The 143,856-nt window shown below is 50.6% G+C and overlaps 2 protein-coding genes across 3 annotated transcripts; both read left to right on the top strand.

The window, feature by feature from the left end:
* Window positions 1-50,300: 50,300 nt before the first annotated feature.
* Window positions 50,301-64,578, top strand: LOC119967806 (SLAM family member 5-like). The gene is made up of 5 exons (XM_038800810.1): window positions 50,301-50,394; window positions 56,625-56,954; window positions 57,584-57,874; window positions 63,029-63,175; window positions 64,179-64,578. The coding sequence occupies exons 1-5, from the start codon at window positions 50,337-50,339 to the stop codon at window positions 64,181-64,183; spliced, it is 831 nt and encodes a 276-aa protein (XP_038656738.1). The 5' UTR covers window positions 50,301-50,336; the 3' UTR covers window positions 64,184-64,578.
* A 15,158-nt stretch (window positions 64,579-79,736) lies between these two features.
* Window positions 79,737-122,852, top strand: LOC119967803 (signaling lymphocytic activation molecule-like). Of its 2 annotated transcripts, XM_038800805.1 has the most exons (6): window positions 79,737-79,953; window positions 90,971-91,300; window positions 91,559-91,849; window positions 108,317-108,442; window positions 108,684-108,739; window positions 121,170-122,852. In XM_038800805.1, exons 1-6 carry the CDS (start codon window positions 79,896-79,898, stop codon window positions 121,236-121,238), a joined length of 930 nt encoding a protein of 309 aa, XP_038656733.1. In that variant the 5' UTR covers window positions 79,737-79,895; the 3' UTR covers window positions 121,239-122,852. The 2 variants fall into 2 exon arrangements, with proteins under 2 accessions (XP_038656733.1, XP_038656734.1); XM_038800806.1 differs by lacking the exon at window positions 108,317-108,442.
* Window positions 122,853-143,856: the final 21,004 nt, after the last annotated feature.

The raw sequence follows: 143,856 nt of genomic DNA, 5'->3' as shown, positions 1-143,856 counted from the left end.
CCAGAGAGACAATCCGATTGATCTCCCCCTGCGGCTCGCAGATTACGAGCTCTCCCGCTGAGGGACGGAGGACCAACATCAGGGCTCATAAATCCTGAGAAGAAGGTCGACCCAGGAAGGAGCCAGCATCTCAAGATGGTCCTTGCTGGGACTTAGATTGTTGTTTAGTTGCTGTATTTCCCAGCTGTGAGTAGGAAATAAACTATCTTTGACTCAACTTTTCAAGACTCCAAATTGAGTACAATAATCTGCCTTCCTTACATCCCGTTACCTCCCCCCCCCCCCCCCCATCCCCCAAATGAACGAAATGCCAGGACGTGGACCTTTCATTATGTGCAATCGAAAACATACAACAACCGGCTCATACATAGATTTAACATAGAATTTACAGTGCAGAAGGAGGCCATTCGGCCCATCGAGTCTGCACCGGCTCCACCCTACCCAAGGTCCACACCTCCACCCCATCCCCATAACACAGTAACCCCACACAACACTAAGGGCAATTTTGGACACTAAGGGCAATTTATCATGGCCAATCCACCTAACCTGCACATCTTTGGACTGTGTGAGGAAACCGGAGCACCACGTACACACGGGGAGAACGTGCAGACTCCGCACAGACAGTGACCCAAGCTGGAATCGAACCTGGGACCCTGAAGCTGTGAAGCAATTGTGCTAACCACAATGCTACCGTGCTGCCCACGGTACCTGACTAATCTGGTCCCATTATACAATTCCCCTGCACGGTTTTGGCATTGGTAAGGGACCAACTTTTAAACACATGACAAAATACATGCAAACACATTATAGCTTTCACAAAATATTGTAACGAACAACTACCACAATGAAATGAAATGAAAATCACTTATTGTCACAAATGGCTTCAAATGAAGTTACTGTGAAAAACCCCCAGTCGTCACATTCCGACGCCTGTTCGGGGAGGTTAGTACGGGAATTGAACCGTACTGTTGGCCTGCCTTGGTGGGTTTTAGATGTCTCTATAAACACAATGGTTGATGGTTTGGAAAGTCCAGAGCAGCCAGCATCAATTCTCCCACCAACATGACCGTCAAATATTCAGATCTCCTTGGCCTTCTGTGGACCACAACAGCTTTTACAACGTGTCCAACATGCATCGTTCCACAGTCTCTAACTGAGCCAGTCTCTGTGGCTTCAGTCGAGATGGAGGTGGCTTCGGTGGTTTGAGGTTTTTGAGATCTGCACCACGGGTGGGTAACCGAGTGGCCCCTGATGGTTCCCTACCACTATACTCCTTTAATACCTTCACTATACCTGCAAATTTCTGTCTTTCATGTCCTTCATGACTGACTAATTAACGTTTACTCAAATCTTGAGGATTTCCTATAACTAGACTATGAGTAGGATTGTCAACGTTGAGAGAAGTGTTGGGTTTACTTGTAACTAATCGACTCTTTGCAACCCCACCAGCTTTACAATTTCTCTTGGCCTTCGCAGGGCCACCTTCAGCAACAAGAGCCGCCGAGGAGTCGGTCCTTTCAGGGCTGGTTGGCTCAACTATTCCTGGGGTGACAACTTTTATCTCCTCCTCGGAGCTTTCGTAACCACCGCCTGCATCTCCACTCTCAGATTCAGAGTATGGGACATCACTGACTCAATGAAACAGTTTCGATTTTCCAAGCACCTGAAGATGCAGAATCGCTACAGGACTCGTCACCCGCTTTCCCCTTCACTCTTGAAAAGGATTGATGGCCAAAGACCACCTTCCTGCCAATCTACCTCTGCTACCTCAAAACGTGTGGTGAAACCTTGAAACAATGTGGCTCAACGAACCACTCACTAATCAATACCAGGCAGTCAGGGATCCTTTCCTTCAAAGCAAGCCTGCTGTGGAAATTTCTTTCACCCGAAGGAAATAGCAGTGGGTTTACTACTAGAGACGGTAGCAAATTACGTTTCAGCAAGTCCAATTTGTCCAGGTTGCTAACTCCTTTACTAGCTTTGGAAGAATTGCTCGCCAGTTCTCCAAGTTCAATTGGAGACAATTCTACTCGGGAACAACTGCCTATCATTGCATCACAGTCAGACCCGAAGTCAAAGTCAAGACTCATCTGACTCTTCCTCCTTACCAACACTCCTATAACCACTGTTTACCAGTGCCTCATAATGAGAACTGAAATCGAAGTTAAATCCTCTTCCTTATTGTCTGTCACCTTCGGTCTGAAAATGCTCGGGACCCGGTTCACTACCATGTCCACTTGATGTGGAGATGCCGGCGGAGATCCAAGGCGGTCTTCAGGACACGCGACAACGCAGAATTGCCGAGCAAAAACTTATAGCTAAGTTCCGCACGCATGAGTGCGGCCTCAACAGGGATCTTGGATTCATGTCGCATTACATCCACCCCCCACCATCTGACCTGGACTTGCAAAATCCTACCAACTGTCCTGGCTTGAGACAATTCACACCTCATTAACCTGGGATCACCCCTATCTCTGGATCTGTAATGATTTGATTACCCGCAAATACTCGCATTGCAAGCATTGTCTGGCATCTCTGACTTTGTCTATATAAATGTTTCTGGAACATACCTCTCCATTCACCTGAGGAAGGAGCAGTGCTCTGAAAGCTTGTGTTTGAAACAAACCTGTTGGACTTTAACCTGGTGTTGTAAGACTTCTTACTATGTCCACTTGAAACATGTTCAACAGCTGCCAAAATCTCTTTCTGCAAGTCATCTACTGCCCAATAATGTTTCCTAGCTTCCGCATGCCCTACAGTCGGCATCTCAAAGGTTTCCTCTGGGTGCTCCGGTTTCCTCCCACAGTCCAAAGATGTGCAGGTTAGGTGGATTGGCCATGCTAAATTGCTCTTAGTGTTCAAAATTGCCCTTCATGTTGGGTGGGATGACTGGGTTGTGGGGATGGGGTGGGGGGGTGGGCTTGGGTAGGGTGCTCTTTCAAAGAGCCGGTGCAGACTCGATGGGCGAATGGACTCCTTCTGCACTGTAAATTCTATGAATTGCGCTTTATACAATGCAACTGGGATACAATTTCCCATTCACAAATACCTCAGCTTTCACTGAGCTCTCTGGAGGAATAACCAATTCCTTCTCCAGCATAAGTGTTTGAGTAGCCCATGTGTCTCTTAAAATTATTATGCGTTTGGCTACTTCTGTCGTGGAAAATGGGTTGACCTTCTTAGATTCAAAATCGGCATATCTCTCATCTACCTCATTCCTTACATCTGCTCTGACAGCAATGTTCACCTCAGGTCTCCTAAATCCAGTTAATGGTACTGGCAGCACCGGAGCATTCTCCACTTTTGCTCCCTTTTCGGAATCCTCCATCCTAACTCCTACAAGTCCCAATGGGCCTTCCTTGCAACTTCCAAGAGGCTGAACAAATGTGCCCCACCTTATTACGATGCTGACACCTCGACTTCTGAGTTTCACTTCCATCCCCAGGGCCTTCCGTTCTGGTCTGAGGCGGTAGTCTCAAGACCTTGTCAGCTACCCATTTTCTACCTTGTCCACCTGCCGTCCTCTCACTCTCCCACTTTAAACATTTTCAGAATTATGGGGCTGATGGAACAAAGGTTTAAATTTATAGATTAGCTCATAACCATCAGCCATAATTGCTGCTTGCCTAACAGTTTGTACCTCTGGTCTTCAACATGGATTTTTATAACCGAAGGTAAAGAATTATTAAAGTCCTCAGAAGAGAATGACCTAGCTAGAGTCTCATAGGTAATCTCAACTCCCAATACTCGCACCAATCTATTAACATTGTTCTGCTTACCCCTTTCAAATTCTGGGTAAGTTTGTCCCTGCTCTCTCCTCAAATTCTGAAATGTTTCCTACATACCTCGGGAACCAGTTTATATGCATCTGGAACAGCCTTTTTGACCGTGTCATAATCCCGACTTCCTCTGACAAGGTGGCATCAACTTCCACTGTATCCACTTAACCTTTGGCAACTCCATTTGGGTTGCTATTTTCTCAACAGTCTTAAGGAACGTTTCTACCTCTTCCCCTTCATATTTTGTGAGAGTTTGTACAAACTTTAACAAATCGGCTTTGGTGATTTGAGGTTTTTGAGTGAGAATTTCACCCCCTCTGGGAGAGATTTAAAAGGATTCCGTGCAGCTCCAAGCAAAACTGAAACCAAAACACACAGAGAGTCACCCGTCATGGCATTCCGAAATAAAAAGCACCAATCCGCATTGAGGATCTGCTCAGCCCAGAGATTGCAATGGATTAATTGGTTGCTAGCAAAGCCCATCAAAATGATCTCATGGGCTGAGCCATAGAACATACTGACTCAACAGCCTGCTGGGCAGGACAAATAGCAGCTTGAAGCGGGATATTTCAGCTCAAAACCAAATGTCTGATAGAAATTTAAAAAAAACAAACATGGAACAGACAAGGATTTAGCAAGTTCTTGACAGCAGTGTAGTTTCATTCTGTATCTAACCCCGTGCTGTAGCTGTCCTGGGAGTGTTTGATGGTGACAGTGTAGAGGGAGCTTTACTCTGTATCTAACCCGGTGCTGTACCTGTCCTGGGAGTGTTTGATGGGGACAGTGTTGAGGGAGCTTTACTCTGTATCTAACCCCGTGCTATACCTGTCCTGGGAGTGTTTGATTGGGACAGTGTAGAGGGAGCTTTACTCTGTATCTAACCCCGTGCTGTCCCTGTCCTGGGAGTGTTTGATGGGGACAGTGTAGAGGGAGCTTTACTCTGTATCTAACCCCGTGCTGTACCTGTCCTGGGAGTGTTTGATGGGGACAGTGTAGAGGGAGCTTTACTCTGTATCTAACCCCGTGCTGTACCTGTCCTGGGAGTGTTTGATTGGGACAGTGTAGAGCGAGCTTTACCCTGTGTCTAACCCCGTTCTGTATATGTCCTGGGAATGTTTGATGGGGACAGTGTAGAGGAAGCTTTACTCTGTATCTAACCCCGTGCTGTCCCTGTCCTGGGAGTGTTTGATGGGGACAGTATAGAGGGAGCTTTACTCTGTATCTAATCCCGTGCTGTACCTGTCCTGGGAGTGTTTGATGGGGACAGTGTAGAAGGAGCTTTACTCTGTATCTAACCCCGTGCTTTACCTGTCCTGGGAGTGTTTGATGGGGACAGTATAGAGGTAGCTTTACTCTGTATCTAACTCTGTGCTGTACCTGTCCTGTGAGTGTTTGATGGGGGCAGTGCAGAGGGAGCTTTACTCTGTATCTAACCCCATGCTGTACCTGTCCTGGGTGTGTTTGATGGGAAAAGTGTAGAGGGAGCTTTACTCTGTATCTAACCCCGTGCTGTACCTGTCCTGTGAGTGTTTGATGGGGACTGATTAGAGGGAGCTTTACTCTGTATCTAACCCCGTGCTGTCCCTGTCCTGGGAGTGTTTGATGGGGACAGTATAGAGGGAGCTTTACTCTGTATCTAATCCCGTGCTGTACCTGTCCTGGGAGTGTTTGATGGGGACAGTGTAGAAGGAGCTTTACTCTGTATCTAACTCCGTGCTGTACCTGTCCTGGGAGTGTTTGATAGGGACAGTATAGAGGGAGCTTTACTCTGTATCTAACCCCGTGCTGTACCTGTCCTGCAAGTGTTTGATGGGGACAGTGTCGAGGGAGCTTTACTCTGTATCTAACCCCATGCTTTACCTGTCCTGGGAGTGTTTGATGGGGACAGTATAGAGGTAGCTTTACTCTGTATCTAACTCTGTGCTGTACCTGTCCTGTGAGTGTTTGATGGGGACAGTGCAGAGGGAGCTTTACTCTGTATATAACCCCATGCTGTACCTGTCCTGGGTGTGTTTGATGGGGACAGTGTAGAGGGAGCTTTACTCTGTATCTAACTCCGTGCTGTACCTGTCCTGTGAGTGTTTGATGGGGACAGTGTAGAGGGAGCTTTACTCGTACCAGCCTCCCCAAACATGTGCCGGAATGTGGCGACTAGGGGCTTTTCACAGTAACTTCACTGAAACCTACTTGTGACAATAAGCGATTATTATTATTATTATCTAATTCCGCATTGAATTCGTTAGCACTTGCTATGTTCTACCCACCCTGTGTACTTCAGTCACATTTCATGCATTTTTTTTCCTTTCCAGCCACTGCATCCCGGACAGTCCAATCTTGCCCCTTCCTCTTTATCGGGCTGTTGCTTTTCAAGTGTTTTCTCTGGTTACTGAGCGGAGTTAAAGGTAAATTATTTTTCTCCATTTTGCCAACAGAGCACTGGGAACTTTGAGAACGAAATTACCATTCATTCTGAAGTCTGATCGTCTTCCTGATTGTCGCAGCCTCTCTCTGGCCCTCTGCTGAGGTTGCTGTTAGTGAGACAGGCAGGGCAGGAGAGATTGCCCATTGACTGGTAGCAGGGGAGAGCCAGATAGAACCCCACCAGCTCCCACTGCATCTTAAATCAGTTGGAGGTTCCTCAGAGTCAGGGTGACTGTTGGAACAGTGGAATATACAACCCCACCCGCCAATTAAACCCATCCCACATCACAGACTGGACAACCCCATTCAATCCCCTCTCACTCCCCATGTACACTCTCCCACATCACAGATCAGACAACCCCATTCAATCCCCTCTCACTCCCCATGTACACTCTCCCACATCACAGATTAGACAACCCCATTCAATCCCCTCTCACTCCCCATGTACACTCTCCCACATCACAGATTAGACAACCCCATTCAATCCCCTCTCACTCCCCATGTACACTCTCCCACATCACAGATTAGACAACCCCATTCAATCCCCACCCACTCCCCATGTACACTCTCCCCTATCACAGTCTCCCCATTCAATCCCCTCCCACTCCCCATGTACACTCTCCCCTATCACAGTCTCCCCATTCAATCCCCTCCCACTCCCCATGTACACTCTCCTCTCTCACAGCCTCTACCCCCATTCAATCCCCTCCCACTCCCCATGTACACTCTCCCCTATCACAGCCTCTACCCCCATTCAATCCCCTCCCACTCCCCATGTACACTCTCCCCTATCACAGCCTCTACCCCCATTCAATCCCCTCTCACTCCCCATGTACACTCTCCCCATCACAGCCTCTACCCCCATTCAATCCCCTCCCACTCCCCATGTACACTCTCCCCTATCACAGTGTCCCCCATTCAATCCCCTCCCATTCCCCATGTACACTCTCCCCTATCACAGCCTCTACCCCCATTCAATCCCCTCTCACTCCCCATGTACACTCTCCCCTATCACAGTCTCCCCCCATTCATTGCCCTCCCACTCCCCATGTACACTCTCCCCTATCACAGCCTCTACCTCCATTCAATCCCCTCTCACTCCCCATGTACACTCTCCCCAATCACAGTCTCCCCCATTCAATCCCCTCCCACTCCCCATGTACACTCTCCCCTATCACAGCCTCTACCCCCATTCAATCCCCTCCCACTCCCCAGGTACACTCTCCCCATCACAGCCTGTACCCCCATTCAATCCCTTCCCACTCCCCATGTACACTCTCCCCATCGCAGCCTCTACCCCCATTCAATCCCCTCCCACTCCCCATGTACACTCTCCCCTATCACAGTCTCCCCCATTCAATCCCCTTTCACTCCCCATGTACACTCTCCCCTATCACAGTCTCCCCCATTCAATCCCCTCTCACTCCCCATATACACTCTCCCCTATCACAGCCTCTACCCCCATTCAATCCCCTCCCACTCCCCATGTACACTCTCCCCTATCACAGCCTCTACCCCCATTCAATCCCCTCCCACTCCCCATGTACACTCTCCCCTATCACAGTCTCCCCCATTCAATCCCCTCCCACTCCCCATGTACACTCTCCCCTATCACAGCCTCTACCCCCATTCAATCCCCTCCCACTCCCCAGGTACACTCTCCCCATCACAGCCTGTACCCCCATTCAATCCCCTCCCACTCCCCATGTACACTCTCCCCATCACAGCCTCTACCCCCATTCAATCCCCTCCCACTCCCCATGTACACTCTCCCCTATCACAGTCTCCCCATTCAATCCCCTTTCACTCCCCATGTACACTCTCCCCTATCACAGTCTCCCCCATTCAATCCCCTCTCACTCCCCATATACACTCTCCCCTATCACAGCCTCTACCCCCATTCAATCCCCTCCCACTCCCCATGTACACTCTCCCCTATCACAGCCTCTACCCCCATTCAATCCCCTCCCACTCCCCATGTACACTCTCCCCTATCACAGTCTCCCCCATTCAATCCCTCTCACTCCCCATGTACACTCTCCCCTATCACAGCCTCTACCCCCATTCAATCCCCTCCCATTCCCCATGTACACTCTCCCCTATCACAGTCTCCCCCATTCAATCCCCTCCCACTCCCCATGTACACTCTCCCCTATCACAGCCTCTACCCCCATTCAATCCCCGTCACTCCCCATGTACACTCTCCCCTATCACAGTCTCCCCCATTCAATCCCCTCCCACTCCCCATGTACACTCTCCCCTATCACAGCCTCTACCCCCATTCAATCCCCTCTCACTCCCCATGTACACTCTCCCCTATCACAGTCTCCCCCATTCAAACCCCTCCCACAGTCTCATGTACACTTCACTGCTGCCCCATTCAGCATGTCGTTAATGTTCAACGTGGCCATGCTAGATCGCACTGGACAATTGGCTGAATATGTGGGTGGTCTCCTCGTTTGCTATCTATTTTCCCTTCATGAATCTATTTCCTCTTCCTAACCAGAACATCCCCTGTGAGTCTGATGTTTAATTGCCATCAGTGGAACCTTTCTGAGTTCAGAAATGTCGCTGTCTCTATCCGTATCCACTCACTCTCTCTCACTGTGTTGACCATATCTGGTATTGACCTGATTGTCAGCAGTGTGTTTAAGTGCTGTTGTCTCTGTCCGTGGCTCCAGGAAATGTCATTCGTTGCAGAGGTACTGACACCTCCATCATTCCTTTGCAGGTTGATATCATTCAAGTCTTGTTCGTGGCCAAGATCCTGCGACCAGTGGAAGGAAAAGGGGGCCCTCATCGGCAGTCCTGGGACCAAGACGTTCACAGACGTGACAGATCTGCGCCGGTGGGACTCCCAGTCTGACCAATCTGCCAGTGAAGATTGCCTCTTAGTCGCTGGTGGCCCCTCCTCATGTCATCTCCGTTCGTCACTCCCTGTTCCAATCCCACACCCATTAGCTGCATCTCTCACTGCGCTGAAACCTCCTGATTGACACTCCCAAACCCCCACCATCACTGACACAAAGGACCCCCGTTTCCATCTCTCCCTTGGTGTGGTACTGAGCCACTAACTGCTCGCCCCAGAGGTTCAGTTATCCTCCCTCCCAGCCTTTGACCCCCCACCTCAACATTATACCAAACAGCCCCAACAGGAACCTCTGCCAGCCTCCCCTTTCATTTCACTCTTTAACTTGGGCAGGCCACCGATACAGATGTTCCTTCCCTCTCCCTGCATCACTGCCCCAAACAGGGCTGGAGAACAGGCAGAGGAAACGGGCATCGAACAACGCCTGCTAGATTTGCACCCATTCACCCTCCTGCCCACACTGCACCAGGCTCAAGGGGTTGGGTTGAGGAGAGGTGATGAGGGTGGGTGAGGGTGATGAGGGTGGGTGGGGGTGATGAGGGTGGTGGGGGTGATGGGTACGGGTCAACACTGGTGACAGTAGCTCTGCAGATCCGAGACATTTGAATAAAAGACTCGCGGATGGTTAAAGATGGTGCAGCCTCTGTTGATTATAGTGTCATTGCAACAACATCCAGCCGTCCCACATCTGACATCTGCTTTTCCCCATTAATCCTTGTCACTAAATCCAAACTGGTTCTCCCCAACCCCGATTTACCCTACTGAGGGGTGGGCACTGGGCGTTTTGGTCGAGTGAAGAGTCCTACAGTTTGTGCGACACGCAGTGAGGAATCCCGAAGATTGGGCGATGAAGAATCAGTTTGGCATTTAGGGTGTTGGTTTGGGGGCAAAAGGGAGGGAGAACGATCATGGTCAAAGAGAGAAAGTACCAGGAAACCTCATGGGGCTAATAGCTGACGTGTCCCCTGAACCTGATGGCCTACATCCGAGGAGTCACTGTGGAGAGAGTAGATGCATTGTTTATGGTCCTCCAAAGTTCTCTGGGTTCGGGGAAATATCTGAGCGGATTGGAAAACTGGGGTTTTGGGGTGTGGTGATTGGGAGTTAGGTTCGGGATGAGGATTGGAAGTTTCGTGACGAGGGTTAGGGCAGCGCGCTAGCATAATGGTTAGCACAGCTGCTTCACAGCTTCAGGGTCCCAGGTTCGATTCCCGGCTTGGGTCACTGTCTGTGTGGAGTCTGCACGTTCTCCCCGTGTTTGCGTGGGTTTCCTCCGGGTGCTCCGGTTTCCTGTTGCTCGTTCTGGGTGAGTGTGCTTAACACTCGATTTGGCTCTGTTTCGTTACTTAGCTTTGGAGTCGCCAGGTATCGTTAAGATACCGCCACAAGTTTCAAGGTCAAGTTCAAAGCAATAAAACCATACACCAATTAGTAAGTTCAAACAAATGAGTTTATTATAATACAATTATAAACTACTCATGCACACGCTAAGATGACTAAACTATTCCTACCACTAAATAGACCAATAATTATCTGAATAAGGAACTGCCAGATCAGGGGACAATAGCCTCTTGTTCTGCTCTGACTTCAGGTTGGTACAGGTTAAAAAGGGGTCAGGAGTGTCCATCTCTGGTAGCGATCGTTGTGAGACTTACTTGCTGGCGGCTGCTGTCCCAAACCTCTCCTCTCTCTCGGTCAAGGTCTTCTTCGGTAAAGGCTGGTCAAGAGGAGGGCTGGTCAAGAAGAACGAACTGAGTTTGGGACCTGTCTTTTATAGGTCCTAGGGCTTTGCGTCCTTTTGGGCGGACCCTCTATCTGCTGGGGATCGATAGGGTCTCTTCCCTATCGATTTGTTTGAATCCCCCCAATACTGAGGCTGTCCCTCGGCTACTGGGCGGGCCTTCAGGTGCTTTGTCTTCGAACTCCGCTGGTGCCGGGGTGTCTGGCTTCCCATACAATGTTGCAATCACTTCCCTATTTGTGTCCTTTGTCCCTGGGATCGTTCCATTACTATGTTAACTATCCCGGAGATTGCTAACCACCATGCTACCGTGCTGCCCTTTTTTTTTTTGAAATTTGCATTATGGAAATTCTCCTGCACCTGTCTGGTGGGTCCACTGTGCGGATATGTTCCACTTGAAATCTGCAAAACTAAGAACAAGAAAATGTTCCCCTCCCTAAACCCTTCAAATTTTTTTATTACAGTACAGAAATTCAGCACCTGACAATAAATCCAGCTTACAGACACGTTCCACTTCTATCAGCAGTACAAACTGGAGATCTGAAAAACTAAGAACAAAGTTGTTCCCCGCCCTCAACCCTTTTGAAAATTGCTCTTAATGGAAAGGAGATTCTGTACCTGTCCAAGTCCAGTGTGGCTATGTTCCACTTGTTTAAGCTGGAGATCTGAAAAACTAAAAAAACAATATTTCCCACCCTAAACCCCTTTTGAAAGTTGAAATAATTAAATTCAGCACCTGTGTCTTAAGCAGCAACAACTTGAATCCTGAAAAACTAAAGAGAATATTGCCCACCCTTGAAACGGTTGAGAATGAGATTCACAGCACCTTCTAGTCAGCTGTTCTAACGCAGTATACCCCACAACAGCAATGGTTCGATACCTGAAAAAAAAAGCTAAGACTGCTCTTCCCATCCTAAACCTCATTGCAATGTTTCTAGAGTGCATTTCAGCATCCATCAAGTGTCCATTTCCACTTGGGTATCTGAAAGAAAAACTGAGAGTGCCATTGCATCGCCCTAACCCCACGAGGTCTGAATTTAGTTCATCCCTCGAACTACAAAATGTATTGAAATTAAATACGCATAGATATCAATATTTAGTGGATTAATGTTTTAAGAGCTATCGGAAAATTTAATCCAAATTTAAAGTTAACAGGCTGGGTTTAAAATTGATTGGGTTTGCTTACCAGATGGATTTTCTTGTGGTGTCATTACTTTGTCAAACTTGAAAGTAATTTGGCTTCTCCCAAACTCCTATTAGCGGCAAGTTGACAGACTACCATCTTTATAGCACAAGTGTATTACATGCCGCTTGCAAATATGACCTACTGCATTGAGTGAGGGTACCTGGATCAGATGTGCTAGGATTCTCCAAGCAGTTTCTAAATCTTTATGTATCTGGAAAAGAAAGGAAAGATATTCTCCTTTTCTCCCCCCCACTCCCCATTTGAAATGACATTCATTTAGATGCACAGCACAACTTATCTGTATTAGACGACTTCACGGCAGCATGGTAGCATGGTGGTTAGCATAAATGCTTCACAGCTCCAGGGTCCCAGGTTCGGTTCCCGGCTGGGTCACTGTCTGTGCGGAGTCTGCACGTCCTCCCCGTGTGTGCGTGGGTTTCCTCCGGGTGCTCCGGTTTCCTCCCACAGTCCAAAGATGTGCGGGTTAGGTGGATTGGCCATGCTAAATTGCCCGTAGTGTCCTAAAAAGTAAGGTTAAGGGGGGGGGTTGTTGGGTTACGGGTATAGGGTGGATACGTGGGTTTGAGTAGGGTGATCATTGCTCGGCACAACATCAAGGGCCGAAGGGCCTGTTCTGTGCTGTACTGTTCTATGCCTCTATTCTAACCCCACTCAATGTTTGGCAGAATTGGGATGACCTAGGGTTTTAAAACAGACTGGGAAAATCTCGGGGTATTCAGTCACAGCTGCAAGTTTCACCATTCATCCTTTTACATCTCAATCTTGTGTATAAAGACCTGCAAAAGTCTGAAGGAAAAAATGTCTGACACCCCCCCCGCCCCCCCTCCAGTATCATCATGACTAAATATTAATAGAAAGTATTGGAAACTAATGCTTACTACAATGCCTTCAACTTAACTCTGGCATTTATACTCGACATTCAATCATGCAAAGGTAATTCTAACTAGTCTCCAATTTATGGCCCATGCATATTAAAGCAGCTAGCTAGCAAATTAAAATCCAACATTCGTGGGTATGCAAGAACACCACTCTCAATCCAGCCTACAAAGAGGTAGAAAGGTTCATCACAGGGGTACCCAGATTATAGCCAATTCCAATACAACTAAGCTCCATTACAAGTAGAATTGAAGTAACTTTTTCCCAGCCAAGTAGATTTTTAACAGTTACAAACATCAAACGAGGTTAGTGACTACTCAACTAAGGTCTTCCAGCTGGACACTTTTGGTCTTCAACAGCACTCCACTTTTCAACTGAGTATCTGAAAAATGTTTCAAAAAGCCAATTCCACAGCATCTTAGGCACAGGCAAGAAGAAGTCTGCATTTTGAACCACTGGACGTTGCTTTTTTTAAATATAGGTTTTAAAGCCGTGCTGTGTATTACTTGCCGATTTTTATAGACATCTTTAAAGAGCGCATCTGGAAAATAAAATCTGGGACAAAGTTTCCTGTTCTACACCCCCCTCCCCAATCAAAAAATACAAACAGAAATTCCTCTAAAATGAGCATCAGGTTATTTGTTGTTAAGTATAAAATTGCAGGTTATTACAAGTACATCCCAAGTACTAGTGCAACAGTCTAGATATAAAACATTACCAAAGCACTTGCATACCAGACAGTCCAACAGACTTGTCTGAACAGGGCTGGAATTCAAGCTTGTGAATGACACAAGACAGAATACCAAATCCAACTGGAATTCTTCCATGCAAATGTAGAATCTCTACAACTATAGCAAGACCAACCCAGGCAGTATTCATGTACTGCTTAGTTTTGCCAGGAGAGCTACGCACTACAACCATTCCAAATAGGAAACGTTATGAGGTTGACTTATCTTCATTCAGCACTGGATCAAGGCGCCATCATTCTTGGGTAGCTCTGATCTGATCATGACACTGAAAGGAGTTATATTGACTCTGGGCTGGAGCGGGATCTGTGCTCACCACTTATTAGTAACAGTTCAATCCTCACATCCTTTCTGGTCCCATGTGGATTGCCGTTGTCGCTCTCTGGATGCCTGGAAAAAGTCTCAACAACACTGGTTCCACCCTAACAGCTTACTCCAAACTTAAACTAGATATTACAATTAATTATTGAATGTGCTCCGAGGCACTTAATTGTTTAAACAAAAAAAGAACAAACTCTAGACTACAAAACTGGGAAAAGGGACTCAGGCATGCAAAGCTTTAAATCTAACTTGAGCATAAAGAAGTTACCTTAGCTAGACAAGATTTAATCTGATAAGATGTGACTTAACGTATCAGCAACTTTAGCCAGAAAAGGAAATAGGAACTCCTGCTAGTTTTTAAGGCTCCAATATTTTTTGCTCCGATGGCTTTAGCTGGACATTCAAAAATCAACTGCCATCACCATGGTTCCGAATGGTTAGACTTCTTTCAGCATTGGCTCTGTTAGTGGTCTATAGCATCTGTAAGAAAAGTCTGGAAAAGCTTGTTGCAACCCAACCCAGCATATATGGAATTAAGTGTCCACGGATGGGATCATTTACTAAGTTACTGGAATGGGAATGGAAAAACAATGTTTTATGACTTTACACGTTAAGTAACAATTAGAGATTATGGATTGTGACAGTGATGTTTAGTAACATCGCTCACACTTAACTGCAAATCAGTCCTGGTGTCTTGTTGAAAAACAGGAAGCGTTCAAGGGTCTCTATAGATGCTGCCTAAAGCAAAGTTCCTGTAAGTAACAAAATTATGATAGAGGCGATGGCCCAAGCCGGATCAAATCTTCAGACGAGTAATTTCATTCTCGTGTTCCTGGTTAGTGACAATATGGTCTGTTTAAGCCTGAAAAAAAAAACTAGAAACCATTTTGTCAACCCTGAAAGCCACCCCCACAAACTACTCAATTCCACATTCCTGAACATCAAATGTAAAGCCCGAATTTAATCTGCAGCCCAGGCATAAAGCCCGAATTTAGTCTGCAGCCCAGGCATAAAGCCCGAATTTAGTGTGCGGCCCAGGCATAAAGCCCGAATTTAGTCTGCGGCCCAGGCATAAAGCCCGAATTTAGTCTGCGGCCCAGGCATAAAGCCCGAATTTAGTCTGCGGCCCAGGCATAAAGCCCAAATTTAGTCTGCGGCCCAGGCATAAAGCCCAAATTTAGTCTGCGGCCCAGGCATAAAGCCCGAATTTAGTCTGCGGCCCAGGCATAAAGCCCAAATTTAGTCTGCGGCCCAGGCATAAAGCCCGAATTTAGTCTGCGGCCCAGGCATAAAGCCCGAATTTAGTCTGCGGCCCAGGCATAAAGCCCAAATTTAGTCTGCGGCCCAGGCATAAAGCCCGAATTTAGTCTGCGGCCCAGGCATAAAGCCCGAATTTAGTCTGCACCCCAGGCATAAAGCCCGAATTTAGTCTGCGGCCCAGGCACGAAGCCCGAATTGAGTATGCAGCCCAGGCATAAAGGCCGCATAGAGTCTGCGGCCCAGGCATAAAGCCCAAATTTAGCTCTGTGGCCCCAGGCACAAAGCCCATAATAAACTGAAACTCCACCCCAAAATGAGAATGCTCTCCCTGCATCACAGGCATAAAGCCCAGGCAGTAACAAAGCCCAGCGACATGCATTAACAATTTACCACAGCAGCATAGAAAGCTGGGCCTAACAGTGCCAACTGAAATACAGGCTTAAAGCCAATCTCATGTCAATTCTTCAAGATTGTCTGCAAGATTCTACAGCCACCTATCTCAGCCACAAGTTTAACAAAGACTTTTAAAACCGAAGTCAAAGCTGGCTCGGACTCAACTCACTGTTCCGGTCAGTATTAGATTAGCCTTCACAACTTGATTCAACCCAAAGATGCCAGGTGGAATTTTCTTTAAATTCCCCATTAATTCAAACACTTAGCTGTTGCGAAGTGAACTTCAGCTGGTAACACGATGTCCTGAAAACAGCCTTGCATGCAAGGACGGATATTGAACCTTAGCCTATTTGAGTAAGAGAGAGAAAACACGAAGAGCAAAACAATATTTGTCTGGTATGAAGCACATCAGCGCTCTCTAGAAAGCATGGTCTAAGCCATATCATCTTCCTGCAGAAACCACGTTTTATGGGTACTTGGTTGACATTCAGATGCCTGAAAGATAAAAACTAGACAACGTTGCCCACCCCAGTAAACCCTTGCACACAAAATTACAGCCACAGCCAGATCAAATTAACCAAGGTTTCAAATTTGCAAGTTTAAAGTTACTGGCCTCTACATACAAACCAGCCTCGTTCCCGTTTTCTGATCTGACCTCGCTCGGTCCAGTGAGTTCAACCCTCAAAAAGCAGATTTCTCTTCATCCACACAGCACTCGCCTCATCAGCCCCCTGCTCTGAACTTCTGCCACCGTGCTCCTTCAGGGACTCTTCATCTGTACTGGCTACCTCACTCTGTTGCTTTCACGATTTCTTCCTCTCCAAACCCCTTCCTCTGAAGATCTTCATTCTTAACCTGCCCGTTAAGGTGGCCACGTTGCTTCATCTGTTCATTCTGGTCGACTTCCCCATCAAGTCCACTACAGGTCACTGTCCTTCAACGGATACATGCAACACTTTCATTAAAGCAAAGTTCCTGACACTGTTTACATCTAAGTGGTCCAATGCCAGCAGCTTTTTAATTCTGTCGCTCAACTGTAACAATTAGCAGACATAAAAATTCTCAGCATGCTTTTCGTTCAGGCCTGGCCCCACACACGCAGACACGTCTTCAGCCTTCCGCAAATCAACAATTTAAAAAACTTTCACATCTTCAGGGTTTTAACGAGACAGGTTAAGCAAACATAGAACATAGAACAGTACAGCACAGAACAGGCCCTTCGGCCCTCAATGTTGTGCCGAGCCATGATCACCCTACTCAAACCCACGTATCCACCCCATACCCGTAACCCAACAACCCCCCCCCCTTAACCTTACTTTTATAAGGACACTACGGGCAATTTAGCATGGCCAATCCACCAAACCCTCAACTTAACACTCAAAAAAGGGCATTATAGAAATCAGCTCCTTTCGACACACCAGCCAAATCTCAGCTCAATGTCTCAAAGGGGATTTCACATCGGCTTCGCCACTACTGCCCCATCCCACCCTTTCGTAGCTCCTGACCAGACACCTCTGTTAAAACCTTTGATACCCACCCAAACTGTGCTCAAAAATGAGGTTTCAAAATCTGCCCCTCCCCCCAAGAATACTTGGTTTGACATAGCCCCCCCCCCCACAATGATCTCATCTCCCTGCCCAGCTTCCTAACAGGAAAGAACTTTGGTGGATTTGACAAAATGGCTACCACTCACAAAATGGCGGCGCCGCGACCAACACAAGATCGCTTCACAAAATGGCCACCCCCCGTGCAGGCAAGCCCTTCACAAGATGGCCGCCCCAAGACTCAATTATAGGCAAGTCCTTCACAAGATGGCCGTCCCGACCCCAACACAGGCAGACCTTCTCAAGATGGCCGCTCAACCCCAATCTTTCTTCACCCGCCCGCCGCCAAATTAAAACGCGGCCTGACAAGATAGCCGCCAGTTAATCGGCGGATGGCCCGACCTTCACAAAATGGCGAACCCTCAGACCCCCCAAAATCTCCGCCGACCCTTCAAAATGGCAGACCCGTTATTTTTTCCCCCCGTCCGCTCGACGCACCCCCAAACTAAACTGCCGCTTGTTGTTGTCTACAAGCGCCGAAAAAGTCGCCGCTTGTAGTAGACAACTACCCCAGAAAAATAAACCCATCGGCTCTCCGCAAAAATAAATCACCCCAGTCGCGATCAATCGGTTAAATTTAACTTCCATTCACCCCCCTCCGCAAAAAATAAATCACCCCGTCGCGATCAATCGGTTAAATTTAACTTCCATTCTCCCCCCCCCTCCAACTCCCCTCAGATCGGAGTAAACAATCCGCGCTCTCCCCGCCGCGCCCGTCCTGACCACCACCATCCCATCTCCGCCCCGCTCCGCTGCTCTCTTCTTCGGTAAAGGCTGGTCGAGAGGGCTGGTCAAGAGAGTAGGGCTGATCAAGAAGAACAAACTGAGTTTGGGACCTGTCTTTTATAGGTCCCAGGGCTTCGCGCCCTTTTGGGCGGACCCTCTAACTGCTGGGGATCGATTGGGTCTTTTCCCAATCGATTTGTTTGAATCGCCCCAATACTGAGGCTGTCCCTCAGCTACTGGGCGGGCCTTCGGGTGCTTTGTCTTCGAACCCCGCTGGTGCCGGGGTGTTTAACTTCCCATACAATGTTGCAATCACTTCTCTTTTTGTGATGTGGAGATACCGGCGTTGTACTGGGGTGAGCACAGTAAGAAGTCTTACAACACCAGGTTAAAGTCCAACAGGTTTGTTTCAAACACGAGCTTTCGGAGCGCAGCTACTTCCTCAGGTGAATGGCGAGGTATGTTCCAGAAACATTTATACAGACAAAGTCAGAGATGCCGGACAATGCTTGGAATGCGAGCATTTGCAGGTAATCAAATTATTACAGATCCAGGGAGAGGGATAATCACAGGTTAAAGAGGTGTGAATTGTCTCAAGCCAGAACAGTTGGTAGGATTTTGCAAGTCCAGATGGTGGGGGGTGGATGTAATGCGACATGAATCCAAGATCCCTGTTGAGGCCGCACTCATGCGTGCGGAACTTAGCTATAAGTTTTTGCTCGGCAATTCTGCTTGTCGCGCGTCCAGAAGACCGCCTTGGAGAACGCTTACCTGGAGATCAGAGGCTGAATGCCCTTGACTGCTGAAGTGTTCCCCGACTGGAAGGGAACATTCCTGCTCGCATTCCAAGCATTGTAAGACTTCTTACTGTTCTCTATTTGTGTCCATTGTCCCTGGGATCGTTCCATTGCTATGTTAACTATCCCGGAGATTGCCTCATTAGTATGCGGAATGTTCGTTTCGGTGCTGTCTGCTCTCTCAGCAGACAGAATACACATTGGCTTGGTGCAGCCTGCTTGTGCTGCAAACATTGTCCATTTTACCCGGCAAGCTTTGCATTCCTCCATTTTGTATTGAAGGAATGGCCAACTTCGGTGGCTACATTCCTTACACAGTCCAAACACGTGCGGGTTAGGTGGATTGGCCATGCTCAATTGCCCCTTTAGTGTCCAAAAATGTTAGGTGGGGTTATGGGGAGAGGGTGGAGGTGTGGGCATAAGTAGGGTGCTCTTTCCAAGGGCCGGTGCAGACTCGATGGGCCGAATGGCCTCCGTCTGCACTGTAAATTCTATGATTCAATGTTGGGTATGCGGTGCTGGGGTGGGGGTGTGTGTGGAAGGTGGTGTGGGGTACTGAATAAGGGGGTGCTGCTGGATATGGGGGGCTGGGTTGGGGTGCTAGGTCCTTTGGACCAAAGCTGAGTGGCTGAGGTGGAAGCCAATGTGAGCATCAGTGAGCAGGTTGCTGCTGTGGAACTGCCTCTTGAATGCACTGTCGACAACACCTTCCATCACTTTGTTGATGAGGCAGTTATCAGCCCTGGACAGGACATATATGGGGCCACTTTCCTCATTGTGAGTTGATGCTAGGTTTGTAGCTGCCTTGGAACAGCTTGGCAAGTGTGGTGCTAGTTCTGACTGCATGTTTTCAGTCGGAATGTAGTCAGGGTTGATAGCCATTGCTGTATGCAATGTCTGTGGCCATTTTGAATCGAGTTGGCATCTCTGATGCTGGAGGCTTCTCCTTCAGTCAGTTGTTTAATTGTCCACCACCGTTCACGCCTGGTTGTAGCAGGTCTACAGAGCGTAGATCTGATCCGCTGATTGTGGAATTGCTTAGCTCTGGGTTGTAGTTTGACCAGGTTGACACCTTATTGTTCAGTGTGCCTGGTGTTGTTCCTGGCAAGCTCTCCTGCACTCTTCATTGAACCAGGGTTAATCCCCTGGCTTGGAGGTAATGGTGGAGTGGGGAGTATGCCCTAAGGTTGCAGATTGTGGTTGAATACAGTTCTGCTGCTGCTGATGGCCCCCCCCCCCCCCCCCCGCCTCATGGATGCCAGTCTTGAGTTGCAAGATCTGTTCTGAATCTAACCCATTTAGCACGGTGGTGGTGCCACACAAGACAATGGACAGCATCCTCAATGTGAAGACGGGACTCTGTCTCCACAATAACTTTTGAGGTGTTCATTCCTACCGATATTCTCATGGACAGATGCATCTGTAACAGTTAGATTTGTGAAGAATTCAAGTAGGACTTTCCCCTCTTTTTGATTCCCTCACCATTTTCCACTGGCCCAGGACTTAGCAAGTTCAGTCTGTAGAGACTACTGGTGGAATTTGGGGGCCAGTGTTTTAGGTCTAGGATTGCTTCAGGTGTTGAGTCTGGCGTCAGTGTTTAGGGTGTGATATTTGGGATCAGTGTTTAAGGTGTGGGATTTCGGGTCAGTGTTGTGGTCAGGGTTTCGGTTTATGGTGGAGGGTTTGAAGAAGGATTTGGCACTTTAATTTGGAGGTATAATGATGGGTTTGGGGATCAGTGTTTTGGGGACGGGTCAGTGTTTTTGGGGGTGGCTCAGTGTTTTGTGGTGGGTCAGTGTTTTGGGGTCGGGTCAGTGTTTTGGTGATGGGTCAGTGATTGGGGGTGGGAGAGTGATTTGGGGTGGGTCAGTGATTTCGGGTGGGTCATTTTTTTGGGGGTCAGTGTTTTGGGGATGGGTCAGTTATTTGGGGTCGGGTCAGTGTTTTGGGGGTGGGTCAGTGTTTTGGGGGTCAGTGTTTTGGGGTCGGGTCAGTGTTTTGGGGATGGGTCAGTGTTTTGGGGGTGGGTCAGTGTTTTGGGGATGGGTCAGTGTTTTGGGGATGGGTCAGTGTTTTGGGGATGGGTCAGTGTTTTGGGGGTGGGTCAGTGTTTTGGGGCTGTCAGTGATTTGGGGTCAGTAATTTGGGGGTCGTTGATTTGGGGTCTGTTTTTTGGGTGGGTCAGTGTTTTTCTGGTGGGTCAGTGTATTTTGGGTGCGTCAATGTTTTGGGTTAGGGTCAGTGTTTTGGGTTAGGATCTGTTTTGGGGTGGGTCAATGTTTTGGGGTGGGGTCAGGGTTTTGAGGATGGGTCAGTGTTTTGGGGGGTCAGGTATTGAGGGTGGGGCAGTTTTGGGGGTCAGTGTTTTGGGGGTGGGTCAGTGTTTCAGGCATGGGTCAGTGTTTGATTTGATTATTGTCACATGTATTAATATTAATAAATTAAGGGTTTAAGGGTCAGAGTTTTGGGGGTGGGTCAGTGTTTTGGAGTTTGGTCAGTGATTTGGGGTGGGTCAGTGTTTTGGGGGTCAGTGTTTTGGGGGTGGGTCAATGTTTTGAGGGTGGGTCAGTGTTTTGGGGGTGGGTCAGTGTTTTGGGGGTGGGTCAGTGTTTTGGGGGTGGGTCAGTGTTTTTGGGGTCAGTGTTTTGGGGATGGGTCAGTGTTTCGGGGGTGGGTCAGTGTTTTGGGGATGGGTCAGTGTTTTGGGGGTGGGTCAGTGTTTTGGGGGTGGGTCAGTGTTTTTGGGGTCAGTGTTTGGGGGTGGGTCAGTGTTTTGGGGATGGGTCAGTGATTTGGGGGTGGGTCAGTGTTTTGAGGGTGGGTCAGTGTTTTGGGGGTCAGTGTTTTGGGGGTGGGTCAGTGTTTTGGGGGTCAGTGTTTTGGTGATGGGTCAGTGATTTGGTGGTGGGTCATTGTTTTGGGGATGGGTCAGTGCTTTGGGGGTGGGTCAGTGATTTGGGGTCTGGTCAGTGTTTTGGGGATGGGTCAGTGTTTTGGGGATGGGTCAGTGTTTTGGGGATGGGTCAGTGTTTTGGGGATGGGTCAGTGTTTTGGGGATGGGTCAGTGTTTTGGGGATGGGTCAGTGTTTTGGGGATGGGTCAGTGATTTGGGGTCTGGTCAGTGTTTTGGGGATGGGTCAGTGTTTTGGGGATGGGTCAGTGTTTTGGGGATGGGTCAGTGTTTTGGGGATGGGTCAGTGTTTTGGGGATGGGTCACTGTTTTGGGGATGGGTCAGTGTTTTGGGGATGGGTCAGTGTTTTGGGGATGGGTCAGTGTTTTGGGGATGGGTCACTGTTTGGGGTGAGTCAGTGTTTTGCTGGGTGGGTCAGTGTTTTGGAGTTTGGTCAGTGATTTAGGGTCGGGTCAGTGTTTTGGGGGTGGGTCAGTGTTTTGGGGTGGGTCACTGTTTTGGTGTGGGTCAATCTTTTGGGGGGGTGTCAGTGATTTGGGGTCAGTAATTTGGGGGTCGTTGATTTGGGGTCTGTTTTTCGGGTGGGTCAGTGTTTTTCTGGTGAGTCAGTGTATTTTGGGTGCGTCAATGTTTTGGGTTAGATAGATAGACAGAGAAATACAGCACAGAACAGGCCCTTCGGCCCACGATGTTGCGCCGAACTTTTGTCCTAGGTTAATCATAGAATTTTGGACAATTTTTCATGGCCAATCCACCCAACCTGCACATCTTTGGGCTGTGGGAGGAAACCGGAGTACCCGGAGGAAACCCACGCAGTCACGGGGAGGATGTGCAGACTCCACACAGACAGTGACCCAAGTCGAAATCGAACTTGGGACCCTGGAGCTGTGAAGCAATTGTGCTATCCACAATGCTACCGTGCTGCCCTTAAGAAGTTAACCTACACTCCATTATTCTACCCTAATCCATGTACCTATCCAATAGCCGCTTGAAGGTCCCTAACTTTTCCGACTCAACTACTTCCACAGGCAGTGCATTCCATGCCCCACTACTCTCTGGGTAAAGAACCTACCTCTGACATCCCCTCTATATCTTCCGCCATTTATCTTAAATTTATGTCCCCTTGTAATGGTGTGTTCCACCCGGGGAAAAAGTCTCTGACTGTCTCCTCTATCTATTCCCCTAATCATCTTATAAACCTCTATCAAGTCGCCCCTCATCCTTCTCCGTTCTAATGAGAAAAGGCCTAGCACCCTCAACCTTTCCTCGTATGACCTACTCTCCATTCCAGGCAACATCCTGGTAAATCTCCTTTGCACCTTTTCCAAAGCTTCCACATCCTTCCTAAAATGAGGTGACCAGAACTGCACACAGTACTCCAAATGTGGCCTGACCAAGGTTTTGTACAGCTGCATCATCACCTCACGGCTCTTAAATTCAATCCCTCTGCTAATGAACGCTAGCACATCATAGGCCTTCTTCACAGCTCTATCCACTTGAGTGGCAACTTTCAAAGATCTATGAACATAGACCCCAAGATCTCTCTGCTCCTCCACATTGCCAAGAACCCTACCATTAACCCTGTATTCCGCATTCATATTTGTCCTTCCAAAATGGACAACCTCACACTTGTCAGGGTTAAACTCCATCTGCCACTTCTCAGCCCAGCTCTGCATTCTATCTATGTCACTTTGAAGCCGACAACAGCCCTCCTCACTATTCACAACTCCACCAATCTTCGTATCATCTGCAAATTTACTGACCCACCCTTCAACTCCCTCATCCAAGTCGTTAATGAAAATCACAAACAGCAGAGGACCCAGAACTGATCCCTGCGGAACACCACTGATAACTGGGCTCCAGTCTGAATATTTGCCATCCACCACCACTCTCTGTATTCTATCGGTTAGCCAGTTCGTTATCCAACTGGCCAAATTTCCCACTATCCCATGCCTCCTTACTTTCTGCATAAGCCTACCATGGGGAACCTTATCAAATGCCTTACTAAAATCCATGTACACTACATCCACTGCTTTACCTTCATCCACATGCTTGGTCACCTCCTCAAAGAAGTCAATAAGACTTGTAAGGCAAGACCTACCCCTCACAAATCCGTGCTGACTATCCCTAATCAAGCAATGCCTTTCCAGATGCTCAGAAATCCTATCCCTCAGTACCCTTTCCATTACTTTGCCTACCACTGAAGTAAGACTAACTGGCCTGTAATTCCCAGGGTTATCCCTATTCCCTTTTTTGAACAGGGGCACGACATTCGCCTCTCCAATCCTCTGGTACCACCCCTGTTGACAGCGAGGACGAAAAGATCATTGCCAACGGCTCTGCAATTTCATTTCTTGCTTCCCATAGAATCCTTGGATATATCCCGTCAGGCCCGGGGGACTTGTCTATCCTCAAGTTTTTCAAAACGCGCAACACATCTTCCTTCCTGACAAGTATCTCCTCAAGCTTATCAGTCTGCTTCATGCTGTCCTCTCCAACAATATGGCCCCTCTCGTTTGTAAATACTGAAGAAAAATACTTGTTCAAGACCTCTCCTATCTCTTCAGACTCAATACACAATCTCCCGCTACTGTCCTTAATCGGACCTACCCTCGCTCTAGTCATTCTCATATTTCTCACATATGTGTAAAAGGCCTTGGGGTTTTCCTTGATCCTACCCGCCAAAGATTTTTCATGCCCTCTCTTAGCTCTCCTAATCCCTTTCTTCAGTTCCCTCCTGGCTATCTTGTATCCCTCCAGCGTCCGGTCTGAGCCTTGTTTCTTTAGCCTTACATAAGTCTCCTTCTTCCTCTTAACAAGACATTCAACCTCTCTTGTCAACCATGGTTCCCTCACTCGACCATCTCTTCCCTGCCTACAGGGACATACATATCAAAGACACACAGTACCTGTTCCTTGAACAAGTTCCACATTTCATTTGTGTCCTTCCTTGACAGCCTATGTTCCCAACTTCTGCATTTCAATTCTTGTCTGACAGCATTGTATTTACCCTTCCCCCAATTATAAACCTTGCCCTGTTGCACGCACCTATCCCTCTCCATAACTAAAGTGAAAGTCACAGAATTGTGGTCACTACCTCCAAAATGCTCTCCCACTAACAAATCTATCACCTGCCCTTGGTTCATTACCAAGTACTAAATCCAATATGGCCTCACCTCTGGTCGGACAATCTACATACGGTGTTAGAAAAGCTTCCTGGACACACTGCACAAACACTACCCCATCCAAACTATTTGATCGAAAGAGTTTCCACTCAATGTTTGGGAAGTTGAAGTCACCCATGACTACTACCCTGTGACTTCTGCACCTTTCCAAAATCTGTTTCCCAATCTGTTCCTCCACATCTCTGCTGCTATTGGGGGGCCTATAGAAAACTCCCAACAAGGTGACTGCTCCTTTCCTATTTCTGACTTCAACCCATATTACCTCAGTAGGCAGATCCCCCTCGAACTGCCTTTCTGCAGCTGTTATACTATCTCTAATTAACAATGCCACCCCCCCACCTCTTTTACCATCCTCCCTAATCTTGTTGAAACATCTATAACCAGGGACCTCCAACAACCATTTCTGCCCCTCTTCTATCCAAGTTTCCGTGATGGCCACCACATCGTAGTCCCAAGTACCGATCCATGCCTTAAGTTCACCCACCTTATTCCTGATGCTTCTTGCATTAAAGTATACACACTTCAACCCATCTCCTTGCCTGCAAGTACTCTCCTTTGTCATTGTTACCTTCCCCACTGCATCACTACGTGCTTTGGCGTCCTGACTATCGTCTTCCTTAGTTGCTGGACTACAGATCCGGTTCCCATTCCCCTGCCAAATTAGTTTAAACCCTCCCGAAGAGTACTAGAAAACCTCCCCCCCCAGGATATTGGTGCCCCTCCGGTTCAGATGCAACCCGTCCTGCTTGTACAGGTCCCACCTTCCCCAGAATGCGCTCCAATTATCCAAATACCTGAAGCCCTCCCTCCTACACCATTCCTGCAGCCACGTGTTCAACTGTACTCTCTCCCTATTCCTAGCCTCGCTATCACGTGGCACCGGCAACAAACCAGAGATGACAACTCTGTCTGTCCTGGCCTTTAACTTCCAGCCTAACTCCCTAAACTTGTTCATTACCTTCACACCCTTTTTCCTACCTACATCGTTGGTACCAATGTGCACCACGACTTCTGGCTGCTCACCCTCCCCCTTCAGGATCCTGAAGACACGATCCGAGACATCCCTGGCCCTGGCACCCGGGAGGCAACATATCTTTCGGGAGTCTCGCTCGCGACCACAGAATCTCCTATCTATTCCCCTAACCATTGAATCTCCTATGACTATTGCTTTTCTATGCTCCCCCCTTCCCTTCTGAGCCCCAGAGCCAGACTCAGTGCCAGAGACCTGGCCGCTGGGGCCTTCCCCCGGTAGGTCATCCCCCCAACAGCATCCAAAATGGTATACTTGTTTTGAAGGGGAACGGCCACGAGGGATCCCTGCACTGTCTGCCTGTTAGTTTTCTTTCCCCTGACTGTAACCCAGCTACTCTTGTCCAGTACCTTTGGTGTGGCTACCTCCCTGTAACTCTTCTCTATAACCCCCTCTGCCTCCCGGATGATCCGAAGTTCATCCAGCTCCAGTACCTTAACACGGTCTCTGAGGAGCTGGAGTTGGGTGCACTTCCCGCAGGTATAGTCAGCGGGGACACCAGTGGTTTCCCTCACCACCCACATCCTACAGGAGGAGCATGCAACTGCCCTAGCCTCCATCCCCTCTTACTTTACAGAATTAGCTGCCCCTTGGACCAACTGGACCTCCGCCCTCCGACTCTACTTCCAGTCAGCTGTACTCTAAACTCCTGGCTCCCTTCACGCTCTTTGATAAATATAGGAAATGAAATGTAAGGAGCACCTAACTCCCTCAGTCACCAAACTCTCACTGTAGCACTCAAATGCCACAAGCTCAGCACTCCCTCAGTCGCCAAACTCTCACTGTAGCACTCAAATGCCACAAGCTCAGCACTCCCTCAGTCACCAAACTCTCACTGTAGCACTCAAATGCCACAAGCTCAGCACTCCCTCAGTCGCCAAACTCTCACTGTAGCACTCAAATGCCACAAGCTCAGCACTCCAAAGCAAACAATGTCTGCACTGTAACTAGCTCCTATTGATGCTGTGACTCTAGCCCCTGAAAACTGGCCTAATCCAATTAACTAATTAACAAGCTCCAGCTGCAAGTAAGTCCAAGTAGAACCTTGTTTAAAGCTGATTCAAAATTCACCTTCTTATAGACCAAACAGCAACTTTTAAGTTAATTAACTAAATAAAAGAAATACTAGACTTTAAATAAAAATGAACCCTTATACTCCCTCAGTCACCAAACTCTCACTGCAGCACTCAAATGCCACAAGCTCAGCACTCCAGTGCAAACTGGATTTGGGTCAGTGTTTTGGGGATGGGTCAGTGTTTTGGGGATGGGTCAGTGTTTTGGGGATGGGTCAGTGTTTTGGGGTGGGTCAGTGTTTTGGGGGTGGTTCAGTGTTTTGGGGTGAGTCAGTGTTTTGCGGGTGGGTCAGTGTTTTGGGATCGGGTCAGTTTTTTGGGTTAGGGTCAGTGTTTTGGGGTGGGGTCAGGGTTTTGAGCGTGGGTCAGTGTTTTGGGGGTCAGGGTTTTGAGGGTGGGGCAGTTTTGGGGGGGTCAGTGTTTTGGGGGTGGGTCAGTGTTTCAGGCATGGGTCAGTGTTTGATTTGATTATTGTCACGTATTAATATTAACAAATTAAGGGTTTAAGGGTCAGAGTTTTGGGTACGGGTCAGTGTTTTGGGGTGGGTCAGTGTTTTGGGGATGGGTCAGTGTTTTGGAGTTTGGTCAGTGATTTGGGGTGGGTCAGTGTTTTGGGGGTCAATGTTTTGGGGGTGGGTCAATGTTTGGGGGTGGGTCAGTGTTTTGGGGGGTGGGTCAGTATTTTGGCGTGGGTCAGTGTTTCGGGGATGGGTCAGTGTTTTGGGCGTGGGTCAGTGTTTTGGGGGTGGGTCAGTGTTTCGGGGATTGGTCAGTGTTTTGGGGGCGGGCCAGTGTTTTACGGTCAGCGTTTTAGGGTCAGTATTTTGTGGGTCAGTGTTTTGGAGATGGGTCATGGTTTTGGGGGTGGGTTTGTGTTTTGGGGGTCAGTGTTTTGGGGGTCAGTATTTTGGGGGTGTCAGGGGTTTGAGGGTGGGTCAGTGTTTTGGGGGTCAGTGTTTCAGGCATGGGTCAGTGTTTGATTTGATTTATTATTAATAAATTAAGGGTTCAAGGTTCAGAGTTTTGGGTTAGGGTCAGTGTTTTGGGGGTGGGTCAGTGTTTTGGAGTTTGGTCAGTGTTTTGGGGTGGGTCAGTGTTTTGGGGATGGGTCAGTGTTTTGGAGTTTGGTCAGTGATTTGGGGATGGGTCAGTGGTTTGGGGGTGCGTTAGTAATTTGGGGTGGGTCAGTGATTTGGAGTTTAGTCAGTGTTTTGAGGGTGGGTCAGTGTTTTGGGGGTCAGTGTTTTGGGGTCAGGTCCTTGATTTGGGGATGGGTCAGTGATTTGGGGGTGGGTCAGTGTTTTGGGGATGGGTCAGTGATTTGAGGGTGGGTCAGTGTTTTGGGGATGGGTCAGTATTTTGGGGGTGGGTCAGTGTTTTGGGGGTGGTTCAGTGTTTTGGGGTGAGTCAGTGTTTTGCGGGTGGGTCAGTGTTTTGGAATCGGGTCAGTGTTTTGGGGTGGGTCAGTGTTTTGGGGTGGGTCAGTGTTTTGGAGTTTGTTCAGTGTTTTGAGGTGGGTCAGTGTTTTGGGGATGGGTCAGTGATTTGGGGGTGGGTCAGTAATTTGGGGTGGGTCAGTGTTTTGGGGGTGGTTCAGTGTTTTGGGGTGAGTCAGTGTTTTGCGGGTGGGTCAGTGTTTTGGGATTGGGTCAGTGTTTTGGGGTGGGACAGTGATTTGGGGTGGGTCAATCTTTGGGGGGGTGTCAGTGATTTGGGGTCAGTAATTTGCGGGGCGTGATTTGGGGTCTGTTTTTCGGGTGGGTCAGTGTTTTTCTGGTGGGTCAGTGTATTTTGGGTGGGTCAATGTTTTGGGTTAGGGTCAGTGTTTTGGGGTGGGGTGAGGGTTTTGAGCGTTGGTCAGTGTTTTGGGGGTCAGGGTTTTGAGGGTGGGGCAGTTTTGGGGGTCAGTGTTTTGGGGGTGGGTCAGTGTTTCAGGCATGGGTCAGTGTTTGATTTGATTATTGTCACATGTATTAATATTAATAAATTAAGGGTTTAAGGGTCAGAGTTTTGGGTTCGGGTCAGTGTTTTGGAGTTTGGTCAGTGTTTTGGGGGTGGGTCAGTGTTTTGGAGTTTGGTCAGTGTTTTGGGGTGGGTCAGTGTTTTGGGGATGGGTCAGTGTTTTGGGGATGGGACAGTGTTTTGGAGTTTGGACAGTGATTTGGGGTGCGTCAGTTTTTTGGGGATGGGTCAGTGATTTGGAGTTTAGTCAGTGTTTTGAGGTTGGGTCAGTGTTTTGGGGGTCAGTGTTTTGGGGTCAGGTCCGTGATTTGGGGTTGGGTCAGTGTTTTGGGGTTGGGTCAGTGATTTGGGGGTGGGTCAGTGTTTTGGGGTTGGGTCAGTGATTTGGGGTCGGGTCAGTGTTTTGGGGTTGGGTCAGTGATTTGGGGGTGGGTCAGTGTTTTGGGGATGGGTCAGTGATTTGGGGGTGGGTCAGTGTTTTGGGGATGGGTCAGTGTTTTGGGGTGGGCCAGTGTTTTGGGGGTGGGTCAGCGTTTTGGGGTGAGTCAGTGTTTTGCGGGTGGGTCAGTGTTTTGGGATTGGGTCAGTGTTTTGGGGTGGGTCAGTGATTTGGGGTGGGTTAATCTTTGGGGGGGTGTCAGTGATTTGGGGTCAGTAATTTGCGGGGCGTTGATTTGGGGTCTGTTTTTCGGGTGGGTCAGTGTTTTTCTGGTGGGTCAGTGTATTTTGGGTTGGTCAATGTTTTGGGTTATGGTCAGTGTTTTGGGGTGGGGTGAGGGTTTTGAGCGTTGGTCAGTGTTTTGGGGGTCAGGGTTTTGAGGGTGGGGCAGTTTTGGGGGTCAGTGTTTTGGGGGTGGGTCAGTGTTTCAGGCATGGGTCAGTGTTTGATTTGATTATTGTCACATGTATTAATATTAATAAATTAAGGGTTTAAGGGTCAGAGTTTTGGGTTCGGGTCAGTGTTTTGGAGTTTGGTCAGTATTTTGGGGGTGGGTCAGTGTTTTGGAGTTTGGTCAGTGTTTTGGGGTGGGTCAGTGTTTTGGGGATGGGTCAGTGTTTTGGGGATGGGACAGTGTTTTGGAGTTTGCTCAGTGTTTTGGGGTGGGTCAGTGTTTTGGGGATGGGTCAGTGTTTTGGGGATGGACAGTGTTTTGGAGTTTGGTCAGTGATTTGGGGTGCGTCAGTGTTTTAGGGGTCAATGTTTTGGGGGTGGGTCAGTGTTTTGGGGGGTGGGTCAGTATTTTGGCGTGGGTCAGTGTTTCGGGGATGGGTCAGTGTTTTGGGGGTGGATCAGTGTTTTGCGGGTGGGTCAGTGTTTTGGGGATGGGTCAGTGTTTTGGGGGCGGGCCTGTGTTTTACGGTCAGCGTTTTAGAGTCAGTGTTTTGTGGGTCAATGTTTTGGAGATGGGTCATGGTTTTGGGGGTGGGTTTGTGTTTTGGGGGTCAGTGTTTTGCGGGTCAGTGTTTCAGGCATGGGTCAGTGTTTGATTTAATTTATTATTAATAAATTAAGGGTTCAAGGGTCAGAGTTTTGGGTTAGGGTCAGTGTTTTGGGGGTGGGTCAGTGTTTTGGGGGTGGGTCAATGATTTGGGATGGGTCAGTGTTTTGGGGGTCAGTGTTTTGGTGTCAGGTCAGTGTTTTGGGGATGGGTCAGTGATTTGGGGGTGGGTCAGTAATTTGGGGTGGGTCAGTGATTTGGAGTTTAGTCAGTGTTTTGGGAGTGGGTCAGTGTTTCAGGCATGGGTCAGTGTTTGATTTGATTTATTGTCACATGTATTATTAATAAATTAAGGGTTTAAGGGTCAGAGTTTTGGGGTGGGTCAGTGTTTTGGGGATGGGTCAGTGTTTTGGGGTTGGGTCTGATTTGGGGTCGGGTCAGTATTTTAGAGGTGGGTCAGTGTTTTGGGGTCGGGTTAGTGTTTTGGGGGTTGGTCAGTGTTTTGGGGGTGGGTCAGTGTTTTGGGGTGGGTCAATGATTTGGGGTCAGATCAGTGTTTTGGGGTCGGGTCAATGTTTTGGGGGAGGGTCAGTGTTTTGGGGATTGGTCAGTTTTTTGGAGTTTGGTCAGTGATTTGGGGTGGGTCAATCTTTTGGGGGTGTCAGTGATTTGGGGGTCGTTGATTTAGGGTCTGTTTTTCGGGTGGGTCAGTGTTTTTCTGGTGGGTCAGTGTATTTTGGGTGGGTCAATGTTTTGGGTTAGGGTCAGTGTTTTGGGTTAGGGCCAGTGTTTTGGGTTAGGGTCAGTGTTTTGGTGATGGGTCAATGTTTTGTGGAGTGTCAATGTTTTGGGCTGGGGTCAGGGTTTTGAGGGTGGGTCAATGTTTTGGGGGATCAGGGTTTTGTGGGTTAGTGTTTTGGGGGTGGGTCAGTGTTTCAGGCATGGGTCAGTGTTTGATTTGATTATTGTCACATGTATTAATGTTAATAAGTTAAGGGTTTAAAGGTCAGAGTTTTGGGGTTGGGTCAGTGTTTTGGAGTTTGGTGAGTGATTTGGGGTGGGTCAGTGTTTTGGGGGTGGGTCAGTGATTTGGAGTCGGTCAGTGTTTTGGGGGTGGGTCAGTGTTTTGGAGTTTGGTCAGTGTTTTGGGGTTGGGTCAGTGTTTTGGGGTTGGGTCAGTGTTTTGGCTTAGGGTCAGTGTTTTGGAGATGCGTGTGTGTTTGGGGTCAGTGATTTGGGGTTGGGTCAGGGTTTGGGGGGTCAGGGATTTGGGGGGCAATGTTTTGGGGTCAGGGTTTAGGTTCAGTGACTTAGGGGTCAGGGGTCAGTGATTTGGGGGTCGGGGTTTTGGGGTCAGGGGTCACCCTCCAGTCTCGAGTGAGGACCGTTAGCCGGTGACGTCACCAGCGGCACGTGGGGGCTCCGCTCTGATTGGCCGGTTCCCGGCAGGACGGCGGTCGTTGATTGGCGGATCCGGGCTGGAATCCGGGGGGGGCAGCTTCCGATTGGCGGATCACCGCCGGGAAAGGCAGCTTCTGATTGGAGGATTTCCTAAGGCTGTGGATCCGCTGTCTCCCCGGGTCCGAGTGAGAGGCGCCGAGTGATCCCGAGGCAGCTGATGGGGGTGGCAGAGGCGGTGCTGCTTTATCACCTGCTGCTGATCGGCACCGGTGAGCGGGGCGGGGCCAGGTGGAGGCGGGGTTAGAGTCAGTGGGCGTGGTCTATAGGGGTCACGGGGCGAGGCCTGATGCAGGGGTCACGGGGAGGAGGCAGATTGACCATGTCTAACCCTGAGTGTGAGGCTGTCCAGTTTGGACATGGTGGGGTCAGTAGGATTGGACTATCTAGTTGGATAATCAGTCATGGTCGCAACTGTGATTTTGGCCGGAAACAAATTCAGGCAAATTATTATCTCAATGGAAAGTAGATTCAAGATGTGACTGAGCAGAAGGATGCGGGTGTCTTTGTTCATGAATCACAGAAAGCTGGTCGATGCAGGCTCGGCATGGAATTAAAATGGCAAATGCAATGTTAGTCTTTATTGCAAAACGGAGTATTAAAGTAGAGACGTATTGTTGCAGTTGTATACGGTGTTGGTGAGGCCACATCTGGAGCATTGTGTCCAGTTTTGGTCTCCTTATTTGAGGAAGGATGTGGTGACATTGGAGACAGTTCAGAGGAGATTCACCAGATTGATTCTGGGAATGAAAGGAGTGACGTATGAGAGGTTAAACAGTTTGGGCTTATAGTCGCTGGAGTTTAGAAGAACAAGAGGGGATCTGATCGACATATAGAACAGCACAGCACAGACCCTTCGGCCCTCAATGTTGTGCCGAGCATATGTAAAGTACTAAGATGGATTGATAAAGTAAATGTAGACCAAATGTTCCTCTGTGGTGAAATCTAGAACGAGAGGTCACAGATATCAGTTGAGAAATGATAGATTTAAAACTGAGATGAGGAGGAACTACTTCTCGCAGAGGATGGTGAATTTGTGGAAACCACTGCCCCATAGTGCGGTGGAGTCCGAATCATTAAATGGTTTCAAGAGGGCGATAGATATATTTCTTATTTAAAATGGGTGAAGGGATATGGGGAACAGGGAGGGAGGTGGCTTTGAGACCAGCAAGAGATCAGCCATGATCTGAGTGAATGGTGGAGCAGGCTCGAAGGGGTGAATTGCCGACTTCTCCTAATTCCTATGTTCCGATGAACCCTGCACCCCTGCCCTCCTTTTCCCAACACTCCTCTTAACAACACCTCTCCCTGGTCCTCAACACCCCTTCTAGTCCATCCCTGCCCCATCCCCAGGATCAGGAATGGGGAAGGTGGACTGGAGAGTGGGAAGATGGGCCAGGAGGATGGGAGGGGGAGATGAGACGGGGGGGGGGGAGATGAGACGGGGGGGGGGGGAGATGAGACGGGGGGGGGGGGGGGGGGGGATGAGACGGGGGGGGGGGGGGGTGGAGACTGACAGTGGGGAGAGGAAGGAGGGGGGAGAGAAGGGGTAAGAGCGAAGGGAGGGAGAGGGGCAGGAGGGCGAGTGGGGCAGCGAGCGGGGAAAGGGGGAGAAGTGGTGAGGGACAAGAATGGGTGGGAGAGCAACAGGGAGAGGCGAAGGGGAGCAGGCATAGGAAAAGGGGAGGGGAGGGGGGGGGGGTCGAGAGGTCTGGAGGAGATGGTGGGGCGCGGAGCTGCCGGGGGAGAGAAGGGAAGGCAGGGAGAGAGCTGCACCGGTAGTGGTGGGGGGAGGGGATGAGAGGGAGGGGGGAGGGAGAGTGGGGCAAGGGGATGGGAGGTCGTCGGAGAGTGGCAGGCGGCGAGAATGAGGCCAGGGAGGCGGAGAGGGGTGGTGGGATGGAGGGGAGAAAGATGGGGGCCGGGCGAAAGAAGGGACAGACGCGAGGGGGTTGGATGTAGGGGTGAGGGGAGGGGAGGGCCGAGATGGAGGTGGACGGGGGTACATGGACAGGTGGGGGTGGGTGGAGCGGGGAGTGCGGATGTGGTGGGTGATTGTGGGTAAATGGGTGGGGCGGCCAATGCAGGGAGGGGGGTCTGGTCATTGTGGGAGGGGGAGAGGAGAGTGCTTTGCGGTAGGTGAGGGGGGGGAGGTGTGTGCATTGTGGGAGGGGGAGAGGAGAGTGCTTTGCGGTAGGTGAGGGGGGGGGAGGTGTGTGCATTGTGGGAGGGGGAGAGGAGAGTGCTTTGCGGTAGGTGAGGGGGGGGAGGTGTGCACAGTGTGCATTGTGGGAGGGGGAGAGGAGAGTGCTTTGCGGTAGGTGACGGGGGGGAGGTGTGCACAGTGTGCATTGTGGGAGGGGGAGAGGAGAGTGCTTTGCGGTAGGTGAGGGGGGAGGGTGTGCACAGTGTGCATTGTGGGAGGGGGAGAGGAGAGTGCTTTGCGGTAGGTGAGGGGGGGAGGTGTGCACAGTGGGGTGGGCAAGAAGCCTTGTGCAATAATTACCTTTCCCGTGACTACAATCAGGAGCTGCACCATGGCTGATCTGTCTCTGCTTGTTTGTCCTTTCTGCCTTTCCCCAACCGTCCTCCCTCCTGGCCCCGCTCCCCATACACACCCTCCCACACCCATCTCCTTCCCCCCCCCCCGCACCCACCCCCTCCTCCCGTACCCCCAACCCTACCCTCTCCCACCTCCCCGCACCCTCCTCCCCCTCCCACTACCCATCTCCCCATACCCTCTCCCATATCCCCCTGTCCCCTCTCACCTGTACCCCCTCCTACCTCCCCGCACCCTCCTCCCCCTCCCACCACCCATCTTCCCATACCCTCTCCCATATCCCTGTACCCTCTCACCCTGTACCCCCTCCCACCTCCCCGCACCCTCCTCCCCCTCCCACCACCCATCTTCCCATACCCTCTCCCATATCCCTGTACCCTCTCACCCTGTACCCCCTCCCACCTCCCCGCACCCTCCTCCCCCTCCCACCACCCATCTCCCCATACCCTCTCCCATATCCCTGTCCCCTCTCATCCTGTACCCCCTCCTCTGTACCCTCTCCCACCTCCCCGCACCCTCCTCCCCTCCCACCACCCATCTCCCCATACCCTCTCCCATATCCCCCTGTCCCCTCTCACCCTGTACCCCCTCCCACCTCCCCGCACCCTCCTCCCCTCCCACCACCCATCTCCCCATACCCTCTCCCCTCTCACCCTGTCCCCTCTCACCCTGTCCCCTCTCACCCTGTACCCTCACACCCTGGACCCCCTCCCACCTCCCCGCACCCTCCTCCCCTCCCACCACCCATCTCCCCATACCCTCTCCCATATCCCCCTGTCCCCTCTCACCCTGTCCCCTCTCACCCTGTACCCTCACACCCTGGACCCCCTCCCACCTCCCCGCACCCTCCTCCCCTCCCACCACCCATCTTCCCATACCCTCTCCCATATCCCTGTACCCTCTCACCCTGTACCCCCTCCCACCTCCCCGCACCCTCCTCCCCCTCCCACCACCCATCTCCCCATACCCTCTCCCATATCCCTGTCCCCTCTCATCCTGTACCCCCTCCTCTGTACCCTCTCCCACCTCCCCGCACCCTCCTCCCCTCCCACCACCCATCTCCCCATACCCTCTCCCCTCTCACCCTGTCCCCTCTCACCCTGTACCCTCACACCCTGGACCCCCTCCCACCTCCCCGCACCCTCCTCCCCTCCCACCACCCATCTCCCCATACCCTCTCCCATATCCCCCTGTCCCCTCTCACCCCGTACCCTCTCACCCTGTCCCCCCTCCCCGCACCCTCCTCCCCTCCCACCACCCATCTCCCCATACCCTCTCCCATATCCCCCTGTCCCCTCTCACCCTGTACCCTCTCACCCTGTACCCCCTCCCACCTCCCCGCACCCTCCTCCCCTCCCACCACCCATCTCCCCTATACCCTCTCCCATATCCCCCTGTCCCCTCTCACCCCATACCCTCTCACCCTGTACCCCCTCCCACCTCCCCGCACCCTCCTCCCCTCCCACCACCCATCTCCCCATACCCTCTCCCATATCCCCCTGTCCCCTCTCACCCCGTACCCTCTCACCCTGTACCCCCTCCCACCTCCCCGCACCCTCCTCCCCTCCCACCACCCATCTCCCCATACCCTCTCCCATATCCCCCTGTCCCCTCTCACCCCGTACCCTCTCACCCTGTACCCCCTCCCCGCACCCTCCTCCCCTCCCACCACCCATCTCCCCATACCCTCTCCCATATCCCCCTGTCCCCTCTCACCCTGTACCCTCTCACCCTGTACCCCCTCCCACCTCCCCGCACCCTCCTCCCCTCCCACCACCCATCTCCCCATACCCTCTCCCATATCCCCCTGTCCCCTCTCACCCCATACCCTCTCACCCTGTACCCCCTCCCACCTACCCGCACCCTCCTCCCACTCCCACCACCCATCTCCCCATACCCTCTCCCATATCCCCGTGCCCTCTCACCCTGTACCCCCTCCCACCTCCCCGCACCCTCCTCCCCTCCCACCACCCATCTCCCCATACCCTCTCCCATATCCCCCTGTCCCCTCTCACCCCGTACCCTCTCACCCTGTACCCCCTCCCACCTCCCCGCACCCTCCTCCCACTCCCACCACCCATCTCCCCATACCCTCTCCCATATCCCCCTGTCCCCTCTCACCCTGTACCCTCTCACCCTGTACCCTCTCACCCTGTACCCTCTCCCATATCCCCGTGCCCTCTCCCCCTGTACCCCCTCCTCTGTACCCACTCCCATCTCTCCCTCCCCCCTGTACCCCACCCCTTCCCCCATACATGCTCCGCTTGTACCCCTCCCCACCGTACCCCCTACCCTCCCCCACGTACCCTCTCCCCTCCCCTTCCCTCCCGTCCCCTCCCTTCCCCCTTCCATCCCCTTCCCTACCCTCCCCCTTCCCTCACCCCTGTATCCACTACCCTCCCCGTACCCCCTCCCCTCAATCTGTACCACCCGCCCCATACCCACCTTCCATATCCCAACTCCGCCATACCACCTCCCCTCCCCACACTAACTCTCCACCCCCATAACCCGTACACTCTCACCCCCTTGCCCCCTCCCCACATGCATCCACTCCCCTCCCCCACTCTCTACCTCCTCCCTCCTGTACCCACCTCTTCTTCCCCGGTTTCCAACTCTCCATCCCCCATACCGCCTCCTTTCCCCATACACCCTCTCCTCCCTGTACACCCTCGCCACCCCCTCCCCCGTACCCACCTCGCTTCCCCCCATACCCACCTCCACTTCCCCCTCCCGCACCCACCTCCACTCCCCCCCCCCCGTACCCACCTCCACTCCCCCCCCCCCGTACCCACCTCCACTCCCCCCCCCGTACCCACCTCCACTCCCCCCCGCACCCACCTCCACTCCCCCCCCCCCCCCCCGTACCCACCTCCACTCCCCCCCCCCGTACCCACCTCCACTCCCCCCCCCCCCCGTACCCACCTCCACTCCCCACTCCCCCCCCCGTACCCACCTCCACTCCCCCCCCCCCCCCGTACCCACCTCCACTCCCCCCCCGCACCCACCTCCACTCCCCACCCCCCCGTACCAACCTCTACTCCCTCCGTACCCACCTCCACTCCCCCCCCCCGTACCCACCTCCACTCCCCCCCCCCCCGTACCCACCTCCACTCCCCCCCCCCCGTACCCACCTCCACTCCCCCCCCCCGTACCCACCTCCACTCCCCCCCCGCACCCACCTCCACTCCCCCCCCCCCCGTACCCACCTCCACTCCCCCCCCCCCGTACCCACCTCCACTCCCCACCCCCCCCGTACCCACCTCCACTCCCACCCCCGTACCCACCTCCACTCTCACCCCCCCCATACCCACCTCCACTCCCACCCCCCGTACCAACCTCTACTCCCTCCGTACCCACCTCCACTCCCACCCCCCGTACCCACCTCCACTCCCACCCCCCCGTACCAACCTCTACTCCCTCTGTACCCACCTCCACTCCCACCCCCCATACCAACCTCTACCACCCCCCGTACCAACCTCTACTCCCTCCGTACCAACCTCTACTCCCTCCGTACCCACCTCCCCTCCTCTGTAACCCCACTCCCTGTACCCCACGCTCCCTTGTCCCACATTTCGCCCTCTACATTTCCTTCACCCCCACCCCCTTCCCAATTCCCTGTCTCATTTCTCAGATCAATCACAGGGTTTGTCCTTGAGCACTCTCATAGTCACCAAGATCACCGGCACTTTAGTGATTTTACCTGGTGGCACGAGAAATGACCCTGATTCCATCGAGTGGACCTACAGCATAGCAGCCGGAGGTCAACGAACCAATATCTGCAATTGGTACCGCAACAATGCTGTGGAATGCAGTGCAGCCTACAGACACCGGCTCTTCCTCTACCTAAACGGCTCCCTCGCCATTCACAACCTGATCTTAGCTGATGCTGGTTGGTACAGTGTCTATATCAGGTACGGCTCGCTGAAAACTTTTCAGAGGAATATCAAGCTACAGGTTAAAGGTGAGTTCCTTTCACGACTTGCTCTTCCCTCTGTCTTATTCAGGATCATCACTGCGTCAGTCACGTTTTGTGCCCATGTCGTAATTTTGTACTGCCTCTCTCAGGGAGATATCTGTACACTGACTGGTGTCTCTCAGTCCGTCTCTCTCAGGGAGATATCTGTACACTGGTATATCTCAGTCCCTCTCTCTCAGGGAGATATCTGTACACTGACTGGTGTCTCTCAGTCCCTCTCTCTCAGGGAGATATCTGTACACTGACTGGTGTCTCTCAGTCCCTCTCTCTCAGGGAGATATCTGTACACTGACTGGTGTCTCTCAGTCCCTCTCTCTCAGGGAGATATCTGTACATTAACTGGTGTCTCTCAGTCCCTCTCTCAGGGAGATATCTGTACACTGACTGGTGTGTCTCAGTCCCTCTCTCTCAGGGAGATATCTGTACACTGACTGGTGTCTCTCAGTCCCTCTCTCAGGGAGATATCTGTACACTGACTGTTGTCTCTCAGTCCCTCTCTCTCAGGGAGATATCTGTACACTGACTGGTGTCTCTCAGTCCCTCTCTCTCAGGCAGATATCTGTACACTGACTGGTGTCTCTACGTCCCTCTCTCTCAGGGAGATATCTGTACACTGACTGGTGTCTCTCAGTCTCTCTCAGGGAGATATCTGTACACTGACTGGTGTCTCTCAGTCCCCCTCTCTCAGGGAGATATCTGTACACTGACTGGTGTCTCTCAGTCTCTCTCTCTCAGGGAGATATCTGTACACTGACTGGTGTCTCTCAGTCTCTCTCTCTCTCAGGGAGATATCTGTACACTGACTGGTGTCTCTCAGTCTCTCTCAGGGAGATATCTGTACACTGACTGGTGTCTCTCAGTCCCTCTCTCAGGGAGATATCCGTACATTGACTGGTTCCTCCTGTCCCTGTCCCTTGCTCTACCTCTCCCCCTTCCTCTAAATTGGGGCTAGTTTAGCAGAGCTTTTAAAGAGCTGGCTTTTAAAGCAGGCCAGCAGCACGGTTCAATTCCCGTACCAGCTTCCCCGAACAGATTGTGACAACTCGGGGCTTTTCACAGTAACTTCATCGAAGCCTACTTGTGACAATAAGCGATTTTCATTTCATTTCATTTTTTCATTTCAAATCAGTATTACATATTATGAGGAGCTGCACTTCCAGCATTGATCCCTGTGCTTTCCACTGGTTACTTCTTCACAACCTGAGAAGGACCCCCTTATTGCAACTCACTGCTTCCTATTAGTTAGCCAATAGTCTATCCATGCCAGAATATTACCTCCAAATCATGAGCTCCTGTCTTGCGTAGTTGACTTTCATGTGGCACCTTATCAAATGCCTTTTGAAACTCCAAATATACAACATCGACTGGTTCGCCTCTATCTGCTCTGGATAATGCCTCCCCTTTGTGAAACCATGCTGACTCTATTTGATCAGATTATGACTTTCCAAACACGTTGCTATTCCGTCCTTAATAATTGATTTTGATATTTTTTCAATAATTGAAATTAGACCAACTGGCCTGCAGTTTCCTACATTTTGCTGATCTCCTTTTGTGAACAAGTATACCAGATTGGCACTTTTCTAATCCTTTGGCGCAAGTCCAGAATCCCAAGGATTTTTGGAAAATAACTACCAATGTATCCGCAGAGATTCATCAGCCTTTAACCTTGTTAGTTTGCATAAAACAAATCCCGACAGAGCAGAAAGAGGCCATTCGGCCCAACGAGTCTGCACTGACACTCTGAAAGAGCACCTCACCTAGGCCCACTCCCCGGCCTAGCCCTGTAACCCCACCTTCATTCCGCCTTAGCATTTTTTACTATTTCTCGTGTGCTTGCAGTATCCTCTACAGAAAAGAACAAACAAAATATTTATTTAACTCCTCTGCATTCCCTTGCTCCCCATGATTATTGAGTGCTCATTTTGCATGTATTTTTAATTCCCGGATGTAAACTCTTTCCCACAGTGTGGCTGCTTTACAGGAGCCGATCTAACCCTGTGCTGTACCTGTCCTGGGAGTGTTTGATGTGGACAGTGTATAGGGAGCTTTACTCTGTATCTAACCCCGTGCTGTACCTGTCCTGGGAGTGTTTGATGTGGACAGTGTATAGGGAGCTTTACTCTGTATCTAACCCCGTGCTGTACCTGTCCTGGGAGTGTTTGATGGGGACAGTGTAGAGGGGGCTTTACTCTGTATCTAACCCCGTGCTGTACCTGTCCTGGGAGTGTTTGTTGGGGGCAGTGCAGAGGGAGCTTTACTCTGTATCTAACCCCGTGCTGGACGTGTCCTGGGAGTGTTTGATGTGGACAGTGTAGAGGGAGCTTTACTCTGTATCTAACCCTGTGCTGTACCTGTCCTGGGAGTGTTTGATGGGGACAGTGTAGAGGGAGCTTTACTCTGTATCCATCCCCATGCTGTACCTGTCCTGGGAGTGTTTGATGGGGACAGTGTAGAGGGAGCTTTACTCTGTATCTAACCCCGTGCTGTACCTGTCCTGGGAGTGTTTGATGGGGACAGCGTAGAGGGAGCTTTACTCTGTATCTGAAAACGTGATGAATTTCCGACCACTTGCTGTGTTCAACTACCTTGTGCTCTTCTGTCACGTTTGAAATATCTGTTTCCTTTTTAGATACTGCATCGTGCACAGTTCAAACCCATCTATTTCTCCTGCTCGGGCTGTTTCTATTCATATCTTTTCTGTGGTGACTAAGCAGAATTAAAGGTAATTCATTTATATCGACTTTGCACACACAGCAGTGGAAACTGGTCAGTCCTCAGGCTGAAGTTAGATACTCTTGCTCAGCCAAGCGTCCTCTATATGTCCCTCTGTCACTCTGGCAGTGAGATAGGCAGTGCAGGAGAGAAGGCTGATTCACTGGTAGCAGGGGGATCCACTTAAAGAATCCCAGCAGCTTCCACTTCAGCCTGGATGATTTTGAGGTTCCTCAGACAGTCAAAGACACTGTTGGGAAAGTGGAGCATAAACCCCACCCCATTCATTCGCCTCTCTCAGCCTCATATACACTCTCCCCTATCACAGTCTCCCCCATTCAACCCCTCCCACTCCCCATGTACACTCTCCCCTATCACAGTCTTCCCCATTCAATCCTCTCTCACTCCCCATGTACACTCTCCCCTATCACAGTCTCCCCCATTCAACCCCTCCCACTCCCCATGTACACTTTCCCCTATCACAGTTTCCCCCATTCAACCCCTCTCACTCCCCATGTGCACTCTCCCCTGTCACAGTCTCCCCATTCAATCCCTCCAACTTCCCATGTACACTCTCCCCTATCACAGCCTCTACCCCCATTCAATCCCCTCTCACTCCCCATGTACACTCTCCCCTATCACAGTCTCTACCCCCATTCAATCCCCATGTACACTCTCCCGTATCACAGCCTCTACCCCCATTCAATCCCCTCTCACTCCCCATGTACACTCTCCCCTATCACAGTCTCCCCCATTCAAACCCCTCCCACTCCCCATGTACACTCTCCCCTATCACAGCCTCTACCCCCATTCAATCCCCTCCCACTCCCCATGTACACTCTCCTCTATCACAGCCTCTACCCCATTCAATCCCCTCTCACTCCCCATGTACACTCTCCCCTATCACAGCCTCTACCCCCATTCAATCCACTCTCACTCCCCATGTACACTCTCCCCTATCACAGTCTCTACCCCCATTCAATCCCCATGTACACTCCCGTATCACAGCCTCTACCCCCATTCAATCCCCTCTCACTCCCCATGTACACTCTCCCCTATCACAGTCTCCCCCATTCAAACCCCTCCCACTCCCCATGTACACTCTCCCCTATCACAGCCTCTACCCCCATTCAATCCCCTCCCACTCCCCATGTACACTCTCCTCTATCACAGCCTCTACCCCCATTCAATCCCCTCCCACTCCCCATATACACTCTCCCCTATCACAGCCTCTACCCCCATTCAATCCCCTCCCACTCCCCATGTACACTCTCCCCTATCACAGTCTCCCACATTCAATCCCCTCCCACTCCCCATGTACACTCTCCCCTATCACAGTCTCCCCCATTCAACCCCTCCCACTCCCCATGTACACTCTCCCCTATCACAGTCTTCCCCCATTCAATCCCCTCCCACTCCCCATGTGCACTCTCCCCTATCACAGTCTCCCCATTCAATCCTCTCTCACTCCCCATGTACACTCTCCCCTATCACAGTCTCCCCAGTCAATCCCCTCTCACTCCCCATGTACACTCTCCCCTATCACAGTCTCCCCCATTGAATCCCCTCCCACTCCCCATGTACACTCTCCCCTATCGCAGTCTCCCACATTCAACCCCCTCTCACTCCCCATGTGCACTCTCCCCTGTCACATTCTCCCCATTCAACCCCCTCCCACTCCCCATGTACACTCCCCCCTATCACAGCCTCTACCCCCATTCAATCCCCTCCCACTCCCCATGTACACTCTCCCCTATCACAGTCTCCCCCATTCAATCCCCTCCCACTCCCCATGTACACCCTCCCCTATCACAGCCTCTACGCCCATTCAATCCCCTCTCACTCCCCATGTACACTCTCCCCTATCACAACCTCCCCATTCAATCCCCTCTCATTCCCCATGTACACTCCCCCCATCACAGTCTCCCCCATTCAATACCCTCTCACTCCCCATGTACACCCTCCCCTAGCACAGCCTCTCCCCCCATTCAATCCCCTCCCACTCCCCATGTACACTCTCCCCTATCACAGCCTCTACCCCCATTCAATCCCCTCCCACTCCCCATGTACACTCTCCCCTATCACAGCCTCGATCCCCATTCAATCCCCTCCCATTCCCCATGTACACTCTCCCCCATCACAGTCTCCTCCATTCAATACCCTCTCACTCCCCATATACACCCTCCCCTAGCACAGCCTCTCCCCCATTCAATCCCCTCCCACTCCCCATGTACACTCCTCCCTATCACAGCCTCTCCCCCATTCAACCCCCTCCCACTCCCCATGTACACTCCTCCCTATCACAGCCTCTACCCCCATTCAATCCCCTCTCACTCCCCATGTACACTCTCCCCGATCACAGTCTCCCCCATCGTTCAATCCCCTCGCATGGCCACAAGTACATGAATGAAATGAATGAAAATTGCTTATTGTCACGAATAGGCTTTAATGAAGTTACTGTGAAAAGCCCCTAGTCACCACATTCCGTCGCCTGTCCGGGGAGGCTGGTACGGGAATCGAACCGTGCTGCTGGCCTGCTTAGTCTGCTTTCAAAGCCAGCGATTTAGCCCAGTGAGCTAAATCAGCCCCATTACAATCCAAACCAGACCCCAACAGTTGCTAGGATACTGGACGGAAACCCCAATAATTTATTTTAATTTTGTAAGGCCGTCAGGAAATGATACCTCACTCTAGGAGTGATTGTACAAAGAAATAGGGATACAGGATATTGAAACAGCTTTATTACTAATATAGCAGTGAAGTGTCTTTAATATTATACAAGAACACAGCTTATAATTACCCCTGGATTAGGTCAGTGGGCTAGACAGCTGGTTTGTGATGTAGAACAAGGCCAGCAGTGTGGGTTCAATTCCCGTACCAGCTGAGAATTCAGAATTCTCCCTCCGTGTACCTGAACAGGTGCTGGAATGCGGCGACTAGGGGCTTTTCACAGTAACTTCATTGCAGTGTTAATGTAAGTCTACTTGTGACAATAAAGATTATTTACAGATTTACATTTAAACTATACTACTCAATACAACGAATACAATAACCTTTATTGCCCAATTGTGTATTTTTTTTTCTTTTGTTTTCATGTACTTAATGATCTGTTGAGCTGCTCGCAGAAAAATACTTTTCACTGTACTGTGACAATAAACAAAATCCAATTGCTATCTTTATTTCCACTCCAGCAACAAGTAAATAAACAACCTCCGCGCTCAATGCACTCGAAAACCATTGGCACTCAGGAATACTTACTTCGTGGAGATGTTCTTTGAGAAAGAAAGATGAGCATTAAAGAAAACTCCTGAAACCTGTCAGACCCACGCAGGAACTCTGGCTGTATTTCTTCAGAAGATGTGTCTCTTCTTGTTTCGGCTCCCCTTGTTCTCAGACAAGTCTACACCGCTTTAAAGACTGTTCATGTATTTTAACTGAACTGTTTTCTGCAAAATGCCTGATGCCTTAGCTCCACCCAGCAACAAGACCATTTTCCCAAGCTGAAATCTAATTAACTCCACAAGGAATCCCCATAATCAAAACAACATTCCATTCGCCCAAACTTTTTACAATGGTTTAACTGCACCCCTGACTCCCGAAATATACTTGCCTTTCAAACTATGGTTTCTTTTAAAACATGACCACAGCAGTCACACACACGCTACTGTTAACCCTTACTGCCCTGAATACCTACAGTACAATAGATCTGAAATTCCTACATTCATCGCAAAACCTTATAATGAACTCGGTATTAAAATATTATTAACATCACACAAGATCGCTTGCAAGTACCCGTTAAACAGTGCTGATGAATGCAGTGACACAAGAACGCTTAACTGCTATCTTTATTTCCACTGAAACATCAAAACCATCTCCAATCCCAATCCACTTCCAAATACAGATAGCACTCAGGAATACCTGCTGTATAAAGATGTCTTTTGAGCCTGTTTGAAAAGATTGACCTGAACCCTGTCAGAACTATGCAGAATTTCTGGCTGTATTTCTTCAGAAACCTCTCAGCTTGCCTTCCAGACACAAACTAAAGCTGGTTTTCAACACCTGACTGCTTCAACCCCTGCTCCTCCCATTAACTACATCATCTTGCTGAGCTGAACACAATATCTCTACTCCACAGGGAACCCTCCTAATATGAACAAAAATTCATTGGCCCAAACGTTTACAATGCTTTAATTGCACCTCTGGCTCCTCAAAATCCTAGATGATATGATTTGCAAACCACGTGTTTTTAAAACACGACTGCAGCAGTCATACGTTCATTAACCCAGGCGTTTAACCCTTGTTATATTCAACACAGCCTGTATTGGAAGAGCTGCTGTTTTTTTGATGGGAGTTCATGTCCGGCTTTGCCATTCTGTCTTTTGTTCGATAGATTCACAGCATGTGTGTGCTGCCCACCAAGTCAGCATTTATTACCCATCCTTACTTGAGAACGTGGTGGTGAGCAGCCGTCTTTAACCCCTTCTATCCATGTGATGTAGATACACCCACAGTGCTGTTAGGCAGGGAGTTCCAGGATTTTGACCCAGCGACAGTGAATGGCAATATTTTTCCATGTCAGGGTGGTGAGTGACTTGGAGGGGAACCTCTAGATGGTGGTGTTCTCAGGTATCTACTGCTCTTGCACTTCTGATTGTTAGTTGTCGTGGTTTTGGAAGGTGCTGCCAAAGGAGCTTTGGCGAGTTCCTGCAGTGCATCTTGTGGATGGTACACACGGCTGCACAGGGATGTCTTTTGAGACAGCTGTGCGTCGGTGGTGGAGGGAGTGGATGTTTGCGGAAGAGGTCCAGTCAACAGGCTTCGTTTACTGGTGACGTTGGGAGCTCCAGACCCCACTGAGCATGGTAATGTGAACAGGTGGGAGGTTCCTTCGCAATGCTGGAGCGATATTCCTGAACCACTCGCTCCCTCCCACTGTAATGTCCGTATCTGATATTGACCTGATTGCCAGCGGTGTGTTTAAATGTTGTTGTCTCTGTCACTGTTGACGTGCTTCCAGGAAATGTCATTCGTTGCTGATATACCGACACCTCCATCTTTCACTTGCAGGTTGATCCCATTCCAGCCTCGTTCGCTGCCAAGATCAAAGGTCATCTTCCGAAAAGTGGAAGGAAAAGAGGGCCCTCCTCGGCAGCCCTGGGACCAAGACGTTCAGAGACGGGTCTACGCGGTGGGACTCCCAGTCTGACCAATCTGCCAGTGAAGATTTCCTGTTAGCCGCTGGTGGCCCCTCCTCATGTCATCTCCCTTCGTCACTCCCTGTTCCAATCCCACACCCAACATCTGCATCTCTCACTGCCCTCAAACCTCCTAATTAACACTCAGAAACCCACCCCCCACCATTACTGACAGAGGAGCCTGGTTTCCTCTTCTCCCCCCCCCCCCCCCCCCAGGATCTGTACCAAGTTACCCTGGTGTGGTGCTGATCCTCGCAGACACAGCAAGATTCCAGTCTCCGCTCCCCCCACCCGGGATCTGTGTCTGTGTGGGTTTCCTCCGGGTGCTCCGGTTTCCTCCCACAAGTCCAGAAAGACGTGTTGTTAGGTAATTTGGACATTCTGAATTCTCCCTCTGTGACCCGAACAGGTGCCGGAATGCGGCAACTAGGGGCTTTTCACAGTAACTTCATTGCAGTGTTAACGTAAACCGACTTGTGACACTAATAAAGTTTATGAATAATAGTTTTGTAAATGTTCAGTTTGCTATGTAAGGTGTTTGGTTTGAAATGCTTCATGTCAATTTGCTGTGTCAGGTGTCACCTTTGCATGGCTGGAGGACGGCGTGTTTGCAGAGTCCCACATATGGGGGGGTTGAGGGATCCCATATTTTGATGATGGTGGGTGGGGAGACCCACGGTTTTGGGGGGGTGAGGAGTCCCACGGTTTGGGGGGGGGGGGTGAGGAGTCCCACGGTTTGGGGGGGGGGGTGAGGAGTCCCACGGTTTGGGGGGGGGGTGAGGAGTCCCACGGTTTGGGGGGGGGGGTGAGGAGTCCACGGTTTGGGGGGGGGGGGGGTGAGGAGTCCCACGGTTTGGGGGGGGGGGTGAGGAGTCCCACATTTTGTGGGGGTGGGGAGTCCCACAATTTGGGGGGTAGTGAGGAGTCCCACAGTTTGGGGGGGGTGAGGAGTCCCACAATTTGGGGGGGGGGGGGGTGGGGAGTCCCACAGTTTGGGGGGGGGGGGTGAAGAGTCCCACAGTTTGGGGGGGTGGAGGGGTCCCACAGTTTGGGGGGGGGTGAGGAGTCCCACAGCTTGGTGGGTTGGTGTGGTGGGGGAGTGAGGTGTTCACAGTTTTGGAGGGAGGGTGTGGGGGATTGAGGAGGTCACAATTTTGGAGGGAGGGTGTGGGGAGTGAGGAGGTCCCAGTTTTGGAGGGAGGGTATGGGGGAGTGAGGAGGTCACAGTTTTGGAGGGGGAGGTGTGGGGGAGTGAGGAGGTCACAGTTTTGGAGGGAGGGTGTGGGGAGTGAGGTGTTCACAGTTTTGGAGGGAGGGTGTGGGGGAGTGAGGAGGTCACAGTTTTGGAGGGAGGGTGTGGGGGATTGAGGAGGTCACAATTTTGGAGGGAGGGTGTGGGGAGTGAGGAGGTCCCAGTTTTGGAGGGGGAGGTGTGGGGGAGTGAGGAGGTCACAGTTTTGGAGGGAGGGTGTGGGGGAGTGAGGAGGTCACAGTTTTGGAGGGAGGGTCTGGGGGAGTGAGGAAGTCCCAGTTTTGGAGGGGGAGGTGTGGGGGAGTGAGGAGGTCACAGTTTTGGAGGGAGGGTGGGGGGGGGGAGTGAGGAGGTCACAGTTTGGGAGGGGAGGTGTTGGGGACTGAGGAGTTCGCAGTTTTAGAGGGGGGTTGGGGGGGAGTGAGGAGTTCACAGTTTTGGAGGGAGGGTGTGGGGGAGTGAGGAGGTGACAGTTTTGGAGGGAGGGTCTGGGGGAGTGAGGAGGTAACAGTTTTGGAGGGAGGGTGTGGGGGAGTGAGGAGGTCACAGTTTTGGAGGGGGAGGTGTGGGGGAGTAGGAGGTGACAGTTTTGGAGGGAGGGTCTGGGGGAGTGAGGAGGTGACAGTTTTGGAGGGAGGGTCTGGGGGAGTGAAGAGCTAACAGTTTTGGAGGGAGGGTGTGGGGGAATGAGGAGGTCATAGTTTTGGAGGGGGAGGTGTGGGGGAGTGAGGAGGTCACAGTTTTGGAGGGAGGGTGTGGGGAGTGAGGTGTTCAGAGTTTTGGAGGGAGGGTGTGGGGGAGTGAGGAGGTGACAGTTTTGGAGGGAGGGTGTGGGGGAGTGAGGAGGTGACAGTTTTGGAGGGAGGGTCTGGGGGAGTGAGGAGGTCACAGTTTTGGAGGGGGAGGTGTGGGGAGTGAGGAGGTCACAGTTTTGGAGGGAGGGTGTGGGGAGTGAGGTGTTCACAGTTTTGGAGGGAGGGTGTAGGGGAGTGAGGAGGTCACAGTTTTGGAGGGAGGGTGTGGGGGATTGAGGAGGTCACAATTTTGGAGGGAGGGTGTGGGGAGTGAGGAGGTCCCAGTTTTGGAGGGGGAGGTGTGGGGGAGTGAGGAGGTCACAGTTTTGGAGGGAGGGTGTGGGGGAGTGAGGAGGTCACAGTTTTGGAGGGGGAGTGAGGAGGTCCCAGTTTTGGAGGGGGAGGTGTGGGGGAGTGAGGAGGTCACAGTTTTGGAGGGAGGGTGTGGGCGAGTGAGGAGGTCACAGTTTTGGAGGGGGAGTGAGGAGGTCCCAGTTTTGGAGGGGGAGGTGTGGGGGAGTGAGGAGGTCACAGTTTTGGAGGGAGGGTGGGGGGGGGGAGTGAGGAGGTCACAGTTTGGGAGGGGAGGTGTTGGGGACTGAGGAGTTCGCAGTTTTAGAGGGGGGTTGGGGGGGAGTGAGGAGTTCACAGTTTTGGAGGGAGGGTGTGGGGGAGTGAGGAGGTGACAGTTTTGGAGGGAGGGTCTGGGGGAGTGAGGAGGTAACAGTTTTGGAGGGAGGGTGTGGGGGAGTGAGGAGGTCACAGTTTTGGAGGGGGAGGTGTGGGGGAGTGAGGAGGTGACAGTTTTGGAGGGAGGGTCTGGGGGAGTGAGGAGGTGACAGTTTTGGAGGGAGGGTCTGGGGAGTGAAGAGCTAACAGTTTTGGAGGGAGGGTGTGGGGGAATGAGGAGGTCATAGTTTTGGAGGGGGAGGTGTGGGGGAGTGAGGAGGTCACAGTTTCCTCTGGTATCTCACAGAGTTCTTCATTCAAATCTCCCAAGATATTAACCTGACCCCGATCTGAATCACAATGTGGTAAACTGTCTTTACAAAGCACCTTTGACAAAGTAAAACACCCCAAGTTGCTTCTCGGGAACATTGCAAAACAAAATTTGACACCGAAATATGCAGGTGTTTCTCATAACAGGTGAACAAAGTTCAATCAAACTAGCAGCTTCAAACCGGAAAGAGTGACAGAGAGAGAGAGGCGGAAAGAGTGACAGAGAGAGAGAGAATGAGAGGATCAACAAAGGGGTTTTGAAAAAACGTTTTATTTGTTCATGAGACGTGGAAGTGGCAGGCTGTGCCAGCATTTATTGCCCATTCCCAATTGCCCTTGAGGGGGCAGGGGACTGAGTAAACCACATTGCTGTGGGTCTGGAGGCACATAGGTCAGACCAGGTAAGGACGACAGAGGGCAACACAGTAGCATTGTGGTTAGCACAATGGCTTCACAGCTCCAGGGTCCCAGGTTCGATTCCCGGCTTGGGTCACTGTCTGTGCGGAGTCTGCACATCCTCCCCGTGTGTCCGTGGGTTTCCTCCGGGTGCTCCGGTTTCCTCCCACAGTCCAAAGATGTGCAGGTTAGGTGGATTGGCCATGATAAATTGCCCTTAGTGTCCAAAATTGCCCTTAGTGCTGGGTGGGGTTACTGGGTTATGGGGATAGGGTGGAGGTGTTGAACTTTCCAAGAGCCGGTGCAGACTCGATGGCCTGAATGGTCTCTTTCTGCACTGTAAATTCTATGATCTATGATTTCCTTCCATAAAGTGTTTTTACAACCAATCAACAATGATTCTAGACATATAATTCCAGATTTTGAGTGCATTCAAATTTCACCATCTGCACCACTATGCCACAGCCTTCCCAGAGTGTATTTCCCAAAGATTACACAGGATATCAGTGCTACGACTGTGAGAGTGACCTACCCCTTTACCAACCCCGCCTATTGTAAAAAGGTCCGAGGTTCCGATCTCCGCATTTTCACTTCCTTCTCTGGTGCTGGGCTGCAGCCTGGCATTGTGCCGGATCGGATCTGGTGGGGGTGAAATGGCAGCTTGTCGTCTCAGAGCCCGGATTTTCCTCCTGCTTCCTCTTCTGTCTGCCGGTAAGAACCAGTTGTTGGATTCCTGTCTCAGGCACCCTGTCAGCATCCTTGAACGTGCCTTTACCAGACCTTCCCCCACTGCCTGCTCGCTGTCAGAGCGGCGAGACAAGAACAATCGCCTGTCTTCCTCACCCTGAGCCCTGTCCATCCACTTGTCAACTCCCGTTTATCAGTCCCTTCCCTCTGACTCTTCCTCGCATTCGTTCCATCTCTGTCATTCCTTAACTTCCCTCTCTCGCTCCCTCCCCTATTTTCTTGCTCCCTTTTCTCTCTCCCTTTTCCCCTTTCTCCCCCTTTTCTCTCCATCCCACTTTTCTCTCCCACATTTTGCTCTGCCCTCCCTTTTCTCTGTCCGGGTTTTTTCTCTCCCCCGATTCTCTGATCTTTTTTCTCCCACTTTTCTCACTTCCCCTTTTTTCTCTTCCCCTTTTCTCTCTCTTCCCCTTTTCTCGCTCTCCCCCTTTTCTCGCTCTCCCCTTTTCTCTTCCCCTTTTCTCTCTTTCCCCCTTTTCTCTCCCTTTTCTGTCTCTCCCCCTTTTCTCTCTCTCCCCCTTTTCTCTCTCTCCCCCCTTTCTCACTCCCATTATTTTGCTCTCTATATTTTTTCCTGTTTCTCTTCCTCTCTGCCTCAGTCAGTCTCTCTCTCTCGATTTCCATTTTGATGCCATTCGCTTGTGAACTACGCTGGGAGGAAGCTGAATAAAACCACCAGATTTCCTGCTGTTGGCCTTGTGGTGAATGTGATTCACACTATATATAGTTCCCAATATCACTCCATGTATATATGTTCGTTATCTACCCATTGTAAGTGCAGTTGCACTATCTGACCACCCGGGGGAGTTGCTCTGGGAGTACACAAGAGTTGTACTGGGCTCCTCCCTTGGCTCCGCCCAGGATTCCTCCCCCTGGGACCGATGTATAAAGATCAGTGCCTGAGAGCCAGCCTGCCAGTTCACCTGAAGTTCAACGACGAATAGGCTGGCTCTATTGTAAGTGTATTAAAGCCTCTGTTCAGGTCCAACTACACGTGTTCGCTGAATTGATGGTTCCATCAGGCCAGTAACTGCTCTGGGAGAGTCCCGAGTTCAGAGAGTCGTGGGGGACGGTGTCAGTGGGGATTGGGTGGGGTTTGGGGCAGCAATATCACAATCTCCATGTCTCCAGCCCCCTTCCAGGCATCTCTGGAGAGGCAGGAAGGAGGGAAAGATGTCTATTTCTGTTGTGCCTTCCGTACGAATATAGACAGGAATATAAGGAAGCCATTCTGTGTCCATTCCACCAAACTCCATTTCCCTCACATTTCTCCCATTATCCCTCGATAGATTAAACCTGTCAATCTCAGATTCAAACGGGTCAGAATCTCTCTCCCCAATTTGTTTCCTTTTTCTTTATGGCTTTCCAGTTCATTTTTGATGTCTCCACTTTTTGCTTTTGTCTGTCAGCCGTTCATCACTCCCTCGCCTGCATGCGATACATCCTTTTGTTTCTTTATTGACCTGTTACCCCTTCCTTTGATTGAGCACCAGCAACACTTTGTTTTAGAATTTAATGTCTCCAGTTCTCGAATCATAGAACTCCTATAGTACAGACGGCCATTCGACCGTCCGAAAGAGAACACTATCGAGGTTCACTCCCCGCCCCACCCCATAATCCTATACATTGATCAAGGCCAATCCAGCTAACCTGCACATCTTTGCCAGTGGGAAGAATCCGGAGCACTCGGAAGAAACCCACGCAGACACGGGGAGAAAGGACAAACTCCACACAGTCACCCGAGGGCTGGAATTGAACCCGGGACCCTGGCGCTGCGAGGCAGCAGTGATGGCCACTGCGTTGACCAATCACAGGCCTTCCCTCTGTTCCCCCAGCCCCTGAATCCACTTAACATAAACCCATTACAATTCCTGTTATTCTCTGTTCTGATCACGCCCATCAACCTGAACCATTAACTCTGTTGCTCTCTTTGCACAGATACGGCCAGGCCGGCTGAGCCTTTCCAGCATTTTCACTTTGATCGGAAACCTCCAGCATCCGCAGTGTTTTGCTTTTGTACAACACCTACCCTCCGGAATTCCCAGCCCCGAGACAGAGCGGTCGGCGATCCATCAGCCTTTTGGAATCTTTCTGTTCCTGATCATCCCTAATCTACCACAACTCTCCTTTCCTGAACTGTCCCACATTCCCTGATTCCTTCACTGCCCGAAATACAGTCTTATATAAATATAATCCCCCCCACCCCACCCCCCCCACCCCACCCCCCGCCCCCCCCACCCCACCACCCCGTCCCCTCCGTTTCTGCCATCTTGCCTTTCTGCCACTATTGCCACCTTCTCCAGTCTGTAACACTGTCGTTAACACTTCCCTGTCTTGTCCCCATGACATCATAGGGCAATCCCTCCCAGCTCCAACCTATCACGGACCTACTATTTCCCTCCCCGCCCCCTCCCCTTAAACATTTCCCCCTATCTTCAGCTTTGAATAATAATAATAAGTTTTATTAGTGTCAGCGCAACCCGAGCACTGACCCTCTGATAGTGCAGCACTCTCTCAGTACTGACCCACTAACAGTGCAGCACTCCCTCAGTACTGACCCTCTGACAATGCAGCACTCTCTCAGTACTGACCCCCTAACAGTGCAGCACTCTCTCAGTACTGACCCCCTAACAGTGCAGCACTCCCTCAGTACTGACCCCCTAACAGTGCAGCACTCCCTCAGTACTGACCCTCTGACAGTGCAGCACTCCCTCAGTACTGACCCTCTGACAGTGCAGCACTCTCTCAGTACTGACCCACTAACAGTGCAGCACTCCCTCAGTACTGACCCTCTGACAGTGCAGCACTCCCTCAGTACTGTCCCTGACAGTGCAGCACTCCCTCAGTACTGACCCTCTGACAGTGCAGCACTCTTTCAGTACTGACCCTCTGACAGTGCAGCACTCCCTCAGTACTGACCCTCTGGCAGTGCAGCACTCCCTCAGTACTGACTCTCTAACAGTGCCGCACTCCCTCAGTACTGACCCTCTAACAGTGCAGCACTCCCTCAGTACTGACCCTCTGATAGTGCAGCACTCCCTCAGTACTGAGGGAGTACTGCTCAGGGGCAGCACGGTAGCATGGTGGTTAGCATAAATGCTTCACAGCTCCAGGGTCCCAGGTTCGGTTCTCGGCTGGGTGACTGTCTGTGCGGAGTCTGCATGTCCTCCCCGTGTGTGCGTGGGTTTCCTCCGGGTGCTCCGGTTACCTCCCACAGTCCAAAGATCTGCGGGTTAGGTGGATTGGACATGCTAAATTGCCCATAGTGTCCTAAAAAGTAAGGTTGGGGGGGGGGGTTTGTTGGGTTACGGGTATAGGGTGGATACATGGGTTTGAGTAGGGTGATCATTGCTCGGCAAAACATCGAGGGCTGAAGGGCCTGTTCTGTGCTGTACTGTTCTATGTTCTATGACCCTCTGACAGTGCAGCACTCCCTCAGTACTGACCCTCTGACAGTGCAGCACTCCCTCAGTACTGATCCTGTGACAGTGCAGCGCTCCCTCAGTACTGACCCTCTGACAGTACAGCACTCCCTCAGTACTGACCCTCTGACAGTACAGCACTCCCTCAGTACTGGCCCTGTGACAGTGCACCACTCCCTCAGTACTGACCCTGAGACAGTGCAGCTCTCCCTCAGTACTGACCCTCAGACAGTGCAGCACTCCCTCAGTACTGACTCTCTGACAGTATAGCACTCCCTCAGTACTGGCCCTCTGACAGTGAGGCACTCCCTCAGTACTGACCCTCTGAAAGTGCAGCTCTCCCTCAGCACTGACGCTCTGACAGTGCAGCACTCCCTCAGTACTGACCCTCTGACAATGCAGCACTCCCTCAGTACTGACCCTCTGACAGTGCAGCGCTTCCTCAGTACTGACCGTCCGACAGTGCAGCGCTCCCTCAGTACTGGCCCTCTGACAGTGCAGCACTCCCTCAGTACTGACCCTCTGACAGTGCAGCACTCCCTCAGTACTGACCCTCTGACAGTGCAGTGCTCCCTTAATACTGACCTTCTGACAGTGCAGCACTCCCTCAGTACTGACCCTCTGATGGTGCAGCACTCCCTCAGTACTGACTCTCTGACAGTGCAGCATCCTCTCAGTACTGACCCTCTGACAGTGCAGCACTCCCTCAGTACTGACCCTCTGACAGTGCAGCACTCCCTCAGTACTGACCCTCTGACAGTGCAGAGCTCCCTCAGTATTGACCCTCTGACAGTGCAGCACTCCCTCAGTACTGACCCTCTGACAGTGCAGCACTCGCTCAGTACTGAACCTCTGACAGTGCAGCACTCGCTCAGTACTGAACCTCTGACAGTGCAGCACTCCCTCAGTACTGACCCTCTGACAGTGCAGCACTCCCTCAGTACTGACCCTCTGACAGTGCAGCGCTCCCTCAGTACTGTCCCTCTGACAGTACAGCGCTCCCTCAGAACTGACCCTCTGACCGTACAGCACTCATCAGTACTGACTCTCTCACCGTGCAGTGCTTCCTCAGTACTGACCCTCTGACAGTGCAGCACTCCCTCAGTACTAACTCTCTGACAGTGCAGCACTCCCTCTGTACTGACCCTCTGACAGTGCGGCAGTCCCTCAGTACTGACCCTCTGACAGTGCAGTACTCCCTCAGTACTGACCCTCTGACAGTGCAGCACTCCCTCAGTACTGACCCTCTGACAGTGCGGCTCTCCCTCAGTACTGACCCTCTGACACTGCAGCACTCCCTCAGTACTGACCCTCTGACAGTGCAGCACTCCCTCAGTACTGATCCTGTGACAGTGCAGCGCTCCCTCAGTACTGACCCTCTGACAGTACAGCACTCCCTCAGTACTGACCCTCTGACAGTGCAGCACTCCCTCAGAACTGACACTGTGACAGTGCAGCACTCCCTCAGTACTGACCCTCTGACAGTGCAGCACTCCCTCAGTACTGACCCTCTGACAGTGCAGCACTCCCTCAGTACTGACCATGAGACAGTGCAGCTCTCCCTCAGTACTGACCCTCAGACAGTGCAGCACTCCCTCAGTACTGACTCTCCGACAGTATAGCACTCCCTCAGTACTGACCCTCTGACAGTGCAGTGCTCCCTTAATACTGACCCTCTGACAGTGCAGCACTCCCTCAGTACTGACCCTCTGACAGTGCAGCACTCCCTCAGTACTGACCCTCTGACAGTGCAGCACTTCCTCAGTACTGACCCTCTGACAGTGCAGCACTCCCTCAGTACTGACCCTCTGACAGTGCAGCACTCCCTCAGTACTGAACCTCTGACAGTGCAGCACTCCCTCAGTACTGACCCTCTGACAGTACAGCGCTCCCTCAGAACTGACCCTCTGACCGTACAGCACTCATCAGTACTGACTCTCTCACAGTGCTGCACTCCCTCAGTACTGACCCTCTGACAGTACAGCACTCCCTCAGTACTGACCCTCTGACAGTGCAGCACTCCCTCAGTACTGACCCTCTGACAGTGCAGCACTCACTCAGTACTGACCCTCTGACAGTGCGGCATTCCCTCAGTTCTGACTCTCTGACAGTGCAGCCCTCCCTCAGTACTGACCCTCTGACAGTGCAGCACTCCTTCAGTACTGACCCTCTGACAGTGCAGCACTCCCTGAGTACTGATCCTCTGACAGTGCAGCGCTCCCTCAGTACTGACCCTCTGACAGTGCAGCACTGCCTCAGTACTGACCCTCTGACAGTGCAGCACTCCCTCAGTACTGACCCTCTGACAGTGCAGCACTCCCTCAGTACTGACCCTCTGACAGTGCAGCACTCCCTCAGTACTGATCCTCTGACAGTGCGGCACTCCCTCAGTACTGACCCTCTGACAGTGCAGCACTCCCTCAGTGCTGACCCTCTGACAGTGCGGCGCTCCCTCAGTACTGACCCTCTGACAGTGCAGCACTCCCTCAGTACTGATCCTCTGACAGTGCAGCACTCCCTCAGTACTGACCCTCTGACAGTGCCGCGCTCCCTCAGTACTGACCCTCTGACAGTGCAGCACCCCCTCATTACTGACCCTCTGTCTCAGCTGCTGATCTCTGGAGAATTGACTCCAATTGCTGCCTTTTCAATCACTGCTCCGTTACCTGTGATGTTCCCCAAGTTTCAATGACAGAGACGCAGACCTAATCTAAATGATTTTGTGTGGAGGGAGAGATAGACAGTAAAAGTATGTTTCATGTTTTCCATTTGAAGGTCTTGGTGATGTGAATGTTATAACTCCAGATTATCCAGTGAATGGGAGCCTGGGACATTCTGTGTGGTTACCTGTGGAAATTGACCCAATCCCAAACGATGCAGAAATCATCTGGAAATTCACAGGAAGCCCTGAAACCAGCATCGCCCGATATGACACCGGCACTAACACAACAAAGATCTTTCGAAGCAGATTCGCAGGAAGAGTTCAAATGTTTGTGAATTTTACGCTTCAGATAAACGCACTCGAAAGAATCGATGAAGGGATTTACACTGTGTCCGTGGTGACATCAAGAGATGATAAAAAACACCTTTCTCTCCAGGTTTATGGTGAGTATTTTGCAGTTTCAATTGAGAGAAGGGTAACTATTTCCCGTCTCCCACCGAGGGGAGAGTCTGGGGACAGGAGCCTCTCCGTCCCGTCTCCCACCGAGGGGAGAGTCTGGGGACAGGAGCCTCTCCGTCCCGTCTCCCACCGAGGGGAGAGTCTGGGGACAGGAGTCTCTCCGTCCCGTCTCCCACCGAGGGGAGAGTCTGGGGACAGGAGCCTCTCCGTCCCGTCTCCCACCGAGGGGAGAGTCTGGGGACAGGAGCCTCTCCGTCCCGTCTCCCACCGAGGGGAGAGTCTGGGGACAGGAGTCTCTCCGTCCCGTCTCCAACCGAGGGGAGAGTCTGGGGACAGGAGCCTCTCCGTCCCGTCTCCCACCGAGGGGAGAGTCTGGGGACAGGAGCCTCTCCGTCCCGTCTCCCACCGAGGGGAGAGTCTGGGGACAGGAGCCTCTCCGTCCCGTCTCCCACCGAGGGGAGAGTCTGGGGACAGGAGTCTCTCCGTCCCGTCTCCCACCGAGGGGAGAGTCTGGGGACAGGAGTCTCAGGGTCCCGTCTCCCACCGAGGGGAGAGTCCAGGCCAGGAGCTTTTCCGATCCACACTCACTCACAGCCTCTCTTTTTTCACACAGAGCCTATATCCAAGCCTCGAGTGGAGTTGGTCAACACCACCATTGGTCAGCCCTGTATGGTGACCCTGCGCTGCTCTGTGGAGAGGGGAGATCGTGTCCTCTATAGCTGGTCTCCAGTTGGATACTTTGACTGGGATGATTCCATTCAGCCTGTCTCCAGGAATATGGAGCAGTTGGAAGTGTCGGTGGGAATGTCCAACTCCATCAACTACCTGTGCACAGCCCAGAACCCTGTCAGCGAGGAGAGCACAGTGTTCAGTAAAGATAAACCATGTCAACATACACAGAAAGGTCAGTGACAACCTTGTATCTAACAGGGGGAAGCTGGAGTAGGGAATGGAGTGGACTGAGAGATAACTGTGGGGACCCAAGGGCTCGGCTTCAATAGGCCGGGCTGTTACCCCTGGGATGGTTAAATTTAAAGGGTTATTTTGTCCAGGTTTTCAAGATTGGAAGACGAACAGTGAGGAGATCACGGAATCTCACAATTAAATGGTGCAGAGGGGTGGCACAGTGGTTAGCACTGCTGCCCCACAGTGCCAGGGACCCAGATACAATCTGCACCTTGGCTCACCTGTGTGTGTGCGTGTGTGTGTGTGTCTGTGTGGAGTCTGCACGATCTCCCCGTGTCTGTGTGGGTTTCCTCCGGATGCTCCGGTTTCCTCCCGCAGTCCACAGATCTGCAGATTAGGTGGATTGGCCATGCTAAATTGCCCCTTAGCATCCAAAGGTTGGTTGGGGTTCTGGGGATAGGGCAGGGGAGCGGGCCTAGATGGGGCGCGCTTTCAGAGGGTTGGTGCAGACTCGATGGGCCAAATGGCCTCCTGCGCTATAGTCATTCTGTTCTATGATTCACTGTCCAGAGATGCGCAGCAGAGGTAGACTGGCCATGATCAATGTGCAGGGTTACGGGATAGGACGGGGTGTGGCCTTGGTGGGCTCCTCTCTGGGGTCGGTCAAGCACACACGATGGGCTGAATGGCCTGCTTCTGTGCTGAAAGGATTTCATAGCTATCAGGAGGCCATTCTGCCCTTCATCTCTGCACCAGCTCTCCAAACGAGCATCATGACTTAATTGTTTCTCTGAAGATAATCGTCCAATGCCCTCGATTAAACCTGTCTCCACCACACTTCAAGGCAGAATATTCCAGAGCCCAGTCGCTCATTGTGTCTCACATCAAAAATCTCACATGTAAGGCTCCTTCTTGTTCCTTCCTTTATTTCCCCTTTCTTTTATTTTACTGTTTCACTTTTGATCCATGGATGATTAATGGACCTGCGACTTTAATGCAAGAAGCCTGTACCTTTAATTCAAACAGAAGTATCCGGAAGGTTGTGCTGGTTTAAACAGGAGCTTGACCAATGTCAGGGAGATCAGTGAGGACTCGGTTTGATTGATTGGCTGCTGGCTAATGAATTAGCCCAAAGGCTGTGCTCTGCTCGGTAACAGGCGGTGATTGGGTCTGATCCCACAAGCCTAGAGAGAGTTTAGAAGAATTTTGAGAGATCAAAGTGAGATATCCAAGATGATAAAAGGTATGGATAAAGTAGACGTGGGAGCGGATGCTTCTTCGTGAGGCATTCGAAAATGAGAGGTCATAGTCTGAGGATAAGATGCAGCAAATTTAAAACACAGCCGAGGATAAACTACTTCTCCCAAAGGATTGTGAATCTGTGGAATTTGCTGTCGCAGAGTGTGGTGGATGCTGGGACAGTGAGTAAATTGAAGGGGGAGTTGGACAGATTTTTAATTGGTAATGGGTTGAAGGTTACGGAGACGGGTCAAGACGGGGGAGTTGAGGCCAGGTTGAAATCAGTCATGATTGACTGGCAGAGCAGACTCAATGGGCCAAATGGCCTAATTCTGCTCCTATATCTTATGTTTTTCAGAGCTTCAAGGCTTGAGTTTGTGGTTTGAGTTTTGTTTCTGGCCGGTGGTGAAGAAATCCAACTAACTCTCTCCATAAAGATCCAGTTAATTGTCTCCAGGAGGCCACTGTGAGGGCTGACTCTCTCTCCAGCACGCCTCTGGGTGCTCTTCTCTTGAAACGGGTGATATTTTCTACTTATCCACCCCCTCAGGGCTCACTCTCTCTATCGAAGCCATTCATAATTGCAAAGATATTTTAGTCCTCGACCTTCTACTTTCTCGAGCAGTGTTTCTCAACCTTTTTTTTTTCTGGCACGACTTTTCAAAATGGCCGCCGTGCGGGACCCACGCCATGTTCACAATAGATTCTCCATCGTTACTTTGAAAAATGTCACATTTATCCTCCAACTGCCCTCATGTGGTCATAGACTGTGCTGCAGCGGGAATTTACCCAGATAGAAAATAGGAAGAATGGTCAGGCAATCTTTGGGCATCGTTTTTGGAGAACTTTGGGGACCCATTTTACATCATCCTGCGACCTACCTGTGGGTCGCCAACCCCACTTTGAGGAACACTGTTCTGAAGAAAGGATCATGGCTATTTGTTCTGTGTAAATCTATTCTCCTCATTCACTGGTGCCTTTAAAGAATTTTTTTTTTAAAAGCTCCATGATTGAGTCTGTGCACAGTGCTCCAAGCGTGGTCTAACCGAGGGATATGGAGACCAGAACTGTGCACAGTGCTCCAAGCGTGGTCTAACCGAGGGATATGGAGACCAGAACTGTGCACAGTGCTCCCAGTGTGGTCTAACCGAGGGATATGGAGACCAGAACTGTGCACAGTGCTCCAAGCGTGGTCTAACCGAGGGATATGGAGACCAGAACTGTGCACAGTGCTCCCAGTGTGGTCTAACCGAGGGATATGGAGACCAGAACTGTGCACAGTGCTCCCAGTGTGGTCTGACCGAGGGATATGGAGACCAGAATTGTGCACAGTGCTCCCAGTATGGTCTAACCGAGGGATATGGAGACCAGAATTGTGCACAGTGCTCCAAATGTGGTCTAGCCGAGGATATGGAGACCAGAATTGTGCACAGTGCTCCAAATGTGGTCTAACCGAGGGATATGGAGACCAGAACTGTGCACAGTGCTCCAAGTGTGGTCTAACCGAGGGATATGGAGACCAGAATTGTGCACAGTGCTCCCAGTGTGGTCTAACCGAGGGATATGGAGACCAGAACTGTGCACAGTGCTCCCAATGTGGTCTAACCGAGGGATATGGAGACCAGAACTGTGCACAGTGCTCCAAGTGTGGTCTAACCGAGGGATATGGAGACCAGAATTGTGCACAGTGCTCCAAATGTGGTCTAACCGAGGGATATGGAGACCAGAACTGTGCACAGTGCTCCAAGTGTGGTCTAACCGAGGGATATGGAGACCAGAAATGTGCACAGTGCTCCCAGTGTGGTCTAACTGAGGGATTATGGAGACCAGAACTGTGCACAGTGCTCCAAGTGTGGTCTAACCGAGGGATATGGAGACCAGAACTGTGCACAGTGCTCCCAGTGTGGTCTAACCGAGGGATATGGAGACCAGAACTGTGCATAGTGGGAGGAAACTGGAGCACCCGGAGGAAACCCACGCACACACGGGGAGGATGTGCAGACTCCGCACAGACAGTGACCCAAGCCGGAATCGAACCTGGGACCCTGGAGCTGTGAAGCGATTGTGCTATCCACAATGCTACCGTGCTGCCCTTGGAAAGGGTCCAGAGGAGGTTCGCAAGAAAGATCCCTGGAATGAAGAGCTTGTCGTCTGAGGAATGGTTGAGGGCTCTGGGTCTGTTCTCGGAGTTCAGAAGGATGAGGGGGGATATTATTGAAACTTACAGGGTACTGCGAGGCCTGGATAGAGTGGACGTGGAGAGGATGTTTCCACTTGTTGGAGAAACTAGAACCAGAGGACAGAATCTAAGAGTAAAGGGACGATCCTTTAAAACAGAGATGAGGAGGAATTTCTTCAGCCAGATGTTGATGAATCAGTGGAACTCTTTGCCGCAGAAGGCTGTGGAGGCCAAATCACTGAGTGTCTTTTAGACAGAGATAGATAGGTTCTTGATCAATAAGGGGATCAGGGGTTATGGGGAGAAGGCAGGAGAATGGGGATGAGAAAAATATCAGCCATGATTGAATAGCGGAGCAGACTCGATGGGCCGAGAGGCCTAATTCTGCAGCTATGTCTCATGGCCTTATGGCACCTCGGGGTGGGGATCCCACAGGCCATTGCAGACCCCCAGGTGATAGAGGACAGAGCAGGGTGGCACCTTGGAACTCCCTCTGGAACACTGGCACCGCCAGGCGGGCAGAGTCACTGCCAGGATGCCAGGACCAGGATAGCCGGGTGCCAAGTTCACACTGCGAGGGATTGGACCCTGGAGAGGCCTTACCAGGTCTGGGGGCGGTGGGGGGGGGGCGGGGGTTCTGTTCCCTCGATATTGGGGGGAGGTCCAAAGTGGGAGGGGGGGAGTTGCTGAAAGGTGGGTGGGGGCGGGGAAGATCGGCGCAGTCAGGGAAAATGGCGCCCCGATCTGCGAGGAGCCTTTCCTGTTGGGCTCACCAGCGAGAAATGGCTCTTTAGTGCGGTCTTGGCAGACAGAAACTTCCCGAGACCAAAATAAATGGCAAAGTGTCGTTAAATATCTGCTGTTCCTCAGCCGCTGCAGTCACTGAGAAACACCCGCCACACGTGCCCGGAACCGGATATAGATTTTGTCCGGTTAAATCACGTCTCACAACTGCGCACAGCGCTCCCAAGCGTGGTGTCACCGAAGTTTAATACAAGTTTAAACTAAATTGTAGGCCTTTCAATTTGCCCCCTGTAGAAAGGAGCCCAGGACAAGCTTTGCTGCTGACTTACACCCTCAGTAAACCTGTGTCACCCCCTTTAGTGATCTGTGCATCAGTAATAAAACCGCCTCACTCAACAAGATATTTACCCTTGTCAATAAAAGCAAAATACTTTGCGTGCTGGAAATCAGAACCACAAACTGAAAGTGTTGGACAAACCCGTCTGCTCTGGCAACATCTGTGGAGAGGGAAACTGAGTTAACGTTTCGAGTCCATAATCACCCTTCCACAGAAAATGAAGCGTGTGCTCCTCAGCAGCACGGTAGCACAGTGGTTAGCACAGTTTCTTCACAGCTCCAGGGTCCCAGGTTCGATTCCTGGCTTGGGTCACTGTCTGTGCGGAGTCTGCACGTTCTCCCCGTGTCTGCGTGGGTTTCCTCCGGGTGCTCCGCTTTCCCCTCCACAGTCCAAAACTGTGCAGATTAGATGGATTGGCCATGATAAATTGCCCTTGGTGTCCAAAAAAGATTTGTTGGGGTTACGGGGATAGGGTGTAGGTGTGGGGATGGGATGGAGGTGTGGGCTTGGGTGGGGTGCTCTTTCCAAGGGCCGGTGCAGACTCGATGGGCCAAATGGCCTCCTTCAGCACTGCAAATCCTATGACTCTTTTGATTCTACCCCACTTATTGCCCATAGATCTCACGTTTGTCTATTTGTTTCCTGTCTTGCAGATTCAAATAATTTATTCAAGACCAGGATCAACATTATCCCCATCATTGTCAAAATCAGCATCATCATTATCTTCTCCATCATGATCATTATTATCATCGTTTTATATCATAAGTCACGTCAGAAATCTGGTCATGGAAACATAGAAGGTAATGGTTCATCTTAATCTCAGGCAATACGTGGAGGGGATTGGTCGCAGGACGTAATAATCCGACCTGTCACCTTTGGCCATCTTGCATTATATTCAGCTCGTGGGCGGAGCCACGCTCATTGAACTCAGCTTTTCCTTGCTGGGTAAGAAGTCTCACACCCGGTTAAAGTCCAACAGGTTGATTTGAAATCAGTAGCTTTCAGAGCGCCGCCCCTCCATCAGGCGAAGTGGAGACAGGTTCACAATCGCAGCAATATACAGGAGAGACACAATTGCAAAATAATGACAGATTGGAATGTGAAGAGCAAATCTTTATAGGAATAGTGTGAGTGGGGTGAGGGATAATCGCAGGGAATCAAGCTGTGAATTGTCTCAAGCCAGGACACTTAGTAGGATTCTTCCAACCCGGGTAGTATGGTGGGGGTTACATGTAATGTGACGCGACCCCGAGATCTCGGTTGAGGCCGCCCTCACGCGTGTGGAACTTGGCTACGGGTTTCTGCTCGGAGATTCTGCGTTGACGCAAAGGGCGCCTTGGAGAATGTTTACCCAAAGATGGGAGGCGGAACGGCCTGGACTGCTGAAGTGTTCCTGACTGGAAGGGATCGCTGCTCTTGTCCTTCTGGATGGTAGAAGTCGTGAGTTGGGAAGGTGCTGCCGAAGGAGCCTTGACCTGTGGGTGGTACACACGGCTGCACAGAGATGTCTTTGGTGACGGCTCTGCGTTGGTGGTGGAGGGAGTGGATGTTTGAGGAAGACAGGTGGAGTTGTTAGTTCCAGACCCCACTGAGCATGGTAATGTGAACAGGTGGGAGGTTCCTTTGCAATGCTGGAGCGATATTGCTGAACCACTCCGCTCCCTCCCACTGTAATGTCCGTATCTGATATTGACCTGATTGCCAGCAGTGTGTTTAAATGTTGTTGTCTCTGTCACTGTTGACGTGCTTCCAGGAAATGTCATTTGTTGCTGATATACCGACACCTCCATCTTTCATTTGCAGGTTGATCCCATTCCAGCCTCGTTCGCTGCCAAGATCAAAGGTCATCTTCCGAAAAGTGGAAGGAAAAGAGGGCCCTCCTCGGCAGCCCTGGGACCAAGACGTTCAGAGACGGGTCTACGCGGTGGGACTCCCAGTCTGACCAATCTGCCAGTGAAGATTTCCTGTTAGCCGCTGGTGGCCCCTTCTCATGTCATCTCCCTTCGTCACTCCCTGTTCCAATCCCACACCCAACATCTGCATCTCTCACTGCCCTCAAACCTCCTAATTAACTCTCATAAACCCACCCCTCCACCCCCACCATTACTGACAGAGGAGCCTGGTTTACACCCCTCTTACCCCCTCCCAGGGTCTGTACCAAGTTATCCTGGTGTGGTGCTGATCCTCGCAGGCACAGCAAGATTCCTGTCTCTTCCTCCCCCCCTCCCCCTACCTCCTCCCACTATTGCTCCCAGGCCTTGACCTCAGCTGGACAGTATTCCGAAATAGACTCCCAATGGAATCTCCCCGCTCCATGCTGGACCTTGACACAGGGAATGAGAGAAGGCAACTGGATGAAGTCAATGGCACCACCCCCCATCCCCATCCCCCCCCCCACCCCCACCCCGCAAGGCGGAAAAGAGAGAAAAAGGTTTAAATGAAGAAATTATTGAGAGAAATCATGTCAAATAAAATTTAAAGTCATATATTAACCGTGACAGTAAGAAAAGCGGAGTGCTTGTGAATTGATCTGATAAGCACATTTTCGCAGACCGTCAGAGTCTGCGCTCAGTCATGCTGCGAAAAGACCCTCTGTCTCGTAAAGAACTATGAAATGAAATGAAAATCACTTATTGTCACGAGTAGGCTTCAATGAAGTTACTGTGAAAAGCCCCTAGTCGCCACATTCCGGCGCCTGTTCGGGGAGGCTGTTACGGGAATCGAACCGTGCTGCTGGCCTGACTTGGTCTGCTTTCAAAGCCAGCGATTTAGCCCTGTGCTGAAATCCTAGTTTTGTTTTGATGGTGACGACCAGTCACCCCACTCCTGGTGCTATGGAAAAATACAGCCACCGTTATCTCTTAAATTTGAACAGACAGACATTTGCTCGAATTGAATGAATTATAAATTATTTAAAACCAATCATAGCTGTAAAGAGGACGAAACGTTTAGGATAGTAATCTTCTTAAAAGTTCAGGCATTGGGATGGGAAGGCCACTCCAGAATCAATGCAACCTATCCTCTGAAACGTATTCTATCTGCTTGCTTTGCAAAATGGCTATTTTATTCTATTTTAAACTGCGCAGTCATTTTGTACTGTGAATCTTGAGTTGACAAAATTACCACGAACTATAATAGCATTTTAAATTCAATTCAACTTAGCTGTATTTGCTGAGGACAAACAATCGATACATCTGACTAGCTTACTGCAGGGCTGGTTGGGCCTTCCTAAATTCAGTACTCGTGTGAAAATTAAAGCTTACCAGTTGACACTACTAGGTGACAAAATAAAAGTTGCAAATTGCTTTCAATCCAAGAAGCCAATCTTGAATTTCTGTTATTACGAAGACACAGAGATCCTTTTACAAAAAACAAAACAAAATACAGAGCAACAGCAAGAAATCCAACAAACAATTAAATACACGGTAAAGCCGCCAGCACTCGAGCCAGCACATGCTCCCCTCCCCCACCCTCCTCCGGCTCCAGCGACAGCCTCACGTCAGAGAAGAGGCGCCCACAAGCAGCTCAGTCCACTGGAAAAGGACAGGCAGCGAGGGGTGGAGGAGAGTGAGAGAGAACATCCCTCCCCTTCACTAGAACCGGGAAGACCCCTCACCTTCCAGTGCACTGAAACAGGGGGGGCCCCAACTGGCGAGCACCCAGACGCTAGATACAAAAATAAACAAAACACAACATAAATACAATAATAACTACACAATCCCCCCCAACAGTCAAACCAAACCAACATTTGCACAAGCAGCTCTCACAGTTCCAGCATCCAGACACCATCCAGTCCAAAGCTGCAAAAACCAGTCTGTTCTCCTCCACCTTCAGCCCAGGAGGAGGCCAACCTAACCCCAACCCCCCACACCCCCGCCATGCGCCACTCCCAGCCGATAAGCAGAAAGGCAGCCAGTGACAAGTACGAGTCCCAGGCGTAACAACTGCAGGCAGGTAAGCTCTCTCCTCTCTCGCTCCCCTGCAAGCAACTGGCAGAAGCAACAGGATCCTCTTCCCCTCTATCCAGCCGTTCATAGCACCGTTCCCCCTTGCCTTAGTCCAGGGTTCAAAGTCCAGGAAAGTCAGCCAATATACAGAATAACACACCAGGTCCGGGAGCAGGGTGACAGCCAGAAGCAGCGGGAGCTCAGAGAAACACAACCTGCATGTGCCTCAGAGTATGAGCTACCCAGGTGACTGGGGGGGGGGGGGAAGCTTCCTCCCAATTGGTGGAGCTCTCCATAGGAAACAAACCCCGACCCGGAAGCAGTTGGGGGAAGGAGACGCTGTGGGGAGTGGAGAGGAGTCAGTGTTGAGGATTGATTGAGCAGTGTGGAATAAAGAGTGTTGTATCCTATCAGCCCGGCCCATTGTGGAGTCATTGCCTCCGTCTACAGCACTGGCGACGAGGATAAAGTGCTACCTGAATCGTTTTTCCGCTTCCTCAGGAGGCCATTCTCCAGCTGGCAGGTATGGCACACATAGGAAATGCCGAGCCTTTTGATGCCAACTCGGACGATTGGGCCCAGCACATCAAAACATTTTTTTTCACATAAACGTCATCAGCACTGACGAGCGACAGACCGTCACCTTAGTGACCGCCGTTGGAGGACCGACCTATGCACTAATCAGGAACGTGACTTACCCAGACAGGACGGGATGATTGCCGTTCGTCAGGCTGATTGACTGAGTGGGCCGTCAGCTAAATGAACAGCCTCCCCATTAGTCTGGCGGTACCCTTTCCATAGCTCTTCCCAGAGTCCACCTGGGAACACTTGGCCTGCGTACGGGGACTCGCTGCCCCCTGCGAGTTCGGAACTGCCCTTACTGAATCACTGAGGGACCGCTTTGTTTGCGGACTTCGGGACTGGGAGACTCCCCGGACCCTGGCCAGGGCTGTCGCTCACCCAAGAAAGCGCCGTCCGCAGGCTCCAAGAACTCCGAACGGTCCTGAACATTGGGGGCCATCAACACCGCCGGCTGGCGACCACCAGAATCGAGGTGCCGGGACCATCCCAGGGTGGAAGTCACCGCAAGTCCCACTACTTCCGCCGTGACTCATCCCGGACCGTGGAGCTTCCCCCGACTCAGTGTTTCCGGACGGCAGGCACCAGCATCAAGCGGGAAAGCAAGGCCAGGAACGAGGCTCCGGGCGATCACGTGAGGGTGCCGTTTCCCAACAACGGACCAGTCGCCATTTTCCCCGAAGGAGCAGCAGGCATTCCCTGGAAGACCTGGAGTCTGAGGAGCTGACCCTGCTGCTGCTCTGTGTGACTGGCCCCAGAATGGCACCTATCCGGGTGATGCTGCTGCTAAACGCGACCCCCCCACCCAGATCGAACTGGACACGGGTTAGGCCCCATTTGGAGTACTGTGTCCAGTTTTGGGCCCCACATCTCAGGAAGGACATACTGGCACTGGAGCGTGTCCAGCGGAGATTCACACGGATGATCCCTGGAATGGCGGGTCTAGCATATGAGGAACGGCTGGCGTTCCTGGGATTGTATTCATTGGAGTTCAGAAGGTTAAGGGGAGATCTAATAGAAACTTACAAGATAATACATGGCTTAGAAAGGATGGACGCAAAGAAACTGTTTCCGTTAGGCGAGGAGTCGAGGACCCGTGGGCACAGCCTTAGAATTAGAGGGGGTAAATTCAAAACAGAAATGCGGAGACATTTCTTCAGCCAGAGAGTGGTGGGCCTGTGGAATTCATTGCCGCAGAGTGCAGTGGAGGCCGGGACGCTAAATGGCTTCAAGGCAGAGATAGATAAATTCTTGATGTCGCGAGGAATTAAGGGCTATGGGGAGAATGCTGGGAGGTGGAGTTGAAATGCCCATCAGCCATGATTGAATGGCGGAGTGGACTCGATGGGCCGAATGGCCTTACTTCCACTCCTATGTCTTATGGTCTTATGGCAGTTTCTGGCGTCAGTGTTTGCAGACTTTCAGCGATCCCGACAGGTCTTCAGCCGCTGGAGCTTCGCCCAACTGGCCGCGTACACCGGGGGCTGGATTAGCTCAGTGGGCTAGACAGCTGGCTTGTCATGCTGAACAAGGCCAGCAGCGTGGGTTCAATTCCCGTACCAGCTGAGAATTCTGAATTCTCCCTCTGTGTACCCGAACAGGTGCCGGAATGTGGCGACTAGGGGCTTTTCACAGTAACTTTGTTGCAGTGTTAATGGAAGCCTATTTGTGACAATAAAAAGATGATTATTATAAATCGAGGGCACCGTACACGTGCCCATGGAATACGGAGACCAATCCGCGTGATCGTCCGTGGCATCGGGCCCAGCCTATTGGGGTATGATTGGCTGCGACAATAATGTTTGGATTGGCAATGAATGTGCCAGATGTACCCCATTGGACAAGATGGAGTGCTGTCCAGGTCCCCATCGGTTTTTGCCAAAGGCCATGGGACCATTAAAGGATCAATGGCCACGATAAATGTGGAAGAGAATGCCCACCCCTGATATTTCCGTGCCCGCCCTGTGCCGTATACACTTTGCGTCAAGGTAGAGCAGCTGGCTCTTATCCCCCCCCCCCCATCCACTATGCTGATTGGGCTACACCTGTAGTCCCCGTGTTGAAGCCAGAAGGGTGGGTGTGGCTCTGTGAAATGACCGTAAACTGGGAATCCCGCTTTGACCAATACCCAGTGTCTCAGACTGATGGTCTCTCCCCTGGCTCAGTGGAGGAAAAACTTTCACGAAGCTGGACATGAGCCATGCTGACTTGTATCTGGTGCTCATGCCAAGTTCCCGGAAATACGTAATGATCAATACCCAACTGGACTATACGAGTAAGCGCAGTTGCCGTTCGGAGTCTCTTCAGATTGTGCAATATTCCAGAGGGTTATGGAGAATATCTTTAAAGAGCTGCCAAGGGTGGCCGTCTCACTGGACGATGTTATCATCACAGGGACCTCGTATCAGGAACACGTGGAGAATCAAACCGAGGTCTTTGACCGGTTTTCTCAGTCAGGGGTCACCCACCGCAGGTCAACATATCTCGGCTGCCGAGTGGACAGCAGGAGCCTCCATCCAGTGGAAGAAACGGTGCGGGCGATTCACCAGGGCCCCATCCCTCATGATCAAATGGTTCCCTCCTAGGCCTGGTGAACTACTATGGGAAGTTCACACCCAGGATGGCTCATTCCGCACAACCAACTACTGAAGAAGGGACAGAAGTGGGACTGGGGCCGCCCCGCACCAACAGGCATTTCAAGAGGTGAAGCAGCATCTCTCATCGAATGAATTACTGACCCACTTCGACCCGGAGTTACCACCCCCTGGGCGAGTGCGCAGTCAATGCCAGTCCCACAGACCCCAGACTCCAAACATAAGCAAATTGACCAATAATTTGTATTCTCCAAAGAAATTTAACCCTTGCCTGCTCCAATGAGTTACAGACACCAGATTAATACATAAAACATTAACAAACTTGTTATTAATAAAAAGGAGCGGTTGAGTAAACTCGGTTTGTTCTCACTGGAACGACGGAGGTTGAGGGGCGACCTGATAGAGGGCTACAAAATTATGGGGGGCATAGACAGAGTGGATCGCCAGAGGCTTTTCCCCAGGGTAGAGGGGTCAATTACTAGGGGCATATGTTTAAGGTGCGAGGGGCAAAGTTTAGAGGAGATGTCCGAGGCAAGTTTTTTACACAGAGGGTAGTGGGTGCCTGGAACTCGCTGCCGGAGGAGGTGGTGGAAGCAGGGACGATAGTGACATTTAAGGGGCATCATGACATATACATGAATAGGATGGGAATAGAGGGATACGGACCCAGGAAGTGTAGAAGATTATAGTTTAGACGGGCAGCATTGTTGGCACAGGCTTGGAGGGCCGAAGGGCCTGTTCCTGTGCTGTACTTTTCTTTGTTCTTTGTGAAAAGATGAACATATAAGGAATTAACCGTCTCCCAGACTACCTAATCCCAAGATCCGGTCCCACTTTCTGCCCAGACACACACAAGACAGGCACCAGGTAAAGGTCGGCAAGGAATAAAATAAATCAGGGATTAAAGCGGTAGGTTTGGGATGAGTGTTCATTCTGTGGCCGCAGTCTCTGGGAAAAAGGGTCATTTGAGAAGTTCAGGTTGGCGCAATTCTCTCCTTCGACCACCAGATGGTGTTTCACCTAAGAATTCCAGTTCAATGCAGTTCCCGTCACCGGCCAGCGGATGGTGCTGTACACAGGATGCTCAGGTCGGTTTCCTTCTGCCTTTCTACCACCAGATGGAGTTTTCGCCTCCCTGTGACAATACAGCTCTGGTCCTGGATGTTAGTAGTTTTTAGTTGCCTGATTCCTGTACAAGACTGGCGGCTTTATCACAAATGCTTCAATTCGTCGGCTTTTCCCAGCCCCTGACACACACAGTTCAAAGGTTACTGACCTTGGGGAAAACTTGAAGCTTTACACTCAAGATCTCGTTCTGAGGTGTGTTGGTGTCTACTCTCCTTTAAACACAGGAAAGACTTCACAGATTTGGCTACAATGCTTCTTAAAATCGTCCAGCAGAGAGTAAGGGAGACTTCTGGGTCCTTCCTTCGCTCGCTGCTGTACAGAACTGAACGAAAGATAACACTCTCCAGAAGACCCGCCTACTTCCCTGAAAGTTCCTGACTGGCTTCACCAACCATAGGCCGCAATAGGAGGACATTGAAAACCCCACCGATACCGATTGGCTGCTTGCCAAGTCCATCAAACAACATCACAGATTCTACCACAGAACCGAAAGGGGATGTTTTTGGACCAGACCATCTAAAAGGGGGGTTTGTCCCAGTATCCAGACACTATAATTTAAACAGAAAACCCAAAGGCTGCAATAACTTTGCAGCAGTCAACCCTGAAGAATGGAGATCAGAACAGGCAGCAGGACCGGCATTAGAAGGAAACGCAGGACAGACAGATAATATTCTAACATACCTTCCCCCCCCACTAAAGAAATTACATGTCAGGACATAGAGGTGTGTCTATGAGGTGTGTCTCATTATGAGGTGTGCAAGTTACACAGCACCCACACATACCTGTGTAAACTACCCGAATACAACCCCCTGCCTGGCTTCGGCATTAATGCCTTTTAATACACACGGGGAAAAAACTTACACTCAGTATTGCCTCGAGAAAATATGTACACAGTCTTTACAGCAAACTATTACAATGAAGACCCTGACAAAAACTCTTGCATTCTGGTTTTTAAATGTCTCTCTCAACGCAAGTAGCCAACAGCTGGGAGCCGCCCGGGCCAGCCAGCACCAATTCATCCTCCAACATGGCCGTCCACTTCCCAGACTCTCCTCGGCATTCCGTGGGCCACAACAGGGTTCCGTGTTCCTGCAACCTGTCCATCATGCATCGCTCCTCAGTTTCTAACTGAGCCAATCAGTATAGTTGGAGTCGAGACGGAGGTGGATTGGGTGGGTGTGGTGAATATAACATGGTAAATTCACACTGTATATTATAAGCGCAGTAGCGTTACCCGACCACTAGGGGGAGTAGCTCTGGGAATGCTCTGGAGCTTGTACAGGGCTCCACCCTTGGCTCCGCCCACGACTCCTCCCCCTAGTGCTGCTGTATAAATACCCTTGTCCAGAGTCAGCCTGCAGTTCACAGAGAGTTCATCAACGGGTAACAGGCTAGCTCTGAAGTAAGTTGATTAAAGCCTAGATTCATATCGGAAACACGTGTCTGGTGAATTGATGGTTCCATCAGTGGGTCAAAAGGTTTTGAAATCCACAGCAGGGGTGGTTAATGGAGTGTCGCCTGGTGCGTCCCTAAACCTTCATCTACCTTCCTTTGGCACCTGTTCTAGATCTGCCTCTTGCTGACCCTCGGGTAACGCTAACGAGTCTTCCTGACTGTCTGATGAATGCACAAACTTTGAGGGTTTCCTACAACTACACTGCGAGTAGGGTTGTCAACACAGAATGATGTGGTGGGTTCACTGGTAACCAATAACCCTTTCAACCCCACCAGCCTTACATTCTCTCTTGGCCTTTACCGGGCTACCTTCAGCAACAGGAGGTTGGGGGGTGGGGGGGGGGGGAGGGGGTGTCGGACCTGCCAAAGGTAATTGACCCAACAGGCACTAATCCCGGGGTGGCAACTTTTATCTCTGCATTGGAGTTTTCGTAACCACCGCCTGCGTCCGCACTTTCAGAATCAGAGTACGGGACGTCACTGACTCGACAACCAGCTTGGGGTTTCCTGGCCTCCGTGGTAGCAGAACCACTGCAGGAGTCGCCAACAAGCTTTCCCTTAACTCCCAAAAAGGATTCATGACCAACTACCTCATCTTCCTGGCTATCAACCTCTACTGACTTGGAAGGAGACTGTAAACCTTCAAAAGGATGCTGGTCGACCAGCCGCTCGCTTGGTATCACTCCCCAGTCCTTACGGTCCTCGTCCTGACTAAATGACACTGTGCAGTGAGGTATACTTTCCTTCGGCAATCTGCTCTGTGAACTTCTTTCACCAAAAGGGAGTGGCAATGGCTTTATCTCAAGATGCGGTAACCAACTACCTTTTGGCAATCCACTTCACCTACCTCCTCCAGGTTACTTTCTCAACTGGTGACGAGTCTACTCAGGAACAACCGTCTATCATGGCATCCTACACAGACCCAAGATCAAATCAAGTCGTCTGACTATTCCTCCCTGCTATCACTCTCACAACAACGATTCATAACCAGGACGTAGGCCGAAGTCAAAACCTTTGTCTGACTCCTCCTGACCAACATTCTTGCAACAACTGTTTATCAGAACCAAAGTCAAGGCCAATGTCTAACTCCTCAGCCATACAGACACCGTCGGTCTGAAAATGCTCGGAGGGTTCACTACCATGGTCGCTTGAAACATGCTCAACAGTCGTCAACATCTCTTTCTCCAAGCCTTCTACGGCCCAATGAGTTTTCCGAGCTTCTACATGCGGGGCTAACTGCAATATTCCTTCAGACTCTCCGTAACCATGGGTGAAGGTACAACATTCACTCCCGCTAAATCGTTCCCCAGAGCTAAGTCTATTCCTTCCCCTGAAAATTCCTTAACCATTACAACAGCTACCAGACCTTCAGGGCAGCACGGTAGCGCAAGTGGTTAGCACCGTGGCTTCACAGCGCCAGGGTCCCAGGTTCGATTCCCCGCTGGGTCACTGTCTGTGCGGAGTCTGCACGTTCTCCCCGTGTCTGCGTGGGTTTCCTCCGGGTGCTCCGGTTTCCTCCCACAGTCCAAAGATGTGCAAGTTAGGTGGATTGGCCATGCTAAATTGCCCTTAGTTTCCAAAAGAAAAAAGGTTAGGAGGGGTTATTGGGTTACGGGAATAGAACAAAGAACAAAGAAAATTACAGCACAGGAACAGGCCCTTCGGCCCTCCCAGCCTGTGCCGATTCAGATCCTTTATCAAAACCTGTTGCTTATTTTCCAAGGATCTACTTCCCTCTGTTCCCCGCCCGTACATATACCTGTCTAGATGCATCTTAAATGATGCTATCGTGCCCGCCTGTACCACCTCCGCTGGCAAAGCGTTCCAGGCACCCACCACCCTCTGCATAAAAAACTTTCCCCGCACATCTCCCTTAAACTTTCCCCCTTTCACCTTGAAATCGTGACCCCTTGTAATTGACACCCCCAGTGTAGGGTGGAAGTGAGCGATTGAGTGGGTCCGTATGGACTCGATGGGCCGAATGGCCTCCTTCTGCACTGTATATTCTATGTTCTGACACTAAATCACACTTCAATTGCATCTTATAAAATGGAACTCGGATACAGCTTCCACCCATTCTATTCACAAATACCTCGGCTTTCACTGAGCTCTCTGGAGGAAAGATCAAATCCTTCTCCAGCACAAAGGTTTGAGTAGCCCCTGTGTCTCTCAATATCATTATGGGCTTGGCTACCTCTGTCGAGGAAAATGGGGTGACTTTCCCCTTTGACACAAAACCAGTATATCTTCCATCCACATTCTCTACACCTGCTCCCACAGCAGTATTCACCTGTGGCTTCCGAAGTGTAGTTGATGTTACCGTCTCCACCTTCGCTCGCTTCTCAGAATCCTCCTTCCAACGCCCCACAACTTTCTTGGGCCTTCCTTGCAACTTCAAACATGCTGACCGAACATGTCCCATCTTATGGTAACATTTAGGCGTTCAAGTCTCACTCCCCCCAGCACCTTCCTTCCTGGTCTGCGGAAGAGATCTCGGAACGTTCCCAGCTATCCATTCCTTACCTTATCAACCTGCCGTCCTTTTCACTCTCCCACTTTCTATCCTTTTCTTTTTTTTTGGTAAATTTAGAGTGCCCAATTCATTTTTCCAATTATGGGGCAATTTAGCATGGCCAATTCACCTACTCTGCACATCTTTGGGTTGTGGGGGCGAAACCCACGCAGACACGGGGAGAATGTTCAAACTCCACACGGACAGTGACCCAGAGCCGGGATCGAACCTGGGACCTCAGCGCCGTGAGACAGCAGTGCTAACCACTGCGCCACCGTGCTGCCTTCCTATCCTTTTCAAAATCATGGGGGTGATGGAACAAAGGTTTAAATTTATGGATTAGCTCGGAATCGTCGGCAATAATTGCTGCTTTCCGAGAAGTTAATACCCTCTGGTCTTCAACATGGATTCTTATTATCGATGGTAAGGAATTCTTAAACTCCTCGAAGAGAATGACCTCTCTCAGAGTCTCATAGATAGTTGCAACTCCCAATGCTCGTACCCATCTGTTAAAACTGTCCTGTTTAACCCTCGCAAATTCTGCTTAAGTCTGATTCGGGAATTTATGTCGCTATGCTTCAGGAACCAACTCATATGCATCTAGAATGGCCTTTTCCACCTAGTCATAATCCCTAGACTCCTGCTCTGACAAGCGGCATAAACTTCCTGTGCCCTCCCTGTCAACTTACTCCACAGGGGTAATACCCACTTCTCCTTCGGCCACTCCATTTAGGTTGCTATTTCCTCAAAAGCACGAAAGAATGTTTCTACTTTTTTCTCTTCAAATCTTGGGATAGCCTGTATAAAGTTAATCATATCACCACTTAGTTCTGTTCTGGGACGAGGCTCCCCTTCACGTTCTGGTGGCTTCCCACCCCTTTCCAGTACCTCAAGCTGGAAGTTTCTATCTAATTCTAACTTCCTCATTTCTATCTCCATTTCAATTTCACTTTTGTTCTCTCTCCTCTCTCGTCATTTCCGTTTCCATTTCTCTCTGTGTTTGCTGCATTTATAACTGTTTCATCTGTAACTGGATCTTAGCCAATTCTACCAACTGTTGATCCTGCCTGGGGTGGATCCCATTCAAATTTAAATGTTGAGCAATTGCGTCAATTACCTCTGCCTTCTTGGTCCTAGCTGGTACAACAAGTTTCCATTCCCTTGCCAATTTGATGAGTGAGTCTTTGTGAAGCTCCTCTGCAAATACCAGAGATATGTCGTCCACCTGGAGAAATATCTTAGCAACTTCCATAGCCGTACTGTTACATTACTACAAATCTGGTGTCTCGTTATAATTTACGTTATAAATTCGTCGTCAAATACTCCCAATCCTGGACGAGCCCCCAATTTATGTTACCACACCCGAGACGAGTGCGCGGTTAATTCCAGCCCCACAGACCCCCGAGTCCCAACAAAACCGAATGAACCAATATTTTCCAAACATCTTTAACCTTGACTGCTCCAATGAGTTACAGACACCAGATTTATCAGTAAAACATTAACAAACTATTTATCAATAAAAAGGAGAAAAGATGAACATATAAGGAAATAACAGGATAACCGTCTACCAGATGACCTAATCCCCAAATCTCGTCCCACCTTCTGCCCAGACACGCACAAGACAGACACCAGGTAAGGGTCAATGAGAAACAAAATAACACAGGGATTAAAGAGGTAGGGCTGAGATGAGTTTTCACTCTGTGTTTGCAGTCTCTGGGAAAAAGATTTACGCGAGAGGTTCAGGTCGGCACAATTCTGTCCTTCGACCATCAGATGGTGTATCACCGAAGAATTCCTGGTCAGTGTAGTTCTCGTCGCCGGCCACCAGGTGGTGATGCACACAGGATGCTCCAGGTTGATGCACTTCTACCTTTCTTCCACCAGGTGGCACTTTTGCCTCCCTGTGAGAACAATACAGCTCTGGTCTTGGAAGTTAGTAGTTTTTACTGGTTGATTCCTGGACAAGACTTTGGAGGTTTTCTCATAAATGCTCCCGCCTTAAGATTCAATTATTCAGCTCTTCCCAGACCTGACACACACGGTTCTTATGGTCGTATGGAAGGTCAATGAACTTTGGGAAAATTTGTCCTTTCACAGTGAAGATCCTTTTCTCAGGTCTGTTGGTGTCTACGCTCCTTTACACAGAGGAAATTCTTCTATGATTTGGCTGAAATGCTTCTTAAAATCATCCAGCAGAGAGAAAGGGAGACTTCTGGGTCCTTCCATCGCTCGCTGCTGTACAGAACTGAAGGAAAGATGGCACTCTCCAGAATACCCGCCTTCTTTCCTGAAAGTTCCTGACTGGCTTCACCAACCACAGGCCGCAATAGGAGGACATTGAAAACTCCACCGACACCGATTGGCTGCTTGCCAAGTCCATCAACCAACATCACGGATTCTGCCACAGAACCTAAAGGGGGTGTTTTCGGACCAGCCCATCTATGGGCAGCATGATAGCACAGTGGTTAGCATTGTTGCTTCACAGTGCCAGGGTTCGATTCCTGATTGGATCACTGTCTGTGCGGAGTCTGCACGTTCTCCCTGTGTCTGTGTAGGTTTCCTCCGGGTGCTCCGGTTTCCTCCCACAAGTCCGGAAAGACGTGCTGATAGGTAATTTGGAAATTCTGAATTCTCCCTCTGTGTACCCGAACAGACGCCGGAATGTGGCGACTAGGGGCTTTTCACAGTAACTTCATTACAGTGTTAATATAAGCCTACTTGTGACAATAAAGATTGTTATTCTAAAAGGGGGTTTGTCCCAGTGTCAAAAAACTACAATTTAAACAGAAAACCCGAATGCTGCAATAACTTTGCAGCAGCCAACCCTGAAGAATGTAGATCTGAACAGGCAGCAGGACGGGCATTAGAAGGGAACGCAGGACAGACGGACAATATCCTAACACTGGACAAAACCCTGCTCCTCACATGTGACACCTCACCATACGGCATTGGGGCTCTCCTGGCACTCCGCATGCCCAATGGCTCGGAGCGACCTCTCGCTTTTGCATCCCACAATCTGGCAGACGCCAAGCGGAACTGCGCCCAGATGGAACAAGGAAGGCTTGGCAGTTGTGTGAGGAAATTCTACCAGTACGTTTCTGGGCGAACGTCCACGGTATATACCGACCACAAGCCCCTGCTGGGGTTATTCAAGCCCCATAGGGAATCCCACATTTTGGCAACGGTGGGTGGGGAGTCCCACGGTTAGGGGCATGGCGAGGGGTCCCACAATTTCGGGGCACGGGGCTGTGAGGAATCCCACAGTTTGGATGCACGGTGAGTAGCCCTACACTTTGTTGGGGGTGGGGGGGGGGGGGGTCTCACAGTTTTTGGGAGGGGTGGGGGTGAGGTGGCAAAGTTTTTGGGGAGGGTGGGGGTGAGGTGTCTCAGTTTTGGGGGGGGTGGGGGTGGGGTGTCTCAGTTTTTGGGGAGGGGTGAGGGTGAGGTGTCTCAGTTTTTGGGGGGGTGGGGGTGAGGTGTCTCAGTTTTTGGGGGGGTGGGGGTGAGGTGTCGAACAGTTTGGGGGGTTGAGGAGACGGACAGTTTTACGGAAAGGGGGGAGGGAGACCCACAGGTTTGGTGGGAGTGAGGTATCCAACAGTTTTGGGAGTCAGGAGTCCCATAGCTTTGGCAAGGGGAAGGGGGGGGTAAGTAGTCACAGAGCGTTGGAGGGGGGGTGATTGTGGGGGGGGGGGGGGGTGAGGTGTCCCGCAGCTTTGGCCGGGGTGGGGTGGGGGAGTATCCCACAGCTTTGGAGGGGGTGGGGTGGGGGAGTATCCCGCAGCTTTGGAGGGGGTGGGGTGGGGGGGGGGGGTCCCACAGCTTTGGAGGGGGTGGGCTGAGGTGGGGGGGGTCCCACAGCTTTGGAGGGGGTGGGGTGGGGGAGTATCCCACAGCTTTCGAGGGGAGGTGGGGTGGGGGAGTATCCCGCAGGTTTGGAGGGGGTGAGGTGGGGGAGTATCCCGCAGCTTTGGAGGGGGGTGGGGTGGGGGAGTATCCCACAGCTTTGGAGGGGGGTGGGGTGGGGGAGTATCCCGCAGCTTTGGAGGGGGTGGGGTGGCGGAGTATCCCGCAGCTTTGGAGGGAGTGAGGTCATGGCGGGTCCCACAGCTTTGGAGGGGGTGGGGTGGGGGAGGGTGGGGCGGTGTCCCACAGCTTTGGAGGGGGGTGGGGTGGGGGAGTATCCCACAGCTTTGGAGGGGGTGGGCTGAGGTGGGGCGGTGTCCCACAGCTTTGGAGGGGGTGGTGTGGGGGGGTGTCCCACAGCTTTGGATGGGGTGGTGTGGGGGGGGGGGTCCCACAGCTTTGGAGGGGGTGGGGTGGGGGGGGGGGTCCCACAGCTTTGGAGGGGTGGGGTGGGGGGGGGGTCCCACAGCTTTGGAGGGGGTGGGCTGAGGTGGGGGGGGGGTCTCCCACAGCTTTGGAGGGGGTGGGGTGGGGGTGTGAGGAGTTCCAGTTTCCTCGGATTCCTCCCAGCCGTCTTCATTCAAATCTCTGAGATATGAACCTGACCCCCTAATCCGAATCACAATGTGGGAAGCTGCCATTACAAAGGGCCTTTGACAAAGTCACACACACTAAGTTGCTCCTCGGGAACATTGACACCGAGCTACGTAAATGGAGGTGTTATTCGTGAGCAAAGCTCAGCCAAAGGAGCACCTTCAAACTGGAAGGAAAGGCAGAGAGAGAGAGAGAGAGAGAGAAAGAGGCGGAGAGAGAGAACGAGGGGATTTCGGGCCTAGCTTGCTGAAGGAACCACAGCTGTGGTCAGAGGTTTCGATGGTTGGGTATTTTTTAAAGAGAGATGGACGAAATGAAGAGCGTATTTCTGGAAGATTCCACAGGATGTCAGTGCTGTGACTGTGAGAGTGACCTACCCCTTTACCAACCCCGCCTATTGTAAATAGGTCTGAGGTTCCAATCTCCGCATCGTGGTGAATGACAGTCCGTGGAATTCACACTGTTATATATGATGTACTGTGTCTACGTAAGCTCGGTATACGAGCAATTGCGCGGCTCTTCCCATGTGGGGAGATGAGGAGTTTGTACTGGGCTCTACCCTTGGCTCCGCCCATGGCTCCGCCCATGGCTCCTCCCACTAACCGGAATTATAAAGCTTGGCAGTCGTGATGAACTTGCCAGTTCATCACGTCGCAGGCAGGCTCTGTTGAAAGCCTATTTAAACCACTGTTCACTTCCAACCACATGTCGTGTGAATTGATGGTCACATCTCCGCATTTTCCCTTCCTTCTCCGGTGCCGGGCTCCAGCCTGGCTGGTGCTAGATCGGATCTGGTGGGGGTGAAATGGCAGCTTGTTGTCTCAGAGCCCGGGTTTTCCTCCTGCTTCCTCTTCTGTCTGCCGGTAAGAACCTGTTGTTGGATTCCTGTCTCAGGCACCCTGTCAGCAGCCTTGAACGTGTCTTTACCAGACCTTCCCCCACTGCCTGCTCGCTGTCAGAGCGGCGAGACAAGACAATCCCCTGTCTTCCTCACCCTGAGCCCTCTCCATCCACTTGTCAACTCCCATTTATCAGTCCCTTCCCTCTGACTCTTCCTCGCATTCGTTCCATCTCTGTCATTCCTTAACTTCCTTCTCTCGCTCCCTCCCTCTCCCCTTTCTTTTGCTCCGTTTTCTCTCCACCCTTTTCTCCGTCGATTCTCTTCCCCTTTTCTCTTCCTCTTTTCTCTCTCCCCGATTCTCTCTCTCCCCCTTTTTCTCCTCCTCTTTTCTCACTCCCCCTTTTCTCTCTCTCCCCCTTTTTTCTCTTCCTCTTTTCTCTCTCCCCTTTTCTCGCTCCCCTTTTCTCGCTCTCTGTATTTTCTCCTGCTTCTCTCCCTCTCTGCCTCAGTCTGTCTCTCTCTCTCTCTCTCGATTTCCATTTTGATGCCATTCGCTTGTGAACTACGCTGGGAGGAAGCTGAATAAAACCACCAGGTTTCCTGCTGTCGGCCTGTAACTGCTCTGGGAGAGTCCTGAGCTCAGAGAGTCGCGGGGGACGGTGTCAGTGGGGATTGGGTGGGGTTTGGGGCAGCAATATCACAGTCTCCATGTCTCCAGCCCCCTTCCAGGCATCTCTGGAGAGGCAGGAAGGAGGGAAAGATGTCTATTTCTGTTGTGCCTTCCGTACGAATATAGACCGGAATATAAGGAAGCCATTCTGTGTCCATTCCACCAAACTCCATTTCCCTCACATTTCTCCCATTATCTCTCGATAGATTAAACCTGTCAATCTCAGATTCAAACGGGTCAGAATCTCTCTCCCCAATTTGGTTCCTTTTTCTTTATGGGTTTCCAGTTCATTTCTGTTTGTCTCCACTTTTTGCTTTTGTCTGTCAGCCGTTCATCACTCCCTCGCCTGCACGCGATACATCCTTTTGTTTCTTTATTGACCTGTTACCCCTTCCTTTGACTGAGCACCGGCAACACTTTGTTTTATAATTTAATGTCTCCAGTTTTTGACTCATAGAACTCCTACAGTGCAGACGGCCATTCGACCCTCCGAAAGAGAACACTATCGAGGTTCACTCCCCGCCCCACCCCTTAATCCTACACATTTATCATGGCCAATCCAGCTAACCTGCACATCTCTGCCAGTGGGAAGAATCCGGAGCACTTGGAGGAAACCCACGCAGACACGGGGAGAAAGGACAAACTCCACACAGTCACCGTTGACCCGTTACCACTTCCTTTGGGGGAGCACCGCCAACTCTTTTTTTTTCTTTTAATCTCTCCAGTTTTAGATTCATAGAACTCCTATAGTACAGAAGGCCTTTCAGCCCATCGACCCTGTCCATCATCCAAAAGAGCACCCTGGTTAGGTCCACGCCCCCGCCCTATCCCCGGAACACCACACAATGATCATGGCCAATCCAGCTAACCTGCACATCTCTGCCAGTGGGAAGAATCCGGAGCACTCGGAGGAAACCCACGCAGACACGGGGAGAAAGGACAAACTCCACACAGTCACCGTTGACCCGTTACCACTTCCTTTGGGGGAGCACCGCCAACTCTTTTTTTTTCTTTTAATCTCTCCAGTTTTAGATTCATAGAACTCCTATAGTACAGAAGGCCTTTCAGCCCATCGACCCTGTCCATCATCCAAAAGAGCACCCTGGTTAGGTCCACGCCCCCGCCCTATCCCCGGAACACCACACAATGATCATGGCCAATCCACCTAACCTGCACATCTTTGGACTGCGGGAGGAAACCGGAGCACCCGGAGGAAACCCAGGCAGAAATGGGGATAAAGACCGTGTTGTGTTATGTACTCTGGGGTAACACAGGCTGCAACTAGATGCAGCTTTAACCAAAAGATACTCCAGACCTGGAAGTTAGTTCAATCTGATTTATTGAACCAGTAGCACAGTTAGCACAGTTCTCTATGAGTTCGAATCTCTACTACCCTAAGTGTGGTTACTCTGTCTGACTGAACCAGACTAGTTCTTAGCCATGTGCTGGAGGTGTGATACTGTACATACACCCTGACTCACTCTGTAGATGTTCATCAGTGGAAAGAGGCGGAGTGTGAACGCCTCGTGCCTTTTATAGTGAGATACCACCCCTGAGTGTCCTGCCTGCTCATTGGTCATGTCCTGTTCTCTGTGTCCATTAGCTGCCTGTCTGTGTCTGACTGTATATCATTATCTGCATGTCTGCATATCATTGACAGGACAAACCACACAGTCACCCGAAGGCTGGAATTGAACCCGGGACCCTGGCGCTGTGAGGCAGCAGTGATGGCCACTGCGTTGACCAATCACAGGCCTTCCCTCTGTTCCCCCATCCCCTGAACCCCCTTCCACTTAACGTAAACCCATTACAATTCCTGTTATTCTTTGTTCTGATCACGCCCGTCAACCTGAACCATTAACTCTGTTGCTCTCTTTGCACAGATACGGCCAGGCCGGCTGAGCACTTCCAGCATTTTCACTTTGATCGGAAACCTCCAGCATCCGCAGTGTTTTGCTTTTGTACAACACCTACCCTCCGGAATTCCCAGCCCCGAGACAGAGCAGTCGGTGATCCATCAGCCTTTTGGAATCTTTCTATTCCTGATCATCCCTAATCTACCACAACTCTACTTTCCTGAACTGTCCCACATTCCCTGATTCCTTCACTGCCCGAAATACAGTCTTGAAAAATATACCCCCCCCCCCCCCCCCACCACCACCACCCCGTCCCCTCCGTTTCTGCCATCTTGCCTTTCTGCCACTATTGCCACCTTCTCCAGTCTGTAACACTGTCGTTAACACTTCCCCTGTCTTGTCCCCATGACATCATAGGGCAATCCCTCCCAGCTCCCACCTATCACGGACCTTCTGTTTTACTCCCCGCCCCCTCCCCTTAAACATGATAAAATCCACCACATTCCCCCCCTCTCTTCAGCTCAGAAGAAGAGTCATAAGGACTCGAATAGTTATCTCCGTTTCTGTCTCCACCGTGAGGAGTCTGACAACACCAGGTTAAAGTCCAACAGGTTTGTTTGCAATCACTAGCTTTCGGAGCACTGCTCCTTCCTCAGGGGAATCCACACTCTGTCTCCACAATCACTGGAGGGGTTCCTCAGTATTTTTCTGTTTTTATTGCAACAACAACCCCCTGGGGGGTAGATAACTCCAAATATTCACAACCCCTCTGCAGGTGAAGAAATTTCTCCTCATTTCAACTCAAAGTAGCCGACCGGCAGTTCTGAGATTGTGAACTCTGTGATGTGTTGGGTAAGCTGGGTCTGCGAGGACTGCGTTTACCAGAGCAGTGAGAGAGACAGGCTACCAACACTTGGAGAAGTAAAACTCTATTTTATTTAACGATGAGCTGTTAAACATACTTGCCCTGTGGGTTGACACTATGCTATGTTGACTGGAGACCTGAGGCTAACCTGACCAGACTATCTTACTACCACATGGTGGATGTTTGTGTTGCTGATCACGGGCTCTGGCTGTCTCAGAGGCTGCATCCCGAATGAGCGGGAAAGCTAGTGCCCCCTGGCTTTATAGTGGCCGTGTCCTGTCTGGTGATTGGCTGCTGTGTTCTGTGTGTTGATTGGTCTTGAACTGTGTCAGTCAGTGTGTGTCTCTGCACCATCATATACTTGTGTGTTTATTATGACACTCTGTAGCTCTGGAAATCTCAGCAACATTGTACACAAAAGATCCCACAATGTACTAAGGTGCTAACCAGTAGTCTGTCATTGTAAGTGACGTTCATGGAGTATTCGCTGGGGATGAATCCGGAGCACTTCCTTCAAACAGTCCCAGGGATTGTTCCACATCCACTTAGCAGCATGGAGACTGCTAATGACAGGGCAGCACTCACTCAGTACTGACCCTCTGACAGTGCAGCGCTCCCTCAGTACTGACCCTCTGACAGTGCAGCACTCCCTCAGCACTGACCCTCTGACAGTGCAGCACTCCCTCAGCACTGACCCTCTGACAGTGCAGCACTCCCTCAGTACTGACCCTCTGACAGTGCCACACTCCCTCAGTACTGACCCTCTGACAGTGCAGCACTCCCTCAGTACTGACCCTCTGACAGTGCAGCACACCCTCAGTACTGACCCTCTGACAGTGCAGCACTCCCTCAATACTGACCCTCTGACAGTGCAGCACTCCCTCAGTGCTGACTCTCAGACAGTGCAGCACTCCCTCAGTACTGACCCTCTGACCGTGCAGCGCTCCCTCAGTACTGACCCTCTGACAGAGCAGCACTCGCTCAGTACTGACCCTCTGACCGTGCAGCGCTCCCTCAGTACTGACCCTCTGACAGTGCAGGACTCGCTCAGTACTGACCCTCTGAGAGTGCAGCACTTGCTCAGTACTGACCCTCTGACAGTGCAGCACTCCCTCAGTACTGACTCTCTGACAGTGCAGCACTCCCTCAGTACCGACCCTCTGACAGTGCAGCACTCCCTCAGTACTGACCCTGACAGTGTAGCACGCCCTCAGTACTGACCCTCTGACAGTGCAGCACTCACTCAGTACTGACCCTCTGACAGTGCAGCACTCCCTCAGTTCTAACCCTCTGACAGTGCAGCACTCACTCAGTACTGACCCTCTGACAGTGCAGCACTCCCTTATTTCTAACCCTCTTACAGTGCAGCACTCCCTCAGTGCTGACTCTCTGACAGTGCAGCACTCCCTCAGTACTGACCCTCTGACCGTGCAGCGCTCCCTCAGTACTGACCCTCTGACAGAGCAGCACTCGCTCAGTACTGACCCTCTGAGAGTGCAGCACTCGCTCAGTACCGACCCTCTGACAGTGCAGCACTCCCTCAGTACTGACCCTGACAGTGTAGCACTCCCTCAGTACTGACCCTCTGACAGAGCAGCACTCGCTCAGTACTGACCCTCTGACCGTGCAGCGCTCCCTCAGTACTGACCCTCTGACAGTGCAGGACTCGCTCAGTACTGACCCTCTGAGAGTGCAGCACTCCCTCAGTACTGACCCTCTGACAGTGCAGCACTCCCTCAGTACCGACCCTCTGACAGTGCAGCTCCCTCAGTACTGACCCTCTGACAGAGCAGCGCTCCCTCAGTACTGACCCTCTGACAGTGCAGGACTCGCTCAGTACTGACCCTCTGAGAGTGCAGCACTCGCTCAGTACTGACCCTCTGACAGTGCAGCACTCCCTCAGTACTGACCCTCTGACAGTGCAGCACTCCCTCAGTACTGACCCTCTGACAGTGCAGCACTCGCTCAGTACTGACCCTCTGACAGTGCAGCACTCCCTCAGTACTGACCCTCTGACAGTGCGGCACTCCCTCAGTACTGACCCTCTGACAGTGCAGCGCTCCCTCAGTACTGACCCTCTGACAGTGCAGCACTCCCTCAGTACTGACCCTCTGACAGTGCAGCGCTCCCTCAGTACTGACCCTCTGACATTGCAGCACTCCCTCAGTACTGACCCTCTGACAGTGCAGCACTCCCTCAGTACTGACCATCTGAAAGTGCAGCACTCCCTCAGTACTGACCCTCTGACAGTGCGGCACTCCCTCAGTACGGACCCTCTGACAGTGCAGCACTCCCTCAGTACTGACCCTCTGACAGTGCCGCACTCCCTCAGTACTGACCCTCTGACAGTGCAGCACTCCCTCAATACTGAACCTCTCACAATACAGCACTCCCTCAGTACTGACCATCTGACAGTGCAGCGCTCCCTCAGTACTGACCCTCTAACAGAGTGGCACTCCCTCAGCACTGACCCTCTGACAGTGCAGCACTCCCTCAGTACTGACCCTCTGACAGTGCAGCACTCCCTCAGTACTGACCCTTTGACAGTGCAGCACTCCCTCAGTACTGACCCTCTGACAGTGCAGCACTCCCTCAGTACTGACCCTCTGTCAGTGCAGCCCTCCCTCAGTACTGACCCTCTGACAGTTCCGCGCTCCCTCAGTACTGACCCTCTGACAGTGCAGCACTCCCTCAGTACTGACCCTGACAGTGTAGCACTCCCTCATTTCTAACCCTCTGACAGTGCAGCACTCCCTCAGTGCTGACTCTCTGACAGTGCAGCACTCCCTCAGTACTGACCCTCTGACCGTGCAGCGCTCCCTCAGTACTGACCCTCTGACAGAGCAGCACTCGCTCAGTACTGACCCTCTGACCGTGCAGCGCTCCCTCAGTACTGACCGTCTGACAGTGCAGGACTCGTTCAGTACTGACCCTCTGAGAGTGCAGCACTCGCTCAGTACTGACCCTCTGACAGTGCAGCACTCCCTCAGTACTGACCCTCTGACAGTGAAGCACTCCCTCAGTACCGACCCTCTGACAGTGCAGCACTCCCTCAGTACTGACCCTGACAGTGTAGCACTCCCTCAGTACTGACCCTCTGACAGAGCAGCACTCGCTCAGTACTGACCCTCTGACCGTGCAGCGCTCCCTCAGTACTGACCCTCTGACAGTGCAGGACTCGCTCAGTACTGACCCTCTGACAGTGCAGCACTCTCTCAGTACTGACCCTCTGACAGTGCAGCACTCCCTCAGTACTGACCCTCTGACAGTGCAGCACTCCCTCAGTACTGACCCTCTGACAGTGCAGCTCTCCCTCAGTACTGACCCTCTGACAGTGCAGCACTCCCTCAGTACCGACCCTCTGACAGTGCAGCTCCCTCAGTACTGACCCTCTGACAGTGCAGCGCTCCCTCAGTACTGACCCTCTGACAGTGCAGGACTCGCTCAGTACTGACCCTCTGAGAGTGCAGCACTCGCTCAGTACTGACCCTCTGACAGTGCAGCTCCCTCAGTACTGACCCTCTGACAGTGCAGCACTCCCTCAGTACTGACCCTCTGACAGTGCAGCACTCCCTCAGTACTGACCCTCTGACAGTGCAGCACTCCCTCAGTACTGACCCTCTGACAGTGCAGCACTCCCTCAGTACTGACTCCCTGACAGTGCAGCACTCCCTCAGTACTGACCCTCTGACAGTGCAGCACTCCCTCAGTACTGACCCTCTGACAGTGCAGCACTCCCTCAGTACTGACCCTCTGACAGTGCAGCACTCCGTGAGTACTGACCCTCTGACAGTGCAGCACTCCCTCAGTACTGACCCTCTGACAGTGCCGCACTCCCTCAGTACTGACCCTCTGACAGTGCAGCACTCCCTCAGTACTGACCCTCTGACAGTGCAGCAGTCCCTCAGTACTGACCCTCTCACAGTACAGCACTCCCTCAGTACTGACCCTCTGACAGTGCAGCGCTCCCTCAGTACTGACCCTCTGACAGAATGGCACTCCCTCAGCACTGACCCTCTGACAGTGCAGCACTCCCTCAGTACTGACCCTCTGACAGTGCAGCACTCCCTCAGTACTGACCCTTTGACAGTGCAGCACTCCCTCAGTACTGACCCTCTGACAGTGCAGCGCTCCCTCAGTACTGACCCTCTGACAGTGCAGCCCTCCCTCAGTACTGACCCTCTGACAGTGCAGCTCCCTCAGTACTGACCCTCTGACAGAGCAGCACTCGCTCAGTACTGACCCTCTGACCGTGCAGCGCTCCCTCAGTACTGACCCTCTGACTGTGCAGGACTCGCTCAGTACTGACCCTCTGAGAGTGCAGCACTCGCTCAGTACTGACCCTCTGACAGTGCAGCACTCCCTCAGTACTGACTCTCTGACAGTGCAGCACTCCCTCAGTACCGACCCTCTGACAGTGCAGCACTCCCTCAGTACTGACCCTGACAGTGTAGCACTCCCTCAGTACTGACCCTCTGACAGTGCAGCACTCACTCAGTACTGACCCTCTGACAGTGCAGCACTCACTCAGTACTGACCCTCTGACAGTGCAGCACTCCCTCAGTTCTAACCCTCTGACAGTGCAGCACTCACTCAGTACTGACCCTCTGACAGTGCAGCACTCCCTCATTTCTAACCCTCTGACAGTGCAGCACTCCCTCAGTGCTGACTCTCTGACAGTGCAGCACTCCCTCAGTACTGACCCTCTGACCGTGCAGCGCTCCCTCAGTACTGACCCTCTGACAGAGCAGCACTCGCTCAGTACTGACCCTCTGACCGTGCAGCGCTCCCTCAGTACTGACCGTCTGACAGTGCAGGACTCGTTCAGTACTGACCCTCTGAGAGTGCAGCACTCGCTCAGTACTGACCCTCTGACAGTGCAGCACTCCCTCAGTACTGACCCTCTGACAGTGAAGCACTCCCTCAGTACCGACCCTCTGACAGTGCAGCACTCCCTCAGTACTGACCCTGACAGTGTAGCACTCCCTCAGTACTGACCCTCTGACAGAGCAGCACTCGCTCAGTACTGACCCTCTGACCGTGCAGCGCTCCCTCAGTACTGACCCTCTGACAGTGCAGGACTCGCTCAGTACTGACCCTCTGACAGTGCAGCACTCTCTCAGTACTGACCCTCTGACAGTGCAGCACTCCCTCAGTACTGACCCTCTGACAGTGCAGCACTCCCTCAGTACTGACCCTCTGACAGTGCAGCTCTCCCTCAGTACTGACCCTCTGACAGTGCAGCACTCCCTCAGTACCGACCCTCTGACAGTGCAGCTCCCTCAGTACTGACCCTCTGACAGTGCAGCGCTCCCTCAGTACTGACCCTCTGACAGTGCAGGACTCGCTCAGTACTGACCCTCTGAGAGTGCAGCACTCGCTCAGTACTGACCCTCTGACAGTGCAGCTCCCTCAGTACTGACCCTCTGACAGTGCAGCACTCCCTCAGTACTGACCCTCTGACAGTGCAGCACTCCCTCAGTACTGACCCTCTGACAGTGCAGCACTCCCTCAGTACTGACCCTCTGACAGTGCAGCACTCCCTCAGTACTGACTCCCTGACAGTGCAGCACTCCCTCAGTACTGACCCTCTGACAGTGCAGCACTCCCTCAGTACTGACCCTCTGACAGTGCAGCACTCCCTCAGTACTGACCCTCTGACAGTGCAGCACTCCGTGAGTACTGACCCTCTGACAGTGCAGCACTCCCTCAGTACTGACCCTCTGACAGTGCCGCACTCCCTCAGTACTGACCCTCTGACAGTGCAGCACTCCCTCAGTACTGACCCTCTGACAGTGCAGCAGTCCCTCAGTACTGACCCTCTCACAGTACAGCACTCCCTCAGTACTGACCCTCTGACAGTGCAGCGCTCCCTCAGTACTGACCCTCTGACAGAATGGCACTCCCTCAGCACTGACCCTCTGACAGTGCAGCACTCCCTCAGTACTGACCCTCTGACAGTGCAGCACTCCCTCAGTACTGACCCTTTGACAGTGCAGCACTCCCTCAGTACTGACCCTCTGACAGTGCAGCGCTCCCTCAGTACTGACCCTCTGACAGTGCAGCCCTCCCTCAGTACTGACCCTCTGACAGTGCAGCACTCCCTCAGTACTAACCCTCTGACAGTGCAGCCCTCCCTCAGTACTGACCTCTGACAGTGCGGCACTCCCTCAGTACTGACCCTTTGACAGTGCAGCGCTCCCTCAGTACTGACCCTCTGACAGTGTAGCACTCCCTCAATACTGACCCTCTGTCAGTGCAGCCCTCCCTCAGTACTGACCCTCTGACAGTTCCGCGCTCCCTCAGTACTGACCCTCTGACAGTGCAGCACTCCCTCAGTACTGACCCTCTGACAGTGCAGCACTCCCTCAGTACTGACCCTCTGACAGTGCAGCACTCCCTCAGTACTGACACTCTGACAGTGCAGCACTCCCTCAGTACTGACCCTCTGACAGTGCAGCACTCCCTCAGTACTGACCCTCTGACAGTGCAGCGCTCTCTCAGTACTGACCCTCTGACAGTGCAGCACTCCCTCAGTACTGACCCTCTGACAGTGCAGCGCTCCGTCAGTACTGACCCTCTGACAGTGCAGCACTCCCTCAGTATTGACCCTCTGACAGTGCAGCACTCCCTCAGTACTGACCCTCTGACAGTGCAGCACTCCCTCAGTACTGACCCTCTGACAGTGCAGCACTCCGTGAGTACTGACCCTCTGACAGTGCAGCACTCCCTCAGTACTGACCGTCTGACAGTGCCGCACTCCCTCAGTACTGACCCTCTGACAGTGCAGCACTCCCTCAGTACTGACCCTCTGACAGTGCAGCAGTCCCTCAGTACTCACCCTCTCACAGTACAGCACTCCCTCAGTTCTGACCCTCTGACAGTGCAGCGCTCCCTCAGTACTGACCCTCTGACAGAGTGGCACTCCCTCAGCACTGACCCTCTGACAATGCAGCACTCCCTCAGTACTGACCCTCTGACAGTGCAGCACTCCCTCAGTACTGACCCTTTGACAGTGCAGCACTCCCTCAGTACTGACCCTCTGACAGTGCAGCGCTCCCTCAGTACTGACCCTCTGACAGTGCAGCCCTCCCTCAGTACTGACCCTCTGACAGTGCAGCACTCCCTCAGTACTAACCCTCTGAAAGTGCAGCCCTCCCTCAGTACTGACCCTCTGACAGTGCGGCACTCCCTCAGTACTGACCATCTGACAGTGCAGCACTCCCTCAGTACTGACCCTCTGACAGTGCAGCGCTCCCTCAGTACTGACCCTCTGACAGTGCAGCGCTCCCTCAGTACTGACCCTCTGACAGTGCAGCTCTCCCTCAGTACTGACCCTCTGTCAGTGCAGCCCTCCCTCATTACTGACCCTCTGACAGTTCCGCGCTCCCTCAGTACTGACCCTCTGACAGTGCAGCACTCCCTCAGTACTGACCCTCTGACAGTGCAGCACTGCCTCAGTACTGACCCTCTGTCTCAGCTGCTGATCTCTGGAGAATTGTCTCCAATTGCTGCCTTTTCAATCACTGCTCCGTTATCTGTGATGTTCCCCAAGTTTCAATGACAGAGACACAGACCTAATCTAAATGATTTTGTGTGTGTGGGAGAGATTGACAGTAAAAGTATGTTTCATGTTTTCCATTTGAAGGTCTTGGTGAAGTGAATGTTATAACTCCAGATTATCCAGTGAATGGGAGCCTGGGACATTCTGTGTGGTTACCTGTGGAAATTGACCCAATCCCAAACGGTGCAGAAATCATCTGGAGATTCACAGGAAGCTCTGAAATCGTTGTCATCCGATATGACACCAGCACTGACAGAACAAAGATCTTTCCAAGCAGATTCGCAGGAAGAGTCCAAATGTTTGTGAATTTTACACTTCAGATAAATGCACTCGAAAGAATCGATGAAGGGATTTACACTGTGTCCGTGGTGGCATCAAGTGTTCATAAAAAACAACTTTCTCTCCAGGTTTATGGTGAGTATTTTGCAGTTTCAATTGAGAGAGTTACTCGGTCCTGTCTCCCACCGAGGGGAGAGTCTGGGGACAGGAGTCTCTCCGTCCCGTCTCCCACCGAGGGGAGAGTCTGGGGACAGGAGTCTCTCCGTCCCGTCTCCCACCGAGGGGAGGGTCTGGAGACAGGAGTCTCAGGGTCCCGTCTCTCTCAGAGGGGAGAGTCCAGGCCAGGAGCTTTTCCGATCCACACTCACTCACAGCCTCTCTTTGTTCACACAGAGCCTGTATCCAAGCCTCGAGTGGAGTTGGTCAACACCACCATTGGTCAGCCCTGTATGGTGACCCTGCGCTGCTCTGTGGAGAGGGGAGATCGTGTCCTCTATAGCTGGTCTCCAGTTGGATACTTTGACAGGAATGATTCCATTCAGCCTGTCTCCAGGAATATGGAGCAGTTGGAATTGTCGGTGGGAAGTTCCGACTCCATCAACTACCTGTGCACAGCCCAGAACCCTGTCAGTGAGGAGAGCACAGTGTTCAGTAAAGATAAACCATGTCAACACACTCAGGAAGGTCAGTGTCAACCTTGTATCTGACAGGGGGAAGCTGGAGTAGGGAATGGAGTGGACTGAGAGATAACTGCGGGAACCCAAGGGTTCAGCTTCAAGAGACCGGGCTGTTACCCCTGGAATGGTTAATGTTGAAGGTGTTATTTTGTCCAGCTTTTCAAGATTGGAAGACGAACAGTGAGGAGATCACAGAATCTCACAATTAAATGGTGCAGAGGGGTGGCACAGTGGTTAGCATTGCTGCACCACAGCACCTGGGACCCGTGTTCGATTCACACCTCAGGTGACTGTGTGGAGTCTGCACGACCTCCCCGTGTCTGCGTGGGTTTCCTCCGGGTGCTCCGGTTTCCTCCCACAATCCAAAAATGTGCAGGTTAGTTGGGTTGGCCATGCTAAATTGCCCCTTAGTGTCCAACGGTTCAATCAGGCTACGGGAATACAGTGGGGGAGCCTAGTAGGGTGCACGTTCGGTGGGTCGGTGCAGCGTCAATGGCTGAGTGGCCTCCTGCTCTGTCATGATTCTATTCTATGATTCACAGTCCAAGGCTGTGCAGGCTAGGTGGATTGGCTATTATCTGTGCACAGGGCGGGGATGTGGGACTAGGCAGGATGTTCTTTCGATGGGTCGGTGGAGATTCAATGGGCTGAATGGTCACCTCCTGCACTGTAATGATTCTATGGCTAGAAGGAAACCATTGAGCCCTTCATCTCTGCAATTGCTCTCCAACAAGCATCATGACTTAGTGCTACTTTCCTGCCTTTTCCACGTTTCCCCTGCACATTGTTTCTTTTTAAAAAAATGTTACAGCACCCAATTCATTTTTTCCAATTAAGGGGCAATTTAGCATGGCCAATCCAGCTACCCTGCACACCTTTGGGTTGTGGGGGTGAAACCCACGCAGACACGGGGAGAATGTGCAAACTCCATGCGGACAGTGGCCCAGAGCCGGGATCGAACCTGGGACCTCAGTGCCTTGAGGCAGCAGTGCTAACCCACTGTGTCGCCGCCATTCCTGCACATTGTTTCAATTGAAATAATTTTAAACTTTTTTTTTATCCGTTCACGGGAAGTGGGCGCCTCTGGCTGGGCCCAGCATTTGTTGCCCATCCCTGAGGGAAATTGAGAGTCGACCACATTGCTGTGGATCTGGAGTCACATGTCTGCCAGACCAGGTACAATCGACAGATTTCCTTCCCTGAAGGACATTAGTGAACCAGATGGGTTTTTCCGACAATCGACCGTGGACGATGGTCATCCCGAGACCTTTAATTCCAGATTTATTTTTCCTTGAATTTAAATTTCACCCTCTGTCATTGCGGGATTCGAACCTGGGCCCCCAGAGCCTGACTCTGGGTTTCTGGATTACTAGGTGATTAATCATGGATGATTAATGGACCTGTGACTTTAATGCAAGACGCCTGTACCTTTATCACAAGCAGGAGAATCTGGAAGACTGTGCTGGTTTAAATTGGGAGTTTGGCCAATAACAGAGAGATTAGTGAGCACTCGGCTTGATTGATTGGATGGTGGCCGATGAATTGGCACAAAGGGCTGTGCCACGCTCGATAACAGGCGGTGATTAGATCTGATCCCACTGGAATGTTTTCAGAGCTTCAAGGCTTGAGTTTTGTTTCTCGCAACCGGTGAAGGAATCCAACTAACTCTCCAAAAAAGATCCAGCTAATTCTGGCGGCACGGTGATTAGCACTGCTGCCTCACAGCGGCAAGGAGCCGAGTTCAATTCCCACCCCGGGCGACTGTCAGTATGGAGTTTGCACATTTGCTCCATACCTGCGTGGGTTTTCTCCAGGTGCTCCGGTTTCCTCCCACAGTCCAAAGATTGGTGGATTTGCCCTTCCAGGTGGTTTGCAAGAGTAGGGTGTGAATCGGGCCCAGGATGGGGTGCTCTTTCCAAGGCTTTGTTGCAGATTCGATGGGCCGAATGGCCTCCTTCTGCACTGTAGGGAATCCATGATAGTCACCAGAAAGCCATTGTGAGGGCTAAACTCTCTCTCCAGGGAGGCCTGGGTGCTGGGTCCAACGGGAACAATCCCCACCTCCCCAACAAGAACAGACGGCTGGATAAACTCAGCAGGTCTGGCAGCACCTGTAAGGAGGGGAAAAACAGAGTTAACGTTCCGGGTCCTTTCACCTCTTCGTTGGAACCGAAGGGAGGGAGAATGTGTTAGATAGTAAAATGTAGCTGTGAGAGATTGTAACAAAAAGTAGCAACTTTAAGAACAAGAGACAGATGACCTGGTTTGGGGGGAGGGAGGGGGGATTGCATTGAGGCAATACATAGGCCTTCTTCTGATTGGCAGGCGGTGACTAGTGGGGTACCACAGGGATCGGTGCTGGGACCCCAACTGTTCAGATTGTATATCAATGATTCGGACGAGGGATCTAAATGTGTTATCTCCAAATTTGCAAATGACACAAAGTTGGGTGGGAGGGTGAGCTGTGAGGAGGATGCAGAGATGGATCAGCGGGATTTGGACAGGCTGAGTGAGTGGGCACGTGCATGGTAGATCCAGTATAATGTGGATAAATGAGGTCATCCACTTTGATAGCAAAAATAGGGAGGCAGATTATTATTTGAATGGGTGTAAATTGAGAGAGGTGGACACTCAGCCCTCGAGTGTCAGTCGCTGAAAGTTAGCGCACAGGTAGAGCAGGCAGTAAAGGCGGCAAATGGTCTGTTAGCCTTCATAGCGAGGGGATTCGAGTATAGGAATAGAGATGTTTTACTGCAATTGTATTGGGTATTGGTGAGGCCACACCTGGAATATTGTGAGCAGTTTTGGTGTCATTATCTGGGGAAGAATGTTCTTGCTCTCACGGGAGTGCGGCGAAGGTTTACCAGACTGATTCCAGGGATGGCGGGACTGTCGCACGAAGAGAGACTCATATGAGGATTATTGGAGTTTAGAAGAGTGAGAGAGGATCTCATTGAAACTTACAAAATCCTAACAGGGTTAGACAGGGTAGATTCAGAAAGAATGTTCCCGATGGTGGGGGGAGTCCCGAACTAGGGGTCAGAGTTTGAGGATAAGGGGTAAACCTTTTAGGATTGCGGTGAGGAGGCATTTCTTCACCCAGAGAGTGGAGATTCTGGAATTCGCTACCACAGAAAGTAGTTGAGGCCAAAACGTTGTGTAATTTCAAGAAGGAATTAAATATAGCTCTCGGGGCGAAAGGGATCAAAGGGATATAGGGAGAAGGTGGGATCAGGGTATTAAACTTGATGATCAGCCATGATCAGAATGAATGGCGGAGCAGCTGGAAGGGCCGAATGGCCTCCTCCTGCTCCTATTTTCTATGTTTCTGTGGATGAGATATTTTAGAAGAGGAGGAGATTCACAATCTAAAGTTGCTGACCTCTACATTGAGTCTGGAGGGCTGCAACCTGCCCGACCGGAAGATGAGATCTGCTCCTCCAGCTTGCGACCGGCTTCACTGGAACATTGCAGCAGGACAAGGGCAGGTATATGGACACGGGAGCAAGGTGCTGGGTTAAAACGGCAAGGAATTGGAAGGTGTGATCTGGTTTGCAGTCTGAACGAAGGTATTGTGCAAAGCAGTTACTCCGTCTGCATTCAGTCTCCCCAGTGTAGAAGAGACCAAATAGGGATCAGCAATAAACTAAATTGAAGGAATTGCAACTGAAACACTGCTAGCCTGAAAGGATTGTTTGGGGCCTTGAATGGCGACGAGGAAGTAGGTAAAGGGGCAGTACAGGAACGGCGATATATTTCCAAATCAGGATGGGCAGTGACTTGGAGGAGAACTTCCAGGTGCAGGGTTCCCTGGATCTGCTGTCCTTGTCTTTCTAGATGGTAGTGGTCGTGGGTTTGGAAGGTGCTGCCTGAGGGAACCCAGGTGAGTTACTGCAGTGCATCTTGTAGATGGTACACACGGCTGCCACTGTTCGTCGGTGGTGGAGGCTTTGAATGTCGGTGGGTGGGGCAGAGGTTATGTGGGCTGCTTTGTCCTGGATGATGTCCAGCTTCTTGAGTGTTGTTGGAGCTGCACACATTCAAAATGGAAATCGAGAGAGAGCGACTGACTGAGGCAGAGAGAGAGAAACAGGAGAAAATATAGAAAGCAACATAATGGGAGTGAGAAAAGGGGAGAAAGAAAAGTGGAAGAGACAAAAGGGGGAGAGAGATAAGTGGGAGAGAGAGAGAATCGGGGAGAGAGCAAAGTGGAAGAGAAAAGTGTTCTTATAAGCCTTTCTCCTATGTAATTGTTTTCCTGGTGTCTGTTGAGGGCTGTGAATAGGCATTGGGTAGGCTAATATAGTCTGTAAGAGTGTGTTCTGCAAGTTACACCTTTTTTACGAGAGCTGTTTTCATAGTTATTACTGATATTGTTAAACATTGTTATTTATTGATACAAAGACGTTCCTTTTAAACAATGCATTTGACTCACTTATTTGTCGTATCAAGTCAACAAATCTTTAGTGACGAGAGAGAAACCACATTTTTCTTATTGTTCGATTTGGCAACACCAGGGTGCATACAGTGAATACAGGTATCTAGTTTCTTTGTGAATTTATTCGATGAAAGTTTGAGTTAGCAACACTATGGCTTTGTTTAGGACAGGAGGAGAGATTAATGAACGAAGTGAGGACTGGGCAGAATATGAGGAGAGGCTACAGCACTTCTTTTGAGCAAATGGAGCGGAAGATGCTGCAAAGCAGCGTTTGATTCTCCCACGTGTGGGGGGGGGGGGGGGGTGAACAAGTTGATGAGGAATCTGGCCACGCCACGCAAACCAGGGCAGATTTCATTTTCAGACTTAGTCGTTCTGGACTAGAACCTCTATCATCCAAAGCCCTTGGTGATCGTTCAGACATTCAAATTTCATAATCATTTTCAAAAATGCAGGTCGACTGATAGCGAATTCTGTGGGAGAATTGTGGCAGCTTTCAGAACGCTGTGATTTTGGAACAGTTTTAGATGATATGCTTTGAGAGAGGCTGGCCTGCGGCATTAACAAAGGCAACATTCAGCGTCAGTTATTGAGTGAAGCCACACTTATCTTTAAGAAAGCTCTGAACCTCAGGGTTCAGAAATAGCTGCCAGCAATGCCAGGGCTTTTCAGCAGGCTAATAATAGTGCCAAGCAGGGGGTACTACACCAATTACAGAAAGAAGTTTCCAGGGAAAACTGAAAGCAGTGGAATGTTTTAGCTGCGGAGGGCCACACTAGGTCTATAATTGCACATTTCTGGATGTTGTTTGTCTCCAATGCAAAAAGGAAGAGACATTTAGCGAAGAAATGCGGGGGTGTGAAAAGCAAGGTGAATACGGAGCAAGAAAATTTTAATTTGAGGAAGCCTCAAGCAGCTCCATACCACGTGGAAAGCTCAGAGCAGGCAGAGGGTCATCCTTACAACATGTTTAATGTGAACAATGCATGAGCAGAGCCTCTTTATACAACAGTGGCGGTATGGGAAGCAAGTCAAGGCGGAGATGGACATGAGGCTCCGCATCCGTAATTAGTGGAGGGATCTACCAGTTGACTTGGGATTCTAACCGATCACCAGCCCTTTATCCGGCAGAAATCAAACTCAGGACAACAGGGAGCCCATTCCGTTTGTTGGCATGTTGGAAGTCCATATTGCGGGCAACAGTCAAGAAACAAGTACACATCTCCTTCTGGTCAAAGTTTGCTTGGGCGGGACTGGCTGAGCAAAATTCTATTGCAGTGGGGTGACCGAGGATGTTGTCAAGAAGTATTCGGAGGTGTTCAAGAATGAACTAGATACATTGCGTGGTCCTACTGTGAAGTTGAACATAGATCAGGTACTCCTCGCTTTTCCAAGCCCAGGAGAGCGCCCCATTCCATGCGAAGGGAAGTGGAGGAGGAATCATTGAGCCCATTCAATTTTCTCATTGGGCAGCTCCAATCGTTCCTGTCCTTAAGGCTGATGGTAGGGTGTGCATATGTGGTGACTACAAGTTTGGCATTAACCAGATTTCAAAGTTTATCCATTACCTAGGGTGGACGATTTATTTTGAACAATTGTGGAAGGCAAGACATTTTCAAAACTGGACTTGAGCCTGCTCTATCAACAGGGTCCCAGGGTCCCAGGTTCGATTCTGGCTTGCGTCACTGTCTGTGCGGAGTCTGCACATCCTCCCCGTGTGTGTGTGGGTTTCCTCCGGGTGCTCCGGTTTCCTCCCACAGTCCAAAGATGAACGGGTTAGGTGGATTGGCCATGATAAATTGCCCTTAGTGTCCAAAATTGCCCTTTGTGTTGGGTGGGGTTACTGGGTTATGGGGATAGGGTGGAGGTGTTGACCTTGGGTAGGGTGCTCTTTCCAGGAGTCAGTGCAGGCTCGATGGGCCGAATGGCCTCCTTCTGCACTGTAAATTCTATGTCTATGTATAATAATAATAATTTTTATTGTCACAAGTCGGCTCACATTAACACTGCAATGACATTACTGTGAAAAGCCGCTAATCGCCACATTCCGGCGCCTGTTCGGGTACACAGAGGGAGAATTCAGAATGTCCAATTCACATAACAAGCACGTCTTTCGGCACTTGTGGGAGGAAACCGGAGCGCCCGGAGGAAACCCACGCAGACACAGGGAGAACATGCAAACTCCTCAGAGACAGTGTCCCCAACGGGATTCGAACCCGGGGCCACGGCGCTGTGAAGCAACAGTGCTAACCACTGTGCTACTGTGCCAACTCTTGCTGGAGGAAGGTTCGAAGCAGTACACGACCATCAACACACACAGAGGGTTGTTCAAGTCGAATCGTTTGGTTTCCGGCATTTCCTCCACTCTGGCGACATTCCAAAGGACGATGCTCAACCTTGTGACAAGTCATTCCCCATGCTGCAGCCTACCTAGATGACATTTTAATTTAGGGTAGGACTGAGGAGCAACACCTCAGCAACCTGGGTCAAGTTTTAAAAAGGTTTTCAGAGGCAGGACTGTATCTGAAACAGAAGAGGTGCAATTTTCAGGCACCGAGCATGGAATATCCCAGCCACACAACCACTGCATTAGGTTTATCTCCTGTGGAAGGGAAGGTTTGAGCGATTATGGAAGCTCCGGAACATGTCAGAGCTCAAGTCATTTTTGGTAAGTTATTGCGTGAAATTATTCCCAGCCAGTCGACAGTGTTAGCTCCACCGCACCTACTTCTGCTAAAAGAAAGCAAGTGGAAGTGGGAGTCTGCACAGAAGGCGGCTTTCAAAGATGTGAAAGCGCTGCTGCAATTGACTGACCTGCTAGCCTATTTTGATCCGCACAGGAAACATATTCTGTCATGCGAAGCTTACCCTGTGGTGTGGGGGCGGTACTTTCTCATGTACTGTGGACAAAAAAAATCATTGGTATTTAATCAAGAACACTGTCAAAGGCTGAAAGGAAGTATTCACAGTTTAACAAAGAAGGTCTAGCTATCGTTTTTGTGGTAGAAAGATTCCATCAGTCATACCTCTATGGCCGTTCGTTCATCATATTGTTATGGGCCAGTGCTTAGAAACTCCAAAGTGTATTATGATGTCCACCTGACCTGTAACTTTTATGTTGAATTTGGCTAGGATGAGAACAAGAGCCTTCACTTCAGGTGTGATTCAACAGACTTCCGAGACACTTTTATCAAAGCAATGTTTATTATAAGAATGTAATTAACATATTTGAAACACAGCTAGAATTTGTTATTAATTGCAAACATAAAGAAAACACAACAGCTACAGTATTGTATGTAACTCTTAATGAATCCCCCTTAGTAACTGTTCCAATTCAATAACAAAATCCAATAAACCAAAACAACCTTTCAAGGGTGTGGCCCAGCACACTGTAATCTCACTTAAATGGGACAGGTCCTTTCCCTGAGATTCTGATCCAGTTCCAACCAGCAGATTCAAAACTCCTTCCGGAAAGCAACTATATCTTTAAAGTTACCAAACCCAATGTGCTTTCAGTTCCCTGGAACAGCTTTAAAATGAAAACAGGGAAACACTGCTTCTCTTCTGCACGCCAAAGCAATCAACCAAAACTGAAACCCAATCACTAAACCCCTCTCATCTGACAGCCACAGCCCGGCTCCACCCACAAATGACTTAACTGAAGCCGTGCGGCAAGTCATGTGATAAGACAAAATGTTTCTTAAAGAGGCACTCACATGACACCTCCCCACAAGAAAAAAAACCCATCAACTTCAAAGGTGGTTTCATTTTTCAACTCTTTTCACTTGCTCATTACTAGCCTTTGACAATAAACGTACATACATTTCATAAAATCAAAACAGACAAACATTTACAGTAATATAGTCCATTTCAGTTCTATGTCTTCCGCCATCGAACCTGCTTCACCCCCAAAATCCTCCGAAAGATCCATTGTCCACAACACACTCTCTATTTAAACTTGGATACAGCACCTGAAAAGCAAACACAAATATGCTCACCCCTCACTGTCTCTGGGTTCACTAAGCCAACCCAATCACTAAATATAGACTTTTTTCCTGGCTGAACCCCCAGTTTGTTATGGGCCAGGGCTGAGAAACTCCATTGTATCATAAAGTTCACCTGACCTCTAACCTTTACGTTGAATTTGGCTAGGATGAGAACAAGAGCCTTCACTTCAGGTGTGATTTCATCAGACTTCACAGACGCTTATATCAAAACAATATTTAGGTGGACAGTGAGAGCCTTTTTCCTCGGGTGGTGATGTCCAGCACGAGGGGACATAGCTTTAAATTGAGGGGAGATAGATACAGGACAGATGTCAGAGGTAGGTTCTTTACTCAGAGAGTAGTAAGGGTGTGGAATGCCCTGCCTGCAGCGGTAGTGGACTCGCCAACACTAAACGCATTCAAATGGTGATTGGATAGACATATGGACGATAAGGGAATAGTGTAGATGGGCTTTAGAGGGGTTTCACAGGTCAGCGCAACATCGAGGGCCGAAGGGCCTGTGCTATTTAAAACCCAGCAGATTAAAAATTCCTTCCTGAAGGCAGTTCTATTTTTAACGTCACCAAAGCAGATTGCCACACCCAATGTGCTTTCAGTTCCCTGGGACAGTTTTAAAATGAAAACAGGGAAACGCTGCTTCTCTTCTGCAGTCCAAAGCAACAAACAGAACTGAAACCCCGACACTAAAACCCCTCTCGCCTGACAGCCACAGCCCGGGCTCCACCCACAGATGACATCACTGAAGCTGTGCGACAAGTCATGTGATAAGACACAACTTTTCTTAAAGGGACAGTCACATGACAATATGTACTGGCCACAAGCTGTTGATGATTAATTTCAGTGAGTCGGAATGTGTTCCTCCCCTGACCAGAGCACGAATACAGGGCTGGGTGCTTACATTGTCAGTGTACCAGGCATAATACCGTGTCCAGAACTGGAAAAAAACAACAAAAATGCGGACACATTGAGTCGTCTGCCGTTACCGAATTTTCCATTCGAGGTATTGTGTCCTCCCGAGAGGACCTTCTTATCAAGGGACTGGCACGTGTTCCACTAAGTGCGAAGCAGATTAAGCAGTGGATGCACAGAGATGTATTCTGTCTCAAGTTAAAAGATTTCTAATGCAAGAATGGCCAACGATCACAGCGACAGCGCCAGGGACCCGTGTTCGATTCCCGGCTTGGGTCACTGTCTGTGTGGAGTCTGCACGTTCTCCCCGTGTCTGCGTGGGTTTCCTCCGGGTGCTCCGGTTTCCTCCCACAAGTCCCGAAATACGTGCTGTTAGGGTGAATTGGACATTCTGAATTCACCCTCTGTGGACCCGAACAGGCGCCGGAATGTGGCGACTAGGGGCTTTTCACAGTAACTTCATTGCAGTGTTAATGTAAGCCTACTTGTGACACTAATAAAGATTATTATTAGAAGATGATGAGTTGAAACCCTGTGTGAAGGGCAGGGTGTGTTAAGTGTGCAGGGTGGATGCATACTACGGAGTCGCGGATAGTCGTTCGCCCCCTGCTCATTCGCAGGTCATGTCGGAAATTAATCAGGCTCATCTTAGTGCTTCCAGAATGGAAAGTTTAGCCAGGTCGTCTATTTGGTGGCCTAATATGGACCTGGACTTGGAGAGCAATCTGAAATCCTGTTCAGCATGTCAGATGAACCAGAAGATGGCCCGTCCATCCTTGGTAGTGGCCTGATAGGCTGTGGTCCTGACTTTGTGCGTGCTTTGTGGGACCTTTTACGAACCACATGTTTTTGGTTGCCGTAGACGCAGACTTGAAATGGTTGGAAGCTCTCATCACAGAATAATATTGCAATTCCTGTAACAATTGAGAAGCTGCGTTAAATTTCTTCAACCAGAAGAAATCTGGTTCATGGTCTACCAGATTCACTTGTGTCAGGTAACAACACTACATTTACAAGTGAATTGTTTCAAGAATTGCAGAGGTAATTGTGGTTCACGGTAGGGTTCTTGGCAATGTGGAGGAGCAGAGAGATCTTGTGGTCTATGTTCATAGATCTTTGAAAGTTGCCACTCAAGTGGATAGAGCTGTGAAGAAGGCCTATGGTGTGCTAGCGTTCATCAGCAGAGGGATTGAATTTAAGAGCCGTGAGGTGATGATGCAGCTGGACAAAACCTTGGGAAGGCCACATTTGGAGTACTGTGTGCAGTTCTGGTCGCCTCATTTTAGGAAGGATTTTTTTTTTAAATTTTAGATTACCCAATTATTTTTTCCAATTAAGGGGCAATTTAGCGTGGCCAATCCACCTACTTTGCACATTTTTGGGTTGTGTGGGCCGAAACCCACGCAGACACAGGGAGAATGTGCAAACTCCACACGGACAGTGACCCAGAGCCGGGATAGAACCTGGGACCTCAGCGCCGTGAGGCGGTTGTGCTAACCACTAGGCCACCGTGCTGCCCCATTTTAGGAAGGATGTGGAAGCTTTGGAAAAGGTACGAAGGAGATTTACCAGGATGTTGCCTGGAGTGGAGAGTAGGTCTTACGAGGAAAGGTTGAGGGTGCTAGGCCTTTTCTCATTAGAACGGGGAAGGATGAGGGGCGACTTGATAGAGGTTTATAAGATGATCAGGAGATTAGATAGAGTAGACAGTCAGAGACTTTTTTCCCCAGGTGGGACAAACCATTACAAGGGGACATACATTTAAGGTGAATGGTGGAAGATAGCGGGGGATGTCGGGGGTGTTCTTTACCCAGAGAGTAGTGGGGCATGGAATGCACTGCCTGTGGAAGTAGATTAGTCGGAAACATTAGGCACCTTCAAGTGGCTATTGGCTAGGTACATGGATTATGGTAAAATAATGGAGTAGATTAATTTTTTCTTAAGGGCATCACAGTAGCATTGTGGATAGCACAATTGCTTCACAGCTCCAGGGTCCCAGGTTCGATTCCGGCTTGGGTCACTGTCTGTGTAGAGTCTGCACGTTCTCCCCGTGTCTGTGTGGGTTTCCTCCGGGTGCTTCGGTTTCCTCCCACAGTCCAAAGATGTGCAAGTTAGGTGGATTGGCCATGATAAATTGCCCTTAGTGTCCAAAATTGCCCTTAGTGCTGGGTGGGTGGGGTTACTGGGTTATGGGGATGGGGTGGAGGTGTGGGCTTGGGTAGGGTGCTCTTTCCAAGAGCCGGTGCAGACTCGATGGGCCGAGTGGCCTCCTTCTGCACTGTAAATTCTATGATAATCTATGACTAATCTGGGACAAAGGTTCGGCACAACATCGTGGGCCGAAGGGCCTGTTCTGTGCTGTATTTTTCTATGTTCTATGTTCTGTGCCGTGTGCGTACTGCGCCATTTCATCCAGTTTGGAATGATTTGGTGGTGTGAGCTGTTGAAACTCTGAAAAGGAGAGATGGAAGAGAGTGGCAGGTGGTACTGCGTATTCCATGCACTGTTTATTCCAGTATTGTTCCACTGTCCAATCCACGACATGGTTGGCTCCGGCGGCATCATTGGTAGGCAGAAGGCCGAAATCCCATCTATATTTGGTTCATTCAAATCTCAGAGCAAAAGTGAGCAGGAGACAAGTATCTTGAATCCTGAGACTGCAACACAGAAGGGTTGTTTGCAGACACCAAGGCTATATTTGGTTGCGTTATGACTCGGAGAAGGTTCTGCTAGTGGCGTTCAGCAGGAAGTAGTTCCTGTGTTTCCTGGTTTGCCGGTTAACTCTGCTGGGGAAGTGGAAGAGGTAGGTACGTGTTTGGACTCTCCATCTACTTCTTCACCTACGATCCCAGATCAACTGCTACAAGATAGCACAATCGCTTCACAGCTCCAGGGTCCCAGGTTCGATTCCAGGCTTGGGTCACTCTGTGCGGAGTTTGCACATCCTCCCCGTGTGTGCGTGGGTTTCCTCCGGGTGCTCCGGTTTCCTCCTACAGTCCAAAGACGTGCAGGTTAGGTGGATTGGTCATGATAAATTACCCTTAGTGACCAAAATTGCCCTTAGTGTTGGCTGGGGTTACAGGGTTATGGGGATAGGGTGGAGGGGTTGGCCTTAGGCAGGGTGCTCTTTCCAAGAGCCGGTGTAGACTCGATGGGCCGAATGGCCTCCTTCTGCACTGTAAATTCTATGAAAAAGATTCACCGGTGGTTAACGCATAAGTCACAACTGCAAAGTCTGCGGGAAGCCTTTTGTATAGTTTAAGACATTATTGCATTTCTGTCCTGAAGGAGGATTGAAATTTAAGGGGAAAGAAATGTTGCTGAGAGTCATGTTGAACCTTCTCTGATTTTTTTTTATTGGCATTTGTTGAGGGTACTGAGCACGTGCAAGCTGTGGGCGGGTTTTTGCATTCTGCAAGAGAGTGTTCTACAAGCAAACGTGTTTTACTACCGCTCCTGTCTTCATAGTTATTACTGTTACTGCAGTTCGGTTGAGTTACTGCTGTTAAACTTTGTTACTTATTTATATAAATAAGTTCCTTTGTTTAACAATGCATTTGAACACCTTCCTTGAACACTAAAGTTAACAGGTAATCCATCACCATCCTGACTTGTGTCTTGTAGATGGTGAACATGCTTTGGGGAGTCAGGAGGTTAGTTACTCACCACAGGATTCCCAGCCTCTGACCTGTTCCTGTAGCCACAGTATTTATATGGATGGTCCAGTTCAGGTCGTGGACAACGGTAACCCCGGGAGCCGAGATGATTGAACTCCACAACCATCTTATTTTCTGCTAGGTAAAGACGTTTCTCCTGAATTCCCCGTTGGATTTATTGGTGATTGTCTTCTATTTCTGCACCCTAGTATTGATGGTCCCCCTCAGGAAGCACTCACTCCATCAAAGCCATTCATAATTGTAAAGACAACAATGAGATTAGTCCTCAGTCTTCTCCTTTCTAGAGAAATGTACATGACCATTTGTTCTGAATAGATATTTTCTCCAAAGTGTGGTGTAACCGAGGGATATGGAGATCAGAACTGGGTACAGTGCTCTCAAGTGTGGTCTAACCGAGGGATATGGAGACCAGAACTGTGCACAGTGCTCCCAGTGTGGTCTAACTGAGGGATATGGAGACCAGAACTGTGCACATTGCTCCCAGTGTGGTCTAACCGAGGGATATGGAGACCAGAACTGTGCACAGTGCTCCCAGTGTGGTCTAACCGAGGGATATGGAGACCAGAACTGTGCACAGTGCTCCCAGTGTGGTCTAACCGAGGGATATGGAGACCAGAACTGTGCACAGTGCTCCCAGTGTGACCTAACCGAGGGATATGGAGACCAGAACTGTGCACAGTGCTCCCAGTGTGGTCTCCCATGCACACACGGGGAGGATGTGCAGACTCCACACAGACAGTGACCCAAGCCGGAATCGAACCTGGGACCCTGGAGCTGTGAAGCGATTGTGCTATCCACAATGCTACCGTGCTGCCCTTTGGAGACCAGAACTATGCACAGTGCTCCCAGTGTGGTCTAACTGAGGGATATGGAGACCAGAACTAAGCACAGTGCTCCCAATGTGGTCTAACCGAGGGATATGGAGACCAGAACTGAGTACAGTGCTCCCAGTGTGGTCTAACCGAGGGATATGGAGACCAGAACTGTGCACAGTGCTCCCAGTGTGGTCTAACCGAGGGATATGGAGACCAGAACTGTGCACAGTGCTCCCAGTGTGGTCTAACCGAGGGATATGGAGACCAGAACTGTGCACAGTGCTCCCAGTGTGACCTAACCGAGGGATATGGAGACCAGAACTGTGCACAGTGCTCCCAGTGTGGTCTCCCATGCACACACGGGGAGGATGTGCAGACTCCACACAGACAGTGACCCAAGCCGGAATCGAACCTCGGACCCTGGAGCTGTGAAGCGATTGTGCTATCCACAATGCTACCGTGCTGCCCTTTGGAGACCAGAACTATGCACAGTGCTCCCAGTGTGGTCTAACTGAGGGATATGGAGACCAGAACTAAGCACAGTGCTCCCAATGTGGTCTAACCGAGGGATATGGAGACCAGAACTGTGCACAGTGCTCCCAGTGTGGTCTAACCGAGGGGTATGGAGACCAGAACTGTGCACAGTGCTCTGAAGTGTGGTCTAACCGAGGGATATGGAGACCAGAACTGTGCACAGTGCTCCCAGTGTGGTCTAACCGAGGGATATGGAGACCAGAACTGTGCACAGTGCTCCCAGTGTGGTCTAACCGAGGGATATGGAGACCAGAACTGTGCACAGTGCTCCAAGTGGGAACCAGCCAAAGGATATGGAGACCAGAACTGTGCACAGTGCTCCCAGTATGATCTAACCGAGGGATATGGAGACCAGAACTGTGCACAGTGCACCTAGTGTGGTGTAACCAAAGTTTAATACAAGTTTCACCTAAATTGTCTGCCTTTCAATTTGAACGCTGTAGAAAGGAGCCCAGGACAAGCTTTGCTGCTGACTTACACCCTCAGTAACCTGTGTCACCACCTTTAGTGATCTGTGCATCAGTAATCAAACCGCCTCAATCAACAAGATATTTACCATTGTCAATAAAAGCAAAATACTTTGGGATGCTGGAAATCAGAAATTAAATCAAACTGCTGGATAAACCCGTCTGCTCTGGCAACATCTGTGGAGAGAGAAACTGAGTTATAATTTCAAGTCCATATCACCCTTCTACAGACAATGAACTGTGTGCTCCTCTACCCCATTGATGGGAGGTTGTGGTCTTGTGGTATTGTCACTGGAATAGTAAACGAGAGATCCAGGGCATTGCTCCGAGAACCCAGGTTCAAATCCCACAAAGCAAAATGTACAGGGGATACTTGAAGTCTGCAGAGGGATTTGGATAGGTAAAGTGAATGGGCTGGGGTCTGGCAGATGGAATACAATGTTGACAAATGTGAGGTTATCCATTTTTTAAGGAATAACAGCAAAAGGGATTATTATATAAATGATAAAATATTAAAACGTGCCGCTGTGCAGAGAGACCTGGGTGTGCTAGCGCATGAGTCACAAAACGTTGGTTTATAGGTGCAACAGGTGATTAAGAAGGCGAATGGAATTTTGTCCCTCATTGGTAGAGGGATGGAGTTTAAGACTAGGGAGGTTATGCTGAAATTGTATAAGGTGTTAGTGAGGCCACACCTGGAGTATTGTGTTCAGTTTTGGTCTCCTTACCTGAGAAAGGACGTACAGGCACTGGAGGGTGTGCAGAGGAAATTCACTAGGTTAATCCCAGAGCTGAAGGGGTTGGATTATGAGGAGAGGTTGATTAGACTGGGACTGTACTCGTTGGAATTTAGAAGGATGAGGGGGGATCTTTTGGAAACATATAAAATTATGAAGGGAATAGATAGGATAGATGCGGGCAAGTTGTTTCCACTGGCGGGTGAAAGCAGAACTAGGGGGACACAGCCTCAAAATAAGGGAAAATAGATTTAGGACTGAGTTTAGGAGGAACTTCTTCACCCAAAGGGTTGTGAATCTCTGGAATTCCTTGCCCAGTGAAGCAGTTGAGGCTCCTTTATTAAATGTTTTTAAGATAGATAGATAGTTTTTTTGAAGAATAAAGGGATTAAGGGTTATGGTGTTCGGGCCGGAAAGTGGAGCTGAGTCCACAAAAGATCAGCCATGCTCTCATTGAATGGCGGAGCAGGCTCGAGGGGCCAGATGGCCTACTCCTGCTCCTAGTTCTTATGTTCTTATATTCTTATGGCAGATGAAATTAAAATTCAATAAAAATCTGTAATGAAAAGTCAAATGGTGACCATGAAACCATTGCCGATTGTGGTAAAAACCCATCTGGTTCACTAATGTACTTTAGGGAAGGAAATCTGCCATTCCTACCATCTGGCCTACATGTGACTCCAGACTCACAGCAATGTGGTTGACTCTCAATTACCCGGTCAAGGGCCTTTTGTGATGGCCTGTTAATGCTGGCCCAGCCGGTGACCCCCAAGACCCCAAAGATTTTTTTTTTCAATTGGTCCTGAGAAAATTATAGGTAATATTGTAACTTGTCTACTGGGAATCTGTTTGGCAATTGCTTCTCTTTATTTCCTGTCTTGTACATGTAGAAGAGGCTAGGTTCAACATCATCTCCATCATCGTCCCCATCATTGCCGTCATCGTCATCATTATCATCATCGTCATCGCATTACGTTTGAAAACATGTCAGAAATCAGGTCGTGGAAACATAGAAGGTAATAGTTTACTTTAATCTTGGGTAGTACGCCAGGGAGAGGGGGATTGGTCGCAGGACACCAAAACCCGACTTGTCACCGTCGGCCATTTTGTGTGTTAGATTCGGCCATCTTGTCTCTCAAAATCGCTGGTCATTATCATGGTCAAGCTGTGAACATGGGAATTGTCGCACTGAGCTGGGTATTAAGCTGTGCCCCATCGGGATCCCAACCCTTGACCTCTCCACCTCTCTCGTTTCAGATTCGACTCCGCTTGATCAGCGCCTGCCTCGGGCTCCCACGATTCCCAACAACTACGTGAGTAATTGCCAAGGGAGTTAACCGTTCCCCCCCCCCCCCCCCCCCCCCCCCCCCGGCCCCCTCTCCCCATCCCCACAGCACAAAGATTCTATTCCATCTCCTGGGCAGAGCAACACTTGTTAAACTCAGGTTTCCTTGTTTAATTCTACATCAAGTGATGGACAGTGACAGCAGTTTCCATTTATTGGCGTGACCATGGCGTAGTGGGATTGTCACTGGACTATTAGTTCAGAGGCCCAGGGTAATGCTCTGGGGACCAGTGTTCAAATCCCACCACGGCAGAAGGTGAAATTTGAAATGAATAAAAATCTGGAATTAAAAGTCTGAAGATGACCATGAAACCACTGTGGATTATAAACCCATCTGATTCACTAATGTCCGAAAGAGAAGATCTGCCACCCATTCCTGGTCTGGCCTCCATGTTACTCCAGAGCCACGGCAATTTGGTTGACTCTTAATTGCCCTCTGAAATGGCCGGGCGAGCCGGTCAGTTCAAGGGCAATTAGAGATGGGCAACAAATGCTGGTCCAGCCAGCGACGCCGACATCCCATGCATAGAACAAAAATTGAATGCAGGGAACCTCATAATGTAAATAAAAAGTATTTGCCCAAACTTTTATGGTGCTTTAATTGCACCTCTGACTCCCAAAATATCTGGCTGTCTCGCAATGCGGAATTTATTTTATCATACACAGGCTTTTAACCCTTACTGTACCTATAATACAATACATCCATAATTCTGACATTCATCACACCTGCCCCTTAATAAAAATGAACCAGCAGTATAAAAAGATGGCTTCATTTTCCAAAGCCATTAAACACTAAACATTTCTCATTACGAAGCACAACAAACAATTCATATGTTACATATCATATTACATTTAAGTATGCAAACTTAAACATGAGTACAGTCCATGTCAATCTTTCTTTTCCACCTTCGAACGATCCATCCTTCGCATATTTCATATCATCATAAAGCATTAGCAATCACGTTTTCACTCCCTGCTACATGTATAATTTTTAAGTTAAATGGATGAAGCAATAAACTTTATCGGACGTCTTGCATTAAACTTTTCCAAAAACCTTAATGGATTGTGGTCTGTATATCCAATAGTCTCTGATGAATTGTCAGCAACATAAATGTCAAAATGTTGCAACGCCATTACCAAACTCAATGTATCCTTCTCGATGGTTGAAATTGACTATTTTGTTTGATAAATATTTAGATTCTGAGAAAAATAACTAACAGGCCTTTCTATTCTTTTGTCGTCTTCCTGTAACAGTACAGCACCAACACCCACATCACTCACATTAATTGCCCTTTAAGTCAAGTGTGGGAATAAAATTCACTTGTGCCACATTTTCAGCATAGTCTTCCAACATGGAATAGGATATGAATTTAACTTTGTAATTGCGTTGACTTTTCTGTAGTCCACAAACAATTGTGTTCCATTGAGTTTTGCTACCGTCACAGTAGGTGAGCTCCAATCGCTGCAACTCACATCGATGATATCATTCAATTTCCGTTTGTACCTGTGTTAACTTTAGTGGATTGAGCCTGCATGGGTGTTGCTTAATCGGAGTAGCATTGCCTATATCTACCTCATGTATAATTACTTTTGTACTTCCCAATTTAGTTGGTGTCGTACTGTTACAGGAAGACGACAAAAGCATAGAAAAGCCTGTTAGTTATTTTTCTCGGAATCTAAATATTTCAATTTAGTTCCACACACAACTCTATGTGACTGCAATAACTCTTTCAGGTCACTTTGATCTTCTTCTGGAAGGTAACTCAGTATTTTATCCCAATTTCTTATCACTTCCTCTTTGTCCAATCTAATTTGAGGACTGTCAAATTCAGAATCACATGGATTATCCTTTCTCCCTGAGTTACAACCTCCTTCATTCCTTCTTTATCAAAATAGCCTTTGAGCATATTAACAATACACACTCCTTCTGTCAAATAATTTACTTCACTCAATTTCCTTTCAATTTGATAATCCCACAAACTCTTGCTTTTAATGGTTCACCTACCATTGGTAACAATACTAATACTTATTCACCACTAACAAAACTACAAATTTTTGATTTCTTATCCACCTCTTTCTTATCACATGCTGTGACAATTTAAAATGTTTTCCAGCCAACTCACCAGCTCTAGTTAATCTCTTCCTAAAGTTTCCATAGTCCAACAACATAATCTCTAAATGCTGACTCGCCAATTTCTGTTTGACCAATTTAAGTGGTCCTCTACCTCAATTTGAATGGATTGAATTTAATTGATTCATTAGGTGCATCACTAATTGCTTATAGTACAAATGCTTTATCCCAATTCTCTGGATAATCCTGACTATAGGCCCTTAACAAGGTCTTTAAAGTTTGATGCCACCTTTCTAACGGCCTCTGTGATTCCAGATGATACATAGTTGAGTTAAATTGCTTTACTCTTAAACTATCCTTAACTTCCTTGAATAACTTCATAAAATTGGATCCCTGTTCTGATTAGATTTCTTTTGATTGTCCATATCTGGTAAAAAAAAAATAGTTAACTCCTCTACAACTCTCTTTGCTTTAATCTTTCTTCATCCATTATGGCCAACAAATACTGATTCCCACTTTTTGCTTCAGTCAGAGGTCCCAAGCATTGAGTCAGGACCCTTGTAAAATGTTACTCAAATGCTGGAATGGGCATTAAGGGTGCTGGTTTGTCCGAGGTTTCCCTATCACCTGACATGTGTGACATGTACAGCAAAATTCAACTACATCCTTATGCAGTCCAGGCCAATAAAAATATTTCTGTATTTTTGCATGAGTTTTCCTTACTCTTAAATGACCCCCTACTGGAGCCTCATGCGCTACCTGCCTAACCTCCTTCTATAACCCACCGGTAACACCACTTGATGACTATCTGTCCACTTCTCATCTGCGTGAATATGTAAAGTTCTCCATTTTTTCATTAATACACTATTTCTAGCTGCTATAAAATCAGGTTCTATTTCCGTATATGATTTCCGATACAGCTGCTTTATCTCTGAGTCTTTCTGCTGCAATTCTACTAACCTTCTTGAACTAAAGATACCCACGTCATCCACCGCTTCTCTTTTTCTTTACTTTATTCAATTCATTCAAATTCTGTATATGCCTGACATGGTTCTTTCCTTATTTTTCTAAACCTCTGTCTGTAGGCTTCTGGTACGAGTTCATATGCCCTTAATGTGTTTTTTCTCACCTGATCATAATCCTAGATTCCTCCTCTGACAGTGATGCAAACACCTCACTAGCTCTACCGACCAACTTTGTTTCAACCAACACTACCCATGTGGTCTTTAGACAATTCAATTGCTTAGCCACTTTCGCAAAGCTGATACAAAGCATTTCCACATATTTCTCATCAAACCTTGGCAGTACTTGAATATATTTAAACATATCCCTACTGGGCATTTGGCTAGGACGTGTTTCTCCTTCCTCGAGACCTTCCTCAGCTTCTGCCTTTACTCCAGCCTTTTCCGTTTGAAGTGTTGGCTAGTGTAGACTTGAGAGATGAACAGACACTTCCAACACTGATGAAGGTTCTACTCAATTTTATTAACTACTTCGAACTAACTAACACACGATGACTGTGGGTCTAAATGATGCTAACTTAAACTAGAGACCTAAGCCTTGTCCGAACCAGTTGATTCTCTCAGCACGTGTTGTGAGTCTGTGCTGGGCTGGATGAGTTCTTGTTACACTGAGAGGCAGCACCCAGAATGAACGGGAACCGTGGTGCCCTCTGCCTTTATAGTGTGTGTATTCTAACTGGTGATTGGCTGCGGTGTTTGTACACGTTGATTGGTCCCTGTGTGTGTCCATCAGTGTGTGTCTGCACCATGATATACTGGTGTATATTATGACACCGTTGATGTTCTTTTTCACTTCCAGTATCCAAAGTTCAAATACTTTCTCATTTTCCATTGCTTTTCTCTCTTTTTACTTCTCCCTTTCTTCCTTTGCCAATCATTCCAATTCTACCTCTTTCTTTTTCTTCTGCCACAGACACTCTCTCCTTTTCTTTTCCTGACTCTCTCATAGAACATAGAACAATACAGCACAGAACAGGCCCTTTGGCCCTCGATGTTGTGCCGTGCAATGATCACCCTACTCAAACCCACATATCCACCCTCTACCCGTAACCCAACAACCCCCCCCCCCGTAACCTTTAGGACACTACGGGCAATTTAGCATGGCCAATCCACCTAACAAGCACATCTTTGGACTGTGGGAGGAAACCGGAGCACCCGGAGGAAACCCACGCACACACGGGGTGGACGTGCAGACTCTGCACAGACAGTGACCCAGCCGGGAATCGAACCTGGGATCCTGGAGCTGTGAAGCATTTATGCTAACCACCATGCTACCGTGCTGCCATGTTTCATTTGTAATTGAATTCTAACTAATTCCAATGATTCAGGCTGTATCCCTGGCAAGTTTGAATGCTGAGCTATAGTTTGTATCATCTCCATCTTACTCACCCCTTCAGACAGACTTGTCCACCAAACCAAAAATTTTAGTTTTCATCAGCCTTTGCAAACCAGCCCAAATCACCTCTTCCACACCAAGAGCACCTTTTGCCACTGAAAGAACCATCTCCAGTCTTTCCCTATTTAAATTGTGCCACCTGAAAGAAAGCATCCATTCCTCACACACTCACACCCAAGCCAAACAAGGAATTGTACTTTTAAATCCCAGTAAAGAGCCCCAGTTTTATGACAATCACGGGCCAGACCCCAACAGTGAACAGGATACTGGACAGAAACCCCAATATTTATTGTAATTTTGTAAGACTGGAAAGGACACCTCCTGCCAGGTGTGATTTCACAAAGAAACGGGGATATGGTACATTAAAACAAACTTTATTACACTCAGAAATACTAGCTGCACTGAGATGTCTTGAATTCTCCATTTTGAGAAAGAGAGAGGTCCTTTGAGATGCTTAAAAGAAAGAGACCTGACATCCTGTCAGAACTAGGCAGAATCTCTGGTTCTATTTCTTCAGAAGCCTCCCAGCCAAAATTAAATTGCTGGATATCAACACCTGACTGCTTCAACCCCTGCTCCTCCCATTAAATACATCATCTTGCTGAGTTGAACACAAGGGCTGGGATTCTCCTCTACCCGGCCGGGCGGGGGTCCCAGCATCATGGAGTGGCGTGAACCACTCCGGCGTCGGGCCGCCCCAAAGGTGCGGATGTCTCCGCACCTTTAGGGGCCAAGCCCTCACCTTGAGGGGCTAGGCTCCAGCCGGAGTGGTTCCCGCTCCGCCCGCTGGCGTGAACGGCCTTTGGCGCCAAGCCAGCGGGGGCCGAAAGGACCTCGCCGGCCGGGGTAAGTCCGTGCAAGCGCCGGAGCGTCAGCGGCTGCTGACATCATCCCGGCGCATGCGCAGGGGAGGGGGTCTCTTCCGCCTCCACCATGGTGAAGACCATGGCAAAGGCGGAAGAAAAAGAGTGCCCCCACGGCACAGGCCCGCCCGCAGATCAGTAGGCCCTGATCGCGGGCCAGGCCACCGTGGGGGCACCCCTTGGGGCCAGGTCGCGCTGCGCCCCTCCCAGGACCCCGGAGCCCGCCCGCGCCGCCAATCCCGCCGGTCAGGTAGGTGTTTTGATTCCCGCCGGTGGGAGAGGCCTGACAGCGGCGGGACTTCGGCCCAACACGGGCCGGAGAATCGCCGCGGGGGGGGGGGGGCCCGCCGACCGGCGCGGCGCGAATCCCGCCCCCGCGGGATTGCCGCCCCCGCCGAATTTCTGGTGGCAGAGAATTTGGGACATAGCGGGGGAGGGATTGATGCCGGCCCCGGGCGATTCTCCGACACGGGTCGGAGAATCTCGCCCATTGTCTCTAATTAACTACTCTGCAGGGAACCCACTGCACATAAATAAAAATCCATTAGTCCAAACTTTTACGATGCTTAAATTTCACCTCATGGCAAAAAAGCCGAGCTGACTTGCAAACCAGAATTTGGAAAAACATGACTGCAGCAGTCACACACACTAACCCAGGCTTTTAACCTTTACTGCAGCAAATACAGACAATGCAATAGGTCTGAAATTCCTACATTCATCACAGACTTGAAACATTAATTCTGTTTCTGTCCTGAAAGATGCCGCCGGACCTGCTGAGTTTTTCCGACATCCTCTGTTCTTGTCTCAGATTCCAGAATCGGCAGTATTTTGCTCACTTCCCTCTCTCCGTTGTCTCCGTGCAATTTCACAGGGATCCGCGGACGACATTCCATCACAAGTGTATGAGGGGGTTTCACACAGTTTCCAAAACCCATGGAGACCGGAACTGTGTGCGGTGCCCAAAAGGCTTCTAGACGGTGACTTTGCCCCTCACACCTTCGTGGCAGCTGCCCCGAGCTTTAGTGCGTCTCTCGCCATGTAGGGCTGGGCATTGGGAGGCGCCAGTGTCTTTCACTGAGTTGATGGTCAATATAAAGAGCAGAACACCCGTCTTTAGGCAGGCGGGTGTGGAATGTGCTCGATGGAGAGAAGGAGCATTTTCTTCCACTTTCTACGATGCAGTTGCTGTGCACTTCAAAAGATTTGATGCGCAGAGTGAGTATTTGGAAAATGAAACAGCAACAACAATAATTAGATAGAACCCTGAGAATACCAAAATATTTCACCAGAGGAGCCACAGGAAGAGATAGTAGGGAAGCTTGACCGCAGGCTCTGGGAAAGAGGGAGCATTTCAGGAGCATCTTAAAGGTGGAGAGAGAGAGAACGAGGCTCGGAGATGTAGGGAGGGATTTCCAGCGCTTATGTAGTTCCACTGGCAGTGGCGGATGTTTAACACACCAGAAGTGGAGGAGGGCAGAAATCTTGAGGGGTTGTCATGGCGATCGGAGTTTTCAGAGATAGGGAGGGTTTAAGAGACAGGTGGAGGTTACAGAGGAAAGGGGTGTAGGGCTGGAGGTGGTTAAAGAGTTAGGGAGGGTTGGAGGGGCTGGAGGAGGTTACAGAGATAGGGAGGGTTGTCGGGGCTGGGGGAGGTTACAGAGATAGGGAGGGCTGTTGGGGATGGAGGAGGTTACAGAGATTGGGAGGTTTGTAGGGGCTGGAGGAGGTTACAGAGATAGGGAGGGTTGTAGGGACTGGAGGAGGTTACAGACATAGGGAGGGTTGTTGGGGATGGAGGAGGTTACAGAGATTGGGAGGGTTGTAGGGGCTGGGGGAGGTTGCAGAGATAGGGAGGGTTCTCGGGGGCTGGAGGAGGTTACAGAGATTGGGAGGTTTGTAGGGGCTGGAGGAGGTTACAGAGATAGGGAGGGTTGTAGGGACTGGAGGAGGTTACAGACATAGGGAGGGTTGTTGGGGATGGAGGAGGTTACAGAGATTGGGAGGGTTGTTGGGGATGGAGGAGGTTACAGAAATTGGGAGGTTTGTAGGGGCTGGAGGAGGTTACAGAGATAGGGAGGGTTGTAGGGACTGGAGGAGGTTACAGACATAGGGAGGGTTGTTGGGGATGGAGGAGGTTACAGAGATTGGGAGGGTTGTAGGGGCTGAAGGAGGTTACAAAGATAGGGAGGGTTGTAGGGGCTGGACAAGGTTACAGAGATAGGGAGGGTTGTAGAAGCTGGAGGAGGTTACAGAGATAGGGAGGGAGGGCTGTAGGGGCTGGAGGAGGTTACAGAGATAGGAGGGATGTAGGGGTTGAAGGAGATTACAGAGATTGGGAGGGTTGTAGGGGCTGAAGGAGATTACAGATTGAGAGGGCTGTTGGGGCTGTAGGTTACACATTAGGGTGGATTCCAGGTGCTGGAGGGGTTTGCAGAGATGGGGGGGGGGGGGGTTGTCGTAGCTGGAGGAGGTTACACATAGGGAGAGTTGTAGGGGCTGGAGGAGGTTACAGAGATAGGGAGGGTTGTAGGGGCTGGAGGAGGTTGCAGAGATAGGGAGGGTTGTAGGGGCTGGAGGAGGTTACAGAGATAGGGAGGGTTGTAGGGGCTGGAGGAGGTTACAGAGATAGGGAGGGTTGCAGGGGCTGGAGGAGATTACAGAGATAGGGAGGGTTGTAGGGGCTGAAGGAGATTACAGATTGAGAGGGCTGTTGGGGCTGTAGGTTACAGCATTAGGGTGGATTCCAGGTGCTGGAGGGGTTTGCAGAGATGGGGGGGGGGGGGGGGTTGTCGTAGCTGGAGGAGGTTACACATAGGGAGAGTTGTAGGGGCTGGAGGAGGTTACAGAGATAGGTAGGGTTGTAGGGGCTGGAGGAGGTTGCAGAGATAGGGAGGGTTGTAGGGGCTGAAAAAGGTTACAGAGATAGGGAGGGTTGTAGAAGCTGGAGGAGGTTACAGAGATAGGGAGGGTTGTAGGGGCTGGAGGAGGTTACAGAGATAGGGAGGGTTGCAGGGGCTGGAGGAGATTACAGAGATAGGGAGGGTTGTAGGGGCTGAAGGAGGTTACAAAGATAGGGAGGGTTGTAGGGGCTGGACAAGGTTACAGGGATAGGGAGGGTTGTAGAAGCTGGAGGAAGTTACAGAGATAGGGAGGGATGTAGGGGTTGAAGGAGATTACAGAGATTGGGAGGGTTGTAGGGGCTGGAGGAGGTTACAGAGATAGGGAGGGTTGGAGGGGCTGGAGGAGGTTACAGAGATAGGGAGGGTTGTAGGGGCTGGGGGAGGTTACAGAGATAGGGAGGGTTGTAGGGGCTGGAGGAGGTTACAGAGATAGGGAGGGTTGTAGGGGCTGGAGGGGGTTACAGAGATAGGGAGGGTTGTTGGGGCTGGAGGAGGTTACAGAGATAGGGAGGGTTGCAGGGGCTGGAGGAGATTACAGAGATAGGGAGGGATGTAGGGGTTGAAGGAGATTACAGAGATTGGGAGGGTTGTAGGGGCTGAAGGAGGTTACAAAGATAGGGAGGGTTGTAGGGGCTGGACAAGGTTACAGAGATAGGGAGGGTTGTAGAAGCTGGAGGAGGTTACAGAGATAGGGAGGGAGGGCTGTAGGGGCTGGAGGAGGTTACAGAGATAGGAGGGATGTAGGGGTTGAAGGAGATTACAGAGATTGGGAGGGTTGTAGGGGCTGAAGGAGATTACAGATTGAGAGGGCTGTTGGGGCTGTAGGTTACACATTAGGGTGGATTCCAGGTGCTGGAGGGGTTTGCAGAGATGGGGGGGGGGGGGGGGGTTGTCGTAGCTGGAGGAGGTTACACATAGGGAGAGTTGTAGGGGCTGGAGGAGGTTACAGAGATAGGGAGGGTTGTAGGGGCTGGAGGAGGTTGCAGAGATAGGGAGGGTTGTAGGGGCTGGAGGAGGTTACAGAGATAGGGAGGGTTGTAGGGGCTGGAGGAGGTTACAGAGATAGGGAGGGTTGCAGGGGCTGGAGGAGATTACAGAGATAGGGAGGGTTGTAGGGGCTGAAGGAGATTACAGATTGAGAGGGCTGTTGGGGCTGTAGGTTACAGCATTAGGGTGGATTCCAGGTGCTGGAGGGGTTTGCAGAGATGGGGGGGGGGGTTGTCGTAGCTGGAGGAGGTTACACATAGGGAGAGTTGTAGGGGCTGGAGGAGGTTACAGAGATAGGGAGGGTTGTAGGGGCTGGAGGAGGTTGCAGAGATAGGGAGGGTTGTAGGGGCTGGAAAAGGTTACAGAGATAGGGAGGGTTGTAGAAGCTGGAGGAGGTTACAGAGATAGGGAGGGTTGTAGGGGCTGGAGGAGGTTACAGAGATAGGGAGGGTTGCAGGGGCTGGAGGAGATTACAGAGATAGGGAGGGTTGTAGGGGCTGAAGGAGGTTACAAAGATAGGGAGGGTTGTAGGGGCTGGACAAGGTTACAGGGATAGGGAGGGTTGTAGAAGCTGGAGGAAGTTACAGAGATAGGGAGGGATGTAGGGGTTGAAGGAGATTACAGAGATTGGGAGGGTTGTAGGGGCTGGAGGAGGTTACAGAGATAGGGAGGGTTGGAGGGGCTGGAGGAGGTTACAGAGATAGGGAGGGTTGTAGGGGCTGGGGGAGGTTACAGAGATAGGGAGGGTTGTAGGGGCTGGAGGAGGTTACAGAGATAGGGAGGGTTGTAGGGGCTGGAGGGGGTTACAGAGATAGGGAGGGTTGTTGGGGCTGGAGGAGGTTACAGAGATAGGGAGGGTTGCAGGGGCTGGAGGAGATTACAGAGATAGGGAGGGATGTAGGGGTTGAAGGAGATTACAGAGATTGGGAGGGTTGTAGGGGCTGAAGGAGATTACAGATTGAGAGAGCTGTTGGGGCTGTAGGTTACAGCATTAGGGTGGGTTCCAGGTGCTGGAGGGGTTTGCAGAGATGGGGGGGGGGGTTGTCGTAGCTGGAGGAGGTTACACATAGGGAGAGTTGTAGGGGCTGGAGGAGGTTACAGATATTGGGAGGATTATAGAGGTAGGAGGAGGTTACAGAGATAGGGAGGGTTGTAGGGACAGGAGGAGGTTACAGAAATAGGGAGGGTTGTTGGGGCTGGAGGAGGTTACAGAGATAGGGAGGGTTGTAGGGGATGGAGGAGGTTACAGAGATAGGGAGGGTTGTAGGGACTGCAGGAGGTTACAGAGATAGGGAGGGTTGTAGGGGCTGGAGGAGGTTACAGAGATAGGGAGGGTTGTAGGGGCTGGAGGAGGTTACAGAGATAGGGAGGGTTGTTGGGACTGGAGGAGGTTACAGAGATAGGGAGGATTGTAGGGATTGCAGGAGGTTACAGAGTTAGAGAGGGTTTTTGGGACTGGAGGATGTTACTGAGATAGGGAGGATTGCAGTTACTGGAGGAATTTTCACAGACAGGAAGGGTTGTAGTACTGGAGAATGTTACCGACAAAGAATGTTGTCGGGACTGTAGGATGTTACAAAGATAGGGAGGATTGTTGGGGCTGGAGGAGGTTACAGCGATAGGGAGGGCTGTAGGTTCTGGAGGAGGTGTCAGAGATAGGGAGGATTATAGGGACTGGAGGAGGTTACAGAGATAGGGAGGGCTGTGGGTGCTGGAGGAGGTTTCAAAAGCAGGGAGGGTTCTGGGGGCCTGAGGGGGTGACAGTGATAGGAATGGTAAAGGCATGGGAATGTTTGAAGAGATGTTCAGGATTGAAGTATTTCCTGAATGGTAACCTGAATGGTAACACGTGTTGGGCCCACAATTGTTCACAATTTACATAGATGATTTGGAGTTGGGGACCAAGTGCAATGTGTCCAAGTTTGCAGATGACACTAAGATGAGTGGTAAAGCGAAAAGTGCAGAGGATACTGGAAGTCTGCAGAGGGATTTGGATAGGTTAAGTGAATGGGCTCGGGTCTGGCAGATGGAATACAATGTTGACAAATGTGAGGTTATCCATTTTGGTAGGAATAACAGCAAACGGGATTATTATTTAAACGATAAAATATTAAAGCATGCCGCTGTTCAGAGAGACTTGGGTGTGCTAGTGCATGAGTCACAGAAGGTTGGTTTACAAGTGCAACAGGTGATTAAGAAGGCAAATGGAATTTTGTCCTTCATTGCCAGAGGGATGGAGTTTAACACTAGGGAGGTTATGTTGCAATTGTATAAGGTGTTAGTGCGGCCACACCTGGAGTATTGTGTTCAGTTTTGGTCTCCTTACTTGAGAAAGGACGTACTGGCGCTGGAGGGTGTGCAGAGGAGATTCACTAGGTTAATCACAGAGCTGGAGGGGTTGGATTATGAGGAGAGGTTGAGTAGACTGGGACTGTACTCGTTGGAATTTAGAAGGATGAGGGGGGATCTTATAGAAACATTTAAAATTATGAAGGGAATAGATAGGATAGATGCGGGCAGGTTGTTTCCACTGGCGGGTGACAGGAGAACTAGGGGGCATAGCCTCAAAATAAGGGGAAGTAGATTTCGGACTGAGTTTAGGAGGAACTTCTTCACCCAAAGGGTTGTGAATCTATGGAATTCCTTGCCCAGTGAAGCAGTTGAGGCTTCTTCATTACATGTTTTTAAGGTAAAGATAGATAGTTTTTTGAAGAATAAAGGGATTAAGGGTTATGGTGTTCGGGCCGGAAAGTGGAGCTGAGTCCACAAAAAGATCAGCCATGATCTCATTGAATGGCGGAGCAGGCTCGAGGGGCCAGATGGCCTACTCCTGCTCCTAGTTCTTATGTTCTTATGTTCTTATGTTCTTATGTTCTTATGTATCAGCAACCAGGGTGGGTGATGGGTCAATGGAACTAGGTGCAGGGTAGGGCATGGGGGATAACAGAGTGGCAGATGAGGAGAGGAAGGGGAGAAGGTGATAATAACCCAGGAGACTCATGGGGCCCCTGATGGTTCTGATTGGCTTGAGCAACAGTCTGGAGCCGAGCGACACTGCCGATCAGGAGAGGTGGTCTGAAATTCAGCTCAGGGCCTGAATGGGATTGGGGACCACGCATTGGAAGGTTCTTTGTTAACGTTGCCCCTTTGAACTTGCAGGAAAACGGAGCAAAGCCGCAGGAAACTCAGACAATTTATGCCGTGGTGCAGCGTCCGTGCTCAACATGAAACGGATAGGGGCAAAGCAAGGTGCAGCGAGGCAGTCGGAGGGCCCACAACTGGTGCAACCAGCGTCCATTGTGTTCACAGCAAGATCCCGCCTGCAGCAACACTGAAAGAGAAACGTGAAAGAGAAAAGAGTCTTTGTTTCAGATGATGGTTCCGAGCATGCTTTCCTCACAGTAAGATTGTAGTTCACAGTCCTTATGTCGCAGCCCGTCCTGGCTTTCCTGCAATTTTTCAAAGCACCGTATTCACTTCTTTCCTGGAGAGACTGATACCCTGTTTCATCAAACTGTGCTTTCAATTCGTGGCCTGATTTCAGGCCCATGGAGTGTAGAAAAGACAGAGCTCACAGGCAGCAGGCCCTCCAGAGAAATATAGTCAATTCACACCAGCTTCTCTGGGGAGAGTTAACGGATTCTGTCCTCCGCCTGGACAGCCTGCAATGGTTCCCCTCGAAACAGATTCATCCAGGCACTCTCCCAGTTCAGCCTCTCTGGAGAACAACGGAGGGAGGAGAGAGTGGGCCTTCTCTCTAAGCTGCCAGAGGTCAAACTGAAACCAAACTGAAAACCTCCTGACTCTGAAAACATTCCAGTGGGAGCTCCAATCACCGCCTGTTACTGGGCACAGCACAGCCTTTTGGGTCAATCATCGACCATCAGCCAAAGCAATCAAACCGAGACCCGACCAATCTCTGCCATTGGTGCCAGCCAGTCCACAGGTCCAGTCCAAACCAGCACAGGCTCCTACTTGAATTAAAGGCACAGGCCACTCCTTTCTTTTGCTTGAATTAAGGATACAGGCTGACTTAAAGACACATTTCCATAAATCATCCATGGATCAAAAATGTAGCAGCAAAAGAAAAGAAAAGGGAAATAAAGAGTAAACAGGAAGGACCGTTACATACCATCCCCCCCCCCCCCCCCAATAAAATGAAATCTCAGGACACAGACTTTTCATTCTGAGATATGCAAGATATAAATCGCAAACACATATTCATCACCAGCATACAAGTCCTCTTCCCAGTCTCTACATTGGTAACTACTCGGCCCTTGAACACGTGTCAAAGCATCCCCCAATCGTGTTAGCCTTTCCGGGAATATGTACCATTTTAATATTGAACTGCGGTCATGATAAACTCCAATGGAATAACCTTGAAATCTGACTTTTAACCTTCTCTATCAGCGCAAGTGGATTATGGTCTGGAAATGTCGAGGCCGGCCAGCGCTCCTTCGCCCACTAACATGGCCGTCAATCTCCCGAACTCCACTTGCCGATCTGTCCACCACGATGGTTTCGCTTTTTTCTGCAACATGTCCAACGCGCATTGTATATCAGTCTCTAACTGAGCCAGTTACCGTGGTTTTAGTCGAGACGGCTGAGGCATTATTCAGAGTTTCTTATGACTACATCATGATTAATTAACAGAGTGTCCCTTGGTGTTTCCCAAGTCTGCCTATACTTTTTCAGTATCTTGTATAGTGCCGCCAATCTTTTCTGATTGTCCAAACAATGTTTACCCAAGGATCTCCTGTATCGAAACTGGAAGTGCTATTGGCAATGCTGAGGGAAATATGGGGTGCATTTTTAGCCAATAAACACTCTTCAACCCTTCCAGCTTTATGATCTTTCTTTTCCTTCACGTGGCTACCTTCAGCAACCAGTAATAACTGAGGGTTGAATCTCTGCAGAGTTGACTGACTGTCTGCGGCGTTCTTTGATTTACAGCATTTACCTTCCCGTCGGAGTTTCCTCAATCAGAGCCCGGCTGTGGGATTCTCCGTCGGCCGGGGTACACTCCACTTCGCCAGCAGCGCACCCCCCCCCCCCCCCCCCCCCACCCGCCCACGGGTTTCCCAATGGCGTTGGGGCGGCCCAATGGCCGGCTGTAGGATTGGAGATGCCCGCTGCTGGCAGGGGGTGGGCCGCGCCAGAATACGGGGCTGGCGGGACGGAGAATGTCGCCCCTTATCTCCAATTGGTAATACGAGCTGGAACAGGGCAGCACGGTAGCATGGTGGTTAGCATAAATGCTTCACAGCTCCAGGGTCCCAGGTTCGATCCCCAGCTTGGGTCACTGTCTGTGTGGAGTCTGCACGTCCTCCCCGTGTGTGCGTGGGTTTCCTCCGGGTGCTCCGGTTTCCTCCCACAGTCCAAAGATGTGCGGGTTAGGTAGATTGGCCGTGCTAAATTGCCCGTAGTGTCCTAATAAAAGTAAGGTTAAGGGGGGGGTTGTTGGGTTACGGGTATAGGGTGGATACGTGGGTTTGAGTAGGGTGATCATTGCTCGGCACAACATTGAGGGCCGAAGGGCCTGTTCTGTGCTGTACTGTTCTATGTTCTAATTTGTTCTTTCCAGATTTCAACTTTCCTGCTTTGCTTTCAAAATCGGGGATAGCAATGTATTGATTGAGGAACTTCCTGGTTTTAGCTAACAGATGTGGTGGCAGGATCACTACATGGTTCTCCATCGACCTTCCTCTCAATTTTCAAAAGCAATTGATTACCGATGATTTCACCTCCTTTGCTATTTGCTTCTTTTGCCTTGAAGAGGCACCGTGGACCGTTAAAAGGATGTGGGTGAGCCAGCTGTCTGTTCGGTATCACCAAACCGTCTTCTCTTAGAGGAATTTAAGAATTCCTCACCTTCGATAATAAGAACCCATGTTGAAGACCAGAGGGTACAATCTTCACGGCAAGCAGCAATTATGGCCAACGATTATCAGCTAATCCATAATTTAAACATTTGTTCCATCACCCTCATAATTTTGAAAAGGATAGGAAGTGGGAGAGTGAGACAAGGTAAGGAACGGATAGCTGGGAATGTTCCGAGATCTCCTCCTCCGACCAGGAAGGGAGGTACTGAGGGTGAAGGTGTGACTCAAAAGCTTAGGTGTCATCGTTGTAAAAAGATGGGACATGTTTGTTCGGCATGTTGGAAGTTACACGGAAAGCCCATGGGACTTGTGGGAGTTTATAAGGAGAATCATGAAAAGGGAACAGTAGTGGAGAATTCTCCAGGGCAGACTGCAGATGGACATAGGAGAACTTAGGGAAACACTACTTCTGGAGCAGGGGAATGAGGTGGATGAGAGATACTGTCCTCATCCTGACCAACTGCTGTCATGCTGTCGCGTACATTTCCCTTCAAAGCAGCAAGTTCTGGGGAATATTTGCACCTAATTGAATGGCAATGGCTTTGCTACAAGAGGCCGGAGCAAATTACTTTTGGAAAAGCCCGAGTTACTTCCTTCTTCCGATTTTCTGTCTTCTTTCCCAGCTTTGGAAGGATTATTTGCCACTTGTTCAAGATCAGAACCAAAACCAAATTCAGAACTCCCATCTGAATCTTCACCCCTGTTAATACGACTAAAATTCAAACTCCTCTTTCTTTGAGTTCTAAGACTTTGGTCTTAGAATTCTCGGAATCTGGTTCACTCCCACCATCATTTGATATGTGATTAGGGTCTTTCAACATGTCTTTTGCTGAGTCATTTGATGCCCAATGTGTTTTCCTCCCTCCCACATGACCTACCGTTGGCATCTCATGTACTATCTGCAGTACCCCCCTCCGACTTTCTGTAATCTCGTGTGAAGCTACAACCTACACTCCTACCAAATCATTCCCCCAAAGTTGGTCTACCCTGTCCACTGGGAATCCCTGAACCAGCCTGACAAATACTGGAGCTGGCACTAAATCACACTCCACCTGTACTTTATACAATGGAACTGGGAAACAAACTCCATCTATCCCATTCACCAATACCTCAGCTTTCATTGAGCTCTCTGGAGGGAGAAACAATTCCTCCTCCGGTAAGAGTTTGAGTAGCACCTGTGTCCCTTCAGCTTGTTATGGGTTTGGCTACATCTGTTGAGGAACATGGGGTGACTTTCCCCTGAGACAGAAACCCAGCATGTCTCTCATCCACCTCATTCACCTGCTCCAAAAGTAGTGTTTCCCTCAGTTCACCAAAGTCCAGCTACAGTCTGCCCTGGGGAATTCTCCACTTTTGTTCCCTTTTCACCATCCTCCTTATAAACTCCCGCAAATCCCATGGGCTTTCCTTGTAACTTCCAACATGCCGAACAAACATGTCCCATCTTTTTACAATGGTGACACCAAAGCTTTTACACCTTAACCCTCAGTACCTCCCTTCCTGGTTGGAGTAGGAACAAAGAACAAAGAACAAAGAAAATTACAGCACAGCAACAGGCCCTTCGGCCCTCCCAGCCTGCGCCGATCCAGATCCTTTATCTAAACCTGTCGCCTATTTTCCAAGGATCTACTTCTCTGTTTCCCACCCGTTCATATATCTGTCCGGATGCTATTGTGCCCGCCTCTACCACCTCCGCTGGCAAAGCGTTCCAGGCACCCATCACCCTCTGCGTAAAAAACTTTCCACGCCCATCTCCCTTAAACTTTCCCCCTCTCACCTTGAAATCATGACCCCATGTGATTGACAGCCCCACTCTTGGGAAAAGCTTGTTGCTATCTACCCTGTCCATACCTCTCATAATTTTGTAGACAAAAGGAGATCTCGGAACATTACCAGCTATCCGTTCCTTACCTTGTCTCCCTGCCTTCCTCTCACTCTCCCACTTCCTATCCTTTTCAAAATCATGGGGGTGATGGAACAAATGTTTAAATTATGGATTAGCTCGGAATCGTCGGCCATAATTGCTGCTTGCCGTGAAGTTTGTTCCCTCTGGTCTTCAACATGAGTTCATATTATCGAAGGTAAGGAATTCTTAAATTCCTCTAAGAGAATGACCTCTCTCAGAGTCTCATAGTTCGATGCAAGTCCCAATGTTCGTAGTAAAATTGTTCTGTTTAACCCTTTCAAATACTATTTAAGCTTGTCCTGGCTGTCTTCTTAAATTCCAAAATGTTATGCCTATATGCTTCAGAAACCAATTCATACGCATCCAGATTCGCATTTGTTACCTGGTCGGAATTCATAAAATCATAGAATTTATGGTGCAGAAGGAGGCCATTCGGCCCATCGAGTCTGCACTGGCTCTTGGAAAGAGCACCCTACTTAAGCCCACACCTCCACCCTATCCCCGTAACCCAGCAACCACCTAACCTAAGGGCAATTGATCATGGCCAATCCACCTAACCTGCACATCTTTGGACTGTGGGAGGAAACCGGAGCACCCGGAGGAAACCCACGCACACACAGGGAGGACGTGCAGACTCCGCACAGACACTGACCCAAGCCGGGAATCGAACCTGGGACCCTGGCGCTGTGAATGTAACTGTGCTAACCACTGTGCTACTGAAAGAGAAGGCATAAACTTCCTGAACCTCCTGTGCTTGTCCGGTCAGTTTGCCCTGCGTGAGTAATGTCCACTTTTCTCTCGGCAACTCCATTTGCTTTACTATTTTCTCAAAAAACCCTAAAAAAGGGTTTCACCTTCTCACCGAGTTTTGGGAGAGCCTGTATAAGTTTAACAATATCACCACTGGGTTCTGTTCTAGGATTAAGCTCTTCTCTACTTTTTGGCAGCTTCCCACCCATTTCTAGTGCCGTACGATGGAGGCCTTTCTCTACTTCCAACGTCCTCATTTCCATCTCCACTTCTCTTTTTCCTTTTCCTTATGCTTCATTTCCATTTCTCTTTGCTGCATCACCATTTCTCGTTCTTGTTCCTTTTGCCTTTTCTGTTCCATTTCCATTTCTGTTCTTCTCCATTGCCTTTCACACTCCAACTGCAACTGAATTCTCTCCAACTCAACGTCCTCAGAAAATGTCCCTGATGCTGCACTGATTTAAATGCTGAGCAATCGCTTCGATTATCTCCACCTTTTCAGCTCCAGCTGGTATTTCTAATTCAACTACCAATTTGACTAGCTTGTATTTTCGAAGCTCTTTTGAATAAACCCATGACAAGTTATGCACCTGCAGAAAATGCTCATCAACTTCCAGAACACACCTTGCTATATTACTGCAAACCTGGTGTCGTTTTGGTTAATTTATACTGTAACCCAAACTTTGCTGTCTGCCATTCCAAAGATCCCGGACCCAAGCCCCCTGTTATAACACGCTGGACTCATGAGCGGTCAATTCCAGCCCCACAGACCCCGGAGTCACAACACAAGCGAATTAAGGAATCATTCTTATAAAAACACCAAAGGTCTTTGGCTCTTGGCTGTCCAACAATTACACTCACCAGGTTTGTAAGTTGAAACACAATAACTGTTTGTTTACAAAAAAAATGATGAAATATGCAGCGGAAACAGTTGGCTAAACGTAAGTACCTAACTCCTACTTTGACTTGCCTTCCCACCCTCTCCACCCACGTCAGGCACACAAACAGAAGGGTGGAAAAGGGGGAAAAACATACATGAAAGAGAAAAGAGCCTTTGCTTCAGATGATGGTTCCTAGCAAACTTTATCCACAGTCGTCTTTTGGATTACAGTCATTGTGTTAGAGCCCATACTAAATTTCCTGCAGTTTTTCAAAGCACCGTGTTCACTCCTTTCTGGAGAGGCACTGTCCGTCATCAAACTATGCGTTCAGTTCGTGGCCTGACTTCAGGACTCTCTGGCGTAGGAAAGACAGTGCTTACAGGCAGCATGCCTCTGGAGAAAGATGGTTGATTCACACCAGCTTTTCTGGGGAGAGTTAACAGATTCTGCCCTTCGCCTGTACAGCCTGCAATGGATCCCCTCTAAATAGATTAATCAAATGCAGCACTCCCTCAGTACTGACCCTCTGACAGTGCAGCGCTCCCTCAGTACAGACCCTCTGACAATGCAGCACTCCCTCAGTACTGACCCTCTGAGAGTGCAGCACTCCATCAGTACTGACCCTCTGACAGTGCAGCACTCCCTCAGTACTGACCCTCTGACAGTGCAGCACTCCCTCAGTACTTACCCTCCGACAGTGCAGCACTCTCTCAGTACTGACACTCTGACAGTGCAGCACGCCCTCAGTACTGACCCTCTGACAGTGCAGCACTCCATCAGTACTGACCCTCTGACAGTGCAGCACTCCCTCACTATTGACACTCTGACAGTGCAGCACTCCCTCAGTACTGACCCTCTGACAGTGCAGCACTCCCTCAGTACTGACCCTCTGACAGTGCAGCACTCCCTCAGTACTGACCCTCTGACAATGCAGCACTCCCTCAGTACTGACTATCTGACAATGCAGCACTCCCTCAGTACTCACCCTCTGACAGTGCAGCGGTCACTCAGTACTGACCCTCTGACAGTGCAGCTCTCCCTCAGTACTGACCCTCTGACAGTGCAGCACTCCCTCGGTACTGACCCTCTGACAGTGCAGCATTCCATCAGTACTGACCCTCGGACAGTGCAGCACTCCCTCAGGACTGACCCTCTGAAAGTGCAGCGCTCCCTCAGTACTGACCCTCTGACAGTGCAGCATTCCCTCAGTACTGACCCTTTGACACTGCAGCACTCCCTCAGTACTGTCCCTTTGAGTGCAGCCCTCACTCAGTACTGACCCTCTGACAGTGTAGCACTCCCTCAGTACTGACCCTCTGACAGTGCAGCACTCCCTCAGTACTGAACCTCTGACAGTGCAGCACTCCCTCAGTACTGACCCACTGACAGTGCAGCACTCCCTCAGTACTGACCCTCTGACACTGCAGCACTCCCTCAGTACTGACCCTCTGAGTGCAGCCCTCACTCAGTACTGAACCTCTAACAGTGCGGCACTCCCTCAGTACTGACTCTCTGACAGTGCAGCATTCTCTCAGTACTGACCCTCTGAGAGTGCAGCCCTCCCTCAGTACTGACCCTCTGACAGTGCAGCACTGCCTCAATACTGTCCCTCTGACAGTGCTGCGCTCCCTCAGTACTGACCCTCTGACAGTGCAGCACTTCCTCAGTACTGACCCTCTGACAGTGCAGCACTCCTTCAATACTGACCCTCTGACAGTGCAGCACTCCCTCACTATTGACACTCTGACAGTGCAGCACTCCCTCAGTACTGACCCTCTGACAGTGCAGCACTCCCTCAGTACTGACCCTCTGACAGTGCAGCACTCCCTCAGTACTGACCCTCTGACAATGCAGCACTCCCTCAGTACTGACTCTCTGACAATGCAGCACTCCCTCAGTACTGACCCTCTGACAGTGCAGCGGTCACTCAGTACTGACCCTCTGACAGTGCAGCTCTCCCTCAGTACTGACCCTCTGACAGTGCAGCACTCCCTCGGTACTGACCCTCTGACAGTGCAGCATTCCATCAGTACTGACCCTCGGACAGTGCAGCACTCCCTCAGGACTGACCCTCTGACAGTGCAGCGCTCCCTCAGTACTGACCCTCTGACAGTGCAGCACTCCCTCAGTACTGACCCTCTGACACTGCAGCACTCCCTCAGTACTGTCCCTTTGAGTGCAGCCCTCACTCAGTACTGACCCTCTGACAGTGTAGCACTCCCTCAGTACTGACCCTCTGACAGTGCAGCACTCCCTCAGTACTGAACCTCTGACAGTGCAGCACTCCCTCAGTACTGACCCACTGACAGTGCAGCACTCCCTCAGTACTGACCCTCCCACAGTGCAGCACTCCCTCAGTACTGACCCTCTGACACTGCAGCACTCCCTCAGTACTGACCCTCTGAGTGCAGCCCTCACTCAGTACTGAACCTCTAACAGTGTGGCACTCCCTCAGTACTGACTCTCTGACAGTGCAGCATTCTCTCAGTACTGACCCTCTGAGAGTGCAGCCCTCCCTCAGTACTGACCCTCTGACAGTGCAGCACTGCCTCAATACTGTCCCTCTGACAGTGCTGCGCTCCCTCAGTACTGACCCTCTGACAGTGCAGCACTCCCTCAGTACTGACCCTCTGACAGTGCAGCACTCCTTCAATACTGACCCTCTGACAGTGCAGCACTCCCACAGTACTGACTCTCTGACAGTCCAGCACTCCTTAAGTACTGACCGTCTAACAGTGCAGCACTATCACAGTACTGACCGTCTGACAGTGCAGCACTCACTCAATACTGACCCAGAGAGTGCAGCACTCCCTCAGTGCTGACCCTCTGACAGTGCAGCTCTCCCTCAGTACTGACCCTCTGACAGTGCAGCACTCCCTCAGTACTGACCCTCCAACAGTGCAGCTCTCCCTCAGTACTGACCATCTGACAGTGCAGCACTCCCTCAGTACTGACCCTGTGACAGTGCAGCACTCCATCAGTACTGACCCTCTGACAGTGCAGCACTCTTTCAGTACTGACCCTCTGACAGTGCAGCGCTCCGTCAGTACTGACCTCTGACAGTGCAGCACTCCCTCAGTACTGACCCTCTGACAGTGCATCGCTCCCTCAGTACTGACCCTCTGACAGTGCAGCATTCCCTCAGTACTGACCCTCTGACAGTGCAACGCTCCCTCAGTACTGACCCTCTGACAGTGCAGCACTCCCTCAGTACTGACCCTCTGACAGTGCAGCACTCCCTCAGTACTGATCCTCTGACAGTGCAGCACTCCCTCAGTACTGACCCTCTGACTGTGCAGCACTCCCTCAGTACTGACCCTCTGACAATGCAGCACTCCCTCAGTCCTGACCCACTGACAGTGCAGCACTCCTTCAGTACTGACCCTCTGACAGTGCAGCGCTCCCTCAGTACTGACCCTCTGACAGTGCAGCACTCCCTCAGTACTGACCCTCTGACAGTGCAGCACTCCCTCAGTACTGACCCTCTGACAGTGCAGCACTCCCTCAGTACTGACCCTCTGACGGTGTGGCACTCCCTCAGTACTGACCCTGTGACAGTGCAGCACTCCCTCAGTACTGACCCTCTGACAGTGCAGCACTACCTCAGCACTGACCCTCTGACAGTGCAGCACTCCCTCAGTACTGACCCTCTGACGGTGCGGCACTCCCTCAGTACTGACCCTCTGACAGTGCAGCACTCCCTCAGTACTGAGCCTTTGTCAATGTTGACATAGTGGATTTGGCTGGATGATGGCTGTGTGCATATCCAGAATATTTGGGTTTAACTTCAGAGGCTCTTCTTCCTAATTTAAAATAAATTTCAGCAGCACTTGCCTGAAGATCTTTTAAAAATTATGTCATTTTATTCTTTATCACACACTTTCCCTGGATGTTTGAATGCAACTCACCGTTTGACACATGCAAAAGTTAGATTCAGATAGTGTGATGAAATAGAATTGACCACACGGTCTCGATATTGATGCAGGCCTGAATTCTCCGCCTGTCAGTTGAGCCTTTCGCTGGAGTGAAGGTATTTCAGCAACGAAGAATCCTTATGAAGCCACAAAGGTGTTTGTAAATGACCAGCCAGGTGAGAACCTTAGGGGCCTCCGAATCTTGAACATGTGCAGTGCGTTGTGGCTCTTAGAAGAAGTTAAGCTGTGATGATTCAACAGTTTCTGATGTTTCCTGTTACATCGGATGTGTCTCTCTCGCTCTCTCTCACACACACACATAGACATTTCCTCTGCTGACGTTTGATTGCACTGCCGTCCTTGAAGGCCAGTTTCAGTCACATGACTCCTGGTTCCCACTTCTGGGGTCCAAACCACCACCTTCGAATATCAGCTCACATTGGTCATTCACAATTGTTTCTGTCCTAATATAACCTTGCATACTCAACTTTGTTCAATATTGCATTCAAAGACGGACAGCCCAAGAGACCCCCAAATCCTTCACATGCTGCACCATGCTGACACAATGAGATGTGTTCATTCCCAAGTGGCAGCGAATCACCCTCATTCAGAGCCATGTTCAATTCAATGTTCGACACAGAATTGAATACTGTCACTGTCTGTGCGGCGTCCGCCCGATCTCCCTATGTCTGTGTGATTTTCCTCCGGCTGCTCTGGTTTCCTCCCAAAAATAACGAAAGACGTGCTTGTTAGGTGAATTGGACATTCTGATTTCTCCCTCAGTGTACCCGAACAGGCGCCGGAATGTGACGACGAGGGGCTTTTCACAGTAACTTCACTGCAGTGTAAATGTGAGCCCACTTGTGACACTAATAAAGATTATTATTATTAGGTTTTGTTCCAATTTGACAAAGTATGACCTTACAATCCATAAAGTACCATAAACTTGTACAGAGTTCTTGCTGCCGCACTCCCACAGTACTGACCCTCTGACAGTGCAGCGCTCCCTCAGTACTGACCCTCTGACAGTGCCGCACTCCCTCTGTACTGACCCTCTGACAGTGCAGCACTCCCTCAGTACTTACCCTCTGACAGTGCAGCACTCCCTCTGTACTGACCCTCTGACAGTGCAGCACTCCCTCAGTGCTGACCCTCTGACAGTGCAGCGCTCCCTCAGTACTGATCCTCTGACAATGCAGCACTCCCTCAGTACTGACCCTCTGACAGTGCAGCACTCCCTCAGTACTGACCCTCTGACAGTGCAGCACTCCCTCAGTACTGACCCTCTGACAGAGCAGCACTCCCTTAGTACTGACCCTCTGACAGTGCAGCCTGCGCTCAGTACTGACCCTCTGACAGTGCAGCGCTCCCTCAGTACTGACCCTCTGACAGTGCAGCACTCCCTCAGTACTGACCCTCTGACAGTGCAGCACTCCCTCAGTACTGACCCTCTGACAGAGCAGCACTCCCTTAGTACTGACCCTCTGACAGTGCAGCCTGCGCTCAGTACTGACCCTCTGACAGTGCAGCACTCCCTCAGTACTGACCCTCTGACAGTACAGCGCTCCCTCAGTACTGACACTCTGACAGTGCACCACTCCCTCAGTACTGACCCTCTGACAGTGCAGCACTCCCTCAATATGACCGTCTGGCCGTGCAGCACTCCCTCAGTACTGACCCTCTGACAGTGCAGCACTCCCTCAGTATGACCCTCTGACAGTGCAGCACTCCCTCAGTACTGACCTTTTGACAGTGCAGCACTCCCTCAGTACTGGATCTTTGACAGTGCAGCACTCCCTCAGTACTGACCCTCTGACAGTGCAGCCCTCCCTCAGTACTGGACCTCTGACGGTGCAGCACTCCCTCAGTACTGGACCTCTGACAGTGCAGCACTCCCTCAGTACTGACCCTCTGACAGTGCAGCGCTCCCTCAGTACTGGACCTCTGACAGTGCAGCACTCCCTCAGTACTGGACCTCTGACAGTGCCGCTCTCCTTGAGGACTGCCTGGATTTTTAGCTTAGATATTGTACTCTAAATTGCGAATCTGTATATCACTGGTAAGTACCTACTGCTATTTTAGGAACAATGTTGAATGTTCACGACCCTTTCTTTGTACGCTCCCTCAATCCCAACAGCCCTCCCTATCTCTGTAACCTCCTCCAGTCGCTACAACCCAACCTATCTCTGAAACCTCCTCCCGCCCCTACAACCCTCCCATTCTCTGTAACCTCCTCCAGTCGCTACAACCCAACCTATCTCTGCAACCTCCTCCTGTCCCTACAACCCTCCCTATCTTTGTAACCTCCTCCAGTCCCTAAAAGCATCCCTATCTCTAACATCGTCCAGACCCTATATCCCTCCCTATTTCTGTAACCTAGCCCAGTCCCTACAATGCTCCCTAACTCTGTAACCTCCTCCAGCCCCTACAAACCTCCGCATCTCTGTAACCTCCTCCAGTCCCTACAACACTCCGCATCTCTGTAACCTCCTCCAGCCACTAAATCTCTCCTTTTCTCTGTACCCTCCTCCAGTCCATACAGCCCTCCCTACGCCTGTAACCTCCTCCAGCTCCTACAACCCTCCCTATCTCTGTAACCTCCTCCAGCCCCTACAACCCTCCCTATCTCTGTAACATCCTCCAGTCCCTACAAACCTCCCTACGCCTGTAACCTCCTCCAGCTCCTACAACCCTCCCTATCTCTGTAACCTCCTCCAGCCACTACAACACTCCCTATCTCTGTACCCTCCTCCAAACCCTACAACCCTCCCTATCTCTGTAATCTCCAGTCCCTACAACCCTCCCTATATCTGTAACCTCCTCCAGCACCTACATCCCTCTTTATCTCTGTAACCTCCTCCTGTCCTTACAATCCTCCCTATCTCTGTAACCTCCTCCAGCCCCAACAAACTACCCTAGCTCTGTAACCTCCTCCAGTCCTACAACACTCCATATCTCTGTAACCTCCTCCAGCCCCTACATCCCTGCCTATTTCTGTAACCTCCATAAGCCCCACAACCCTCCCTATCTCTGTGACCTTCTCCAGTCCCTACAACCCTCCCTATCTCTGTGACCTCCTCCAGCCCCTACAACCCTCCGTATCTCTGTAACCTCCTCCAGCCCCTACAATCATCCCTATCTCTGTAACCTCCTCAAGCCCCTACATCCCTGCCCATCTCTGTAACCTCCTACAGCCCTTAAATCCCTCCCTTTCTCTGTAACCTCCTACAGCCCATACAACCCTCCGTATCTCTGTAACCTCCTCCAGCCCCTACAACCATCCCTATTTCTGTAACCTCCTGCAGCGCCAACAACCCTCCCTATCTCTGTAAACTCCTCCAGTCCCTACAACCCTCCATATCTCTGGAACCTCCTCCAGTCCCTACAACCCTCCCTATCTCTGTAACCTACCCCAGCCCCTACAACCCTCCCTATCTCTGTAACACCATCCAGCCCCTTCATCCCTCCCTATCTCAGTAACCGCCTTCAGTCCCTACAACCCTCCCTATCTCTGTAACCTCCTCCAGCCCCTACAACCCTCCCTATTTCTGTAACCATCCCCAGTCCCTACAACCCTCCCTATCTCTGCACCATTCTCCAGTCCCTACAATACTCTCTATCTCTGTACCCTCCTCCAGCACCTGCAACCCTTCCTACCTCTGTAATCTCCTCCAGCTCCTACAACCCTCCCTATCTCGGTAACATCCTCCAGCCCCTACAACACTCCCTATCTCTGCACCATCCTCCAGTCCCTACAACCCTCCCTATCTCTGTAGCCTCCAGTCCCTACAACCCTCCCTATCTAAGTAACCTCCTCCATCCCCAACAACCCTCCCTCGCTCTGTAACCTCCTACAGTCCGTACAACCCTCCCTATCTCGGTAACCCCCTCCAGTCCCTACAACACTCCCTATCTCTGTAACCTCCTCCAGCCACTACAACACTCCCTATCTCTGTACCCTCCTCCAAACCCTACAACCCTCCCTATCTCTGTAATCTCCAGTCCCTACAACCCTCCCTATCTCTGTAACCTCCTCCAGCACCTACATCCCTCCCTATCTCTGTAACCTCCTCCTGTCCTTACAATCCTCCCTATCTCTGTAACCTCCTCCAGCCCCAACAAACTACTCTAGCTCTGTAAACTCCTCCAGTCCTACAACACTCCCTATCTCTGTAACCTCCTCCAGCCCCTACATCCCTGCCTATTTCTGTAACCTCCTTAAGCCCCACAACCCTCCCTATCTCTGTGACCTTCTCCAGTCCCTACAACCCTCCCTATCTCTGTAATCTCCAGTCCCTACAACCCTCCCTATCTCTGTAACCTCCTCCAGCACCTACATCCCTCCCTATCTCTGTAACCTCCTCCTGTCCTTACAATCCTCCCTATCTCTGTAACCTCCTCCAGCCCCAACAAACTACCCTAGCTCTGTAACCTCCTCCAGTCCTACAACACTCCCTATCTCTGTAACCTCCTCCAGCCCCTACATCCCTCCCTATCTCAGTAACCTCCTTAATTCCCTACAACCCTCACTACCTCTGTAACCACCTTCAGTCCCTACAACCTTCCCTATCTCTGTAACCACCTCCAGTCCCTACAACCCTCCCTATCTCTGTAACCTCCTCCAGCCCCTACAACCCTTCCTATCTCTATAACCTCCCCCAGTCCCTACAACCCTCCCTATCTCTGCAACCTCCTCCAGACATTACAACCCACCCTCTCTCTGTACCCTCCTCCAGTCCCTACAACCCTCCCTATCTCTGTAACCTCCTCCAGACCCTACAACCCTCTCTATCTCTGTACCCTCCTCCAGCCCTTACAACCCTCCCTATCTCTGTAACCTCCAGCCCCTACAAACCACCCCTCATCTCTATAACCTCCTCGAGCCCCTACACCCCTCGCCATCTCTGTAGACTCCTACAGCCCCTACATCCCTCCCTATTTCTGTAACCTCCTCCAGACCCTACAACCCTCCCTATCTCTGTGACCTCCTCCAGTCCCTACAACCCTCCCTATCTCTGTGACCTCCTCCAGCCCTTTCAACCCTCCGTATCTCTGTAACCTCCTCCAGCCCCTACAACCCTCCCTATCGCTGTAACCTCCTCCAGCTCCTACAACCCTCCCTATCTCTGTAACCTCCTCCAGTCCCCTACAACCCTCCATATCTCTGTAACCTCCTCCAGTCCCTAAAAACCCTCCCTAACTCTGTAACCTATCCCAACCCCTACAACCCTCCCTACCTCTGTAACCCCCTCCAGCCCCTTCATCCCTTCCTAGCTCAGTAACCTCCTTCAGTCCCTACAACCCTCCCTACCTCTGTAACCACCACCAGTCCCTACAACACTCCCTATCTCTGTAAGCTCCTCCAGTCCCTACAACCCTCCCTATCTCTGTAACCCTCCTCCAGCCCCTACAACCCTCCCTAACTCTGTCATCTCCTCCAGTCCCTAGAACCCTCCCTATCTCTGTAACCACCTCCAGTCCCTACAACCCTCCCTATCTCTGTACCCTCCTCCAGCCCCTACAACCCTCCCTATCTCTGTAACCTCCTCCAGCCCCTACAACCCACCCTATCTCTGTAACCTCCTCCAGTCCCTACAACCCTCTCTATCTCTGTGCCCTCCTTCAGCCCCTACAACCCTCCCTATCTCTGTAACCATCTCCAGCCCCTACATCCCCCCCATCTCTGTAAGCTCCTCCAGCCCTTAAAACCGTCCCTATCTCTGTAACCTCCTCCAGCTCCTACAACCCTCCCTATCTCTGTAACCTCCTCCAGCCCCTACATCCCTCCCTATCTCTGTAACCTCCTCCAGCCACTACAACCCTCCCTATCTCTGTAACCTCCTCCATTCCCTACAACCCTCCCTATCTCTGTAACCTCCTCAGCCCCTTCATCCCTCCCTATCTCAGTAACCTCCGTCAGTCCCTACAAACATTCCAACCTCTGTAACCTCCTACAGCTCCTACAACCCTCCGTATCTGTGTAACCTCCTCCAGCCCCTACAACCCTCCCTATCTCTGTTACCTCCTCCAGTCCCTACAACCCTCCCTGTATCTGTCACCTCCTCCAGCCCCTACAACCATCCCTATCTCTGTAACCTCCTTCAGCCCTTTCAACCCTCTCTATCTCTGTAACATCCTCCATCCCATACAAACCTCCCTATCTCTGTAACCTCCTCCAGCCCCTACAATCCTCCCTATCTCTGTAAACTCCTCCAGTCCCTAGAACCATCCCTATCTCTGTAACCTCCTCCAGTCCCTTTAACCCTACCTATTTCTGTAACCTCCTCCAGACCCTACAACCCACCCTATCTCTGTACCCTCCTCCAGTCCCTACAACCCTCTCTATCTCTGTACCCTCCTCCAGCCCCTGCAACCCTCCCTATCTCTGTAACCTCCTCCAGCCCCTGCAACCCTCCCTATCTCTGTAACCTCCTCCAGCCCCTACAACCCACCCTATCTCTGTAACCTCCTCCAGTCCCTACAACCCTCTCTATCTCTGTACCCTCCTTCAGCCCCTACACCCCTCCCTATCTCTGTAACCATCTCCAGCCCCTACATCCCCCCCATCTCTGTAAGCTCCTCCAGCCCTTAAAACCGTCCCTATCTCTGTAACCTCCTCCAGCTCCTACAACCCTCCCTATCTCTGTAACCTCCTCCAGCCGCTACATCCCTCCCTATCTCTGTAACCTCCTCCAGCCCCTACAACCCTCCCTATCTCTGTAACCTCCTCCATCCCCTACAACCCTCCCTATCTCTGTAACCTCCTCCAGCCCCTTCATCCCTCCCTATCTCAGTAACCTCCGTCAGTCCCTACAAACCTTCCAACCTCTGTAACCACCTACAGCCCCTACAACCCTCCGTATCTGTGTAACCTCCTCCAGCCCCTACAACCCTCCCTATCTCTGTTACCTCCTCCAGTCCCTACAACCCTCCCTGTATCTGTCACCTCCTCCAGCCCCTACAACCATCCCTATCTCTGTAACCTCCTTCAGCCCTTTCAACCCTCCCTATCTCTGTAACCTCCTCCAGCCCCTACAACCCTCCCTATCTCTATAACCTGCTCCAGCCCCTACAACCCTCCGTATCTCTGTAACCTCCACCAGCCCCTACAACCCTCCCTATCTCTGTAACCTCCTCCAGCCCCTACAGCCCTCCCTATCTCTGTAACCTTGTCCAGCCCCTACAATCCTCCCTATCTCTCTAACCTCCTCCAGCCCATACAACCCTCCCTATCTCTGTAACCTCCTCCAGTCCCTACAACCCTCCCTTTCTCTGTAACCTCCTCCAGTCCCTACAATCCTCCCTATCTCAGTGACCTCCTTCAGTCCCTACAACCTCCCAACCTCTGTAACCACCTGTAGTCCCTTCAACCCTCCCTATCTATGTAGCCCCCTCCAGCCCCTTCATCCCTCCCTATCTCTGTAACCTCCTCCATCCCCGACAACCCTCCCTATCTCTGTAACCTCCTCCAGCCCCTATAACCCTCTCTATCTCTGTAACATCCTCCATCCCATACAACCCTCCCTATCTCTGTAACCTCCTCCAGCCCCTACAATCCTCCCTATCTCTGTAACCTCCTCCAGTCCCTAGAACCATCCCTATCTCTGTAACCTCCTCCAGTCCCTACAATCCTCCCTATCTCAGTGACCTCCTTCAGTCCCTACAACCTCCCAACCTCTGTAACCACCTGTAGTCCCTTCAACCCTCCCTATCTATGTAGCCCCCTCCAGCCCCTTCATCCCTCCCTATCTCTGTAACCTCCTCCATCCCCGACAACCCTCCGTATCTCTGTAACCTCCTCCAGCCCCAGTAACCCTCCAATATATTTGTGCTCCTCCAATTCTGGCTTCTCAAACATCCCCACATTTCCATCGCTCTGTCTTCATCTGTCCTTGGCCCTAATCTTTGCTTAAACCTCTCTCTCTCTCTCTCTCTCTTTCCCTCCCTCTCTCTCTGTCTCTGTCTCTTTGTGTTTCTCTCTTTGTCTGTCTCTCTGTACCTATCTTGCTCCCTGTCTCTCCATCTCTCTGTCTCATTCTCTCACTTTGTCTGTCTTTCTGTCTCTCCTTGCCTTTCTCTCTCTCTCTCTCTCTCTCTTTCTCTCTCTCTCTTTCTTTCTTAGTCTCTCTCTCTTTGACTGTCTGTCTCTCCCTTTGTCTGTCTTTCTCTATCTTGCTGTCTGACTTTTTCTCTCTCTGGTTTCTCTCTGTCCCTGTCTTCTCTCTGTCTTTCTTTCTCTCTCTGTGCTTCTCACTCTTTCTCTCTGTCTCTCTCTCTCTCTCTCTCTCTGAATTTCTCTCAGTCTGTCTTTCTCTCTCTCTGTCTTTTTCTCTCTGTGTCTGTTTTTTCTCTCTCTCTTTCTCTGTCTCTCTCTGCCTTTCTCTCTCTCTCTCTGTGTTTCTCACTCATTCTCTCTCTCTCTTTCTCTCCCTGAATTTCTCTCTATCTCTCTCTCTCTGTCTTTCTCTCTTTGTATTTCTCACTCACTCTCTCTCTGTCCCACTTTGTCTCTCTGAATTTATTTTTTGTCTCTCTCTCTCTCTCTCTGTCCCTCTCTCTCTGTCTCTCTCTGCCTGTCTCTCTCTCTCTCTATCTCCCCCCCCCCGTCTCTCTCTCCGTGTCTCTCACTTTAAGATTTTCCCGAAAATCTCCCTCTTTGGTCGAGCTTTCCCTGACATCTGCCCAATGTCCAAAATGTTTAAATTTGTTTTGCTTTTTTTTTTCCCTGCTCAGAATCACCTTTGTGAGTGTGTAATTTTAACCCTGTTGTGGGCGCTATCTAAATGCTGGGCTGCTTGGCTGTGTGAGAGGTTGACTTGCTGATCGGAGGGTGGGGAGGATCCGGAGAATTTCCGTCAATACGGCTCATGCCTTAGAAGACTGGAAATGATTCGCTGGAAGGTTAGAGGAAGAAGATGACATCGCAGAGTTTTTAAAAAAGCAGCTTGACTTCGGGTCGAACGCTGCAGGGTTATTTAGAAAGAGCTGAGTGTGTCAAACGGAAGAGCAACCGCTGTTGGAGAGGAGGTGTTTTGACCATGTTTGGTCTGAGCTGTGACTAAACTTTGCCTTCCTGTTGAACCGATCATTAATGAAATAACCCACGCGGCACCCACACACTCTCCAGTCTAATCGGGACATCAAAGGGGGCAGATCAGTCACAGCTTCCAACCACCACTGACGCTGGGCTGACACTGGCATCCTCTCTGCCTCAGCTCACTGCTCAGTGTACAAACAGATGGCTGAGCTGGCCATGGGTAGCAAGGTAGCACAGTGGTTAGTGATGTGTTAGGCAGGCTGCTTCGATGTGGACTGTACTTGATGCAGGGAAGCTAGAAGCAGACGCCTAACACTGGAGAAGATCCAACACTGTTTTATTCAACGATAGAACTGATATACATGTTCAGCTGTGGGTCGACACTATACTGAACTGACTGGAGACCTTGTATTAGCCTGACCAGACTTACTAGCTAGCGCATGGTGTTTTGCACTGGCTAGCTCGTGGACTCTGACTGTCTCAGTGGCTGGGTCCAGAGAGAGCGGGAAACCTAGTGCCCTCTGGGTTTATAGTGGTAGTGTTAGAACATAGAACAGTACAGCACAGAACAGGCCCTTCGGCCCTCGATGTTGTGCCGAGCCATGATCACCCTACTCAAACCCACGTATCCACCCTACACCCGTAACCCAACAACCCCCCCCCCCCCTAACCCTACTTTTTAGGACACTACGGGCAATTTATCATGGCCAATCCACCTAACCCGCACATCTTTGGACTGTGGGGGGAAACCGGAGCACCCGGAGGAAACCCACGCACACACGGGGAGGACGTGCAGACTCCGCACAGACAGTGACCCAGCCGGGAATCGAACCTGGGATCCTGGAGCTGTGAAGCATTTATGCTAACCACCATGCTACCGTGCTGCCCCACCATGCTACCTGTTCTGTCTGGTGATTGGCTGCACTGTGCTGTGTGCTTACTGGTCATCCTGTGTGTCAATCACTGCCTGTCTGCATCTCATTATATACATGGATGTATATTATGACATCTCCCCCTTTTTTTTTAGATAAATAAATACTCGTGTGTGTGAGCGTATATATACATATATGTCTGACTATACACAAAAGGTGGCTAGATGAACGTATATACATAGGAAGGTGTCGATAGTGCAGATACATGGCAAATGAAACAATATTTACAGAGGTTAAATCGATGAAGTCACAAAATGTTCAAGAGTTCAGTCTATAGATTCAGCCTTTGTGGTGGGTGACGAATTCTTGTCGATTGCCGCAGAGGTGGATCAGGAGCCGCCTGCACTTGGATAGGCAGGATCGCTGCCATCGTGGTGGTCGTGGGGGCCGGCAGGATTGCTGGTAGATCGGTGGCCTCGTGGTAGGGCAGGTCCGGAGGAAGCAGCGTAGGCAGCGGGGCACGTCGGTCAGGTAGCGGGCATGGAACTCTTCGCAGTGCCCGTCTGTTGCGCCGTAGCAGGGAGCCATCAGCCATGCGGACAAGGAATGATCTTGGGCCCACTTGTTTGATCACAACAGCTGTGGCTGACCAGCCGCCCTCAGGCAACTGGACACGAACATGGTCGGCTGGAGCCAGCTTGGGTAGATCCGTGGCATGAGCATCGTATGTGACCTTCTGTTGGGCCCGTGACTGCTGCATTTTCTGTGCGACCGTGAGGTGGTCAAGGTCTGGAACATGGATGGCTGGAACTGTGGTTCTCAGAGTGCGATTCATGAGCATCTGCGCTGGAGACAACCCAGTGGACAGTGGGGTTGCCCTGTATGCCAGCATTGCCAGGTTGAAGTCGGAGCCTGAGTCTGCAGCTTTGCACAGCAACCGCTTTACAATATGGACCCCTTTCTCGGCCTTCCCGTTTGACTGCGGATAGTGGGGACTGGAGGTTACCTGACGGAAGTTGTAGGGCTGTGCAAAATCAGACAATTCCTGGCTGTAAAAGCATGGATCGCTGTCGCTCATTACTGTGAGCGGTATCCCATGCCTGGCGAACGTTTCTTGGCAGCTTTAATCACGGCCTTTGACGTGAGGTCGGACAGTTTCACCACCTCTGGGTAACTGGAGAAGTAGTCGACCAGGAGTACGTAGTCATGCCCCTTGGCGTGGAAAAGGTCGACACCGACTTTGGACCACGAAGAGGTCACGATCTCATGCTGCTGCAACGTTTCTTTGGGTTGAGCTGGCTGAAACTTCTGACAGGTGGGGCAGTTGAGGACTGTGTTGGCAATGTCCTGGTTAATGCCCGGCCAATAGACCGCCTCCCGAGCTCTGCGTCGGCGTTTCTCGACCCCAAGATGACCCTCAGGGAGTTGGCCCAGCACCATAGCCCGCATGCTCTGAGGAATTACGATCCTGTCGAGTTTCAGAAGGATTCCTTCCACCACCGTCAGCTCGTCTTTCACGTTATAGAACTGGGGACATAGTCCCTTCTGCCAGCCATTGGTAAGGTGCTGCATCACACGCTGTAGCAGAGGATCCTTGGCCGTTTCCTCACTAATTTGGACCACCCGTTCGTCAGAGGCTGGGAGGTTGGTGGCACACAATCGCACCTGCGCCTCTAAGTGGCAGATTAAGTCACCTTGTTCACACGGTGTGGTGATGGACCGCGATAGGGCATCTGGAACAATCAGCTCTTTGCCTGGCGTGTAGACAAGTTCAAAGTCGTAGCGGCGTAGGTTAAGAATAATTCACTGTAACCGAGGTGTCATGTCATCTAAATCCTTCTGCATTATGTGCACTAGAGGCCTGTGGTCCGTTTCTACCGTGAATTTCGGCAGGCCGTAAACATGGTCGTGAAACTTGACTATTCCCTGTCAGGAGGCCCGGACATTCCTTCTCAATCTGAGCGTACCGTTGCTCAGTGGGCGTCATGGCCCTGGAGGCATACGCCACTGGAGCCCAGGACGAGGAGTCATCTCGCTGAAGGAGCACCGCCCCAATGCCATCCTGAGTTGCATCAGTTGATATCTAAGTTCCTTGGTTGGTCGAAGAACGCTAGAACCGGGGCGGTGGTGAGTTTTTTCCTCAGCTCACGCCATTCCTCTTCATGTGTGGGCAGCCACTGGAATTCCATCGACTTCTTGACGAGATGCCGGAGTGCCGTGGTGTGGGACGCCATATTGGGAATGAATTTCCCGAGGATGTTGACCATCCCGAGAAAGCGGAGGATCGCCTTCTTGTCCTCAGGGTCTTCATGGCGTTGATCGCTGCGACCTTGTCGGCATCTGGCCCCACGCCCTGCTGCGAGATGTGGTCACCAAGGAATTTGATGTCCGATTGACCAAATAAGCACTTGGTCCAGTTGAACCGGAGACCATGTTCATGGATTCTCTGGAATACCTTCTTGAGGCGAGCGATGTGTTCCTGAGGAGTTGTGGACCAGATAATTACGTCATCAACATACACTCGCACCCCCTCGATGCCCTCCATCATTTGTTCCATGATGCGGTGAAATATCTCTGAGGCAGAGATGATGCCAAAGGGCATCT

This window comes from Scyliorhinus canicula, chromosome 6 (assembly GCF_902713615.1).
Source record: "Scyliorhinus canicula chromosome 6, sScyCan1.1, whole genome shotgun sequence".
NCBI lineage: Eukaryota > Metazoa > Chordata > Chondrichthyes > Carcharhiniformes > Scyliorhinidae > Scyliorhinus > Scyliorhinus canicula.
The sequence above is the reverse complement of the archived record's forward strand: the minus strand, read 5'-3'. Positions and strand labels throughout refer to the sequence as shown.

Excerpts from the sequence above, each read along its gene's own strand:
- LOC119967806 (XM_038800810.1), top strand. The coding sequence starts at position 50,337 with ATGGCAGCTTGTCGTCTCAGAGCCCGGATTTTCCTCCTGCTTCCTCTT. Across the intron at positions 50,395-56,624 it reads GCTTCCTCTTCTGTCTGCCG|GTCTTGGTGATGTGAATGTT; the intron begins GTAAGAACCAGT and ends TTCCATTTGAAG. Across the intron at positions 56,955-57,583 it reads CCTTTCTCTCCAGGTTTATG|AGCCTATATCCAAGCCTCGA; the intron begins GTGAGTATTTTG and ends TTTTTCACACAG.
- LOC119967803 (XM_038800805.1), top strand. The coding sequence starts at position 79,896 with ATGGCAGCTTGTTGTCTCAGAGCCCGGGTTTTCCTCCTGCTTCCTCTT. Across the intron at positions 91,301-91,558 it reads ACTTTCTCTCCAGGTTTATG|AGCCTGTATCCAAGCCTCGA; the intron begins GTGAGTATTTTG and ends TTGTTCACACAG. Across the intron at positions 108,443-108,683 it reads AGGTCGTGGAAACATAGAAG|ATTCGACTCCGCTTGATCAG; the intron begins GTAATAGTTTAC and ends CTCTCGTTTCAG.